General features: G+C 36.1%; 2 protein-coding genes and 1 long non-coding RNA gene across 5 annotated transcripts in view; all 3 read left to right on the plus strand.

The window, feature by feature from the left end:
• Positions 1–5,156, plus strand: part of LOC149786990 (uncharacterized) — an 11,828-nt gene extending 6,672 nt beyond the window's left edge. Inside the window, exons 2-3 of one of the 2 annotated variants that reach the window (XR_016425060.1) lie at positions 963–2,558; positions 4,794–5,156. This is a non-coding gene — a long non-coding RNA (uncharacterized LOC149786990). Of the gene's footprint in view, positions 1–962 lie in introns of both variants that reach the window. The other variant, XR_016425059.1, reaches the window with a different exon arrangement.
• Positions 5,157–14,686: 9,530 nt separating this feature from the next.
• Positions 14,687–85,203, plus strand: LOC149786991 (uncharacterized). Its single transcript, XM_089976010.1, has 11 exons — positions 14,687–15,109; positions 49,233–49,334; positions 50,400–50,531; positions 52,027–52,060; positions 52,752–52,779; positions 57,902–57,980; positions 67,295–67,357; positions 69,163–69,216; positions 73,727–73,760; positions 74,368–74,449; positions 85,030–85,203. The coding sequence occupies exons 2-11, from the start codon at positions 49,295–49,297 to the stop codon at positions 85,201–85,203; spliced, it is 720 nt and encodes a 239-aa protein (XP_089832136.1). The 5' UTR covers positions 14,687–15,109; positions 49,233–49,294.
• A 13,029-nt stretch (positions 85,204–98,232) lies between these two features.
• LOC149786992 (uncharacterized) lies at positions 98,233–113,481 on the plus strand. 2 transcript variants are annotated; one of them, XR_016425243.1, is made up of 7 exons: positions 98,233–98,350; positions 100,429–100,578; positions 101,270–101,466; positions 102,248–102,362; positions 109,693–109,772; positions 111,832–111,915; positions 113,004–113,481. XR_016425243.1 is itself a non-coding variant. In XM_089978315.1 (6 exons), the coding sequence occupies exons 1-6, from the start codon at positions 98,257–98,259 to the stop codon at positions 113,025–113,027; spliced, it is 660 nt and encodes a 219-aa protein (XP_089834441.1). In that variant the 5' UTR covers positions 98,233–98,256; the 3' UTR covers positions 113,028–113,481. The 2 variants fall into 2 exon arrangements, 1 of the variants encoding a protein (XP_089834441.1); XM_089978315.1 differs by lacking the exon at positions 111,832–111,915.
• The last annotated feature ends 30,698 nt before the right edge of the window (positions 113,482–144,179 follow it).

Genomic DNA, 144,179 nt, shown 5'->3' on the forward strand with positions numbered 1-144,179 from the left:
AAATATTTTGATATTGCCATAAGGTGGCTGGAGACCCAAAATGTTGACTATGTAAAGCTCATGCAGTTGAGAAATCTGAGGGTTTTTGCTCGGCGGCAGAGAAACCAAGGAGTAACACACACAAAAAAAAATAACTGATTTTTTCAAAAAGTGAATTGATATTTGTCAAGCGTGGCACAAACGGCAAGTATTAACTTGTTCTAATTTACGTTGTTTTAAATTTGTAGACCAATTAAATATGTCTGTACTGATTAACCCTTGGTTTTTTTTTGTTTTCCATTTTACTTCTATCACATTAAAAAATATTTATCTATCTATCGTTCGATCGACACTGTTTCTCGAAAAGAGTCGATCTTTTGTATATAAAAAACGTCTAATTTGGATCAAACAATAAAACTAGAATGTATCCAATTCAACATAAAAATTAGTGACGTAGTACACAATGTGTGAAGTGGTAAACATGTTAAGCGAACGGAAACCACGTGGAATAATGTTTTCGATGATCGCCTCAATATACTGTAATTTATCCTGAAATTAATGTTGTCCTATGAGGAAATAATAAAGTACACAGTTATGAAGAGATATTTATTAACATTTAATCTCAGAACGATTATAAAGTGAGTATTCAACAGTATAATCTGCCCCCCCCACCTTATTTCTCCGTTATGTCGTCAATCACTTTATTGGTTTTGGGCTTATTTTATAGGTCCCTCTATAACTCGCGCCTCACTTATAGTGCGGTCGATGTTTCTGGACTCCGATGTGCGCGAGTTATTGAGGGAGTGGTGTATCCACTTTGTAAACGTACATAGTGATTCTTCAGGGCATACACTGTGTCAGCTGCCACATGTGCCATGTTACAGGTAATAAACATGTTTGTATTAGGTACAGCTCTGTACTGCCACCAAGTTCATAAAACAGGGCTACATCTGTTTATAATGTCTGTTGTATTTGTTTTACAGATTAGATCATGGGCAAGAATAAATGCAAGATATGTGAACATTGGAAAAAATATGATTGGCAACCATTTTACATGTGACATTGTGTAGTTTGCTCCAGTTGTTAATCTAACAACACATGTCAATTCTGTCTAGTATGGACTGAAGGGCAATGATCTACTGTACTTTGGGCACCCAATGGAAAACACAGAAGTGCATGTTGATGGATGAAAATGCCATAAGTATCAATGCATATGTAACTTCAGTGCATGATTTACTTTCTGAGGGATTTAACACTACACAAGTGTGCCAAAAAGCGTCATAAGTCATCATACTTGGAAGCAGCTCCTTCACCAGGACAACAAGATAATCCTACAAACAGGCTGTTCACCAGATGGGTTTGACACCATATTTCTTACTGAGGAGTGTGATAGAGAGCAAAATAAACAATCTCAGTTACAACCTTCATTGACTGACTACGTGGATCAAATATCCCAAACCCTGTTTTGACCTCACAGAATGGACAGCATCATGCCTGTGAATATCACCCTGTTCCATTATGTTGAGACTCTACCATATATATCTGGCCACAAAGTGTCATGACCACAATTGATCATACAGTATAGTTCACAAGAAGAGCAACCTTCATTTATACAGGTATTCTCAATCCAGTTTATGCAGGTGTTCTCGTGTATCATTCTAGCTCACATAGGCACTAGCTGCAAGCAAAGCCTAGCTTAGTATCTCAGTGTCCAAGAGATGTTGCTTTACAAGGTTCTCGAGCATTTGCCACTCAAAGTAAGTCTGTTCTTAGCAACCACTTGGAGATCACACCAACTCAGGACACTCTTCTCATTACATCTCAGGTAGTACAAGACACCAGCCTCACCAACGTTATTAAACAACAATAGACTCGGATCCACTTGTCATTACTAGATTTTACTATGATGTGCAAAAGCTCAGCAGCTTTTGATAATGCAATCATAGTTATGTCCACTTCCTCCCTCTCCATCAATGGTCAGGACTAAAGTTCAGGCATCAGCTGATATATTGACTCAAAAAGATGTATCTACTTTCAAATTACTTCCATAGTTACTGACATTTTGGACTGCTTACATCATAATTACAAGACCCCAGCATCAACTGACTCTTTTTCTCACAAAGACACCTTCCTTGAATTTTTCATGGACATTTCTACAAGGCCCACATTAACTGACTGAGCTATCACAGCTTTGTGAATGGCAAAGCAATACTATGTATGCATGGATTGGAAAACTTTTATTGACACTCAACTGTTGGTGCACAACATGGCCTAAGGCTCTATGTTGGATCTAGTGTCTATAACAAGCTAATATGGTAAGGTGGTTGACATCTTCCCTTTCTTAATTTTAGCAGTTTCATTTTCCATGAAGATTTAGTCAGTCTTGCATTTGTTTTGGAATAATAATAATAATAATAATACTTCTTTATTGATAAAATGTGAAATCTTTAGTCAAGGACTGTTTTCTCTTGAACATTGATGATAGCCCGGTACCCTAGCCTCAGATGATGCTTCACAAACAAGACCAGGCATGCACTTTTGAATGGCTGATACCTGTGGAGAAATTCAAGATTGTGCAGGTAATAATAAAATACACTGGCAAATAAAACATTACATTAAACTGGTTATTTTTGGCTGTGTCACAGCTATTTGGTTGTTGTATTATTAAGGAAGAGCTGAATGTATAACTGTGATTTTCAGCTGCTATGTATCGATTGCTGGTAAAAGGGGTTGCAGTGATAGATTGTGCAATCTTATGTTTGTACTTTCATTGTGTCAGAGATGTTTTGTTGGAATTCAAGTTTCAGTTGTTGCATGTAACCATTATTTTCCAAGTCTCAGCAGCTTTTATTTTCCTGTCATGTAGAATATTGTGTTTAGAATGCACCAATCCAGGTCTTTGAAATTCTATCAGTGTAATATGAAAATATCAAAATATGAGATAAGACACATACAAGAATCCTATATAGATCTATATCATCCATATTACTACAGTGCTAGAGTTTCAAAGGTCTGTGCATTAGAAGAACAGATGACAGTATCAGGGTGGATGGGATTAGGCTGGTAATAAATAGCCAATCGTGCAATGCAAGTTTTGGAGAAGAATTCTTTGGCAAAATCTTTGCTGGAAAGAATTAACAACTTTAAAGGCAATAAGAAATGAATAATAATTTTTTAAAATATCAAACACTATATTTTTATTTATTTGCATTGTATTTTCATAAAACATGTTTCTTCTTTCTGCACACTATCGGTGTTTATACTAGTAAGCTGTCTCCTGAAAAGTGACAGAATTGATGCATGTAAGTTTATTTCAATAACCCTGAACTTAAAACTTGATATGATGATAAGGATAAAATGTTCATTAAGTTTATCCTTTTGCATATCTAGCAGTAGTTAAATGAAAACAAGTTACATTACAACAAACAACATAAAGCCAGTGAATACTGCTTGCACTGTTTTGAAAATTTTCAGCTGTATACTCTTGTATTGTTACACTTTAAGCAGCAGTTCTAATAGGTGATAGAAAACCCCAAGTTTTCTGCATATTTGACCAGTTACACATTTAAAGTTACAAGTAGATGTTGTTGTTCATTTGGGTTTCACACTCTCTATTAGTGCATGATATCAAAGATAGGCCAGTATAACTGGTACAGGAATAACCTAGCAATAACCATCAGTTATAGAGATATTGAAAGTTACAATGTCCAATCAAGGAAGGCTCCATAATTATTCATAAATGTTATTTCAAAATCATCCATCCTTGATGCAGTATGAACCTTTAGTATATACTCCTTTTCTTTTCCTTTAACTTTACATTGTCAGAATCATGCAGTATTTTTCGATACTGAACACCTTGATATTGCATGCATTTACACGTCACTTGTGCCTAAAAATACTATAGTGTATTAGGAACTACTTTGTAAACAAACCATGTACACTTAGTAGATGCTGGTTTTAATTTATTAGATTTGTTTGAGGATGAACTAAGCAGCTGTTTTGTTTATTTCAAATTAAAGATGATAAAGTGAACAATATGGATGAGTTTATTGAGTCACAAATAAAACTTTAAAACAAGCAGATGAATGAACGTGATATTCACAATGTCCACAGTAGACACAGAGGCACAGTATTTTGATCATTTAAACAGCTATTTAGGAGAAATGTTAGTTATTTTTTGTCAGTGAAATAATTCAGACTATTCACTCTAGGGGTATATAAAGATAGCACAGAAAAGCATATTATGCGGAAGGACAATCGCATATCTATCAGATGCATACCATTTTTAAGGGAAAGTACTAAATTTGTGCCCAAAAATATACAACTGAAGGTATTAGTAGAAAAGCAAGGGTCTCAAAGCCAATAAGCCAAGACGATGAGGAATTTTTCTTTTCACAGCCTGAATGGATTGTCACACATCAGATACTTCGCAATATTCCACATTAATTTTGTTGATAAAATGTTTTGGATTTAGGCTAGCGATAGATGCCGTACAGGTCATAACATAGCTGGGGTCCCTACAATGAGCATGTGAGTGACCAAGCATAAATTTTAGCTAGTAAAAAGAATGGTCAAAAAAATACTTATCTCTTTGCATCTTGAATTTCCTCAAAATGTACTTTCTTAGTTCTGCAAATCCAAATTACATGAGCTATGTCATGGGCTAGAAAGCTTTATTACACATTTTAAAACTGTCCTATAATTTTGACTACACTTCCAGCTGCAATAATATTCTCCTTACTGCACTGTGTCTTTTTGATAATTACAATTGAAAGAGTTCATATTTTTCCCATATTACGATTCTAATCATTCAGTGACAGAACAGAAACACAAATGCAGTGGAATCAAGATGCGTCATTCCCTGTGCAAAATCAAAGGACACATGTATAATGTATGGAACTGACACAGCTAATAAATCCAGCCTGTAATTGGTGGAATTGAGTAGAATCGACACCCCCTAAATCCATTCATTCCAGAGCAAATGGGAAAGCTGTGGCAATGCGAATTCATTCACAGTGTGACTCTTTCAGTTTTAAGTAGACGAAATCAACAATTCTTTTTAAACTGATGTTGAGCATGTGACCAAGTTCGAAGGTTGCTGGGCGGTGTTGTGTGTGCACTAATATGTTATTGTGTATTTATGAATCTATACAATTTGGAATACAGCATAAATCAATTACTTTGTTTCTTGTGTATTTTTTATAATTAAGCCTTAGGTAAAATATAAAAATGAGTATATAATAAGGTTAGTATGGGAAAATATGAGCTTGTTTCCTCGGATGGGTACTGCACTCCCATTGGTTGTGCAGTATCCATCAGAAAAATCTAGTTCTTATTTTCCAATATAAACGCAGTAACCTATATTTATTTTATTTTATGCTCGGCAATGAAGTACTGAATTTTGTGACAAAACTGTATTTGATAATTCAGTGGAGTTAATTATTATCTATCTGTTTTCACTGATAGAACTAGTTTACTGGTAAGAACATACTTACATCCCCTTCCATTTTCTACCACTTTTTCCTGATCTACATGCCCCTGTCCTGTGTTTGGCACGTGCAACCCAAACATACATGAAAAACTGGAGCATCTACAAAACTGCATTAAATCTTTTTCTGTCAGACATAACAAGGATGATTGAAATCTTCAAGAAATTCATTTTGAAATTTCAAATTGAATATAATACAGAAATACACAAAACAAGATCCAGGGTTGATGAAATAACTATAAGGTACTGAATGTGATGGATCATTGCAATTATGTTGAATATATTGAAATATTTTGAACACAGAATCAATGTAAATAAGATGTAAACAGAATATTATTGATTTCTGGCTTTTTGCTTAGAATAGAAAGAAAGCAGATTTCTTTAAAAAAAAGGTTTTTACCTGCTTGAAAAAAACTACCTTAAATTTTCTTCTGTCAATCCAGTGTATTAAGAATTGTTCCAATTGATCAACAGTGCTGCAAATTATACGCTATGCTGGTTATTGAGTTCCTGGTATACTAAAAATCAAATAGCAAAGTACCCCATAAAACTCAGGTTAGCAAGCATAGGTATCAGTTCAATATCCTTGCTGAAGATGAACAATTTGAAGACGGACCTGAAAATAGAATTATGCTTCATAATCTTAACAAGTAAAACTTAAATCAACAAATATTTTCTGTTGTCATTAGGATAACTAATCCTACTAGTGAGAAAGCAACAACAACAACAACAACCTACTAGTGAATGAACAGAAATTGATACAGCTATGAATTCTACTTCTCTGACTAAAAGAAAAAACAAACACAATATGCCATACATGAAATGCCTCAGAAAGATCCTCTAAGTCTAAACAAATTCAAGAAAAGGTACCTGACAGTCTATTTTTCCTCTCAATAAATGTGGCGTACCCTAAACATGGGTAGTGCAGGTACAAAAACACACACATAGGGATGAACAAGTTATATAGGATCGCGAGTGAAATGATGGCTAATACTTGTTGATCATGATCATATGTAAAGTTCCTAACATTTTAAAAAAAGCAATGTCATCAAAGTAATCCTCTTGAATTCAAAAGATTTAAGATGGTGTTTTCTGACCTGAAACTGTCAACAGAATCTTAGTATAATAAAAAAGCAAAGAATTTCCAATAATACAAAAAAATCTAGTAACAAAGCATTTTACCAATAACATCGCAGGTGCTTAGGTAAAACTGTAAGAAAGTAAAGTCTAAAACAACTGCATTGTAAGCAATAAATAGGTGCATGTACATACCTTTAATATATGTCTAGTGTTTACATTTTCTTTGTATAGTGTTTGAAAAAGTCTAATCCTGAAGCTAAATCAAATAGCTCTAATATCATGATATAAAAACATCAGCTGACATGAAATAATTACAACTTAAATCTTGAGCAAATTAAAAATATTTCAAACTTTTGTCCAATAAACCTGCATTATCATCTGTCCTCTGGTCTGCTACAGGTGCAATAGCCCCATCAGTATCCATCAGTTCCTTTGCTAGACATGCTAGAGAATGGCAATCAAATCCTGGCTATGAATTCTCTGTTGTTTTGTTTCCTTCAAAAATGCACTGAATCATGGCTACATTCTAGCACATCTTCAACGCAGAAGTGAAACTCAAGACTGAATCACTTTCTCCGACTCCCCAATAAGTTAGTGGTATACATGCAATGGGCAGCTGGAGTGTGTCCTTACTGAAGAGGAAATGCATACAAATTATTTCAAGTGTCAATCAGTGACTAAAATAAACTCAAAATGTATACTAGATTTTGTATACATGCTTAAATGTTTCTTAAATCTTCATATATTCTTGCCAGTTTTGCAAAAATGGCCTCATTATCTTGCAATTCACAGCATTTTGAATGTTCAAAAATGGTGTCTTGTCAATTTCACTTAGGTGTAACTTTTTAAAAAATATTTTCTTATGTGCTAATAAGAAAACAATTATACATCAATAAATCACTTATAGGTTATTATTATTAATAAACCCAATTATCCTGATAAGTGTAGTTTGTTATTATGGTAATAATCAGCTCATTCATATTAATTTGATGAGGAACTAATTTGGTCTGCAGGTACATATAACACAGCAGAACATGTATGATATTACTGTAAGAAATCTGCTATGCAGCCGTGTTAAAGATTTAACATAGTCAATATTTTTGGGCATAAAATAAAAAGAAAATTTGCTGTGGGTGAACAACACTTGTATTTTTCACTTGTGCCTTCGCCACTTGTAAAAATACTTAGTTTTTCACCCAGTTGATGAAATATATATGTTATTCACTTGATACCAGCATCTATCCTCTATGCATACAATCGTCAAGTGTACCATTGATAACACGAGTTAAACCTCTATATATGACAGTCAAATCCACAAGAGAAATAACTATACAAGGGGATATATCTCCCATAAAAAGTATTGTTGGTCCATATAGTACTACATTAGAGTACAACACCAGGGCTGAGGTTGCTTCTTACCAGCTTTGATTAAAAAGGGTACAACAGAGGAAATGCAAACTTTTGATTTCTTTTCAACTACATCATAAAATAATTCATTTATTAAAATAACATATAAATAAAGTTGCAGTTAATAACCTTGAAAGTTTTCTTTTTATACAAAGCCAGATTCTTGTCATTATTTTGAGGTCTTTATATGATGAACACCTCGCACAAAGTCAGGGTATATAATAACACCATATTATTAATTCATTGTATTAATGCCTCTTTTTATGAATGAAAATTATACAAGATTTACTGTGCTTGGATTCAGCTGTAGTTGAGTTTAGTACGAAGAGAAAATATAACTTGTTTGTAATTTGTTAAATGTAAAATTTACAAGGAAATGTGCTTGACTCTACACTTTAATTTATAGCATACTGTACTATACATACTTCTTGGAACTGAATTGATATAAATTGCACTAAATTGAGTGTCAAGTTGGTGAGGACTGCACCCACAATGACTTAACTGGTAAATATAATAAAAGCCCACTCAATAAATTATTTTTATATAGAGTGCTAGATTAATCAGGTATTGAACATAATTGAATTTAGAATGCCAAGTTGTTGAGGGTAACATTTACAATGACTTGAACATTTGGGCTTCATAAGAAAATGTTTGAATTATGTTTATGAAGTGTTAGATTTAGTAATGATTAAACTGGACTGAGAATGTCAAGTTAGTGAGGATAACGCTCACAATGAATAGGACATTCTATTCCCTCAGAACATTTTTGGACCTATAATTTAAAAAAATGAATGATCTATTTGCAGCATAATGAAAATTCTCAGCAATGGAATGAACAGAAAATAGATGTGTGTCAGCATTAAACATCAAGTAAGTTACATTTAGGTTCATAAAAGTAATTAAATACATAAATAAATAAAAGTGCTATTCAGTGAGCATAACACTCACTTGGGTGATATAACCATGCTCTTATAATAAATGACATAACAATCTGTAGTTGGCTTATAAAGCAAATTACAAGTGAATAGAATTCATATAATTTAGAAGAGATAAAAGCTTGGGAAAATTCTTTAAAACAATTTTGCTTTGTGCTTAAATCAAAAATTGGCAGTCCAAAATAATGCATAAAGTTCTAAAGGTTTATTCAGAATAATAATAAACTAAACAAATATTAAAAAAGTATAAAAAAATAACAATAATTGTGATGTGCCTTGTTTGAAAGCTGATATGATGACTGCCACACAAGCAGACCACAATGCCATATTTACTACTGACGAAACCACAAACAACAAAGTTTGTTAGAATCTTCCAACAAACATGAGTTACCATGAGTTACCTGTAGTATGGCAGCATTACATTTAGTGCATTTTTACAAGGATTATATAAAGAAATAACCAACTTAATATTTTACATATATACCTTAAAATTATATTGCAAAGAAATTGTGTTTCACAGAAATATAGTGTTTACAGCTGTAGCTCATAATGATGGTTTGTAACCTGTGTCAATGCATACACTCTTTCAATATTACTGAGACTACGGCATGAAAATAGAAGTCAGCATATGTTCATTCCAAGTAAAATTAAGAACAGAAAATCAAAAATTAAACACAATGACACACAAAAACTAAGCAACTGGGGCTAAAAATGCACGAGCATGTACCATACAGTTGGAAATAGTGAAAGAATAGTACTTCCTAATATCATGAACTTTAAATGTGGACTATAGCTGCTAACAATTGTTCAAAGAAAACAGAACAGAAAATTAACTCTTGTCCCAAATTCACTAGTAACGCATGGACTAAAAACAAAAGACTGATCTGGGCTGATTGTATACGTAGCGAATATGTATTTGACTACAAGAATGCACATTATTGCAGTATATATCCTAAAAGGTTTACAACTCTGGTCTGTGGCTTTTGCCAATTATTTTTCATCAAAAGGGGAACAACTCAGTTCTGCCAAATCTGTTATTCAGTCAGTCATAAACAAGTCAAATGATCAAACAGATATAGGTTGATCCCATCACTTCAAGTTAATTCCACTACTGCCACCATATTTTGTCATATTGCCCCTGGCAACAGACAGTAAAGGTCCATCTTGTCACCAACTAAAAGTCTACTTGAGAATGTACTATCTTATTCCAAGGGTGTAATTAACAAGATGTAGCATCAAATAAAGGTAACATAATAGGTGAACCATGCAGATAAAATCACTTACATGAAATCTTTTTAAATGGCAGTGTACCAATGCATGGTCTACAGTATGGAATGGTATAAATTATGATCAAAATCACTGTAAGTACAGATGCATTAGTTAGTACCTATTTTTTTTTCAGGCTGCAGATGTGGCTAATCAATTACCAAATTAGCCACATGACACTGTGACATTTACTGGGATTGGCATGTATGATGCCAATTCATCAACTGCTGAGGAAGTACAATTCCAACAGAATATCATACTTTTTTGGAATTTTTCAAACTTTTATTTTCAGTTTATAATAAGTAAAAACACAACCAACAATTGTATCGCAGTATAAAAAATTTATTTTGATGTGAGATGAATCATCCACAAATATTTGCCAATTAGCCACATGTGCCTAATGGCTTAAGGGTTGCTGACCAGAGTTAGTACCTCTACAAGGTTTTGGTCATAAATGTTAGTAACAAAAAGAAACCTGTGACTAACAGGAAGCATCAAAGAATTGCTGTTCTAACTGAAAAGTACTTCTAAATATTTAATAAAGATGTACAGAGCAGAAGCGCGTCATATTTGCCAAGCAACATACTTGCAATAAAGACTAAAATAAATTGGACATATTTTGTGCAGGGTTAATTTTAGTTACTATCAAGTGATGCATGCTATGGACATTGAGTAGATGTTTTCATTTATTATTTAATCATCTATACAAAGGTGGAATAAAAAAAGGAACATAATGTATGTTAAAGGTTTATTGGTGCTGGTTCAGTTAGTATAAATCAAGTTGTTAGATACAGATGCAATCTATTCAAATTCAGTTCCCAAAAAGGAGTCCAAAACAAATTTCTTTACAAAACTCACAAAATAACAGCATTGCTAGTGTTATCTGGTGCAACAAAATTAATCAGAGAGACTTGACAATATTGCCATGCTCACATCTAACTTGAATGTTGGTTGGGCCATTTCGGAATGAAAGGATAATTTTATAGCTACATGCCTTTGACAAAGATGTGAGAGATAAAGGTAATGAACACCGACCTATTTATATACTGTTGTTTTTAACTAATCAGGATTCATCACTTGCAATCACGGGGCAATAAATAATTACTGACCAATAAAAAGGAACCCATAAACTTTCTATGCTGAGACCAATATCCGTGTGTAAGCACAAGGACTGCAAAACATGAAAAAGAATTAATCATATAGATCTCTGGAAGAATGACTGCAATTAAAATGCTTAATACACAGGACATCATACACTTGAGATGTAAGCAGACATCAGGGTCATACTACCAGACAAAGTGGGTGACTAAGTTGCCCCAAAAATGTAATTTTTGTCTTCTTGTTTGGAAAGCGAAAACTACATTGCCAAGTGATTTTAAGAAAATGTGTATTTATAAAAAAATGAAAATTTAAAAAAATTGATTCAGGGTAGTTGATTAAGCATTTTTACTAACTTGCATTTACAATAATATAATCTGGTTACTTATTAAAATTTGTTAGAATGTAGTTTCTATTCTCATTTAGAGTCATATGACCGAAATAACTTGAAAAAAATATTGCTTAAATCCAGTGATAAATGAAAATATACATACTGGGAAATAGAGTACATGATTCAAATAAGAGAACACACACATATATATATATATTGCGTTTCTTGCTTCACATCCACTTTTCCCTGTTTAGCTCTCACTTGTCCCTGTTCTGTCTAGAAGAAGTCACTTCTCCCTAAAATTCAAATCTAGCTTGACCCCTGACATGTGCTAAAAATAGGCAATCGGTTAAAAATGTGTCTCTTATAGCATCCATGGACAACACAACACATCGTAGCAGTCATACAAAGCATTGTGCTCCATACGAATGAACATTTAAATCTCCTGTGCCGAAACAAGTCTACTTATTTGGGAATGAACACCGAGACATTTAAATGTGACAAATGCATATATTAACAAAATGCATGTTTTGATGTTGCTATGAATTAGATAAGCAATGGTGTAAACATGCTAAAAATGACACTGAACTAATCTAGATAAACTGTCATAGCACTGCATCCATACATATGGCACTTCCATATGACCTTTCTCTAAAAAGGAGTGACGAGGCTAATGAAATTCATTTTCATTTTGCAAAAATTGGGCAGTCATTAAAACTTAATCTTATTCTTGCTTTTGTTTGGAAAACTAGGTATACGTGTATAAATATTATAAGTTATTTTTTGTGTTGTCTGCTGGTCTCTCTGATGATGATCTCGATCTCTCAAGTGTACACCACTCCTATGAGCTTCACATTTTGCTGTTGTTGTCGTTGGGTTTAACGCCATTTTTCAGCACACAATAGGCTATACATGGTAGCCAGTATTAATGGTGGAGGAAGAACCCTGGAAAAAACCACTGACCCACGAGAAGCTACTGGCAAGCTCTCTCACATACCCACATTAGCCAAATCCGAGACTCAAACCCACACAGAGAGAGATGAGATGGCAATGATCCGTAACGGAGAGCGCTTTAGACCACTCAGGGCTCCCTACACATTTTGTTTTCTGTTCTTATTTGATTTTCTAAAAGTACAAAATAAACTTGATCTGTTAACTCTCCAAGTAACTTTAATGTGTTAATTTTGTATTAACTGTAAAATTAACCAAAAATTAAAAACCTGCATATAGTCTCTTCTACATAATATACAATGATGGATATCCGAATATTTTAGTTATTTATAATACGCCATCAACATGTAAGTCATTGATGCTGATGTATGTAATGTTTAAGATCAGACATAATTAACCACCATGAAAAAAAACATGCAATGGCTGACATATCACAACTCCATCCAGTAACTGGAAGTTCATAAGAAAATGGGTTGGATGATTCAATATGCAGTCTGTCAGTCAGTTTTGGCCATCACCCCTGCCGGGGTATAGGCCGCCCACAAAAGTTCGCCAGAGACTTTTGTCCTGTCCCATCCCCTCGAGCTGACTCCAAGGGTGACCCAGCTTAGTGATGTCCACCTCAAGGTCACGTCGCCAGGTGTTTCCTGGTTGGCCCCTTCTCTGCTTGTCTTGAGGGTTCCACCTCAATGTCTGTCTGGTAATGTTTGTTGGCAGCTTATGTAGGGTGTGTTATATCCAATCCCGCCTTCTCATCTTGATCTTGTCCTTTACCTGAAGCTGAGGGGGCCCCGAGTGGCCGAGTGGACTAAAGCGCGCTCCGTTACGGATCACTGCCGTCTCACCTCTGTCTGCGTAGGTTCGGGTCTCGGATTCGGCCAATGTGGGTATGTGAGAAAGCTTGCCAGTAGCTTCTCGAGGGTCGGTGGTTCTTTCCGGGAATTTCCCGGGTTCTTCCTCCACCATTAATACTGGCCGCCATGTATAGCCTATCGTGTGCTGAAAATGGCGTTAAACCCTACAACAAAAAAAAAAAAAACCTGAAGCTGAGAGGTCTCTGCCACAGAGTGGCATTGCTGATGGTGTCTGGCCAGCGAATCTGGAGTATTCTTCTTATGCAGCTGTTGATGAAGGTCTGAACTCTCTTTATGTGTGTAAATATTCACCAGCTCTACACGTTTTCTTTAGTGCAGACATGACTCTAGTCTGCTGATATATCTGAGGATGATCTCAATCTCTCTCTAGTGTACACCACTACTAGGAGCTATACGTTTTGTTTTATTTTCTTATTTGATTTTCTATAATTACAAATAAACTCAATATGTTAACACGCCAAGTAACTTTAATGTATTATTTTTTATGATCTGTTAAATTAACAAAAAATGAAAAATGAAAAACCTGTATACAGTTGCTTCTGCTTTGTCCGGTGCCATCCCCTTTTTTGCATAGTATATTTTGTTGAGTCGCTTTTACATAATATAATACTATGATGGATATCCAAATATTTTAGTTATTTATATCATGCCATCAACATGTCACTCATTTATGCTGATGTATGTGATATTTCAAATCGGACATAAACAACCACCCTGAAAAAAACATGTAATGGCTGACATTTCACAACTGCATCCATGATCCAGTAACTGACAGTTATATAAGAAAATGGGTTGGATGATCCAGTATGCAGTCAATAATTTACAAAGCAAGGATGCCTTAAGCCTTGGACATAGTTCAGAATATAAAACCATTGTTACAATTAAAACAGAACAAACATGCTAAATCCAGGTCTGGTTAAGTAGTGGGCAACTTAAAAATGGTATTCAACCCCCACCCCCCATGCATTGTAAATAAAAATGCACACAAGTTTGAGGCATATCGCAGGAGTCTGGCTTTTTATGAATACAAAATAATGAAGACAAGTTTCGAAACAACAGTTGTATCAATACTAAATATACACACAGTTGTGTCGATCTCCTGTAGTAAAACTCCCAGAATAGGATACACATTTTACCCCTCATATACTGGGGTATTTTACGCTGTAAGCCATGTTGATTAAAATGTGTGGTCTCTACTAAGTATAAATACAGATCAAAGTACAAAGCACAATTACAACGTGGTAATTGTTGGCGCTTGACGTTTTTGCAACACGCAACAATATAGTTTGGTTGAGCAAAGCCGTCTTAGAAGTAATTTGCCTACAATGCTTTTGGTTTTCGCATACTCTTGCAGTTGTCCTTGGCTGTGTAGAGGAAACCAGTGCAAAAGATTATTTCGTTGCTTAATAGTCAAGTGTGACTGAGTCGACGTATGTATAGATACAGATAAAAAACAACATGGCAGATGACTGAAACTGACCGTCATAAAAATGATTAATACAAGTGATGTTCCGAATGAGTTTGATATCGCTGTTCGATTGGTTAAAGACGTCAAACTGTCAGTAGTAGTCTAAGCAAAGCTACACAAAATAACATTGAGAAAATAATCTTTACGAACGAGACAAATGAGACAGGATAAAAAGGAAAGTTCGAGCTTCGAGTGAAAGTGACCATTCAAAACCATAAAGGTACTTAAATGGTACGTGGGGAATGATTTAGAATGTTTTCTTTACTGTGGTGTAAGTTATGAGTCATTGAGTGACATAATCATAACTACGCCGAGTAAAATTGATCAGGACGGATTCATCGAGGGCAAGATTGTGATTGTGCTAGAGTAAAGAGGTAGTTAACTTGTGTTCATTTGGACTTGGAGAGGGTTTTAACAGTATTCTTCTCCCTTTCGACGGATGTAATCAAGTGCCCGTGAATTAGGCAGAGTTTTAGAAATATTGCACGGTGAAAGTAAGTGGTAATATGACTTAGTTCTGGGTACGACAGCCTACCACAATCACGGGTTACTATACAACGAAATTTACTAAAAACACTAATATATTTTTTAATCAAAATACACATGAACATGAATGTATAATGATTTTTTTTTATTAATTATTAGAATAATTGTTAATTGTGTAATTTGTATATGATTTACCTTTTACCTATTTATAGCACAAACTAATGTAATGACGTCACTTAGTCGTACTTGATTCGACGATAACGTGAAATATTTCGAAAGCGTTTTTAAAGAAAAATAATACATGAATACCGGTAATCTGGGGTGACAGTAACATTGTCTGAACAGGTGAAAATCACAACAATTTTGATATTCTGTCACTTCTCAGATATCTGCCACCTAAAGATGTGTGATAGCTCATTGAAAAGGAAACTTTCTCTGCATCAAAATGACGCCCTAGTTAGGGGTTGTACATAAGGGACGCCCGCAGATAATACATGTTGTCCTACCCCCCCCCCCCCGCTTGTCCGCATCTGGCTTACTCCCCCCCCCCCCCCCAACCCCAACCCGGCTGCGGACGTTTCCATCTATTATGTATAGGAATTTTTAAGAGTAAAGTGCGATTACTGATTCTCATTGGCAAGGTTCGGAGTTACTCCTGTAACTTTATGAGCTGAAGGTAAAGGTATCTGCCTTGATTTTTTTCCAATGGATTTTCACAATTGGGTAAACATTTTCACATTTTATAGGATTTAAACATTCTCATTAGTTCATAAACCTTCCTGGACTTAACAATGCACTTTTTTTCCCCCTCAGAAACGCTGATGTTCTGAGTATTAAACTGCTTAAGTATCATTTGTTTCTTTTCTGTTTGCAGATCTCATATTGAATATTAATATGCTAGGTTTGATTGATCATAATAGAAGCAACAGCTTGAACCTCTTCTAGATGCTTATCCTGATATAAATGCACAAAAGATTGAATTTGACAGACTTAGCTGCAGTGAGAGTTGTGCTTTTTTGGTACGTAATTTCTAGAAGCAGAGCATTTAAACCACTTCCTATCTTTTTGTTTGCACCTAATTCAAAACACTATTATTCAAATGGCACATTTGTTTGCATGTTATTGGCTACTTAATTAAGATTGTCCATTCTATTTGCTCACACATTTATCATTGATATTTTGTACCTGGTTTTCCTAACCGCTAATGTGATGCCTTTGCTGCCGTTTTCATCATATAATTGTTTTTAGTCAAGTGATCGGTCAGCGATGGTGTGTTGGTAGTGTGTGTTATATGGATTACTCCAGCTAATGTGACCGGTTTTATTTTGCAACATTGCACAAACATGTTTCTTCTTATTTGCTAACAGCATAAAAATCTCAAGATTTTAAAAATAAATAACATTCATATCCTTTCTATTATATGGTTTCAAGGATAAAGACAAGACTTAAAAATATACAAGATACATGGAGGACGTATCCTCTGTTTATTATCAGTATTATTAATTCTGGTTCAAAGAAGACCATAATATATATGCCAGCACGCATCATTTGGGAGACGAACAACTGAAGATTTAATTTGTAAATGCATAAATGTTGCTTACTTTAAAACATCTTAATAGATAATGTAATACTTTGCATTATTATATTATTATGATGATACGTTTTCGTCCGCACAGAGCAGTTAATTAAAGATAATCCAGTCAAAGCCGTTTTAAGAATTGTATATGCTTAAATGTTAGCTTAAAGGAGACCAGAAACCAAGGGAAATATAGAATAATAATAAAAGTACTACAGCAGAAAACCTTATTCTGAAGTATCATCTGCGACCGTAATGCCAATATTAAAATATTGGCCTATCTTCTAGGAGCTGAATTTACGTGACCTCGTATGCAAAATTTCCGCGCCTATTCGGTTACTTTCGGGATGTGACGTCATAGTAGCGACTCCAGCAGCCCAAGTGGGAGTTGCCAGAGTAAAAGTCAATACCGTTTTGCGTTGCTTACGGGTGTAATAGAACATTACGAAAAGCCTGTGGACAACATTTTTTTTCTTTTCCGAAAGATAAAGGCATAATGAAAGAATGGATACATTATTACAAACGAGTCGATTTCAAAGCAACACCATACAGCACTCTGTGCTTGTTACATTTTTCAAAGGACTGGATTCTGAAAAAATGGCAGATCAAGGATACGCAAATGCTTGGCTTAGACTAAAAGTTGGCGCTGTTCCAGACATAACGTTGATTATTTTAAATCCTGGGGAAAAAAAAGCTAAACTTGCGAGTTACGAAAATAGGTAGAAGGCCGAGTAAGTGACCACAAAATGCAACAATCAGTTCACAGATCTTTTTTATATGACCATTATATATATATATATATATATATATATATATATATATATATATATATATATATATATATATATATATATAAGGGTCTTCTTATATTGTATTAAATTTTGGAGTATGTGCATTTATATATAGTTCTTCGTTTTATGGATTTCTTAGCTCTGTGTGAATTCTTGTTTGATTATGGGAAGTTGGTGCTGTGGACCTCAGGCCGAAACAATTAGCCAATTACTAATGGCAAATGTCACGGAGTGAATTGTTAGTTAGTTTTCATGATGTCATGGTTTATTTTTGGTGAATTCAAGTCAGAACTGCATATGTGTCTATGGGACTCAGTAGTCCCTATTGAAATCTAATTGTGTAAATCGATTGTTTGACCCCAGCTGCAGTATTTACGATTGGAGACTGATAAATTATGCAATAGAATGAAGGAAAAGAGACTGTTTCGTCTTTGGCAGGCGCCGTTTGTTTTTGCTATGGTGGTAAATATGGTAAAAAGTTACAGGTTAAATGTGGTCTAAAATCATGATTTTTGTGGCCGAAGGGGTCGGTAAATAAGTGGGCAGGGACCAGTTTTTATGTACAAATTTAATGCCGCAATCAGCAAACTAGTATAAAAAAATCATAAAATATCAAATTCACAAGTGAGGTAAAAAAGGTCCATATTTTTGGATACCTATATTAAAACAAAGCATAATAATATCATCCACTTGACCAAAGAAGGCAATGGCAGTTCATAGCAGAAGAAGTGTATGCACCCCAACCCCAAACTTCTAGCTGCAATGTTCATGTCCAAAGGTCATTTTTGACACCATGTGATGCTCACAGTGCAACCACAAGCCTTTTTCTAGATGACATTACTGAAAAACACTGTGTACTAAACAAGCTGACGCAATTGAAAATAGTTGTAATCCAAGCCATATTTTAGATATTCTATTTGCCCCAAACCCATGTTTTTACTGCTATGGAATGCTAGCTCTTATTCCCAGCCGCCTGTTGGTATTTCACTATCAACATATTGCTGTTATGTATATTTGATTTAATTATATCTGGTTTAATTGTTTCTACGTTCTAAAATCTTTTAATTTTTTTAAACTTTCATTATATGTCAGAATAATGTAGTTCTGTTTGTTAGGAACTTAATACTTTTGTTTAAGAAACAGTTGATGTTAATCGTTCATTTTAGTAAACACCAGGTGTTGACATAGATCTTGAACTTGATTAAACATTAGTAGCAACCACGTAAATAAGTTATGTTTTTATTTTAAAATGATTGTTTTTCGTCAGGGTCATGTTAAGCATATGTGATATAAACACGATCACGTCGCCCCCCTTTTTGATTTCGCAACTTGGGGATTTCGAAACTGCGTTTTAGAATACGATGTAAGCTTTGTTTTGGAGACATAATATGAGTTTGGCTATAGCACTGGAAAGTGATTGTTTTGCCGTTTGGAGTTATTTCAGATTATTTCAAATTATTTGGATTCAAAAGGATTAATTATTTTTTCTTGGAAAATACGTGTGCTCATGTGTGAATCTTGAACAAAGACAGCTCTTATAAAAATTTATTTAGATTTACAAAACTGGAGTGATATTTCTTGTTTCTACAAGGAACTCATGATTTCAACACACTACATGTTATAGCATACGTCATAGTCTTCCATTTTGGATTCTTCGTCAGGACTCGAACTTGAAATTATTAAAACATTTTATTATTAGGACTTCTTAAATTGTATTCGTGGATTATTCTTGGATTATTTTTGGATTTGATTCTTAAAACCTAAGTTCGTATTTTATTTTCATTTTTACAGAATATTTCCTGGGAAATACATTATTATATGTTTCAAAGCTTGTTGTTTCCACTCTTTCTTTTGTTACTATTTTTTTGTGCCTAACACGTAACACTGGAGAGTAACTATAGAAGGTGTACATGCCTGACATCAATTTGAAGAAAACACAAGCGCGAAACACCTAGTTCACAAATATACCCATATCATTAAATAGTAAACAATAATAGCTGAGAAAGTCACACCATAGCCTTAAGTCAAGAAATTTGCCAGGGGCCAATTTACAAAACTGGACCATGCCATCTTAAGAATTCGGCTGAAAATGGTTTATGTCAGATGTTTTGTACATATCACATATGTAGACATTATCGATTAAAATGGTATAAAGGAAAATGTTCTGTGTGCAAAACTAAATATGGTATTACGCTTTTAGAAAAGTGGCTACTTTGCGGCAAAAAGCACTGAATTATTCACATTGTGAGTCAAATTATAGCAATCAATATGCCATATGCATAACTATTTCTAAGACTGTTCCACTGGTAACATTCAACATTCACAATATTATGTTTATATATGATTCCTCTGAAGTATGTCTGCTCCTGCGGAGTTAATTACTTTTAAGAATGCACGTTGACAACTTATGCAGTTGTTTCTGTGTATCTGTATAGAAATGTGAATAATATTCATAAAAGTAGGAGTGCAAACCTTGACAACTACAGAAAGAGCAAGACAATACATTATGGTCACCATTTCGTTCACATGTTTAGTAAGCTAAGTCCGAAATATGCTGATTTGTCATGATGTAAACATTTCTCACATTGAGGTACAAAACACAGTTACCTCCCTCTCCAAAGCACATTACATACAACACTAAGTGATACATGGAGAAAAGGAAGAACATATAATGAAGCTAATGCACATCAATTATTTAAATATACACAAATAAACAGAAAGGTATGATAGATGAGGCTAAATGCACCAATACAAATTATCAGTTTTTCTTAAGGGGGCAGGGGCCAATTTTTATGTACAAATTTAATGCCACAATTAGCAAGCTAGTATAAAAATCATAAAACGTCAATTACACAAGTGAGGTGAAAAAGGTCCATCTTTTTGGATACCTATATTAAAACAAAGCATAATAATAATATCTACTTGACCAGAGAAGTCAATGGCAGTTCATAGCAGAAGACGTTTATGCACCCCTACCACAATCTTCTATGTGCAATTGTCATGTCCAAATGTCATTTTTGACACCATGTGGTGCTCCAGTGCAAAGACAAGTCCTTTTTCTAGATGACACTTCTGCAAAATATTGTGTACTAAACAATCTTTTTGAGATACTCTACTTGCCCCAAACCATTGTGTTTACTGTTCTGGGAGGCTAGCTCTTCTTCCTAGCCGACTATTGGTACTTCACTATCGACATAATGCAGAGTAACTATGGAAGGCTTACATGCATGACATAAATTTGAAGAACAACACAAGCCCGAAATACATAGTTCGCAAATATATCCATATCCTTAAATAGTAAACAATAATAGCTGCGAAAGTCACACCATATCATTAAGTTAAGATATTTGCCAGGGGTAAATTGATGAAACTGGACCCTGCTACCTAAGGTGGCGTAGTAAAAATAGCTCCCTGTATTAGATGGTTTAGGTGGTTGAGTTGTATAGTTTCACATCGTAAAATACTGTCAGTACGTTACTGAAAGTTAATGAGGAGAAGACAGGTTGACAGACGGTTTTGGAAGTTGTGAGGTTTGTAGTCACGTATCAATTAAAATAAAATTATTTATAGTTTGGGCGAGTTTGTATTTCAAGTTTACAACAGTAGTTATATAGTGGTATTTGGAATCGAGGGGAACATATGACTTCTAGCGGAATTCGCGTTAGGGTTTGACCGCTCATCCAAGAAGCCCTTTGGTTGTTAAGATATATATATATATATATATATATATATATATATATATATATATATATATATGTGTGTGTGTGTGTGTGTGTGTGTCCGTATGTATTTATGTATGTATGGGGGAGAGGGGCAAAAATGCATCATTTGGGAGACCATAACCGAAAATTGAATGTGTCAATGTTTGCATTAAACATAATCAGTTTTATCCCATGAGAGTAGTGAATAGGGATACTATAGCCTCAATGGGAATTAGCATTACAGACCCCCCCCCCCCCCCCCGGGAACATATAGCCTCAATGGAAATTTAACATGGAGAAAAATCGTGGGAACATATAGCCTCAAGGGAATTTAACATGGAGAAAAATCGTGGGACGATATAGCCTCAAGAGGAATTGAACATGGGAATAGGGACTGTATAGCGTCAAAGGAATTTAAACAGGGTGGGACTGTATAGCGTCAAGGGAAATTGAACATGGGATTTTTTTTTTTTTTTTAAATTTTTAAAAATAGGGTAGGCAATCGAAAGTCATTCTCTTTTCGAGAAATGTGGGTGGCCCTGAAAAGGGCCTTTGGGTTTCTTCTGCTTCTTCTTCTATTTCCTCCATTTCCTCATCCAGCCCCTAATCTTTCCCCAGATTCCTTTGTTCTTCCTCTTTTCTTTTTCTGGTAACCAGTCTGGGTGACCCATAGCCCTGAACTTCTCTTGTATCTTGATCCAATTTTGATTGACTTTGTCAAAGGCCTCTTTCTTCTTTATTGTTTCCTTATCCTGTCTTTCTTGACTCAATTTTTCTTTTATCTTTTTCACCTCTTCAGTCATCACTTGTTTCATTATTTCTTCTCCTTTTTTCAACTTGTCCAGCCCCCTCTTCACATATAACAACTCCGTCCAATACACTATATGTTCTAGGAAGCACCGAACTTGGATGACATAATCCAGTGCTTCCTTCAAACTCCCCACTCTGACATAAGGTGGGTCAATAAATCCTCTTGATTTGTTGACTTCATCTTCTATCATTACTTATATTATATGTCTGGCGGCCTTTAGACGTTCGACTTGACTGGTTACCAAGTGTTCTTTATCTTCATACTCCCATTCCTTTTGTATCCTTTCTATAGCATATTCTGCATCTATCATCCAGAAATAGATATGCCTCAATTGATTAAATAAATCAGTCACTTGCGTCATCTTGTCTAGGTTATTCTGTAGAATGGTGCGAACGACGACCTTTGTAGGTTCTTATACGAAAAGCGCGGGCGTGAAGGAAAACATCCCCAAGACATAAAATTGATATTACCTAGATCATCACTTAAAACGCGCGGACGTGAAGGAAAACATCCCCTACTTTTCTCATTTCATATAATATACTATCCACATAAGTTGAATCAGAAATAAACAAACCCCAAATCTACTATTTACACATACGTTAAGCATTAAAATTAAACCCAAATATACTATTCACACAAACGTACGTCAGCTCTTACAAACACAAACACACAAACACATACCCTCACACAAAAAAGAGTCAGTGTTTACATTCACACTACTCTACCTACACACATTGGCAAATCGATGGTTATTTCTTTTCTAGAGTATTGGGTAGCCCTGAAAAGGGCTGTTGGTTTTTTTTTAAAACTCCAGATGCACCTATCTAATGCTTACACCTTCATGGCCTGGCGCCACACACACATCTTCTTCCCCAGTCTCCTTTCACCTTTTTTCTTGGGAGAGCAGAGGCGGGATATGTGGCTTCAGAATCCCAATTTTCTGTCTCTGGGATTCTGAAATTTTCTCTCTCCTTTTCCTCCTCTTCTTTTCTTCTTCTTTCCTCCTCCTCTCTCATCCTTCCCTCTTCGACAATGGCCTCCTTGGCCAGTTCGTTCAACAGGCGCCTGGCATATTCCAGGTGCATCTGGAGTTCTAGCAGTTTCACAATTCTGGTGTTCATTCTGGTGGTGTTGATCAATTAACAAGGGTAGCTAGACTGCCGAACGAGTTTCAATTTATAGTGAAAGCGCGGACGTGAAGGAAAACATCCCCCTAAAAACATAAAATTGATCTTACCTAGATCATGACCAAAACAACGCGCGGACCTAAAAGAAACACTCACTCACTTTTTTATACTACCCATTCCTATTCTAAAAAAAATATTTCATTAATCACTTCAATATACTATTCACATACGCAAAGCAATCCAATCAAACCCCCAAATCTACTCTCCCCACACCTCTAACAGCAAAAAAAGACATGATCTTAATCTACTATCCACACCAACGTACGTTAGCACTTACAAACACACAATCTTATACACAAACACATTCACTCACACTAAAAAAAAAGAGTTAGTGTTTATATTCACACAACTCTACCTACTCACATTGGCAAATCGATGGTTATTTCTTTTCTAGAGTATTGGGTAGCCCTGAAAAGGGCTTTTTTTTTTTTTTTTTTTTTTTTTTTTTGCTATGGCAATCTTTTAGTTTCTAAGAATGCGTCGTCCTTTGAGGATAGACTTTCTGACGATAGGTCTGCTTCTTCGGAAAGAGAAGAAGAACTCTTTGGTGTCGATACGACAATCGACAAAGCCTCTGTCAGCTTCAGGTTGCTGTTGTTGTTGTTGTTGTTGTTGCTGCTGCTGCTGCTGTCTCTGAAGTCTGTACTTCTCTGTCCATTCTTCTTTCTCCCTGTTCACTTCTTCTCTGAAGAGCTCTTCTATCAGGTCTTCAGTGACTTTTAGCATTCTCACATTCTCTATCTCTTCAGCTTTCGGTATCAGACTGTGTCTGACCCTATGCAAATTCACTTAGGCTTCGTTTAGCTTAGCTAGTTTGGAGCACATCTTTGTAGGAGGATGAGTCGACAATGGATGGTTAGACTGGAAAACTGCCCCGGTTCTTAAAGTCAAAGCGTGGACGTGAAGGAAAACATTCCTCCACAGTTTTCGAGCCGCAACGTTCAATAAGTGACATGAGAGAGATAGTAAGAAGTCAAAGAGCATCAATCAAACATTTTTATAGCCAAACAAACGACAAAGGCATTTTTTTTTCAAAATACAACACTTTTTATTCAAAAATCACTTAACACTAACCAACAACAACTCTAACATATTTTAACAATAATCCAACATTATAACATCAAACATTTTTTCTTCAAATGACAAACATTTTTTTTTCAATTTACAGTCTACTTTAAACAGGGCTGACAACGTTGTGAATGAAATTGTGATTTCCACTGTTGGAAGTCATTAGGCCATTGATGGACATTACGTTTCCTAGCTTGAGACAAAAGATAAGCATAATGGTCACAGAACCATCGATCTACTTTCACATCGTTTCTAGAAGAAGAACGAGGATCAAAATGAGTCACTAAATGTTCTAAGGAATAACCCAGGCTGCGATGATGCAGAAAATACACACAGTACTGTCCACACACCAAGGAATCTGTGCCTTGTAATTTCACATTATTGAATCGGGTGGTCTGAGCATTTCTTCTCATAAAGTCGATGATATCGTCTTCCAAAGGGGGCAATCCGTACGAATCGAAATATTCCATACATCCTTCTTGAGGAAAGTAAACGGCTACCCAGTGGGTTCCTGGGAGATGACTGTCGTCCGTGTTGATCACGTAAGCTAGATGGTCTTGAGGTTTGCGATGAGGGAGTTCATCTTTAGCACAGACGACAGGATTCCAAGAAGCCGTATACGAACTGTGGTTCAAAAGGTAATAAAGTTCCCAGGTATCCATTTGTGTGGTTTTTTTCTCACAGGTAATAATATGTCATCAATTCGATCCTGACTTTTTGCTTGAAAATGTCTGACAAATAACCGTTTCTTCGTTTCGTCTCCTCACTCTGATTCAGGAGAGCTTCGATACGATGGATCTCTTGAGTGGTTAATTGTGGACAAAAATGTTCACGCAAGTCTTTATACCACTGATGCCACACGACTTCGTCCGAGATGAGACTCCAAGCTTCGTCCAGATACTCGTCCAACTTTTCTTCTTGACTCAACATTAGGCATTTATCGTGTTGAATTTGACTGGGATGATCGTTTTGACATCCATAGCAATTTTTCTTGATCAATTCCGTCATTTTTTCGGCCAAGTGTTTGGCAAAACAGCAGACTAAATGGGCTTCTTGTTCGGGCCATCTTGACTTCATCATGATATCTTCTTCGTCTTTGTCTTGGGATTCTTCTTCCACAGTTTCCTCACATTTCATCTTCAAAGTTTCTCCACTAGGTAAAGAGGGATAACAGTCTTCCATGGTTTCTAGTAGTCTAGAATGACTTCTCTCAAACTGTTGATTTCTATGGTATTATCAAATTCTGCATACAGGATGACGTTCACCGTGTCTGGTAGAGCATTAGCAAACTGAAGTTCCACACGAATCTGGCCGGATTTTATAGGGTGGAAATGTCCCTCGTCGCTGCCTTGGTCTGGAGTGAAATCGAAAGCCCACAAAGCATAGCCTCCTGCATAATCCTCGTACGTAACGCCGTGACTGGTGTTGGTTCCTAACTGTCCCGTGGCTTTGTACAGGGACAAGTACGATCTCAAGTAATTCTTCTTGTCAAAGTCAGGTTCGAAAGATTGGGTACACAAGGTCTTGCCATCGCGACTGATTTCGATCTTGGACACGTCAAAGTGTCGAAAGTGGAAAGGATTTTGAGCGAAGGCTCCGTTGAAGGCTGAATTCTCGACCATACCAAGGATTAAACGTTTGGGTAACTGTCCTTGAAACAGATGATCTTCGATCATGGATCGCTGTCCCTTGGGAATGGTGAAGGTTTTCACTTCCACGCGACGTATCGGATACTTGGCGGTCGTTCTGCTCAACGTCTGACTGATGTCGTTTCCCTCTTTGGGTAACACTTCCACTCGTCGTACGTACAGTTTGGCCTCCTTGATTTTGCTTTTAGGAATGCCAGCAGTAGTATCAGCCAACAAATGGAAAGCGGCACTGCTGCAATTCAGTCTCAAGCGGACATTTACCCCGTTCAGCAAATATTTTTCTTGCAACCACATGTCCAAATGCAAACGATCCATCAGTTCTAAACTCTTTCCACCTGTGATTCTGCTTCGTCTTTCCTCAAAGCCGTCATTGTCTTTATCAATTATTTCAGACTTGGTCGCTTCGTCAGGTTCCCATAGCACACAACCATTGAGATGAGTGTTCTTGGCATCTATTCCGTACGTCAAGAGATTTTCCAGGTAGGCACGATAAGGGTAAGTATCCATGCTGCTGCTGACCAGTTTGTTATTCAAGTACAAGTCCACTGAGCTGAACAAGGAATGCATGAAATTGTTGACGGGAGCTATATTCTCACTGTCTCCTACTTCACCATTATCCTTATCTAGAACTTTGACTTTCAAGTACAAGTAGCTGCTATTCAGATCGATGTAATCTTCGGGCTGTCCCTTGATTTCAAACTCGATGGGAGCGGAATCTGTCAATGAGGAGACGGGGTGAAATTCCACCCATTGGGATTCTTGCATCGTCATCATCGTGGGGGGCATGGCAAACAGGTCCAGTTCCGTCTTGGAACAAGCGCAAGATTCTCGGTGCATCATTTTTTTCTCTGTGTCTCAATAATCGAAAACGTCTAAGTCTCGAACGGTTCTTCTTTTCTTGGCCTTTCTCGCTTTAGACGTGTGAAGTCTGGTGAAAGGGTGTTTTCTTCGTCGTCTCTTTCTGCCTTGTCCTTGCTGAATGCCTGACTCGGTAGCGTGCAGGGCATTTATAGGTGTGTCTCATCGGCCTAAAATGTCTTTGCCCGTTTGCAGCAAGACATTTTTGCCAGCCCTCATGAAGACTTCTTTAGGGTTTTGTTTGTCGATGATGACATTTTGGAGAAATTCTTTGCCTTGCGTCAGTGCCGCATCTTTCAAGGCGTGCAATCCGCATGTCACCATCGGTTTCAACACCGGGGCCACCGAACGAAAAGCCGATTTTAACATATCTCCTAAACCGTGTCCTCGCTGTCGAGCAACCCCTCGGTACACTGGATACATGACTTACGAATCGTGAGCGAACCGTTTTCTAAAATGGAGTTTCACCGTGACTTTTCCTTTGGTGAATGGAATATTTTGTCCCAAATCTCCTTTTATAGTAATGTTGACCGTGTCCAAATACGACTTGCTGACAGATAACATGTCCCCATGTTTGACTACACGAGGAGGCAGTCCTTTTCTTTTCTTTCCTTGGGGTTTTTTGGAGGGTGACATCTTTGAGTCTTCAGGAGCACCAAAAAAGCACTGATACCCCCGACTTGGTCACAGGCCTTTTTTATACTGGAACGCGTCGCCACTGATTGTCTTTACGTCGTATCAGTTTGAGGACAGGCATGACACGTCGTGGAGGGGTTCGCAACGGACTAAATCGAGCCAGTTCTTGCTTGGACAAATCCAGTAAACTTTGTAACATGCCCGGTCTTTCTTGGACTTTGATTTTGGGAGAAGGTACTTTGTGAGCAGCAGCCACTGCCACTAAATTGGATGGTCCTGCCACTGGGGAAGTTCTTTTTGGGGTCATCAACGGAGAAGTTCTTGGTGTGATCAACGTCTTCCAGTACTCTTCAGTTCTTGGTGTCATCAACGGAGAAGTGGATGAACGTGAGGCTGCCGGAGACGCAGTCACCGCCGTGGCAGGTCGTGGTTTGCGAGTGTAAAGTTGCGTCCTGGCCGAAGTGCCTCTCTTGCGACTAGTTTTCTTCTGTGGGCTTTTCTTTTTCTGGGGACTTTTTCTCTGTTTCTTTTTCTGTTGGCTTCTTTTCTTTTTCCGGGGTGGTGTCTGATAAGAGGAGGGTCCCGCCACTGGAGAAGTTCTCCTTGGGGACCTGGTCTTTTTCTTTTTCTTCTTGGGGCTTCGTTGGACTTTTTTCTTGGGTATAACTTTGGGGGCATTAGGATCACATCTTAAGAGAGAGCGAATGATGACCCCTCCTAGAGTACCGCTCCCTCCAGGTTTCAAAATGATTTGTTTTTTGGTTTGAGTGTCGATGCGGGGATCGGCCGGTTGGACCAAAGCGACTTTGTTTCGATCGAAAAAGCGTTTGGTTTGATGAGGAATCTGAATGATTCCTTGGAGTATTTGACGTGCCGTCACCGTGAACCATCGTAAGACTTCTTTGAGACTAGCTTCTAAGACACGAGTTCGTATTTGTGGATTTTTTTCTCGACTGATGCCATACAAGGCACAAATCAATTTGACGGGAAGATGCGAGGGACGTCATTTTCAAAATGTGTGTGAGACAGACGAAAAGGGTCTGAGGTTTTTATAGATTTTTTTTTATGTGGAGTGAAATTAAGTCGAGGACGGAGACGTGTACAGGACAGACCCACCGTCTTGACACCAGTGGTGAAACAAGTGGGTACGAAATCGCAAATCCTCGGGGATTGTAGGTTTCAAATCGACGAGTAAATAGGCGTGTGGCGTTTGAGTGGCATCGTCGTACGCCTGAGTCAGCCAAGGTGTTCCTAACTGTTTGGCTAAGACTTGCACTTGCGATTTATCTCGAGGGCTTTTAAACAAGACCACGTAATGCGCATTGAGACTGATGGTGCGATGGGCTTTACTTTGTTGAAAAAAATTTTGGGTGATGTAAACGACACTGGCATTACGGTGATGCCCTTTGCGCGTGAACCACAGTTTAATTTCTTCTTCGTCTTCTCCTAACATGTCGTCAAAAATGACCAAATGGGTTTGACGGGAGTCAGAAACGATGCCGTCGTCTTCTTTAGGAATGCCTTCCACAAACACGATGGAATCGCCTTGACTTTCTCGCAAGAGGCTGTACGCCGATTGCCACTCTTTGTAACACCACACGATCCGTTGAGGTGGCCGATCAATCAAATGATGTTTATGTTCGATCAAACGTTTGACGAATTCGGTTTTGCCTGAACCGCTAGGTCCAGCAATGAGCATGTTAAAGGGATGGCGAAGATACAAAGCCTCCCAACTGGCACGATCTAAGTGTTCGTCGATGACTTTGACAGTGGAGGAAGAGGGAGCAGAGACAGCAGAGGTAGCCATAGTGTGAGAAATGTCACTTGTGACACGAAAACAAACAAGACAAGAGTTTATATACTTTTTTTCAGAACACGTTTATTGAATGTTTCAAACATGAATACGAAAGACAAAAAATACATAAAAGCCAAAGGCTTAAGTACAAGAATAAAAGGCACATGATAACCATTAACGTGGAATAAACACAAGTGTCTGTACAGCATGTTTTGGGTAATGTTCTAACCAGTTCTATAGTAGGGGCTAAGGTCACACAAGTGTCCTCCCGAAAGGGTCTTTCAGGCCTGTCCACGACAGTCCCGTCCTGGGTGACTTGTTCTTCTGGCACCGTCACTAACACAGGTTGAAAAGTAACTTTTTCCCTTGAACAACTCTCGTGCATACTGGGCCACTTCTTGGGTCCAAGCCTCAAAATCCCATTCTTTCCAGGCACGGACACCTGTCCAATGGGGATGTAAGTCACAAGCTACACACACATCGTCATACACGTCTTGGGTAGCTAAAAGTTGACGATTCTTTTTTTCCTGTTGAGGTCGAGAAGTATCCAGATGAAAACACAAGGCTTTGAGCAAAAGGAGTTTTTCTTGACCATTTAAGGCCATGGGGGATGTGGTAAGTACTGATCGTAAAGAGTCCACAAGGAATCGGCTGGTAATCGAAATCCCAGAAAACAAGTCACTAAGACACACACCACTTGTCGACCCAAATTGAATGGATACAGTTCTTGTAATAATCGATGGTAATGATCCACGGTTTGAATATGGTCATTGAATTCCTTCCACGGAATCTGTTCAATAATATGTGACATAATCCGTGGCATGGCAACCTGATTTTATAGTCTCTTTGTTTCGGAAGCAATAAAGGTAATTTCTAACTAGACATGTTCGTTCTCCAGTAGGGAATTTAAATGTTACATACTGTAACCGAAACGTCAGAGTTTGTCTAGATGTTTCGTCTTTCGCTAAGCAGATTCCACGTAACAAATGTTGGTAATCCTTTAACTCGTCTTCCTCAATACGTTGCAGTAAGTGAATCTCGAAGTAACCAAAATTACGAACGTCTAGTTCATCATTCACAAACTGAAAGTGTTCAACAAGGTCTGACCACTGAAAGAATTTCTGACGAATCAGTCCTCTTATACCATTCAGGTACCAGTGGTTAAAGATCTGGTGAAGTAACGGATGCAATTGTTCTTTACGTTTGACTTGTATTTTCATCAGCTCTCGGTAAATCCTTTCTCTCAACTCCTCAGGCAAGCCCAAAATGTTCTCTTGTAAAGTATCCATAAGTATATACACTGTTTTTGGAATCCTTGGGTGGTGGCCAATAGCCTCGTTTACCTTTGTGCCTGATGTAATATCCACTCATAATCAGTCTTCTTATACTTTGGAATAGAGCATAATTTAAAAACGGATGAATAACTTTGCGTTTGCGTTTCACTTGTATTTTGATCAGTTCTCGGTAAATGCGTTCTCTCAACTCCACAGGCAAAGCACGAACGTTCTCTAGCAACGTATCCATGAATAGGCCATACTAAATCCTCTTTTGTCTGACACAAGAAATGTACTGTTTGCACAGACATGGTTTTAATTCATTGTCGAATCTAAATCGTTTCATCACTAATCTACACATTAAAATTCGTTCAGAAGTTTCCTCTTTCACTAAGTTGACATTGCGTAAAAGATGTTGGTAATTCGTTAACTCTTCCTCTGGAATTGGATCAAGTACGTTTACAATGTAGTAGATAGAATCATCCATACCAAACCAATTCTTTTTATAACCAGGAGGTCGTTGATCAATGTCTGACCAATGGAACAGTTTCAACTCAATCAGTCCTTGTATAGCATTCAGGTACCAGTGGTTCAAACACCGGTGATGTAACGGAAGCAATTGTTCTTTACGTTTCACTTGTATTTTGACCAGCTCTCGGTAAATGCGTTCTCTCAACTCCACAGGCAATGTTCTCGTGTAAAGTATCCATGAACAGATTATGGTAAATTACTTCAATGTCTCGGTCCCACTAAGGGTAAGTAATGACAATTCGGTGACCATCGAGCATGTTCTACGTAGGCCGAATCTTGCGGTTCCCAGTAATGAAGTGAGACACCGCAACTGAAGCACTTGACTTTATCTCCTTCGCTCAAGTAGAAAAATCCGGCTCTGGCTAATTCTTCGGGGGTCGGTCCTCCCAGATACTTAGGCCATTTTCTTTTGAACGATTGAAGACGATTTTCAAAGTCGCAGTATTCCGACAAACGCACAGGAAACGAATATTCGTCTTTCACAGGTTCGTTTCGATGAGGGTTGGGTGACATGAACAGGAGTTTGCTCAGGGCTGGATGACATCCGTAGGGGGGTAAACGTGAAGGTGAACATTCCCCTTTAAAACGAAACCCAGTAAAATGTCCAAGAGGACGAGCGGCATCACTTTCGCATCCCTCAGGTTTGACACGCACAGCATCCCTTTCCATGATGGGGTAGTGACACTAAAGTTCCCATGATGCTTTACGGCATCGCTAAGGTCACAACGAACAGCATCGTACCCATCGCAAGGCTCACAATCGCATTCCACTTCCGAAGCCCCACACTTGAATTGTGCCTTTCTAAACAACTTGTTTTGTGTTTCTCTGAAAGTATTCATCTTGTTCGCTCGGTCTTGGTAGTCCCAATGAACTATCGATCTTGCCTAGGGTTCCTTTTTATATACAGACAATACCGACGTGTCCATACGGTAAGGTGAAATGATTGGGAAGTCGCACTCGCTTCTGGTACACGATTTGATAGACTTTTTCCAAGGGTCGACTGACGATGTGGTGAGTGGGTAAACGTACAATCTTGTTCGGTTGATAGGTGGTCACTTTAAAGTGTTGATCTTTTCCAGACTGCAAGGCTTCTTTCAGTACCCCAAAGTTGACCACTCGACTGGTACGATAATTCAGAGTCAGTCCTTTCACTTTGCACGTCGTGTGCACTTCTCCTTGTTTGTCCCGGTATTCGTAGCCGTAATTTTTGGGACCGCCACTGACGAAACTTAGAATTTTGTCGTCGGGATGCTCGTCTGTCCAGGCTCCTAAACGGACTCCTTCGATGTCAGGGTGCTGTTGACTCGGGTGATGGATGTAAATGCAACTGTCCGTGTCAAAGTACAGGACGCGTTCCCCTAACAGTTCTAAAGCATCGTACAATTTTAAGCGAGCATGAGCTGTCACGTAAGCCGCAATGATGACATTTCCAAAAGGGTCGTCTTGTACAAAGTCCAGATCTTCTTCGTAATTGACCAAGATCAAATCCTCTCGAACGACGTCCACGTGTTTCATGTATTTGGTTTTGTCGTGAATCATCTGAAGGTAGCGGGAAGGTTCTGTCAAATATTCCGTCTTTGGTAAACACGGGCGTTGTGCCATTTTACCCCACAAGCAATTTAACATCACTTTGGCAAACGATCGCCTGCCTTCGTTTTTCTCGATGTTGTCTAAAGTAATGCCTTCTTGTTCATAGTATTTCTCTTTGAATTGTATTTGGTCTTCGGGAGTGTGACACCAGGACGGATAGCCGCTGGCTTCTTGCTTCAGTTTCAAAAAGGCATCCACGTAGTCGGCGAAAATGCCTTTCTGACTGGGGTCACCCTTGTGGTTGTTGTGTTTTGGGAAAGTGGCAAATTTCGTACACTTCTAACAGTTGGTATCCCATGTCCAGAACTTTGAACAATTCCACTCTGACCCAGGTTCCCGTCAAAGCCCATTCTTCCTGGGTGTGCTGACAAGGCTGATCTTGGTTGCACGTTTCGGCACAAGTACGGCACAAAGGAAACATCAGTTTACCTTGGCAATGGTGAGGTAACACGGGATGGTACAAGTCCGTGGGCGGCAAAACTTTACACTTGATCAGACCTTCGTATTGTCGAATGTTTTTCAGGTCGATGTGTTCCGTGAACAATTGTGGGTGCCCTACAGGAAAGCGACAATATTTGCACACGTAGGGATACAGCGAACACACGTCCAAGTATTTGATTTCTCCTCCTTTCTCTTCGTCGGCTTGATACAGCAAACAGGTGGCATTGGTCCTTCCTCCGTACAAACTATCCCTAGAGTTCAGCGGGTCCATGAACTGGTAACTTTCCACGAGGCGTTTAAACTCGGGATCGGTTTTCATACGGTGATCCTACTAGTGTTCCCACATTTCCACCACTTGGTATCCTTCCATTTTCCAACTTTAGGCGCCGCTGACAAATGTCCTTTTACAAGTCTTCCATGGTTCGTTGTAAAAACTGATTTTTAGTGCTACGATCAGGGTAACAGACGGGACATCCGTGAAATAAGCAACCGTTAAACTCGTACACGATCTTGGGGTTTTCTAAGTCCCAGCCATCGACCGAATGCGTTCCGATGGTCTTTTCGCCCCCTCCGTTGCGGCCATGCTGAATCCACTTGTCTTCCTTGTCGCACAAGTAATGTAACCAGCGTAGGGCTTTGACCGAGTATTCACGTTTGACATAGTGGGTCGTTTGAGGACTGATGACAGCTACGGTGTTTTCAGGCATGAATCGTTGTCGATACACTAAGGAACACGCTTTGGCAATGGTGCAAGCTTCCTTCAAAGGATCGACCCCTCCGTGTTCCATGAACAGTTCTCGAAATTTTCCACAGCATCGTCGTAAAATGTCCACGTCGGAACGAAAATACTTTAACATTTCTTCCTGAAAGTCGAAAGGGTCCGAGGCGTGAGCCTGGTACCAAGCGTAGAAAGCTTCTCGTTGTTCGGTACGCATGTTGTCGGGGTCATAATAGTGAGCCTCAGGTAAATGGGGTAGAACGGCGTGTTGATTGGCTTCCGTATTGAAAAAGTGTGGAAAGTACCCTTTAGCCATTTCTGTCATTCCAAACGTTTTAGGCATTCGGCTCAAAGGCATGGCCAAGTAACTCATCGAATCTTTAAACTGTACTTGTCCCACTTGCATGAAAATGATTTTGGCTCCGTTCAAAGTCACTTTAGGACGCTCGGTGCCTTGTTCCGTATAGTATCTCAAAAGAAACTGTCCATCGTATCCGGAGAAATTGTGAGCCATCACCGTGGCATGACGATGACAATTTCCGTAACGTTCGATGTCCTCTTGCCTCCACGTCTTGTCGATGGGGTCTAAAACCCATTGGGCAAAATCGGCTAACGTGTTCGGTCCCCGAAAGATTTATTCACGCCCTCCGGGAATCTTGCTGCAGTGAGGGCAATGACTGAAGATAGGTTCCTGAATGCACTTCTCGCACGCTCGATGAGCCACGCAGAAATTAGGAATGTGAATACCGGTCTCTTGCATGCATTCGAAATCAAAAACGATGAAATTGCCTTTCTTCTTGTGACCGTCCTCTTTCTCTGGTTGGGGTTGGTATTTTTGCACGTAGCATTGGTGTTCCAAGTCCACGATGTGGTGACAAATGTGACATTTTTTCTTTCCTCGACATACGTGTGCCTTGGCAGTATTGGTACATATGCCTTGTCCTCACGTAGGGCACAATCTCAGGAGTTGACAAGGACATTTCTGCTGTGAACCTTGCGTCTTCAGATGTTGTTGGTAACAGGTAGTGCTGACAAACGTGCGCAGACAGGTTGAACAAGGCACTGGTCCTTCGCTCAGATAGGGTTGAGTGGCCAAACATCCTGAGCATTTCAATCCGCAATGTTTGTGTTGCTCTCGATTATTATAACCAAGGTCACATTTCTCACAGTAATAACCGTATCCCAGGAATCCAGTGATGCTGGTAATGGTATCGAAATGGTCATCATGATAATAGACATGAATGTATTTTCCATCCTTAAAGTCTTGGCCTCGAAACAACAGAGGGCCGCGCACTTCTTGAGGGTGCACTTTCAAGGTGTATCGTGGAGCTAGGGCATCTTGCAATTTTTGCATCTCAGGAATGCCACAGGGTGCGTCTTTGGATATCAGCTTGTTGCAACAGGAGTTCTGCTTCGTTTCGTTGTTTGGCTCGGTCCGATTGTCGAATAGTTTTCCAGGTTCTTTTCCATTCTACCATGTCGTTCTTGTTGACATAGGTTCGTCCCACCACGATGGCTCGGGCTAAACACATCTGGTCTTGAGGGTTGTGAATTTGGACTAGGCTACGCTTAATGCTGCGAAGCTCGTTCACCAATAACATCTTTTTGCGTCCGGTCCCTTGAGGAGGAGAGACGTGGGTCATGTCCAGTGTGGCTTTTCCATCGGTAATGTCAAACTGGTCATTGGATTGTTGCACGTGTTGAATCTTGTCCATGACTTTGAAAGCGGTCAATTCTGCAGGGGTGCTAAACTTGATCCAAACAGGGGATTTCAAACCGTCGTGTTGTATGGAAAGTCTCAAGCGATCGTCTTCTTTGGGTTGACAATGTCGCTTGAGTGTGGTGAGCAAAGAATCCCACACTCCGGTGATGAACCCTTCTGCTTTCTCTAACGGTACTTCAGCCTTGAAATCTTTAAACTTCACCGTGTATTTGTAAGCCGTGGTTCTAAATTTTCTAGAGGAGCGCTTTTCCGTCTCTCGAATGGAATAGTATTTTTCAGGGTTGACTAAGGGTGGCGAACTTGGTTTAGAGGGTTCGAATTCTGGTTCACTCATGTCCTCTTCAAAATCACTGGCATGAATTTGTGCCAAGACTTCAGCTCTGGTACGAGGCGATAGATCACGTTTCTGCCTCTTACTTTCTTCTTCTTTCTTCTCGAATGAATAGGATCGTTTCATCTTGAGTGCAAAAACGTCAAATGACTCAAGTTTAAACACCATAGACTAATTTATAGTCATGACAGACCAGCTTATATAAAAGGGTGTGTGTCTTGTCCTTTCACTATTCATTTCACTCTCAAACTGAGCAGAACAATGGAAGAGACTAGCCAAATCGAACGTTTCATCAGAGCTTTGCGAGGGGTCATTAGAAAATTCTCTTCAGACCAGCCGACGGACTACTCTCCTTCCTTTCGAGATAAAAGTCAAGATACTTGCTATATCTGTCAGAAGAAAGGGCATTGGTCTTCAGAGTGTCCAGACCGTCAAAAAAGAAAAAAAGGGGCTAGTAAAGACAAAAGTAAAGATACCTGTTATTATTGTCAAGAAAAAGGACATTGGTCTCCAGATTGCCCAAAAAAGAAACAAGAGGAGTCAGAAGAATAGAGGGATTCTTCTTCAGAAGAGAGGGATTCTTCAGAGGAAGAGAGGAATTCTTCAGAGGAAGAAGAGGAAGAAAGAAGACAATTCTATTTACAAGAGGCAAAGGAAAAGAAACAGGAGAAGAAAAGAAGAAGGGAAGAAAGTGAGGAGGAAGAAGAGGAAAAGAAGGTGAAGAAATTAAAAAACAGAGAGACTAAACAAGGAGACAGAAGAAGTCAATGAACTTTTTAAAGTGTTCTGTTGTGAATTGTGAATTGGATTGTAACAATGGATAAAAGAATAAATTAATTATATAAGGGAAGTGTTTTTGAGTTTTGATTTTAAAATAAGAACGTACACTCACGCACTCATACAAAGACACGTACTATGGGGGTAAAATGGGTTGTTTTTTTGAGTTATTGGCAAATTGAAAGGCTATCTCTTTTCGAGAAATGTGGGTGGCCCTGAAAAGGGCCTTTTTTGTTGTAAGGGTGAGTTTAAGCAATCAACTTTAACTGCCTTAAGCCTCTGCCACGGCCAAGGCCTACTTCTGGACTGCGTAATGTTGATGATGATGATTGGGTTGAAATCACTAAAGGTGGTACGGTAGGCTTAGTCACAGGGTTGACGTGTTTAGCTCGGGAAAGTCGTATTCTCTTCGGTCGTAATAAAGAAGTCTGATACATTTGTTTCAGACTTCTTAACTCCGCTAAAATGTCCAACAGTACCGTGACCGTTTGATTTTCACCCTCTTGTTTCTTTGCTGCTACTTCTTCTTGTTTTTTTCTTACCTCTTTTTATTGCTGCTGCTGTTGGAGAAAAGCTTGTTCCTCTTCCTTTTGTCGTTGTATAAATTTCTCCAATTCTTCTTTCTGTCTCTGTCTAAAATTCTCCACTTGCGGTAATGAAGAAGGTAACGAAGGTTCCGGAACAAATTCTTGCGAGGTAAGAAAATCCACAAAATTCCAATTTACCTCTTCTGAAAGTAAGTCCGGGTTACCTTGGGCGGTCTCCCCTGCTGGTGCACCCCAATGAATCGTTTTCTGAGTTTCCGTCATGTTGAATCACTGTCGCATAGATTGACTGCACACAGGCGCTAGCGAATCTATATAGACCACGTGACGTCACAGACTGCTCTCTTCGGATTGGATGCGGGCTGACTGAATTTTGTAACGCGTGTTTGGATTGGTGAATGAACTCAATCCGTTTCAATCCTTCCTCTACCTATAAATAAGCGCAGTTCACTGCATTGATTCACCTGTTCTCGTCGCCTTAAGATGTGGACCACAGTTGAATCATCCACCCTTGTGTCTTCAATGATGTTTAGGACGGACATGCTCATGTATGTCCGGTCCAAGTGGACTGTTGTTGATAGGACAGATACTAGTCTATGGATGAGAAAAGTTTACATAGAAAGACAAGGATGTCTCAAGAGGGTACTTGTGTATGGACCTGCAGTTAGAAGGAGTTTAAGAAGAAGAAGAAGATGTGACAGATGCCATCTATGTTAATATTAATATTAACATAAACCCAAAGGCCCTTTTCAGGGCCACCCACATTTCTCGAAAAGAGAATGACTTTCGATTGCCTACCCTTTTTTTTAAAAATTAAAAAAAAAAAAAATCCCATGTTCATATTCCCTTGCCTATATACAGTCCCACCCTGTTTAAATTCCTTTGACGCTATACAGTCCCTATTCCCATGTTCAATTCCTCTTGAGGCTATATCGTCCCACGATTTTTCTCCATGTTAAATTCCCTTGAGGCTATATGTTCCCACGATTTTTCTCCATGTTAAATTTCCATTGAGGCTATATGTTCCGGGGTGGTGGTCTGTAATGCTAATTCCCATTGAGGCTATAGTATCCCTATTCACTACTCATATGTTCCTAGTTCATTGTATGTATCTAGTGTGAGCCCATGATTTCACATTTGATCATGGCATGCCTGTTATAGGTCATTTATCATTTCAGCTGAACTGCCATGATGAATTGGTATATATGCAAGACGTAAAAATCTGGCCCAAACGTAGTGTCCATCAAAGCTGAGCATCAGTTGTCAGTTACAGGTATACAGAAGATAAACACTAAAAAAAGACGCAAATAATCTATTTCGGACTTGGTAGTGAATCCAGGGACTGTGTTGTTTAACAAAACATTTGCTTGGTAATGGTACCGATGATCAAATTTCTTAGAATCTAAAGTAGACCAGTACCAGACACTGGCTACTTTGCATTTTATAAAACAGTGCGATAACAGACCGTCTGTATCGTATGATTGTTTGGAAATGGTGGGGTTCTGCTGGCACAATCAGTGATGGATAATGGACAGCATTCACCCTTAAGACTGTACTTTACATGCATACACATGCATATGGTTTTGTATTGTATATAGGATACACTTAAAGATTTAAGCAACAATATAATTGCAACTGGACAGTTATTTTAGTTGGTCAACTGTTTTAAATGCTAACCATATACAACCCAGTTTTTAGCATTGTAATCCTTTTAGAGTTTCGATGCACCTTGAGACTTTACATATACTAATTGTATTTTCTTTGATCCAACAACAATTTCTTAGTAATTAGATATTTTAGCAATTTCGTAGAGATTGTGTTTGCTTAATTTTAATAGTAGTAACTATGTATCATGGATGATAGACTGACCTCATTTAAGAAGTTGTTTATAAAACAAAGTCAAAGTGGACTGCATTGGAAGGCCATCATATTTAATATCAGCTGTTTAATCCATGCAAATATGAAGCAATAATTACCTACAATTACACACATGTGGTGCATACTTTCGTGTTATTCATGCAGAATATGAATAAAACAAGCATAACACGAAGGGTCATACCATTAGCTTAGCAACCTTCATAAAACAAAGATATTATAAGGCTTTGGAGGGAATAACAGTGATGGAAAATGCCAAAACATTGATACCATAAATCAGGTTTGTGCAGCTCCTACAGTCGTGCTATGAGTAAGCAATTTACTGGTGTAAATATGTGGACAAAATCAGGATGCAGGTCAGATCTAGCCCATGCGCCATATGTTGCACATGCATGGCACTCAAGTCAGTGGATAGTTTCAAAAATTGAAAAAGAAAATATGTGCATTTTCATATCATTCTTGGATAATTATGAGCTTTTGTTCTAATATATATATATATATATATATATATATAAGTGATCCTTCTATGCATGTACATTAATGTTCCATATGTATAAACACTATATAAATCTCACTGTATATTAACGTATTACATATAATTTTAGAGAGGGGTAAGAGATAAAAACTAAAATTTAAAGGAGGAAAATTTATTACAAAAAGGTCTTGTTGAAGACATTAACAAGTTATTCAATCTTTAATCACGTGTATTTATTTTGCTAATGTAACATACACATATAAATTAGAAATTCGTTGCAAATATTATGTCAGATATATTTATCTGCAATGACACGTATGATCGTTACTTTCATTTAAACAATAAGTTACCACAGTTTCCCAATGATCACTAATTTCGCTGACATAGCAAGGATGATTACTAAATTGATTCCATCAGTAAACATTATCCGCTACAATTTAACTGGAATATCAGTGATGATGAGAGATTTCATCAGAAAAGTAATTTAGCACAATATCATTGAAGTAATGACTCTGCAGACACCCAAATGTCATTAGATTTCATGATACCAAACCACAGATGGCTGCATTAAATATCCCAACAATGGTGTTGCACTCAAAGCTACAAGTATACGTATACTAACCACTTAAATACAATGACCCAAAACATACACAGTTTAAATTTATGGCCTTTCATCATTACCCTAAGACCAGAGTTTATCTAACATTGAAATGCTTCTTAGACATATGCCAAATATATTCATGCATATTCAAAATGAAGACTAGATGTGGCAACCGTTAAATATATCTGCGTCAGTATTGGCCAATCCACATCATCTAAATCGCTATCCACTCATCCCCGTGGCTGCATCCAGGATCTGAAACCTTTATCAGTGGTAAACTACATATTCTCCTTAAACATTCATAACAACACTCTCTCAGCATGTGTGAACAGCGTTCATAATTTGTGCAAGGATATATACTATTAAAATATGTTTTTTTATCTTGATATATCCACCCCCTCTGGGCTGCATCCAGGACTGAAACACTTTGTTGTAATATATGCATCATGGAAAATCATCATCTCAGTATGCTTAATCTGTCCAAGTTTATGTAAATTTTATATAAAGGTACAATCATACAATTGGCATGAAAATGGGACACCCCTACTACCAACCCACATCCATTAGAATCCACATTATTGTCCTCTACTAAATATGTTGAACCATTATCAATAGTTAGATTTCACTCTATGAAATCATGTAGGTTCAGAAACAAAAACCTAAAATAATGATACAATGCCACCAAAATTCATTTTGATACCATACTCGTGAAAAATTCTAAATTTGTAATGTTGAAGCATGGCAATTACACATGTACAAAGTGACTAATTTTAATCTTCTGCAAATAGCTGTCAGGAAATACATATAATCATCTACAAAATTGATGCAATTAAACACTAGTCGTGTACAAGACAAACAGCTAACATCCATACTGATTTTCTTGCTTGTGTGCCAACTACAAACACATCTTGCTTTCTCACTCATCACAGAAACACAAACAATAAAATATTTAATAATGCTAACACCATGATAAGAATAACACGATCATACTATCATAAATAAGATTCTAAATAAATTACAAAATACATGCCACTGGGAAACGATGGTTGGGTCATTCATATTCCATACTTTTCTCCAAATGGTGCTAAAATATTAAGTGAACTTGGCTCTTACAAAATGTTCCAGGGAATTACTGTCTGCATTGCACAACTCATCGTTACGACAGAGTTGTTTTAGAGTTCAAAAAACTTACATTTTGAATCAGTTAATATTAAGGAGAAATATTACAAAACGTCGTTTGAAGATTTATCTTCAAAACAATTTGGGAATCTACATCCCCACCCACCCGTACATCTCTCATCATCCGCCTTCCTAAAACACTAGTTGCAAGTCGTCCTGGAGTAGTCTAATGTATTGAGCTCTGATCATATTGAAAAATGTGTTAGTAGTAGCCATTTTAAAAAAAAAAAAACAAGAACAACAAACTGACCTCTCAACACAGGCTGGTGTCCTAATGAGAACTGAAAACTCACATTATATTGTCTATCCAGTTTCATGATCATATAGAACCTAGAGGTAGAACATGTGAACTAAAGCATGCATCTCTTTAGATTCGGAGTAATTTATCAACCAACCTTACTAAAGTTACAGTCAAAACTGTGCAAGGAGTGAGCATGACGGATACATATAGATATTAGCACTTAAAATATACCGTACAATTTTAAAAGGAGAAGCACAGGGACAGATTTTTTAAATTTCTTCCGTTATTGCCATGATGATGCATGCATGTATTTGTTGTCACATAATTAGGCAAAGAAATAACTTGATTTCGGCTTAGAACTATTTGACTATTTCTCGTTGTACATGCGTACAACGTTATTTAGGGCGAATACGTGTTTTTCCAGGTAAGCGACTGTATTACCATGTACCTCGCCAGAAATTACTTGTGACGAAGGAACATTAATTTCATGATATGTACGGGCATTTTACCCAAACGTTTGCTCACTCTCCTATGGATTTAAGTAAGATCAATCTCTAAAACCGACACTGGTCGTTTTGGATCACGTGAAGGAGTGTACGCTCTCCATTGTTCTCCAGCCATAGGGGTAAGTGTTAAATTTACATTTCATTTGATATGCGAAGCTTATTCGGTTTGTAATGTCTTATCACGTAATAATGCATGTATTACAACGCTGATTTTGTCTGTTGCTGTGATTGTGACTGTCGTTGTGATTGTGAGGATGTGATTGTGTCTGTCGCTGTGATTGTGACCATGATTCTGATTGTGTCTGTCGCTGTGATTGTGACTGTTACTGTGATTGTGACTTAATATGACTAGAGCTGTATGAAGCTGTCTGAAGCTGTCTAAAGTTGTTTAGTGCTCTCTGTAGTTTCCAGAGTATTTAAGGCTGTGTGCTGTCGATACGTATGTATGTATGTACGTACGTATGTCTGTGCCACGGACGTAGACGTAGCATATTCAAAAGGGTGATGTATGCTGTCTGTACGTGTATACGTATGACTGTGCATGTGGTGGATCCATAAAGGGTGCGAGCGACCGATAAGAGTGTGGGCCAACTCAAGGAATCGTGCTATTGTACAAGGGGTCTAGAAGCATACGTTTGGTTCAGTAGTTGTTCCAATTGCATTTTTATGTTCATAAGATTATTTTGAATCTTAGTTGTGTTCATAAGATTATTTTGAATCTTAGTTGTGTTCATAAGATTATTTTGAATCTTAGTTGTGTTCATAAGATTATTTGAATCTTAGTTGTGTTCATAAGATTAGTTTGAATCTTAGTTGTGTTCATAAGATTATTTTGAATCTTAGTTGTGTTCATAAGATTATTTGAATCTTAGTTGTGTTCATAAGATTAGTTTGAATCTTAGTTGTGTTCATACGATTAGTTTGAATATTGTGTTAGTAAGATTATTTTGAATCTTAATATGAGTTCATATTCGAGATTATGTGAATCTCTCTTGGAGTGTAAAATACGGTTTGAAGCGTATCTGCAGTCCGTGAGGTTTCTTGGATCTGTACTTCATATTGGTTTAATATTTTGGTTTATTTTCAGTGTGTGAATGTAGAGTGGTTTGAGTCAATCGTATGTTGAGAGCGTGAGAGAATCATTGTATTTTTACATCATAAATTTTTCTTTATTAATTCATTTCATAAATTTCCATCTTTCTCACATTGTGTTTGTCTTATTCATTAAGTCCAAAAACCCACTAGGTTTCTATTCTGCGACATTTTTACGTGCTAAGATTTGGATAATAATATGATCCCATTGACAGGTAATTAAAACAATACTATAATCATCCATTGGTCCATTAATGGACTTCAGTACATGAGAATTTCAAGCAATCTGATGAGATTATTTCAAATTCTGTAACATTAACTTACATTGCATTATGCAAATTACAGAGCAGGATAAAAGTCAAGCTCATATAAGTGCATATTTTATGTTACGGCAGTGAGAAAAAATGTATGTTAGTGTGGCATACCACGGTGATTGTGGTGGAGTACTTATACAATTTTTCACTACTCTACAGAGCATCGTAAAGTTCAATCTTTTCAAGGAGAATCTCCCGTGACTGAAGCATCAATATCATTGTAACATGTCTTGCATGCACGCCACCTAAATCCTTTCAACCAATTGAAACGTATCATGTATCCATTCTGAATCGTAAACACAGCTCATATTTGGGTCAAGCCTAACTGAATTAGTATTATAATTGCAAATGTAAATAGTGCGCCACTATAGCAAAGGAATACTACACTTATAACAACAGATCGTTTGTGTCATTCGAACACCCGTTAATGGAATCAGACATATATATTTTCAGATTCTGAAAACTAATGTATATGGAAAGAAAGTAGGTCGAAAAAAACACCAAACAAACATTCATATAATGTTTCACTTAAAACAACACAACGTTTAGCTCGGCTAAGAAAGTCATAAAGGAAATGCCCTGCCTATAAAATACAGATACAGTGGAAGTAATATACATTTCATGTTTTTGATGATGACACAAGAAAGTACTGGATGGTATAATTTATTCAATTGAACATTCGTGCCAGGTTTTGACTGAAAATAACTCAGCTATTCTGAGGAAAAGGTTGAAATGGGATTTACCATATGGTGATGCAAAGCTAGGAGAACTACTCCAAACTGTTTTGATAAAGAATGTCCAAGTCTGATAACAATCGTACTGTCAAGGACACAAATAAGCCAGCCCCATCTTATCGGTTCTCAACATATGCACGTAACATAAATTTCTACAGAAATAACATTTTTCTTGTTGAATTTTCACCCGTTTTGTCCTTCCTTACCCTAAGTGCTATCCACAACATTTGGTCCATGTCTGTGAGATAGGATTGATGTTTTGGATCTCTTCGTCTATTCAAAAGGAACATTTTAAAGTGATTTTGATTTTCCTTATCACAAGCACAAGCCAACCACTAATCCGTATCACATGCGCAAGCCAACCACTACCAAGCTGATGATGGACAACTCGTTATTTTGCAGCAGAAAAAATGGTAATATATGGACCTAATAAGATAATATGTTCTGCCCTGTGGTGGAAACATGTATCTTGTCTCAGCTGTTCTAGTGGAGTTAAACACAGTGTTCGACATGGATTCTAATGAAGTGACACCCATTGACATAATAATGATACTGATGAAGGTGCCAACCGAGACTTAAGCTTAGTTAAGCATATCCTAAGAAACCTCGGCATGTTTGATCCACATTGGCCGAGTCGTTTTGTAGAAGTCAAGAGTGAATGTGTACAGATGGACTATGTTGTTGTTATTGTTGTTGATGTGGGCTAATGCTATAAATCAGTACATGATAGTCTACATTTGGCATACAGCATATTTGGTGTAAGTAAAACCTGGGAGAAAAAACCATGAAGAACTATTGATCCACGGGAAGCTAGCTCGTTTTCACATATACCCACAGTGGCTGAACTAGAGACTTGAACCCAGAGAGAACCAGAGGTGAGATGACAGTGACCTGTAACGGAAAGAGCTTAAGATCAGTTTGTCATACATGCAACCCGACAGATGAACAATAACTGCATGACAGACACACCACCATACCGTAAACTCATAAGATGGCAATCCAGCCAAGCAATAGCAAAGTATGACTATTTACCATCTCCTGTGAACTGCATCCATGATGCATTAAACCAAATGCAATCAAACACATCAAGAGTGAATGCCATGTGAAATGATTACGACTATAACGTAGTGGTTCAGGAAACCTCAGGCTTCAGAAGTAACAAAATCCTAAAATAAGAGCCAGAATTCCTCCTTCCGTTCACTATTGTAGTGGATAATCAGGTCTTATATGAGAAGTGAAGTAACGAAGCTCTGGATTATGTCTGTTTTTTGCCAGGTTAATATCCATTATAGATTCACTTTGACAAGGATCTAACGTCTCCGTGTATTTAAAAATTTGGACTGATGATCGAATATGTCATTGTTTTAGAGATTCTATTTTCCATGATGACGTTGGGTGCCGGTGATCGTGGAACGGTAGCTTTAATTTGTGATTGGTGATAACTGTTTCTCGTCAGACAACCGTAGCAGGAAGTTAGTTAATGAGGTATTGATACTTGCATTGGTATTAAGTATTCTGTAACACATCATGGTATGAAGATATGTTATCTGCCTTTGTACACCTTTAAGGTGGAGAACCATCTCGCTTGATAGAGTTCGCTACCACTGGTTCCTCAAGGCCTGCGCAGATGTGCAGTTGAGCAACTCTAGGTTTGGATGACTACTGTTTTGGTAGCGGAACAAACCATGGACTATCTCGATGTTCATTGATAATCTTTTGCGCGGTTGATGGCGTAGTTGGTCCAATCATTTTCTCATTTGAGTAGATTAATCACGATTAAGTAACACTCCGATTCCTTTGCTTTCTGCTTTCCTTTGCTTTATAGCTTTTGGAGGGTAAGCGGGTACATCCAATTTATATAAGCTAAATGATTTTAATAACTGATACCCATAGGAAAGACCAATAGACTGCAAATACAAGTAAAATCATAGAAGTGTTGCATATTTTAAGTATGAACCGAAAACCTGCCTTTACATATCCGAGCGTGGCGTCAAAGATAAGTAATATAACTACTTTTTCTATAGTAAACACCAATTATGATCATACAAATTCGATAAAGCATCATGATTAATACTCTACACTATCGATTTCAAGACAATATTACCTATTGGAAAGGCCACATGACAGCGAATTCAGGTAGAAATCAGTGGAGCGTCACGTATATAAATACGACTAACTCCTCTAATTTGCTTTATGGTAGAGAACGTTCAAATTGATTGTATTGATTGAGAATTGTTTCTGTTTGGAAAGGGCGTGCTGCTAAGCACGAGTCGATGTAGTAACGGAAGAGTTCTGGAGATTTGACTCCCTGTATCAAAGGGATATCACTCTCTAATGGCAACCTAGGTGGACAGGTGAATTAAGCTTTTAGCTAGAAATGTTTTAGTTTGGAATGGAAGGATTTAATAATATTTCTCCTAAGGTATTGTGATCGAGTAACGTATTTGAAGAAGACAGACTAGTTAGTATGAAGTTAAACAGAGCAAGATCGCTTGCCCAAAACAAAATTCTGCCACAGACAAGGAATCTTGCACTGCACTAATCTTGAGACTGGTATGCTGACCAATAAATCATATTGGCTCCTTCGACACATCAAAAGTAATACTAAGTGTTATATACAACAGAGATCATAATTTTTTACTCGAAATTTTTGCTTGTACGTTAATGTCATGTGTCAGCAGATGATAGGATACACATGGTGGTCATTACTTTTTGTTGAGGAAGAACCCGGGGAAAAGCCCGGGAAGTGAAGCATCGCATGGAAGGCTAACAGCAAACTTTCTGACATACCCGCGAATGTTCGAAATGAATTAAAATCATGAATGTGGTGATGTACCAATATCCGGGAATGTGTTAGTGTCCTTACAGTCTTGATATATCACAACGATGTAATATCTGATGTATTTAAATGAGTTCACAATGATCCCAAAATATGTCACCTTTTTGTCGCTAATAAAGCCAGATAACCCTTTTCCTCTTACTTATGTTGAAATAGATACCCGTGAGAGATAGGGCACATTCACGCCATATATTTTATGTTACCTCGACTTTTGCCATTTGAACCCCAAATTAATAGGCTTCTATCTTTACCGTAATAAAATTTGATTAGAGCATGTGACCTAGAAAAAGTTATTTTGCAGAAATCCTATTTGTCATATTGGGATTTGTGGTCTTAACCTTTGATACCCTAACCCCGAAATTAACAAATTTCTTCCTAGTGTTAAGGGTCCATGTGGTTAAAGTATGAGGTCAAATTTCACTGAACTCATTTTTGTCTTTGAATAACTATATCGGGGACACTTCGTTAATTTCACTGCAAAACATATCTTGCATATGAATGTAACATACAAAGTTTAGCCAAGGCATACTGTCTTTGGTAAAGAACTTTCCTTGTTATGTTGAAATATTTTCCTTCTGAACAGCAATTAAATTTAATGTACGCAAATGAAAGGCGACAAATAGAAAGATGGAGGAGCATATAAACCTCATAAAATGTCATACTGTACCTAATGAATTGCATATACAAATGATGCACAGTGAACCTTCACGTAGTCAGTGGGGTCCTTGCCTAATGGCAAACATCCACAGTGAAGCCTTATTAAGTCAGGTCAACCTCTTCCATTAGTACAATTCAGGTCGTCCTTGAAACAGATCATATAGACCAAAATGTTGATTGCAAAAAAAAGTTCGACATTTGAATTCTCCAAGAAAACTGATGGATTATATTTCATAACTTAGGATAATAAGCCCAGTATTAAAAGGGTAGATCAACTCTAGCTAACAGAATATATCAAGATACATTTAACGCATATGCCGCTGGCATCTTTTTCATGTCAATGACAGCATTTATAAATACAAGTTGTGTTGATCGAAAAATTTTGTTTTATATATTTCAATATAGTCAGAAGTACCATTTTCGATATTATATATTTAATTCAAACTCCTTTTATCTTGATAAGGTATTAGTAGGTATCCCCGTTGAGGGATACCTCGCGTCACGTACGATTCAGGAAAATCCTCTCGTGCTCAGGGTTCATGTCACGATTTGTATAAATGTCTGAAACTCTGTAAGTGTGTCTTTTTTGGGCCTTATCTTAACCTGATCATGTAAGCAAGCAATATTAACCTAACAGTGAGTATTTAACGATTTTATTTAGAATAGAATGACATTATCCTTGATTGCACGCACTCGTCTTGGTTTAACTAAGTTTTGAATTGGTAATGCCAAGTCTTCGGGAAGGAAAACTGGAACATTCTTCTTTCTCTATTCATGGAATACATATTTCATACATAATGTAAACAATACAGAATCTGACATTAAATCTGGTGCTTGATGATTTTAGAAAGTTCATATGACTATACAACGTAAATCAACTTTTCACAGGCAGCATCCTGATACAGAGGGCGTTCAAATTTATTCAAAGTCATGGCCCCAGAAATATAACAGAAACCTTTCTGTAGCAAACATAGAACTACGAAGTTCTTTGATTTGCATATATTTTTTAACCGTGTTTTTAGTCATAGTCTGAATGAATCATTATTTAGCTAAACAAATACCATAAAGTTAAGATGATTCATTATGCGACATACTGGATGATTTTAACTTGGGGTGAAAGTGATACGTTCTACATTGATTTGATTGCAGTCCTGCAGGTTTTGACTTTGATTCGTATGGTGGGCTATCAATGTTGAACATTGAGAAACAACACAAAATGATATAACTGTCTGTGACAATTTTGTTTTATTTAATGCATAACGTTAATGTAACACACCCGATTTTATCAAATGCTTGTTTTCATGTGTCCTATATGAGACGACCTTAACACTGGAATGACTTCCAACTTTTCAGTGACGAAATATAGTTGTGTTTAAGACCAAGAAGATTCAAACAGCGAGAACCAAGAAACAAAAATGATGATTGACACAGGAATGGAAGGTTTGTCAAATACAGGTAATTATGGGGTCATTATTGTTTATTTCTTTAAGGCTAAATGTTGGGAGACTTCGCAGAAATGTTTCACGTTTGTGAAATACAGACAATGATCTCGGAAAAACAATTTAAAAAGGTCTAAAGACTTTTAATCAGTTCTGTAAATCCTTTCAAGTTCAAAAGATACTTATTATTTGTAGGCGAATTTCACAGCACATATATATCTGGTGTTTGCTATTAATGCATGTTGATAATTCCTATGTAGTCATCTACTTATAGATGATGAACCCACTTCATTTTGTATGGTTAAATCTAGAGCAGGTAGGCTCTTTTTGGATAAACACGGATGAATGATAAACGGTGACCATGTTGACACCTAACGTGCTCCTAAATATTTGCACTTTTGCATTTTTATTGCATGAATTATGTATCAGATTTTGATAAGAAAGTTACTGTTTGCACTTTATCATGCCAACAAATCTGCGACATACTCAGTGATTTCAGGTTGGGGTAAAGTGGGCACGTTTTACATAGGCTTGATTGCCGGCTTGACTTTGATTCCAATGGAGGTTTGTGAATATTCAACATCTGAACATAAAACAAACCGATAAACCTGTTTGTTACATTGTTTCGTATTGTTTGGAATTTTTTTATCCATATTTTGACCCGTGGTAATGCAGCCCTACATATAATGTAGCTTTGTACATTTGTAAATATTCAACACGATGCTTGAAATTGAACTAGCTAAAATGAATCGAAACAGTATATTTTCACGTACTTACCTAATTTGTAATGAACATACTTATACATGAAGTAGTAAATCGTTTCATCAGCTAGAATCTAATGTCAAGTGTATGTCATGTTTATATGAATGCAACTTAAAATTGCTGAACTTTGAGGGACAAATAAGTGGACATTTCATCTTCAAACATACATTTCCACAGGTCCATAAATGTTCAAATTTGTAACGTTTCTTGGATTGTTATAACAGTTTAAAATAATACATATTTCAATTACATTTTAATCGGAGCCTATTGAAAGTGACTAATGTTTTACTAAGAGCTTTTTTAAAAGTTTCCTTTTCAGATGCAATTCGCATTGGGATGACTTCCCACTTTTCAGAGATGGAAAATAGATGTGATCAAAAGACCACAGACGTTGAGCGTCAAGACTTTGAGGAGCATATTAGCAGCGAGAATCTTTTTTTTTCAAAAACAGGTACTTGTGTGATCATTATTTTGTGTCGCAGCTTCTAAAGCTAAATGTTGGCACACTTGAGATAAAAAAAACAACAGCTAACTCTTATATTCTTTCACTTTCTATAGTCTGCCTTTCCAGTGACCTTCACAGGAATTCGGATTTAATGGACGAAGCTGATAGTGTTAAACAATCGTTAAAATATGAGCATTGTACTATAGAAAAGCGTGAAACGAAATCAGTGACATATATATGTAAATACATATATTTATATATAATTTTATATAATTTTTATTTCCCTCCTTTATATCATATTTTCATGCCATTGCTCATTGCAGGCTTTGGAAGTTTTAGTAATGTATTTCTTTTTTCACTTTCCCATTTGTGTTTAGAACCACATTTTAAGTCAAGTCATTTAAGGTAGTCTTACTGTAAGAAGGTTATATAAAGTACCAAAGGCTGCAAGAAAAGATACACGAATCCTATTTAAGAACACTATCAATGATCAGTCCTTCAAGGGTCATGACTGCAACATATGTTTAAATATTAATGATAGACTTAATAATATAACATATATTTTATTTCATTAAGAACTATCTTATGATTTAATTATTTAAATGTTAGACAATTGTTGAAATATTTTGCATTTAATTTAATTGTTATAGACAGATTTAGCAATCTATGCATATTGTAGGAGAAAAACGTAAAATCTAAATGAAGGACTAGTCCAAAACAGTGTCTTTATGTGTTTGCATAATAGGTAAAATTTTAAACACAAAACATAGGGAAAACGCCACTTGGATACAATTTGCATTCGTTGATGTTTACTCGTTACGTGCATATTTGCCGAAGACACAAAGCACAACAGTGCATATCATAAATAATGTTATTACAACGTTGAAACAAATGCATGTAATAAACTGCAAAACCTTATGCAGTATTATATAAAATGTTACTCACTGTTATAAATAACTGTATGCACTTTTATAAAAAATGATATGCAATCTTTCTGAAAAAGTAATACAAGCTCACACAAAACTTTCTACAATTTTACACAAACTTTCTACAATCTTAGTATATAATATCCTGTAAAGAAACGTTATGAAATTTTATAAAAAACTGTATGTAATTTTTGCATAAATCACTATAAATCGCATACAAAATCTAATGCAATCTTAGTCAGAACGTTGTACAAGCTTATAAAAAAGGGTATGAAAATGTATGCAACAGTTTATGCAATAATTTACAAAACTGTCTACAATCATAACCAAAATGTTCTACAATCTTATACCAAACTGTTTGAAATATTCTATAAAGGTTTATGAAATCTTGTGTAAAAGTATATACAACTATACAACCTTGTAGTTGTATTGTACGAATTCGCGATTTAGAAAAGAAAAAGGGTGATATTTACACTTAGCAAAGCCACTAAAATCAATCACGTCCACGTCGATTTGAATTTACTAATATAGGAGTATATGTATCTATAACAACATGCTTTGATTTTATTTTCCAGTGGTTTCTCAGAATGATGCCAAGGAGATTCCAAGGTATAGATATTGTGATACTAATTGTTATAGCAACAGTTATAATTAACACACATATAAAAGAACTCAAACTGATTTTAGTACAGTCATTAAAAATATTGAATTCATTTGGTGGATAATCTCAATCTAGGACTAAAAAAAGCAAATGAATTAAAAAAATGATTTTTATTTGCCGCAGAAGAACAAAATAGATCACCAAGGCTCTGCTTATGTAGTGGAAATGTAAGAAAATTGAGCTAAAGGCAGTCTATATATATATATATATATATATATATATATATATATATATATATATATATATATATATATATATATATATAATTAAATGCATAAGACAATGCTTGATCATAAACTGTTTCCAGTTATGTTGTTGTTATTCATAATCTTCGATAGTTTTCTTGTTAATGCTTTTATCCAAACAAATATTATTTGCAACAATGAATTGTGGTGCATATTGCCAGTCCAATCAAACACGGTGGTGTAATTACCTATTTGATTTAAATTTCAAACATTAAGGTTTGCAAGTAAGTGGACATCATGAATGATTGGTCATAGTATTCAAGAACTTGTTATTCAATTAAGAACATAAATTAACTTTGGCACATGCATTTTGTATAAATTTGCATACCATTATTAATAAACTATCTTTATAATCAAAGTAACTTTCTAAAAGACTTTTATTGTTATTTTTCAGGGCGTCTGGCATGATTGTTCAAGATGCAGTAAGATTTATTAATTCCACCTTCAAAAGTGTACTGATAAAAGCAACATTATTTTAAGCCAGTCATTCTTGGGCGTACCGTCTTTTATTTCAATAGTCTAGTATATGTTAAATTGTTGTTAGAAGAGTTCATGTAAATTTACTTTTAACCTCATGCTGGGTGGATCTGAGCCCAACTGTATACACTACATGTCCATAAACAGTATAGCATAGTTAAGTATAATGTATGCTTCCTTCCAATGAGACAGTAGTTGTAAAATCAGATAAGGAATTGTATAATGACGTTGCACCAGATCGAGTATTTGATCGTTTGATTCAGTTCAGGTAAAATGTCAACTCCGATACAATATTTTACCTCCTTGTTTAATTTTATGCAATTTTTATATCATTGTAACACCTTGATGGGTTTGCCTTTTTTGTTACTTGTTTTAAGACCTTAGCTTCGCACCATTTGCACATTAACTTGCTATGAAATCAAATACCCACCCACCGTTATGAAGAACATGATCTCTTTACAGAATTTAATACAGATCAGACGGATATACTTTCATGCCTTTATCAACACCACATATAAGGTGATTAGAGAAGTAGAACCATTCCTTTGAGGGTCTAAAGACCAAATAAATAAACATAAATTCTCTGTATCCAGTGTTCGATACATTAAACTGTTATAAATATATTAGTTGCATGTAGTTGGTGTTAATGCTGACCATTCTACAGTTTGTTCCCTAATGACACTATTATAAAGTAGTTGGCTGAGTTTACAGTTTGCGTTAATTTCGCTATTTTGTTCCCGTCTTTCGTTAATGTTGGTGTACTGTAGTAAGTATTTTATATACTGACAACCATCCTCTTGGATATTTGCACGAGCATGGCAATCATCTGTGTTGACAATTGAATGAACTTGTTATATATCGACAACAGTCTTCATGCTCATTTTCATCAGCTTGGAATATAATGTTAGCATCTTATTTTGTGGACAGTTTCATAATTTCATCAAATGTCTTTTGTTGACAGATACATTTGCTTATTATATATTGACAACAATCTTATATTCATGGATGACAATTTCATTAGTTAGTTGCATACAAATGCTGATCTTACTTCGTGGAGAGTTAACAGTTTGGTACATCTTACTTTCAAGGCAATCTCGTCAGCATGCTATGCACTGGCAACCAGCTTAAGCCATGGACATTTGCATCAGTTTGCCATATACATACTGAAAACCATCTTAATTTAATTTACAGTTTTATCATCTTGGTACAGACTGACAACTGTATGGAAACAAACCTCACCACCTATTAATTTGTTTTCTAAATTAGTGCATTTGTATTTATCATTATGCATGGAAATCCTTTGCTGTTTATATTCCCTTCATGTTGAAATGCCTATATATGTGTCAAATACTAATAATATGAACTGTTAATATCAGTTTAGAAAGCTGATGTTTTTATACAAGAAATGTTATTCTAATAGGGGAAATAATGCTGATGCCCAATTTGTATCTAATAGTATTATAAATGGTCTTACTTTACGTTCTTCTTTGAAAACTAAATACTCACTTGTATCCATTTACTCCAGCTCTAAGGTAATACTCATGTATTACATATTTTTATTCGACATTAGTGTCATAAAAGTAGTCATGTTCAGTTTTTATTCAGCATGCATTCATTGTGAAATGTATGCTTTTTCTGTTGTTTGAAGTCGGGCGCTATTGCTACTACTTTATGTATAGGCCATTATGCTTCCAAATAGATAGCGTTTGGGTAAATAGTTTCTTCTATATTTTACAGTGTTTGTTAGAACAGTGCCGTTGTATTTCCAGAGTGTGTTTCAATAACCTAATCATAGGACTGAGATAACCGTTCTGTAAGTTGTGTTTCAGCTGTGAAGGTCTAAAGATAAAAACAAATTAAAGTATCTATATTCGTTCTCAACTGTTACAAGTTATTCCAGCATAGCAATACAGTGTGACGATCCTTACAGTGTATTCACACTCCACAATCTGCCAAACACTGGCTCAGAATAGAATTTAATTGATCATCTTCCAACATAAACTTTGTCGCTTGAGACATTCTATTATGTTATAAGCACAAAATCCCATCTGTGTCTACGCATCTAGCGATTTCACTCACAAACAGTCAAGGATTTAAAGAGGCAAAAGACAGTCATCGCAGTATTCAACGTATAATTTCTAACCTGATTGTCACCAGTGGGTCCTAAACATTATTAGCTGGTTACCGTTTCCGGTCAAATCTGAATGTCCCTAGTAATGTCGCAGTGTTTGAATCAGAGAGTCGATGTTTTTAATCAAGATGTTTGATGTACTCCACTGTCATTGATGATCTCAATAATTCTGTAAGGTCATGAGTTATGTCATTGAATACATGCAGGCAAGTGGTGCTCCCTCGTATTCGTTCAACTGTTTTAGAAATATTAAAATTTGACCTTGCAAACATTTGACGAAAATGACATAATTTTATTGAAATGGATTATTCTAGAAGCAGATGAGGAGACTATTAATATACCTGCTTGTTTACTTTTAGAGTTTATGTTTGGCTTGAAATGCCAAAAACGTTGACAGAGTTAGAGAACACCTGGCGACAAACTGGTTAGAATGTATACATTTATGAATGGAAAGATTCATCAGCTTGTTATATACTGACACCATTCATACGTTTATTAACATTTATTTAAGCTTACTGATAGCTATTTTAGTTGTATGGACACTGATCACCTTGTTATATATTGTAATCCAACTTACTCTCGTGGCGAATTTCAACAGAATGGCCTATGCTAACAAAGATCTTACTTTCATAGAGAGCTTCATCAGTATGTTATTTACTAACAACCATCTGATTGTATTGGATAGTTTCATCAAGGTGTTATATAAAGACAAGCATGTAAATGCATAGAAATTTATATTAGTTTGGTATATTCTGCAACGGTCTGACTAGCTTGAAGGGTTTCTTCAGTGTGGATTATGCTGACAACCAACTTAGTTTCATATAGAATTTCATTGCCTTGGTATAAACTGAAACCCATCTTAGATTCTTGGACACTTACAACGCCTTGGTATATATTGACATCCGTGGTAGGATCCTAGACAGTCTCATCGCCATTGTATTTACTGACATCCATATTGGGTTCTTGGAAGGTTTCATCACCTTGGTATATGCTGACATCCATCGTAGGTTAATGGACAGTTTCATCACCTTGGTATATACTGACATATATCTTTGATTCTTGGAAAGTTTTATCGCCTTTCTATATAATGACATCCGTCGTAGATTCATGGCCGGATTCATCGCCATGGTATACGCTGATATCCATGTTAGGTTTTTGGATAGTTTCATCGCCTTGGTAGATACCGACATCATCTTATGTTAGGAGACTTTTATCACTTTTGTTACATACTGAAAATCATCTTACTTCTCTGAACAGTTTCATTAGCTTATTAAATATTTATGACAATCTTATTTGTGGATTGAGAGATTGTGACAACCATGCTACTTTCATAGACAGGTCCATCGGTATATTATATATTGATAACCGTTTTGCATTCATGAACTGTTTCATCCACTTGGAATATATTAACACATTTTAATTTCGTGTACATTTTCCTCAGTTAGCTAAATACTGGCAACCAAACTACTTTCATGGTCTGTGTTATCGGCATATTACATACTGACACCCATATTACTTCCATAGACAGTTTCAACAGCTTGCTATATACTAATAGCAATCCTTTCTTCGTAAACGGTTTCGTCTACTTGTTATGTACCGGCAACCATCTTAACCTTATGAAGAGTATCATCAGCTTAGATTCATATTGACAACCATCTTACTCTAAAGGACAGTTAAAAATTTGGTGTATATGATAACCATCTTACTTTCATGGCCAGTTTCATCAATTTGGAATAGACTGACAACCATTTCATATGCATGGAATGTTTCATCAGTTTGTTATATATTGACAATCATACTACACTTGTGTAAAGTTTCTTCATCTAGGTCTATACGGTTTTTTCGTATGTATATACTATATATATATATATATATATATATATATATATATATATATATATATATATATATATATATAGCAACAACCATCTTATTTTAGTCGATAGTTTATTTAGTTTGGTCTGGGATAGCAGCCAGCCATCTTATTTCGTGAACCTCATTAATTTAAAATTAGCTTCGTCTAGTGAAGATTTGATTTTGATTTAGCTTTTATCTGTAGGACCTGAAAGAAAACGTGACAGTTAAACTTCTTTGATATGCCTTTATGAACGTAATTTAATTGGCTACATGTTGACCTAGGAAAAATGTGTCAGAAATGCAACGAGTATAAACGAGAATGTGTTAACTCGTACACATGATTGTTCAATATCCGTTTCCGTGTATGTCATCACTAAAGTCTCATCACTCTCTAGTCTCATGGTTTCTGACATTGGAACATGCCATTCGTTTAAAACACGTGATATACCCCAGCCAGTACCATGTGTCACTGTAATGGTTTGAATATAGTGAATACTCGGAGAATAAATTTCAGGTTCCAACACACATTTGAGATATCATAAGAATCTGTTTGAAGACCAACGCACTTTTATCTGCAAAAGGTCGCACACTAGATACCGTTGGTATATTGCCATCCATGTAATGGCTGATAGGCAGTCTAACTCGTCATTCCCATATTTTTGACGTGTCACTGACATTGTTATTGTATGAATACTAGTAAGTGTTAAAACGGGCTAATAATCCTATCAATGTTTTTTATTTATTCATTTGCAGGTTGCCTTTGAAAGACAATACATACTTTTCTAAGCTGTTATAAAGACCTGGTAAAAAACACACAAAGCTGCTGAGTTTTCTTTAGCACTTATGTTAATCCATCGGCTCAGAGTCATACTCTGTAAACACTCCTTGCCGATCTTGCAGGTACATGTGAGCTGAACCACTGTCAGTCATAACATTCTTTTATAATCAATGTTTGACCCCATTTAGTCACCTATACTTGAGATAGATGTGAATGTAATAACCAGGTATGATTGTGTTTGAATTTACTATACGGAACTGCCGTAAAAATTTAAGCTAATAAGAGTTTTCTATTTTATCAGGTTTCGCATAACCATATAGAAGATGACAAGCACGAACATCGAGAGCCCTTTTCTGACACTCGTTTGGATGGACAAAGAGGTAGATTTCATAACACTCATTTAACAAACATGATGTTTATCTTGTAGTTCTTGACATACATCCAATCAGTTTCTGCCAATAAGATCTCAAATTGGCAGTTATTTAATGAAGTTATGAAACGAGCTAAACATTGTTCGAGTTATATAAATTTAATTTTAAAACATTACCCATTTCAGATTATGTACATCACATATTTTCTATTTTATTGGAAATATTTGAGAGAAAGCGAAGAAGAAATAAATTCAGTCAGTCTGCCTCAGCTTTTATTCCTCGCAGATAAAAATTGTACCAGAAGCTAGTTGAATTAATAATCAATTATATAACCAGTCACATTGTTGTTTACAAATTATTAGTCAATATTAAACTCAATATAACACTTGGCACAGACATCATTTTTTCGACACTGCGCCTGCGATAGAACGTAATGCGTGATGTCTCGTAGTTCATTCAGGTTAGGTTAGACAAGTTATATCGACCTCATTGAGAGTAAATACAATATGTCCTCCTAAAATCTGTAAATTCCACTATTACGGATGGATTAGTTTATGCAGCAGGTATAGTAGTATTCCGGTTGTGATGAAAATATTACAGATTTTCTGTAATGTATTTGTGACCTGATATTTGCTTTATTTAGTTTGGAGCAGTAGACACAACAATACACCAATATTTTATTTAGAGTTGAAATTGCGTGTACATTGTAGCTATTTTAATGCGTAAACTTCCTTCGGTTTGATAACTTTACGTCAACTGGAATACCGGTGAATGCCCTAATTCTTCTGAAATCTAGTTAATTTACAGGTTGCCTTTTCAACCATCTTTGACAAAGTGTGGGATCCATGGCATTGTTCCCCCAGCCCCCTATCTATTGACCGATACGCTTTGTTGTATTGTTTATGGAGCCCATTCAGTATAAATTTGCCATAATCTGACAAACGCAAACTTTTTCCTATTTGAGAAATGGCTGCCAGACTTTGAAATTAATAGTACAGTAATGAAGTTCCAGAAAGCCCAGTATGACAAATTCCCACTGTCGCAGCCAATCAGTAAAGAGCACACTACGGAAGAATTGCATAGGCTTGTATGGACCAATCATATTCATATAAAGTCATATGCTGTCATGTTGACAAGTAAACAATATATGTAAAGTGCTCAAAGAAAATTGTTTCAGACACAGGCACAGATCCGGCGATTTTAAAATAAATCACAAGCTCTGATTCTAATTTTTCAAGCCGTAACGTCAATTTCCATGTGTTCAAAATATTCTTAATTTGCTACAATTTGTTTTGTCACACAAATATGAAAAGAAATAAACATAATCATTTTAATTTTACTTGTGTGTTTATTAAGATCTAGAAATATGAAGTAATGCAATGTTTACATACAGGTCTTGATGTGATTCAATTGCTATATCATTGTCATCCTTACTCTTTGGATGAAACACGTTGATGTACATTAGGATCTGAAGTGTGTCTTGCTTTATACAAGTAGTGTCACTTTGGGTAGTTTACCTCTTTATGCCCCTTTGGGTCCTAAGCAGTCGCCAAAACATCTATCTTCCATTATTAGAATGCATCTTTTGCGGAAACTACCTGATTAGTGTTATTATTTCTTGTTTCACCGACTTGCAGCATGTTTTCGATACACTAGCATTAAGTCATAGAAAACCGAAGCCAAGAGCTAAACACTTAGATACAGAAACCAAAATCCAAACACAAGAAACAAAACAACAAATCCAAAAATTCCATGAACCAAATTAAAAAATCCAACACCAGAGACAAAGACACAAAGACACCAAGACTGAAGATCCCAAACCAAAATTCAAACCCATTAACCGAACCCAAAACTTTGAATCGAACACCACAATTCGCCCTCCTATACAACAAACATCTTCAAAAATAGTGTTAAGTGTTAATAGAGAATGGAAAAACGAACACCAAAATGGGAGAGCGTTATACAAACCACAAATGTTATATATATATATAAAATGATTGATGCCGTGCCAACAGCTATAATCCAAAGTATGGGTCTTCATGCGTGAACATCTGTAGCACTACATATGCTACATGACAATGCATGCAATATCAGTCTGGTACCGGACATATCCAACCTCGACAATCTACAAGAGCACGAGGGACACACACATTTGCAGCTACTCACTGGTCTTTAAATTTTTGTTGACGACGTATAATTGTTTGTGTACCTTCGCCGCAAAGATATTGTAGATATCGAAGGCAACGTGCTCTATACAACCGGTCTGCCAGATCAATTGTCTATATCCTTTAATGACCACCTATACGTTTGCATTGTGTGAATAAAGTTGGTCTTGGAAGCAGCGGAATAATAGTACGATCGACAATTTCGCAGATATAATCCGATGCAAACAAACTTTTTGTGACGTAGTTGCTTGAACAGATTGGTGAGGGGTATGCCTCGAAATATAGTTGTTGCATATTTGTGGCCGAAGTACTCACCATCATAGATATCGACACTCTTGTAGTAATTTGTGTTTGTTGGCGCTTATACGTTCTGCATTTTATATTCGCAGTACGTCTGTAATATGGTCCACGGAGCCCACACGTTGTATTGCTGATTCGAAGATTTCAATAAGCCTGCATACATGTCCCAGTTGCTACTCTTTTGCTACTTCTACCTTCTTCCAAAATGTTTTCCCTCATTAGTTCTGGTGGAACGAGCACAAACCATCATCTCTAGTAGGAAATGCCAGGTTGTTTGCGAGTTGATAATGTAGAAGATCGACGATGTATTAGGTTTTCTTCGTACAAACGTAGAACGGTTTCTAGACCTTTTGTGGCCCTAACTGTGTGTGTATACCACTCATAGTTCAAACCATAAACATATAGAAAAACTTTCGCAGCAGCAGTGCTATCCTTGTTTCGTCGCAATCCTGTTAGCCGTCCCTGCTTGATTGTTTGGACGATGTATTGTTTCTTTTTTGTCCACGGTGCTTCATATATCATGTCTAGAGCTCGTTTGGAATATATTTAGTTGTGATGACAAACAGGGTTTGTTCCAAGTCCTCTATCTCCTTTCTTTGTAATCGCGACTGAGCAAGTGCTTCTAATGTCTCGGGTTGCTATAGTTACAACGTTCTTGCATCTGCAGTCTCCAACAACCCCTTATGTCTATTTTGTGTCAGAGAAGCAAAATCTTTCCATCAGTTGCGAATTCTTCTAGCGGCCAGACTGATACTTCTATACCGATAGCATGGCTCTTTCGATCACACCAAGTCGAAAATAAATGCGAAGAATATGGAAGTAGTATAGAGCACCGTGCCTTTTCACTGGAGGATTTTAAACGGCCAGTATTGTTCATGCTTCTTGGTCTTTTGTATAGCGTCGTAGGAGTTTTAGCAATATATCATCGTCGTGCCCTGGAGGTATATTTGCTCGGTCAATAGGACAGGAACTAAACAAAGCTCCGGCAATGCTTATATCATGGCCTGTTCCAATTTGCTTTCGACTTCGATATCCGCTTCTGCAAGACCCATGCTTGTCTCCGAAAAACGGATGATCTTTTTATGTTCATTCGAGGCTATGTAGATTATGCAGTTGTGCTGATTGGCTAGCGCCATACAACAATCCAACGCGTTGGTGAGATTTTCCCACTGTCGCGATGGTATGTGTACAACAAACTGTTTTTGTTAGGATATCAATTGCAACACCTCTTCTACAACAATTAATGAAGTTCTTGAATTGAGTCTGAGAGCGTATCGACACGCATACAGCGATACCCCTTGTACATGCTGGTGCAGAAATGCTTTTCGTAGGTGCACGTTTGGACAGTTGGCATATTCTGCTAGGTTGTCTCCAAATAATTCGCGAGTGTCTCGTAGATATGGAGAGATGTATTCTCCAACACCGTTTGTATTGTCCAGAATTGTACTTATTGCACTGTACACATGTGTCGTCGATTTTGCTTAATAAACACTTGACCAAGTATGTATTGTTCAAGACACTATTGATCGAGAACACCAGAAAAATCGGGTGTGTAGTCAATTAAGTAAAGTCCATATCCATGGGCGAGTAGTCGTCGTTCAAAATCTATCAAACACGTCTGCAGTTGTTCCATAGGGATTTCAGACACATCGCCTTTTGCTAAAAATACAGCAACTATTTGAGTACCAGAAATGGAGTTATTCTAAGATTCCATAAAGATCGAGCTCATTAGCCTGTATTTGTATTATATATGCTGTATTGTCCATTGTACTATAACTGCGCGTATGTTGTTCGTTCTTACTGTAACTGCGCTGCTACCAAGACCTGTATGCAGAATGCAAACGTTTGGTTGGATATTGTTGTTTGTTGTAATAGATTTTTCAACACTCCAGGATATCGGCAAAAACTGTTCTGGTACATCCACCAAACCATGTTGTACAAATGCGCAGCCTTTGTTGTATACAATATATTGTGCTGCTAAGGTATCCAGACACGTCCACATCGTCGAAAAATGTAGGAGGACCCGCGAACGTGTACAAGTTTGTGTGACACTCTGGCCCTTATATGCGTTTTCTTTTAGAATATATAGTGGTGCAGATGTTAGCACACGAAGACCCCTATTTTGGAAAACAGCTTATATATTTGGGGGATGAAAGTATCTGTATTTTATTACATTTGTGGTTTGTTCCATGAACTCGCATTGTATAACTACTGTTTTCCATTTTTTTATATGCAGGTTACAGTATTTTTCAAGTTGTTTGCTTGTTGTTTTGTGGAGCGAGGTTTGGATTTTAGGTGCTTGCTTCAATGTTTTTGAGTTGCGGTTCTGGATTCGAATTTTGGTTTTGGTGTTTGTGTTTGGATTTTAATATCGAAATTCTAGTTACACCTCGGTGACAAAATGGTAGTCCAATGTCATGGCGGTTTCCGCAAAAATGCGCTCTAATAAATAAATATGTGTGCCACGTGTACATTACCAAAATCGATTCTGCAGAATGAAATCTAACTTTCACTTATTAAAGAAAAATTTTCTCTGCAAGTTTGACTCGAATCAGCGGTGTTGTGTCTGATGGCATGGCATATTAGCTGTCATGGCTACCCATCTGTGATCAGAGTGTAAATGAAGATACACGTATTCAACGTTAAGAAAAAGTTTGGAAAATACGTAATTGGCCCTCCCATAATCAATTAATATCGCACAATACGTAGTTACTAAACATAAATATTAATTTTAGGTCAACCGGATATTTCATACTTTTTCACTATAAATATTTCAGTTATTTTTCAATACCAATAGCTGTTTTAACTCGGTGCAGATTAAGTCAAAATAACTTATCTTTCTCCGAATGTAATGCCTGTAGGGTCGACCGGTTGGAAAAAATGTGTGTTTGAATAGCATAATCACGCAGCGAGCTTATATAGCCTCGGAAGTATCGACCCAACACTGGCTACCGGCACCAAGATTTATAATGATACTGTACGCAGCCCCATAAACATGGATTATTAATGCTGGTTGCACATTGTATGCTTTATTCTGGCCAAGTCATGGATAATATAGGCTACAGCGACTAGTCAGATCCCAAAGGGGCAAAATGGGGCAAGACAACTAATCTGACAGTAATATTCATCTCTGTTTACACTTCTAATGTTTTGAATTGGTGCTGCTTAATATTTTTAGCCTGTTTGGCCTTATACTAGTTTAATTCCGAACAAGGGAGGGTCCAAGGAACAATTCATATATTTTCTATACAATTTTAACTTGAGTAATCTTGAAATAAGCAGTAGCAATTAAACAAGACAATCAAAATCAAAAGTGTTCTTGCAATTTTGCTGCATGAGTAAAGAACACGCGGTTTTTAATCAAAGATTCAAAATCATCATGAATAACATTTGATCCATTTATTGTGAAAAAGCATCATATTTATAGCCAAGTTTTCATGATTGCAACAATAACTCCTTGTTGTGTAGACATGCTAGCCTTAATGACATTAATCAGACCTAGACCATTTCACCAGATTCCACAACTGATTGAACTTTTCCACTACCCAGTAGGCTGATTCTGGCTGGAGTTTGCAATGCATACATAGAAAGTGTAAACTAATTTCTTTCTTTAACCTTCTCTTTAAAACATTCTTTCACAAAGCGGTAGATTTAAAAAATAAACCATTTGTGCGGTACATGGTCTTTGAATATTGTGTGGTAGGGCTGATTAAGTCACATGTTATTTAAAACCGAGTTGAGTGCTAATTGTGGGCAACTCCAGCAATCTATTTTCCATCGATAGGTCATAGGTCTTACTTTGTACACAAACTTTGTCCTTTGATAGAAGCAAGACACGTAGACGATCTTTATCAGGTGCACACAAGGGAATAAATGTTAGTAACGTGTGGTTCTTCAGCAATTTAAACACAAATATTCACATTTCATCAGCGCGATCAAAATGTTCAGCTGCAAATAGTTATATATTTTCAACAAGCCCAAAGGGAACATCGTTTAGAATATAGGAGGTGCCCGATCTGAAATTAGAGGGTCCCAGTCATCAGGCTATTGAATTCGTTAGCACTGGGTATGTTGTCCATCCATATGCCTGTTTATATTTTAGTCTCAGTACAAAAGCTGATGATGTCTACTGTCTACTGGTGTTCATCGGTAGGAAATAATAACTTTAGGTAAAGAATGAACCCTGTCAGTTTGAGGGTTAGACGTTCTGGAGTCAGTGTCTCTATGACACAAACAAGAAAATGTTTTCCGTACAGAAACAACTCGAGTTTTCAAAATCTGCAATTAAGAATTGCCGTAAATGGCTTGCATTTTGGACAGGTGAGAACCTTCTATGATTGTGGCATTAGCTGATGAAAGGTCAGCGTCATTTGCGATTGAAATAAAACAATTTCACTCTTTAATTTACGTTTTTATCACAGGCTTGCATTTCGCATAATTAATAATCCTGTTGAATTTGGGGCATCGAATGAAAAAAATATGAATGGTTTTAATGAAAAATCCTGTTACATTTTGGCGAAAGGGTTAAATACAAAGGTCACAGTAACTGGAGTGGACATTATTTTGTAAATTTGTTAGCTCGCAATGTAAGTACAAGAATTTCAGCTCGGAGGAGTTCCGGTACCAATCCTAAAGTTTTCTAAATATCCTTTTTTATTCACATAACCTGATGAACATGCTACATATATTTAACATGCAATTCATGACGTATACTTTATGAAAACTTGTATATGCAGGGATATAGTATAGAAGTTGATGTCATTCACGCTACGTCTCCAACGTTTCCAAATTATCGAACCTATTATAAGTTGCACTCAGTCCCTGTTTTTGAAACACCAATTTAGTCAAAGTTTATTTCCATATGATTGGCATTGTACATAACTTTATCTTATTTCGGTTCGGCAAAGACGTATTGCAAACCACCAAAGGAATCTCTGTGCTGCAATTTCAGCACTATCAAGGAACATATCACATTGCTTTTACGATGTTGTAATACCTAAAATGCCCAAAAAACAATTTTACTTAATATATTTAATATTAGGATCAATATATGAATATTGTAATCCTTAATTGGTTATAAGTGTATATTGATGCCATTTTAACTTTTTCTCTAAAGATCATGAAATGCATTAGAGAACGTTTCAAGTGAATAATAATGAATTTGACAAATTTCAGTTGACATACTGTTTTAACATTATTGTTTTGTAGTTTAACTTGATTCGTATTCTATTTTGTTTGTTTGTTTTATATAATTTAAATGTTAGTGTCCTTTGTTTCATCCATAGCATTGATGCTTTTATTTCTTGTACACACTGTCTCATTACATAGTCTCATGGAGGCAATGTTAGGATGAGTAATTTTTTAAAACTTTCTCCTCTTATTTCAGGTTAGTCACATGTTTCTTTAGGAGAAACATGATGTTAAAACCACTTACACTTTATCAATCCGTGGAATGGGACAGTTATGTGCATATGACATCTGCCATAACGTAATGGATTTATCAGCAATACCTGCATGCGATAATACTCTTTGTTTGTCCCAGAAGAATAACGTATGAAAAGAGCCTCTGCTTAGTATCAAAACGTGTTCAGTAAGCTTGAAATGAAATGTGGATCCCACTGGACATAAACAGACGCTACGTAACTAGCATGAAGTCTGATAGAAAATCTAACGTCCTTGAAACCAGTTTTGTCACTTGTACTATTTCTTCTGTATTTTAGATGAACTTAGAACTTAAACTGAATTGGTTCACCAATTTCAAACAAATTATTTTACTTTCCTTTTTCTTTTGGCAAGAACTTCACACAAAAAGATTTGTTTATTAGAGAAAACTCTGCTGAGAAATTTGGCAGACATCCCTCTCCATTGCCAATTTTAAAAAATGCCGTGTATGTGGTCAAGCTCTTATAATTTGGAATCATGTGGATAAATCATAAAATAAATATCTGTGATTTCTTTGTACGACATGTTTAATGAATTAGGTAAACAAAATGTGCTATCCTTGCAACATTGTGAATATATAGGATATGCAATAAATGTATCCGATTTTGATACATTAGACGTTTAGCAAGAACGTTACGTCCCTCATAGTGTGCAAAATAATTTTGGAATTTAATATTTATCTTGTTCTACGAATTTCTGCATAAATTTCAAATGTGTTTCATTAAATCTTGTCAGTAATTTGAATGCTGCCAGAAGTTAGATGTAACAATTTAGTGTATGGCGATGTCATTAATTGGAATATGATTGTTTAAGCTATGACACAATTTTTACCAATACGTCTGATATTTCTAATTTTTATGACAGAATATCATGCAAAGTCTTGATTAAAATGAAGATATTTTAAAAGAATTCTTTGAATGTCCAGTTGACTGTAATATCACAAAAAAGTCGCTGATAATCTTGAAAATATTGTTATTGCAACTGCTCTTGACTGGATTGTCATGATTGCAGAGTGTTTGTAAAGCAGTATACTGTGATGCTTAGTTGGCTATAAATGAATAGAAAAAAGCAATGTTTCGAACCGTGATGTCCTAAGAGTAATATCTTCAAAAGATAAGGCGAATGAATGGCATATATGAATTTACTGATGTAAATATATTAGTCAGATAGAAAGTATGTTCTTTCTGTTTTATTGTTCTTGAACTTTCCTTACAAATTTGATTAAGGGATTGCAAATTTCTTTTCTTGTCAGCTTGCACACATGGATTTATATCTCAGCTAAGGAAACTAATGCTGTAGCGTCTAACAATTATTATCTAATTAACATTAGATTTACCCTGCTCGTCAGTAAACGTCGTTGTCTATGATACTGCGTCATAAGTGCAACTGTATTTTCATGTTTGCTTTCTTATTCAGAAGCCTTTTCGTCGGAGTCAAAAGCTGTACAGGAGGAAAGTCAGACTGGCAATGTGGCTGAAAGTGAGTTCATGTATGCAAGGGAAAAAGTTCTACTACTTAAATATTCTGAACGTTGGTGTTTATTTTCTTTGCTGTCATGACATAAACACCTCACAATAAATGGAGGCACACAAGTTTGACCAGGATTATTCTAGTATAGTTAGATAACGAAGTGCTGAACGATGCCTGGACATTTGTCCGAACATTTCCTTAGATTGATATTGCTACTCCTACTGCACACTAATTCCAAGATCTCGATAGTTCTAAATTTAAAGGGCTCCCATTGGGCATCAAATATTCCCACCGCCGGTTGGAACATTTTATTATCATTACCCCTTCACAAAGATGATCACATCATCAAGACGTTTTCACTAAAACAGTTCTTATGATTACGTGTTGGTCCTAAATTAAAATGATTTTGGCTAATCTGACATCAATCTTAAAGCTCTTGTTATTATTACTCTTCCTGATTATCATAGTAACATGCATCTTTCAATTAGAGATATCGTAAAGTCCAGATTATTCTAAATGTATATGGTATCCAACAGAGCATATTGTTCATATCTCCGTAGTAGTTTTACCAGAACGGCAAGGCGATTCATACCATTGTGTGATTTTTGTTTTTTGTATAAAAAAAACACAGGTTGCATTTATAACAATGAGATCTCCAAAAATACAGACATCTTGCAAAAGTGTCTTTTTCAGAATGGATTCATATACGATCTTTATTAAAACAAAAGAGGGAAAATGTTACTTTCTTGAACTATTTATCGTGTTGCAGCACTAACATGAATCTGATAAAACCTAAAAGTTGCCATATTGAAAATCTGTATATAGCTAATACGCCTGAAATTACAGTTGTATAGATAAGGGCTTTTCACTAAGACACTGTCGTAATTATGTATAGTTGGTTCTAACTGGTCCTAATAGCGTTCATTTACCCTTTAACACTCCACCATAACTGTTCCAGAACTACTATTATCGCTAATCCTCTTCCATCAATGGTGTTGTTGAAAATGGGTTTATTATCAAAACAATTTTTTTCTTAAAATACTTCTTGTAATATTCATTGAATGAAAATAGTTATGATATTTGTTGATACGAAAATGAATTCGGTCCAGAACTTGTATTTAATCACATTCAAGCAAACTTGGTGATGGTCTTATTTTAAAATTAGCGGACATGACTTGTGATTTTAACTGTACTGATTTGAACCATGGCAACCAAGTAGCAATATTTACAATTGTGAATAGACTATTTTGGTTTTATTGCCTGTTAACATTTGCATAATCTTTACCGGTGTACGTTCCAATTAATTTACATACTTGCACGTTTCTCCACTTCAGTGCACTGTTTACTAGGGTTACTCTGTAAATTTTGTTTCTTTTATTGCTGGTGAATTTTGCATCAAATGTGTCTTTGACAGGGATGGGATGAAGTCAGAGTGTATACTAAGGGATGATACACACCGCATAGATTGTCATTTCGACGAATGCATGATATGCAACACAGTAGTATCAAGTGTCTAGATTTGACTTGTAATACCTGCTTCATCGTAGTTACATCAACTTTGCCCTTTCCTTGATAGTTGGTATTTTCCCGGATGCAGTTATAGAGAGTTACTAGTGAGGATATTTTTATATTCATCACAACATTATTTGATATATTCTTTTTTTAAATATCCCATTTTTAGAATTTTAAAGATGTTTTCTTAAATAAAATAACTTTGAATTGCCGCCGAAATATGCTCTTCTGCGACAAATTTGATCCCGTTATCGATCAGATACTGTGTGTGTATCCACATCGTATTTCTTTAATCTTTTAAGAGCTGGTTACAAGTGCGACTAGGAATAGAGAAGTATCAGAAAATCCAGAAAATGGTAAGTGTTGGACAATTGTTTTTAATCAATTTGAATATAGAATAAATTACTCAAAGACAGTCACCTCATGTGAGAGTTCTGTGATGAATAGGAATCAAAAGGACTTGTTTGGCTAATCATTTTCACCCATGAATCGGATCTTAGCCAGTCATTTCAGACCAGTAATAAATATTGAATGTCTTACAAACCGAATGAAAGGGGATGCAAATCAAAATGTTCTCATCAGAAATAACTTTAGTTTCGGAGCTATACATGTCATACGTGTGCAAAGGATGACTTTTATTTTTGTTGTGAGAAACACAAGCAATTATCCCAGCATCCAACAAATGAATTAATTCTGCAATCTGCCAGTATTATAAAACCTTGGTTACAGTTGAATCTGACTCTGAAACGTGCCCAAAGTGACTGCAGTACGGTGAGTACTAGCAATATCTTGAACGAAAATGTTAGCAAATGCTTCACACAATATTCCTTTATCTGACTAAAGCATTCATCATGAAGTTAAAATTTACACTGCATAGACTGAACAGCCACTGTAAGTACGACTCAGTCTCAAACTTATGCAGGGAGAAAACATTGATTAGGAAACACTTGACTGCTTGCCACATAAACGAGCTAATTTGTTCCTATAACTGGCAAAAATTGAAATGTATGATGATGCAATATTTGCTTACCATTTATATGACAATCTCGCACAAACCTTTGATATATACGTTTTGCAGACAAGGTAAAGAAAGGTAAATTATACTTATTTTATGTAAGCACATTAAATGTCATTAAACAATGTTTGGAGAAACAAAGAACAATCGGAATAGTTTACGTGATCTGTATGATATCGTTTGCTTTCCGTTTTGAATGTCATGTTGTAAAGTGCATCAACATATATTTACATTAAAATATATACTAAATATCCATACGAGGACCAAACTAATTTCCGTGTACACTTTTACCTCTATTACAGTAGGATAACCAATTGAAATACACTCTTAATATGTTAAGAATTGTAAATAGGAGACAAATATGCTCACATAGGAGGTTTGATGGAAAGGAATGTTTAATTATAAATAATTGTTATGAAAGTAAGACTTGATTTTAGGTCAAATGCATCTAATATTTTGTATGATAGATAGCATCAATATGCATTTGTATATCAAATCTCATATTTTCAGAGATCAATGATGGTAATGTAACTTTTCAAAAGAGGCCTATATTAGGTTTGAATCTAAAACTAATTTCATGTTATTGTTGTTGCTGCAAGATGCTACGGGATTTATATTGTATATATCACCTACCTGGAATTTATAGGCGGCTCCTTCAAGGGAATTTACTCAAAAACTAGGCCCGCCACATTATATGATTTTCATCATTAAAATGTTACCTCTTAGGTAAATAGTTGATGGAATATAATAATGATCCTATCGTACAGGTATATGAATTCGGACAAACATTAACTGTTAATTGGAATTTAATTGTTTGTCTGTGCCCTTTAGAAACTGTCGTGGTTTTGCCTATGAAAGTCGAAGAAAAAACTATTTCGTAGCACAGTTTGTTTTTGTTGTTTTCGAAATAAATTGGTTTCCACTCAATTTTTTGAGTTCTTCACCATCTACATTCACTATTCATTCTGGACCGATTCTACATGGGATAAGGAAGAACCTTAATGATTTCATAGCAAATATTAAGGTCACTGCAATGAAAAAGAAACGAATGGTTTATGCATAAGACTGTTAGTTGTCACTACAGTTTTGATGATTTCCACTTGGGGTTGTGGTACAATTATATCAATATGGTTTGTAGAGATGAAAGTCATTGTGACTAAAGACAAACAGCAGTTTCGCCATTATAGAAAGATACTAGTGTTTGTAGAAGACTTTAACTGATGCTAAGGAAGATTACTTTTGAATTTAAAATGAAACGGCGACCGTTTAAGGCAGCTATAACATAAGAAATATGGTTTCGGCACAATAACATTTGTTCTAGTTGGTATACTTATGCCACACTGAGGGGATGGTTTGTACATGGTGTATGGAAGAAGGCTATTGATTGTAGTTCAAAAGGGAAAAGTTCAAGCTAATTGACTGAACCAAGAAATGTTTCCACAAAACATCATAGGCTTGGTACATACTTTGTGGCTTACTTGCACATAGGATGAAAAGCCTATTGATTTTGGGGTCAAATAAATAATGGTCACACTAAGAGAAGAAACATGGTTTAGATGCAGAAACATTTCACAAAGAATAAAGAAACACGGGTCGGTGGATGGTTTTCGTTGTTTTCTTGTTGATAACTAAAATAATCAAAATGAGTTCTGAACATCAGATCCATTTTCACTTGATTGTGCCTTTAGGCAAAGAATTTGTACAGCGACAGATCTGAGCAGTGCGGTGTTTCTTAAAATGTATATGGAATTTTTTCGAAGATAACTGTGAAATCATTGATCCATTTATAAAGTATAAAAATAAATATATAAATCAAATTGAGTTGCATGTATTGATCAACTATATATTCATGTCATAAAGCAGATTGTATTGTGTTATGACGTACTTCCATTATTTTACCTATCTGAGCTCAGCACAATAACTAACACTGTTCATTATTTCCACTTAACAAACAATCTGAATGACTTGCATTTAGGGCGGGAACAAATCCGTTTCAGAGTCAAACAGCTCATTGATCAAGTTCACTATGAAATGGAGGAAAAAAAGTTGTTTTCGCAGAATATGTCGAAATGTCAACCATGTAGTTGTGGATTGTTTAGGGGAAAGGACGAGTACTATTAAATGTGCTTTCAGTGGGTCAAACGTCAAGAGTACAAACTGAAGATGAAAAGACGATTTGTGAAGGGCTTGCACCTAAAAACATGCAATTATGTATTGACATCGTTTAAATAATAATGACTGTATAACTAACGTAAAAAAGTATTTCCATAAAGCAAATTTATCTATGTTAGTAGTTTTGTTTAAATATTGCCCATAAGCTTTTTTCATTTGCTTTCTATATAAACAATTACCTCAAGCTGCTAGTTAAACAATATTTTACAAATATATCTTTACATAACTTGTAAATTGAAAATACAAAATATGTACGGATATGCAGATAAACAGAAATTCATTGGGCATCACCCATTTAAGTAAGGCTAATTTTAAAATCTGTCATGTTGATACATACTTTTTCTTGCCTATAATCATACAAATGACAGAGAAAACCATGGATGAGATGCAGTTTTCAGTCATGAAATTTTACTCGTCCCATGACTGTTTCATATAATGAAAAAGACAACAACTAAGGCATGAACTCTGTATAAAACGTATACTATTGCTAATGCTATGCAGGTACAACTAAACAACCAAATGTAAGAGAGTGTGAACGTTTCATGGTTTCTAACGTGTTAACGCATCGGTACCCGAACTCACCTGCTGCTAAGTAGATCTAAACCGCGAATTAGCAATATGGAAGACTTGGATCCGGTGATTTTCATCCAAAGGTATAAAATCATACTTTTAATATTGAGCCATTCCATTACTTTGATGTCTTGGGATTTGCTGCTCATTTACGGGGACATCTCTGTTTCTGAAGCATCGTCCTCACGTTCTGAAGGTGCCTTTGCTTATCAAGGTCCACGTAAAGCTAGCTAGGCAGTGGATTATGAAGCATCCATGCATAATGACCACTGTGGACTTTAATAATTTGGAACCTAAAATCTGGCATGCACATGCTGAGCTGGAAGTGGAAATATACTAAATATGTACTTTCAGCAGACTTTATCATCACAGATTGATCACATGGCTGGCAGTGAAAAATCAATATCAACATGAAAGTAGGTGCACTGGTCACTGGTATCACCAGGTCTGGTACAAAATATAATGGTGAAGTGAGTTGGTAATTATTCGGTATTGTCCTTATACACCCCGAAAACGATAAGAAGTAAAAGTGTCATTGAAGTTAGAAATTTCAGTTAATGACACATTGTTTATTTAAGAGAATAACATTAAAAAAATTGGAAATGTAAAAACATAGTGACACTGACGCAGAATATATAAATATATTTTAAAGCTACAGTCGGCTGAAAGAATAGCATAGGTGGACCATGATCATAAGTGGCCCTGAGGAGAAAACAAAAATTTTGTAACATAATATATGTCTGTGTATATATTAAAATTGCAATAACTGATCCAATCATGTAGCAAAACATTAACCGATCCTTCGCAAAATGGGACACAATCGTTTCCAAAACTTGATAACTCTTTTGCAAACTATAGCGAATGCTTAGCAAAACATTTTACGATCACATGAAACACTTGTTACAATCATTTGTAAAACTTGACAATAGTTTTTTATTTACGATCTCATACAAACATTTAAACAATAATAAAACCTCTTCTATCTGTAGTGTATGAGTATAACGTGGAGATCATGCAAATTTTAACATGGAACACTTATGTGTCCAAATGGTTTCGCTAAATTATAAGGATTCGAATCTATGATCAATTGTTTGATTGTATTTTTCTAGGGCTTCCTCTGAATGATATCAAAAAGATTTCAAGGTATGGATATTAATGGTATATATATATATATATATATATATATATATATATATATATATATATATATATATATATATATATATATATATACACGATATAAATCTAGATATATGTTTTGCTAGAAAATCTGTTTGAGTATCCCAAAAAAGGGCATAAACTAAGAAACAATATTTTATGGTGGCTGTAGAGGAGGAACGTAGACTATTAGTGTCTTTACATAGTAGTTGAACTTTAACCAGATGTTTGTTACATGCAGTCAACTATATAAAAAGAGGTGTTTCTGACAATAAATTTTAATCAAATGTTTCCAATATATAATTATTAAAGCAAACATATTGCGACAACTCCAGAGTTTATCATTAATTGTTTAAACATAATTCTTGTCAACAAAGTCAAACAAGTCTTTAAGGTATAAAGCTGCAATAATTTTCATAATGTATTTGTATTAAGTGTTAAAAATACAATCATATTGCAACTACCTTTAATTGAGTGTATCTGTAGTTTGGTCATTGCGTCATTTCTGTAATAACATGGAGAAAACCTCTCTAATATGCACATCTGTGAACTATCTGCAACATAATGTGACTGTTATAAACGCTTTTTTCAGGACTTTGCACGAGGATGTTGATCTTAAGGCTGCAAAAGAGAAGAAAAAAATAAACAAATGTGCTGTGTTCGACAAAGAAAGGGTAAGATTGATGGTAGATTCCAGCTTCCAAATCGTCATTCTCAATATGAGATCATTTTTCTGCAAGTCATTTGTAGGTAACTGGAAATATTGATCTGATCAAGTGCTGTCATCAACAGTATTGATATAAATGAAACCTTGTGTTCAAATTCTCTGAAAGAGTGAATCTCGAGAATCACTGCTAGTGTACACTGATATCATACAACAGTTTAGTGGAGTGTTGACTTCCCACTAGTGAGACGGTGTCATTTGATGTTGAAAGAACCTTTATGATAAGGTACCTACCTGAAACATAAAAACAGGGTTTTAGCTGTAGATATCTAATACTTTTTTGTTGCTTTTCAGATGGCCAAATATGGCCATCGCGTTGGTTGTCTTAAACATCTTGATATTTGTATTTAACAACAACGGGCTTTGAGTAATAATATTTCTAATAATGTTTAGTTGGTCCTTATAATGAAGGGAATCTTGAATGTTAACAAAATAATTCCAATTTAAAACGTCTTGGCGAAATGAAAATGATTTTGTGCTTCTCCATCCCAGTCACTGCCCATTCTGTGGGTGCCAGACATTTTTTCCTCCAGTCATGCATCAACCTCTGTTTTCAAACTCTTTTTTTTTTGGATTAAACATTCCTTTCATTTCTCCACTTCATGATTGAGACCATATGCTATTCTACCAAGGTAGATATGTTACAGATGGAGACAGGGCTTTGACTATATTAGGACTCTGTGATTTTAAACTAAGTGACACTAAGTAACAAAGCCAGCAAAGTGTTGTTAAACTTAACAAGTAATTTTATTTTGCATCTTAAAAACTGAAACATTGGGAAGAACTTACATTATTCTGAAGTAAATACTAAATGATTGTAAAAGGTTTTTTACAACTCCATAAAACTCAAGTCTTCCAAATGAATTCATGTCTAAATGTGCTGATGTACCAGTAGCTTTGAATATACTGAAGTGCCAACAATCTGCTATATGACCATGGACTTGTCTAGAATGTCGTGAATGAAATCATAATCCGCAATAATATCTAATCCAAAAGTCATATGATCACTTTGTAATTCCGGTATATAATTTAAGCAAATGATTGCTCTCAAGTTAAAATTTTTCACATCCTTAAATAATTTTGCAGACTGAAAATTAAATTCGAACAGAATGGGCAAGGGAATATGAATTGGTACTTGCTGTATCTTCTTCCTTATGTAGATCCTCACAACTCTATATCGTGATACATTTCCACTGATCTTTGTTGCAGGACATCCAGCATATATTTATATCTATGCCCATACATACTGCATTTTACAAGGTCGTTTACTTTGGCTAGAGTGGGTATGTCTATACCCAATATATTAGTCTGCACCATTTCCCCAATTCGGTTGTCTGCTTCCATGGAGATGTCGGTGTACCTGGATGATATACTGCGGTAATATATCGTACATTCTGTTATAGATTAAATTATACACCACCTTATCTCCCCCTCTGCAGTTTAAGACGGATAATCTGTTAGGTAATGATAAATCAGATGATTTCAGCCATGAAGTTTACTCAGCTCCCTGACATGCTCATTCTGGTGGGAGAGAACCGTTCTCTAGGCAACCTTAAATTGCGCTATTTGCAGGTGACCAGTTTGGTATAGTACTTCTCACTCAGTGTATGTTCCAAGGTATCACTTGTGTTACGTATATCTGATTTAAGATATTTTTCAGGAAATAGTTTGGCCTTGACTGTTAGTTTATGAACAACAGGTGTTGACCTAAATTCTCACCTGGTTTCTAAGTTTGTAGCAACTGTTGTAAACAGCTGTATCTTTTTTTTAAAATGATTGGTTGTTATCAATATAATCAACATCATGATGAAACTACGTGGGTTCAGAAGTAAACATTTTTTAAATGTATTGTGGGAATAAAATCATTGGTTTAGTCAAGGCCATGTTCTGTGTATGTGATATAAACAAGATCACATGACTCTTGTTGATGTTTTAAAAAGCCCATAAAACTCAATGTAAAAATAGCACATTTTAGCATAAGTTGGGCAGCTAAACTGTTATTTTGTGCTGTTTAGAGTTATTTTAAATTACTTGTTTGGAATTATTTTGATAACTTGGATTCAAAAATTATCAATTCTGTTATTGTGTCTGAACTATTCTGAAAAGTACTCACACAGGTAAAGACATTGCTTACAAAGAATTATAGATAAACACTGTACTACTCACTACAGCATACGTCATCGTAATCCATCTTGGATTTTACATCATGATTCGAATTTGGAATTATTAGAACATTTATTACTAGGACATTTGGTACTTAATTCTTTTTATTCGTAAATTAATTTTGGATTTGACTCTTGAAACCGTAAGTTCTCCCCTTTTTTATTGTTTAACAGAATTTTCTAGGAAAATAAATGATTTATTAAATTTTTAAAAGCTTGTTGTTTTCACTCTTTTTGTGTTACTGTTTATTTGAGCCTAAACACGTAGCATAGAAATCTGGGCGTTCGCCCTTGGATATTTGAATTTTGTCTAAAATATTTTAGAAAAGTTTTTTTGTGTTAAATTTTAATTTACCTTGTGTTTGAAATCTTTAGTTAGATTGACGAACTTTTTATAAAATGGCATCAAAAATGGAAATCTTTCTGTCAAATCCTACCGAAGAACAAGTAGATCTTTCAAAAAAGATGACTTGATTCTAGTTGGCAGGAAATATAACCTTTCTGAAGTAAAGGCTTCCTTAACGAAACAGGAATAAGAAATAGTTTGGTTCAGTATTTAGTGGAAAAGAATGTCTTGGATAAAAGTGCTTTGGTTTAAGTCAGTACATCTGTATCAGTGTCATACACAAAAATGAAAGAATTAAAATTAAAATACAAGATGGAATGGAGTTGAGGAAGCTGGAACTTCAGAAAGAAGAAAGAGAAAAACCAATGCTAATGCAGTTACAGTTGGAGAAAGAAAAAGAACAAATGAAATTACAAGCAGTAGAAAAGGAAAACGAAAGACAAAAGAAAGAAAATCAAATGCATTTGCAAGCATAAGAAAACAAGAAAGAAAGACAAATACAAGAAAAACAAATGCATTTGCAAGCACTCGAAAAAGAGAAAGAAAGACAAATGCAGTTACAAAAAGACAAATACAAATGGTAGAAAGAGAGAAAGAGAGGGAATATAAATGTAAAATGAAAGAACTGGAACTTTCAAGTGAAAAACACATTCAAACTTCACATTCAAATTCGAGTTTTTGATCTTGCAAAGAACATTAGGTTAGTGCCCCCTTTGAGAGAAAGAGAAGAAGACAAATATTGTATTCGTTTTGAAAAAGTTGATGAAAATTTGAAATAGCCAAGGGAGCATTGGACTCAGCTATTACAATGTGTACTCACTGGTAAGGCTATTGATATTTATAATTCGCTGTCAGTTCACCAAAGTGGTAACTATGATCTGGTTAAAGAATATATCCTAAGGGGTTATGAGCTAGTTAAGGTTTATCGGCAAAAATTAAGAAACTATAGAAAAAAGAGCTGGACCAACTCATGTCGAATTTGCTAGAGAAAAAGAGCAATGATTTGATAGATGGTGCTTAGCCAAGAAAGTTGAAGGAGATTATGAAAGTTTCAAAAAACCTGTATTACTTGAAGATTTCAAAAACTGTGTCCATAGTGACATTAAGTCTTATTTTGATGAACATCAGTTTGAAACCTTGGAAAATGCTGCTCGTGCTGCTGCTGATTATTCTTTAATTCATAAAGTTCCTTTTTGTAAATAAGACTTCTACTCAACAGTCTTTGGGCAGAAAAGCATTTCAGCCTAATACAAGCCCTTCTAAAACTCAAATTTGCACAACTAATAAAAACAAACTTCAGAGAAGTTTGATTCAAGATCCTTGCTTCTTCCTACGTGTACCTATTGCAAGAAAAAGGACACATTATTTCTGATTGCTACAAATTGAAAAATAGGTATCAGAATCGAGACAGACCAATTCCAAATGCTCTTATTTTTAAGAGGTCAAGGTCACGGTCATGTATTGAAAGCAATACATTTGCTGGGTCTAACAAACCCCAGTCTGATTTGATTATGGAGAATTATGAACCATTCATATCGAAGGGTTATTGATCTCTCTTGGGTGATTCGGCCAATAATATCTATATTAAACCTTTAAGGGATACAGGAGCTTCTCAAAGTTTTTATTGCCGAGTACTCTGCCTTTTTCTGAGAAGTCTTATTTTAGTGAGAGTGTTCTTATTCAGGGAGTAGAGTGCGGCTTTGTTGAAGTTCCTCTCCATTGTGCAAATTTGTTATCAGACTTAGTTTCAGGACCTGTGAAAGTCGGAATGGTCTCTGTTTTACCCGTTGAGGTCATTGATTTATTAGTAGGCAACGACATAACTGGAGACAAGGCTTGTTTTTTATCCACTTGTAACTGACAAGCCTTGTTTGGATCAGAAAGTCGATCCAATGGAAAACGAATTTCCTGATGTATTTACAGCGTGTGCAGTTACCAGAGCTATGGCGAAGAAAGCTCTTGAAAATGATGTTGATAAGGGCAATATTCTTTTAGCTGACACTTGTATTGCTCAGGCTTTTGATGAGGTCACTTTTATTCCTTGTTTGGATCAGCTAGAAAGTATTGTTCACAGTGATCCTCTTTTGACGACTCATTCTCTTTATTCTAATCAGGGTGACAAACGACAATCACTTGTCGTCCAACAGCAAAATGATCCTGAGATCTCCTGTTTGTTTCAGAAGGCCATAAGTGAAACTGAAGCTATTGAAGTTCCTTTCTGTTATTTCATTACAAATGGAATTCTAATGAGAAAATGGAGACCTCCCGAGGTACCTGCTGATGACGAATGGTCTGTGAACTATCAAATTGTAGTTCCAAAACCTTAGAGACAGGATAGTCTGGCCCATGAAAATCCATTGGCTGGTCTTTTAGGGATCAATAAAGCTTATCACAACATCTTACCTCACTTCTGTTGGCCGAAAATCAAAAGTGATATTACCAAATACTGCAGATCCTGTCATACATGTCAAATGGTACAAAAACCAAATCAGAAAATTCCCAAGGCTCAGCTACAACCTATTCCTGCCTTTGACGAACCTTTCATTAGAATTATGTAGATTGTGTTGGTCCCTTTCCTAACTTACTAAGACCAAGTCAGGTTACCAATACCTGTTGACCATTATGTGTGAATCAGCAAGGTCTCCAGAAGCAATTCCCGTAAGGAATATACAATCTAAAACAATAGTAAAAGCTTTGATAAAGTTTTTTACTCAGTTTGGCCTTCCCAAGTTCGTACAATCTGATGGAGGCTCAAGTTTCATGTCTGGAATATTCCGGCAAGTTATGTATGAATTAGGCATTTAACAATTTAAATATTTTGCATATCACCCTGAGAGCCAAGTTGCATTATAAAGATTCCGTCAGACTTTAAACAATATGATTCGATGATATTGTTTTGAGGCGGGCAAAGATTGGGATGAAGGCATTCATTTACTATTGTTAGCTGTTAGGGAATCAGTTAAAGAATCTGTAGGTTTCAATCTTTTTGAACTGGCTTTTAGATACTGTGCGCGGACCATTGCAGTTAATGAAAGAAAAACTTCTTTCTAATGAAAATTCTGAGATTAATTTTGTTGAATATGTTTTTTTATTTTAAATACAAGTTGTCAAAGGCTTTTGAGGTCGCAAGAGCAGACCTGCACTCTACTCTATCACAAAGGAAGTTAAGATATGACAACAACTCGAAGGAAATGAGTTTTAAACCTAGTCATAGTGTCCTGGCTCTCTTGCCAAAACCACAAAATCCTCTTCAGGCCAAGTAATATGGTCCCTACACAGTTGAAAAGAAAGTAAATGATTTAAATTGCATCATAATTACTCCTGGGAGGCGTAACCAAAACAACTCTGTGACATTAACACGCTAAATAATGAAATAGATAGGCAAGTTAAACATGCTATTAATGTCGCAGAATAGAAACCATGTAGGTTTTGAACCAAATGAATAATACAAACACAGTGTGTGAAAGATGGAAATATATGAAATGAATTAATAAAGAAAAAAATATATGGTGTATAAATACAATGATTCTCTCACGCTCTCAACATACGATTGACCCAGCCACTCAATACAAACAATAACACATTGGAAATAAACAAAATATATTAATTCAATATGAAATACAGATCCAAGAAACCTCATGGACTGTAGATACGTTTAAATAATATTATGCACTATGAGAGAGATTCACATAATATCACGTATGGTACTGCAAATAGGTTTCAAATAATGTCAAGGTATTAAAATGTGTTTAAACTAATGTTATGCATTATGAGAGAGATTCATATAATCTCAAGGAATACAACTAACAGGATTCAAATAATCTTTTATAAATAATAATGTACCCAATTGAAAAAAAATTGGTACACACATATGCTTCGTGACCCTTGTACAGTCGTACGATTCATGAACTGATGAACCGCACAGCTTCACCGAGTCCTTGGGTTGGCCCACACTATTATCGGCCGCTCGCACCCTTCACGGATCCACCACATGTTCAGTCATACGTATACAAACGTACAGACAGCATTCAGCCCCCTTGAATTAGCGACGTCTATTTCCGTGGCTCCCCCACATGTACAGACATACGTACATACATATCGACAGCACGCAGCCCTAAATACTCTGGAAATTCCAGACAGCTATAAACAGTTTTAGACAGCTTCAGACAGCTCTAGTCTGCTCTAGTCAGCTCTAGCCATAGTCAGCTATAATAAAACCAAACTGGTTCTAAAACATCTCTAGATATACGTTAATACAATAAACTCTAATAGCAACTTGTAATTCAAAGTTTACTACGTTTTAAATCTGCGTTGTAACGAATGCATCATTACGCGATATGACATTACAAACTGAATAAGCTTCGCATATCAAATGAAATATAAATTTAACACTTACCCCTACGGCTGGAGAACACTGCAGAGCGTACACTCCTTGACGAGATCCAAAACGACCACTGTGTCGGTTAGAAAACAATCTTCCTTAAATCAATTGGAGAGTGATCAATAGTCAGGGTAAAATACCCGTGTATATCATGTTTATAATGTCCCACGTCGCAAGTAATTTCCGGCGAGGTACATATTAGTACAGTCGCTTACCTGGAAAAAAACACTTATTCACCCTGTATAATGTTGTACGCATGTAAAACGAAAAATAGTTAAATAGTTCTAAGGCAAAACCAAGTTATTTTTCTTCGCCTAATTATGTGACAATTAATTGAGTTGTACCTTTCTCACTGAGTGAAGATCTAAGTGAAGAAATATCATCAGATTCTACTGAAAATGGAGAGACAAATCTTTGGAAATCAGAAATTATAAAAGATCTAGACCATAAAATTTCAAATTTGCAAGAACATGAAAGAAATGAACTTAAACAGCTATTATTTGAATATTAACACTCATTTCCAGATGTTTCTAAAGAACAAACAATATTTTCCAATTACGTTGAAATTGTAAATTCCAAACCTGTCAAACAACACCCGTACCGGATGAACCCTCTCAAACAGGAATATTTGATAAAGGAAATAAAATATTTGCTGGAGAATGATCTTATAGAGCCTAATAAAAGTGACTGGAGTTCACCATGCATACTTGTTACAAAACCAGATAAAACTTTCCGTATGCTTACTGATTATAGGAAGGGGAATAGTGTGACAAAAACAGAATTGGTCCCATTACCAAAGATTGATGACTGTATTGAGCAGATCGGGAATGCCAAGTATGTCACCAAATGTACCTTCTGAAAAAAAGTGTGCAGATTCCGCTAACGGAAAGAGCAAAGGAAATTTAGGCATTCGTGACTCCAGATGGACTTTACCATTATAAAGTAATTCCGTTTGGGATGAAAGGTTCGCCAAGTACATTTCAACGCCTCATGAATATGACCACCTCTGGTCTAGACAATTGTTATGATTATATCGATGATGACATGATCTACAACGACACCTGGAAAGAACATTTAGCAACGATTCGGAAATTCTTTGACAGACTCACAGATGCATGTTTGACAATTAATTTATCTAAAAATGAGTTCTGCCTTGCTAATGTTACATTTCTGAGACACATCGTGGGACATGGACAGGTTAAACCTATCGATGCTAAGGTCTATGCTATCTCTGAATTTTCCGTGCCTGTTAGTAAAAAGCAACTGATGAGATTTTGGAGTATGTCTGGATACTATCGTAAATTTTGTTCCAATTTTTCTACCATTGCTGAACCCCTGACAAATTTATTGAGCAAGAAAAACAAATTTCTTTGGACTGAAAAATACCAGGAAGCCTTTGACAAGTTGAAAGCCATACTCAAGAGTGTGCCAGTTCTTACAGCTCAAAATTTTAAATTTCAGCAAATCTGAAAAGTGCTTACACAGGTAAAGCCATTTCTTACAAAGAAATATATATAGACAATTTACTCTTTACAGCATACGTCATCGTCATCCATCTTGGATTTTACATCAAGATTCGAATTTGGAATTATTAGAACATTTATTACTAGGACTTTTGAAATTTAATTCGTGGATTATTTGTAGAGTAATTTTTGATTTGACTCTTGAAACCGCAAGTTCTCCTTTTTCATTTATTACAGAATTTTCCAGGAAAATACATTATTTGTTAAATTTGTAAAAGCTTGTTGTTTTCACTCTTTGTGTGTTACTGTTTATTCGAGCCTAAACACGTAACACAAGATTAAAACATCAACAAATATCCACCATTTCCTGTGTCAGTCGTTAAATCAGGAAGGTTTAAGAACATGACTTCCTTTTGGAGGATACCCTCGTTCAATCTAACTTAGAAAGATACCAGTTTATCAGGATGTGGTACACTTTTTGCTGCCATGATCATCTATGATCATTAAATATTTTAGCTCATACAAGAGTAAAATGCATTGAAATAATGAAGCGTCTTGGATCTGTATTACGATTACCGTGACATTTTCATATGATAGATTTTTTTCTATCATTATACATGTTTTTATATTTGTCTGACAAGAACAATGAAATAATAGGACACATGCGGATAATACCACACATAATGCCTAAATTTTGTTGAACATTTAAGATTTGACAATCTTCCGCATCATTATTCATTTCACCAACACGCTGAGGCCAGATTAATTAGAATCAGTTATCCAGCTTCCGCTGTTAATGACGGAACCTTAATTTGAGCTGTAAACTACAGCCCGCCAAGTAAGATGGCTTCGTGTTAGAGACAGAGCTATCCCATGCTGAAATTGACATCGTCTTCTGATGCTAGTTTCATAACGTTATTTGCAATGGTCACAAGTTGTAGAACATCCGCTCAAGATAATGCTTTATTAATGCTTTCTTATTTATGTTTCTAAAGGATTATATTATGTGAAACAGGTTTATCTTTTGATGAAAGAAGAAATAGAAAACAAAATATGTATCGTTAGAAACAAACATAAACTAAATGACTAGTCCAGTGGAGAATAAATGCAGTCAGAACTGAATTAAACTAAGAAGCTGTCTACATTTATGTTCGGCGTTGTGGTTGGGTCATTACTGTTCAAGGACTAAACAATTAGTTAGGATTAAAGTGTAAATTCAATTTTATGTTGTTCATTTTATGATGTGTGTGTATGTTTTAAATAAGGCGGATGTCGTCGGGAATTTAGATGTACACACCTCTGATGATTACCGTTCAGGATTAAACAGTAGCACAACTTTGCACTGTTTACGAATAGATCAACAAGGTCTCTTCAAGAATGTGCATAAGTTTATTATGATTTCTTTGAATAAAGTAAAAGCATAATCTTTTGCAAACAGTGTTAATCAGCCTTTTGTAAATGTAAACATCCAGCAGTATTAGTACAGTTGTCGAGGCATTGCAACCATGTTAATATTATCTAAAATTTGATTTGACGTGATATCCATTACATAGTCTTCACTATATCTAGGAAATGTTTATCATCATCTGATGACGACGTAGATAAATTGGCACATATCCCTCTCTCTCTATCAATCTCTCTGTCTCTATCTCTCTCTCTCTGTCAATCTTTCACTCTCGCTCTGTCTCTCGCTCTCTCTCTCTCTCTCCTGTCCCCCTTATCTCTGTTTTAAAACAGTACGTTTTCATGCATCGTACACATTAAGCCACGTCCATTTGATGGAGACCACGAGCCGCGGCTATTCCATCAATAAGCGATGAGACGGATGAGGTTTTATTTTCTTAATCCTTGCCTTGATTGGGGTCCAGAACATACACCTGAGCAGTCTTGTGCTGATAATATCAACAGAGTCCACATTGGTGTATTAGTTATATCATTATTTTGTAAGTGTCATATTAATGTCAAGGGTTGCACAAAATTATGAAATAAACATTTCAACATGATATAAGAGTAGGCATATTTTTTCCAGTTAACTAATCTTTTTTATGCTATGGAAAATGTTTGGAAATTTGATGCAAAGAGTCACTCCGTGTTATATAAAATTAATTTATATTATTAATTCGATTGTTTATAAATTAAAACTGTAAACATATTAATTTCACAGTTATGTCTTTTAAGGTTTGCCTAGAAAATGATGAGTACATAGAAGGAAGAGATTATACGATAGAAAAGCACATAGGACGAGGTTCTTATGGTAGAGTCGTATTGACAGAAGACACCAAACTAAAGAAGAAAAATGCTCGGAAAAGTGTAAGCACTATCAAAGTGGTTTTCATTCGGAAAGGTTTCTAAACTTGTCGTAGACCAGTAGGTCTCATATATCCATAATCTCTTGGCATAAGATCATTATATCAGCAGTGCTCTGAGGGAACAGAGAGGAATCTTTATATACACATTCATTCCTAGGTATAGTTGTAAATGAAAATGTGCTTCCGCACAGCACATAGTATGCAGCTGCCACAGTGAAACTCTTCTTATCTTTACTGAATAGATTGGCTTATGAAAGTGGATTTCTCCATATTCTTTGTATGTTGTTTAGAAAGTAATCAGATATCCAAAATAGAAAGTTCGGATGCCATCTTGAAAATATTATCTTGCACTGTTTCATGTTCATGTTTATTTATAAGGGTTTACATCCTAAAACGTTTTGCAATGTTTCATAATAACATATTTAGGAATTTGCTTTAATGTTCATCATAACACAAGTGTTGTACTAACTTGCTGTTAAAACCAGATATTTAATTACATACAAAAATCACTTTTGTATATATCTGAATATTGACGCCATCTTAAAAATGTTATTGCTGAATGGGTGCCAAGATCAAAACAAGCTTTTCATGAAAGTCATATTATGATGTCTAGTTGATCGTAAATTAAACTTGTGCTAATTTAGACCTCTGATGTCACAACAACCGTATCAGCCTTAAAATTCATGTTAAGGCTATTCTTTATGAACTGAGAGTAATTATGACATGGGACATTTACTGGCAGACCTTGAAAATGAAATTAGTGGAGAACAGAACTACAACATGACACCTGGGTCGCCATCTTGAAATTTTTTTATCAGTTTCTTCTCCTGAGCAGTGTTAAAGAAAAGCTAATATTAGTAGAAGGGACAACCAAAAGTACATTGTAGGATGGAAGGCTGTGATGCGAATGCGCAGTTAGAAAACGGTAGTACATTTATACTGTACATAACCGGCAAAATACCAACTAGTATAACCGTAAAATTAAAATAAATATCACAAACAGTGACAAAATTCTCTAAATCATTAATTTTAAAATATAGGTTTTAACATTTTTATGACATACCATATTATCCGAAATAATGCAGTCTGAATAAAGGCTATATACAATATTATATAAGTTTTATAATTAAGGCGAATTAAAAACGTCCGTGCTGTGATACTTTCATTAGAACAAACAAATTAGACATTATTATTAATGTTATTATTATTATTATTGTTATTATTATTATTATTTTACAGAAGTAACAATAAACAAATGATATGACTGTAGAATCAAAGTAATAATCGCAATACATATGAAAATAACAGAATCCAGATGAATAGGGAGTTTCAATTCAAATAGAAATAGTATTGCAAAAATATTGCTAATATTACTAAAATAAATTTGAGGTAACTAAATATAATCAAATATTGAAATAAAGGAAAAATTGCATTGATTATAAGTTCTATATTTATCAGATATTTACAATTATAGTTAGGAATTATTAGTATTACATGTACACCAAAAATGACAACTATGCTACTACTACTACTGCTATTTCTAATGCCAAATACATTCTGTCTAAATATGAATATTTTGGGGTGCTAATTAATGTCAACTAAGTTTAAACGAAACATATTTCTATGGTTATAACTCCTCTGTTTGTACAGTTTGAATTGTTTAAGATATATTATCAAACTTATATGTTACGAGTCTATGCTCTTAAAATAAGGAACATCAAATAATGAAATGCAACAAGCTTTGTAACATTTAACAAATTATTTATTTTCATAGAATGCAAAGTGAAAATGACAACACATAACTAACGGTATTTCGAATTATACCCCATAATAATATATAAATTAAATACACAAATCCTAATAACATACAGTTCTGAATTAAACTCAATACCTGTCCCGAAGAGATCCAAAACTGAAGTCGATTACGTGTCTGTTTTAGCTCATTGAGTGATAATGTGTCACATTCTTTTGTTCAATCACATTAATATAATTCCAAGTTTGCATTCAGTATAAATTCCAGTGTAATAATTGTATCAGAGAATTGTACCAAATCACTTTCGTAATCCCAGAGAAAATAAGAACTTGAAATCAATAATATGAAGAAAATAAAATTCAGCACAAACTGGTCACTGCATAATATAACTTGAAAGTGCTATACGTTACAGTACGAATGGCCAAATCCTCAAAATCAAAGGATTATATAGGTCTCTGCTTGACACCAGGTCACAATGAACATTTTCGCAACAACACCCCCCCGAAAAAAGAAAAACCATTACCTAATGGAAAATAACCCCATACGATCAAAACCATAACGAATAAAAGTTCACTTAGGAAAGTCCATATCCCTGAACCAAATCAACTCATTTACTCTTTCTATTCATAAACATCCTGATATTAAGCCCACAAACATGGAGAATAACTTAGTTATGTAATAGTTGTTTACATAAAATGAAATAATACATTTAATCAGGTCAAGCACAAATGAACTCAGTTTTGGACAGGGTCAAGTCCAGAAAACAATGTTGCATTACAACAGCATGTAATGAAATAAAATGTTGAGAAACTAACAAACAATTAAATTAAATATACATAACATATATAAATCTATGATCTGTTTATATAGCATATTGATGATCTAGCGAATGACTTGTTAATAGTTTAGATAATGTTTGTTTCTGTATCTTTATATTTCTTTATCTTAGCTACATTCGTTAGAATGGTAGATATCTTTCATGGTGTAGCCAATATAGATTAACATCACAAGCACGCAACGCACAATTATATTATAACTGGCTATTCACAACTAATTTAGTGTTCATCAGCTGTGGTGACGTTGGCCATGGAAAGGCCAACAGGGACATGTATGAATGTCCATTAATAAAAAGTTATAGACGTATTTGTTACTTTTCTTAAGTTCAGACATTTCGCTTGGGGGCGGGTGTGGGGTGGGGCATACATGGTGATAATTTTGTGGATATAGGATCACTTCTATGATCATTAGTCTTCCTCCAAAAAGGAACTTGTAGCTGTGCCATAAATATTGAATAATCAACATCATCAGTCACCATGGTGGTTATGTTCAAGGTCATCCTAAATAGACAGAAAACCCGAGAAGATTTCATCATTGCTGAAGAACAGGCGGGTTTCAAAACCGGACGTAAGCAATATAACAGATCTTACACTTCAAAATAATCTGGACAAATCGTTTGCACATCGACTTGACCTGTGACTTCATTGACTTTACAAATGTTTTTCACAAGGTAATGCATGCAGCCTCGTGGACTACCATCTAGATATACAACATAAACGCAAAGCTAATCAGCATCGTCTATAACCAATATTACAATGCCACTATCGTAGTCCTCAGCGATGGTTGTACAGGAGATTGGATTAGAACAACATGGCTTAGCAGAAAATAAACAAGACCTGCAATCTGTAGCTGATGACAAAGAGCCCAAGAAGAATCCAAACTGAAATAAGAATGAATTGCAGAAGACTTAAAGTACCTTGGTGTTGTCTCCTCTGGCTTGGCTGAAGCGCATTTGGAAGGACCGTAACATGACGTCTTGGTCCAAGATCAAGCTAAGGAGCTCCCTTGTCGTGTCCATATTCATGTATGCATATGAGACATGTATCCTGATAGTAGTACTAGAGAAGATAATCCACGCGTTATATATGAGATGTTGTCAAAGGATCCTGAACCTCTCATATTTAGACCACATCTCTTTTGATGAGTGGCACATTAGAATCCTAGGAGTAACGGGACCACATGAAGATATACTCATCACTTTAAAGAGACTCAGACTAAGATGGTATGGTCATATGGCATGTCAAAGATAATCTAATAGGTCACAGTGGGAGGAAATAGAAAACAAGGCATACATAAGCGGGAATGGGAAGATAATATCAATTGCCGGACATGGATAAGCTTTGCAAAATACTAAGGGACAGTGGAAACAAGGGGAACATGAAGAGAGCTATGTCACAGAGTCCTCAGTGGAGCCCCTATAACAAGCCAGGATACAAAAAGAAGAAAATGCTTAATGAGGTGCCAAGAGAATAGAAAGGTAGTGGAAGGCCACACAACTAGCGGAGAAAAACTAATGCATGAAAACCATAAGTTTGTTTCCTTCTCACTTCACAACTTAACTGTTTGCATAGTGCATATTTATAAGGTTTTACTAGTTGGAAGGATTGCATGCATGAGTTGCACGTTTAGAGTGGGTGTATTAGTTCGATTAACATATTAAAAAGCCCTAAACGCAACAACATATCCTTTTGGTAACGGCATCCGTAGCTGCCGTTGGATAGGATAACATCGTGCTGAAACTTTCTCGGCCAAGTCAGAGGAGGATGAATGAGATTTAGATCGTCCAGATAATACTCAGGAATACCTTCATTTATGTAGGCTCAATTTTATGATATATAGATTAATGATTAAACTTTGTTGGTGGCAATTAGGAAATCCTGAGATGGCCGGACATGTACCCACCAATGAGGAAAATATAGCATTGGTATTTTAATGAAGACAGAAGTTTTATGATAACTTCTTTCATGAATCTCGAAAACATATCATCAACATTGATGCCCATTTACTTCGTTGACCACCAAACGTACTTCGTGAGAGAGTTTGCTGGCCAGCAGGTCTCATCATCATCATCATCATCATCATCATCATCATTCATCATTGGCGACTCGGTCTCGAAAGACCATGCGAATAGCGCCCTTGGGGTGTTGCCTGTCTCTGTTGGCAACGTCTGCTGTGGCTGTGCAGGCCTATACGTGAGTGACAGTCCCTACTGCAGTTGGTGCAGACATACTGGGAAGTCTGCATTACTGTGGTTGCTGTTGCGTTCTTCTTTCTCTTACGTTTCTCTGCCACCAACTGGCCTCTCCTCGCATCAGCGACTGATATGCCATTGTTTACCATCAGTCTCCAGGTGCCTCGGTCCTCAGCCAGCTCTTCCCAGCCATCGGGTGAAATGTTGCATGCCTTCATGTCCCTCTTGCACACATCTTTGAAACGGAGTGAGGGGCGTCCAACTCTTCTCATGCCAGTGGCCAGCTGTCCATATAAGATGTCCTTTGGCAGCCTTCCATCCTCCATGCGTCGGACGTGACCCAGCCATCGAAGGCGGCGTTTAATTAGCAGGGAGTACATGCTGGGGGTACTTGCACGCTGCAGGATCTCGCTGTGTGGAACACGGTCTTGCCAGCTGATTTTCAGGATGAGTTTTAGGCACCGTATATGGAAGGAGTTGAGCCGGCGTTCTTGCCTCATGTAGGTACTCCACGTCTCACTTCCATATAGAAGAGTGCTGAGAACACAGGCCTGGTAGACTCGGACCTTGGTGTGCTCTGTCAGCGCGTTGTTTTCCCAAACCCTCTTTGTTAATCGAGCCATGATGGTGTTTGCCTTTCCAAACCTTCTGTCCAGCTCCATATCAATCGAGAGAGTGTTGCTGATGGTTGACCCTAGGTAGGTAAAGTTGTTGACTGCTTCCAGGGTGACACCGTTGATTTTGATTGAAGGGGCAATGGTGGTATCTTGCACGCTGACATTTGTTTTTTCCAAGCCGATTGTGAGACCAAAGTGCGTGCAGGCAACAGCAAAACGGTCTCCCAGTCTCTGGAGGGCTTCCTTGGTGTGGGCCACAAGAGCTGCGTCATCTGCAAAAAGCATCTCCCTGATGAGCACAGCTCTCACTTTGGTCTTTGAGCGCAGTCGTGCCAGGTTGAACAGGCTCCCATCAGACCTGGTGTGTAGATATATGCCATCCGTGGACGTGTCGAAGGCATAGGACAGGAGCAGGGAGAAGAAGATCCCAAAAAGTGTTGGTGCCAGCACGCAGCCCTGCTTCACACCACTGTTAATTGGGAAGGAAGTTGAGGATGATCCATCATACAGGACTGTTCCTTTCATATCTGCATGGAAAGAGATTATCATGCTGAGGAGTTTTGGGGGGCAACCGATCTTACTCAGAAGTTCAAAAAGGCCCTTCCTGCTGACCAAGTCAAAGGCCTTGGTGAGGTCGATGAACATCATGTAGAGTGGTTGACCTTGCTCTCTGCTCTTCTCTTGGAGTTGTCGTAGGGAGAAGATCATGTCTGTCGTCGACCTGCCTGCTCTGAAGCAGCACTGTGATTCTGGGTACACACGGTCTGCCAGCAACTGCAGCCTGTTGAGTATGATGCGGGCGTACACTTTACCAACAATACTCAAGAGCGAGATCCCTCTGTAATTATTACAGTCACTGCGGTCGCCCTTGTTTTTGTAAAGGGTCACAATTGTGGCATCACGCATGTCTTGGGGGACTGCTCCTTCCTCCCTGCAGCGGCAAAGTAGCTCGTGCAGTGGTTTAATCAATGCTGGTTTTCCACGTTTGATAGCTTCGGGCGGGATGCTGTCACTACCTGGTGCTTTGTCGTTTGGAAGGCAGTCGATTGCTTTGCTGAGCTCCTATAAGGTTGGCACTTTGTCGAGCTCTTCCATGGTGGGCAGATTCTTTATGCTGCTGAGGGCTGCATCAGTGACTGACGTTTCTCTGGAGTATAGTTCTGAGTAGTGCTCCACCCATCTGGCCATCTGTTGCCCACGGTCTGTGATCTTCTCTCCCGTCAGGGATTTCAGGGGAGCGACCCCTTTCACTGTAGGGCCTAGAGCCTTCTTGATGCCACTGTACATGCCTTGGATGTGTCCGGACTCGGCACTGCGCTGGATCCCTTCACACAGTTGTTGCCAGTACTCGTTCGCACACTGTCTAGCAATGCGTTGGGTGTTACTTCGGGCACTTCTGAGAGCAGCAAGCGTCCGTTCATTAGGGCATTTTTTGTAAGCTATGAAGGCTTTTCGTTTCTCCTCGATTTGTGGTTCCATCCTTGATAGGTGTGCATTGAACCAGTCCTGGCTGGGTCGTTCCTTCTTGCCAAACGTTGACATAGCTGTACTGTAGATGGCATCCTTCATGGCGTTCCACTTGGCTGTAGCGTCATACTCAGGCAGGTCCTGGAGAGCCTTGTTCAGGGCAGACACATACTCCTCCACCTTGGCAGGGACTGACATCTGTGCAGTGTTTATGCGAGGACATCCTTTTGGTTTTGTGCGGTGTAGCACGTGTGGCTGTAGTCGCACTCTGCTGCTCACAAGGGCATGGTCGGAGTCACAGTCTGCACTGTGGTAGGTTCTGGTGGAGAGGACGCTGTTAAGGGCAGAGCGCCTGGTGATGACCAAGTCAAGTTGGTGCCAGTGATGAGATCTGGGGTGTTTCCATGACACTTTGTGTTGTGGCTTACACTTGAAGAAGGTGTTTGTGATGCACAGGCCATGGTAGGTGCATAGCTCCAGCAGTCTCTGGCCGTTTTCGTTGGTCTTTCCAGTGCCATGATATCCGAGGCAGGTAGGCCAGGACTCATGGTCCGCACCTACTCTGGCATTAAAGTCGCCGAGGAGGAATAGTGGTTCATTTTTGGGGCATCCTTTGAACTGTTCGTCCAGCTGCCCATAGAACTGATCCTTCACGTCTTCTGATGACGTGAGGGTTGGGGCGTAGACACTGATGATGTTGACAGGACCTGAAGTAGTGGTGAGGCGGACGGACAAGAGACGCTCAGTGCCCCCTGTTGGAGGTTCAACCGAGGCCAGGAGATTGTTTTTTATGGCAAAGCCCACTCCGTGCTGACGGGGCTCCTCAGGTTCTCGACCCTTCCAGAAGAAGGTGTAGTTTTCCTCTCTGAGGGAGCCACTAGAGGCGAGCCTGGTTTCCTGGAGGGCAGCTATGCTGATATTTAGTCTGGTGAGTTCTCTATCGATGATGGCCGTCTTTCTGGTGTCGTCCACTTCTCTGAGGTCGTCGGAGATGCCTGTACACATGGTGCGCACATTCCAGCTTGCAAATCGAAGAGCTGGAGTCTTCTTTATTGGTTTCTTGTTTCTTTTGTCTGGTGTGGAATTACCGTCTGCTTGTCATGCTGAACAACACACTGAGCTCCAGACACCCACTGGAGCAGGCAGACGATGGCGGGTCAACACCTTATTGACCGGGGGCTGCCCGGCTTGAGGCGGGCGATAGTTGGCCAGTGGGACACGATGATCCCTTCCACCGTCAAAGCTGACCCGTGGCGCCCCTTCCCTACGCCAATCGGGTGGGACTTATAACCCGTAAACTGTCAGCTTCCGTGTTGTTTCCTCACTCAGTAGCGAGACTGGAGTGTCCTCTCCAGGGCGCAAGCCTGGGCGTGGAATATGGAGATCCTGGGCTGCCCAGACGTCAGGATCCCCCTCTCGTCCTTGCTGGTGGGGTCCAAAGGAATGCTGAGCATGACATTTGGAACCAGTTTGGATGCAGGAGCTGCCGGAAGGAGGTCGTAGTCGACCCCCAGCCGCCTTAGGGGCTCCACTCCTGATTTTCTGTCTGGGTTTACTCCCGTAGCCTTTCCTTCTCCCGAAGATATCCACAAGGCAGTGGAGCCATAATCCAATGGATGGGACTTGGTTGGTTTTGAATCAGAGTTTCCTTCTCCTTGATGAACTGCCTGACAAGGCTAACGAGCTTCATCTGCCCGGGTTTGGGGTCAGAGTTTCCCTTCTCTTAGACTGGTTGCCTGCCAAGGCTAATGAGCCCAGTCTGCCCACCCAGTTATACCGCCGGGTACTCGGTCGCGCCACACAGCAGGCTCTGTTAAAAAAGGGGGCACCGCGTGAAGGTGCTGCTGTGGACACAATAGTGTAGGAGAGGCCATATGCAAGTAACCTCCTGCCCCGCAGAGCGAGACAGTGGTCCTGCGGCGATCACTACACCTGGGAAGGAGAGGCTATGAGAGACGCTTCACTTTCCTTTGGCAAGCGGGACGTCAGGCCCAGGCCACGCACCCCCCAGCAGGTCTACTTTATAAGATAACGGATTGTCAGTTAACCTGAAATTTACACATTCAAAATCGAATTATGAATTTAATCTTAAATGAACTAAATGTGATCCATTGTTATTCAGAGCTTGCTTATATGAGAAAACAATACATATTGCCACATTCGTGTTAAAGATGGAATATGGTTAGACATATATTTAACATGATTTAGTAGAGATGTAACGCTAATAGCTTTCTCTGGTTTTATCGGGTTTGCATCAGTGTAACCTTGTTTTCTGGACATGTTGGTAGTGTTGATTATAATGGTTGTTGTGGAATAAGCACGAAAACTCATGGTGCTATTTTCACCAGCAAGTAAGTCACAGGTTATTTATTCATTAGTATTTCCAACAGTTTAGTTATATATTTTGCCACAGTAGAATAATATTTCCAGGATCTATTTGAACAGACTGACGCATGCTAATTATTGAAATGATCAAGCAGCCAATGCCCTGGAGGGGCCCCATATAGACTAATCTGAATATCACTTTTGATTGTTCCCCCTCATCAACTACTAATCAACCATATAACGACATATGAACGTTTTCTATATTCTAAGCATTTTTGAGGTTTACGATGTTTCTCAAGCAATTGCTAGGAAACGACGTCAGGACAGTGAGATTTGCGAATATCTCCTTTAGTCCAGAAATTGTTACCACTGACCATTTTTGACTGAAAAGTTACAGACATTAGCACTCTAACCAGTGTGGTCACACCAGGCTGGCTAGGAGAAGACACGAACATTGTTCCACCATATGGGATAGGGTGAGCTTCTATAGACTTGATTGTACCATTAGCAAACGACACACCCAAGTCACCTGTCATGGTGTAAACATATTTGTTTGCAAGATTTATGCGAGATGTTGCAGTTGCACAAGGCAAAATTTGTATGCATTTATCTCACAAGGAGATGGTTGGTTCAACATAAAAATGGTGCCGATCTTTACGTATTATATAGAAAGTGATATCTACATAGGGTTTTCATCAAAAGAATAATGGTAGTTGACCAGGAGTGACTGAACTGGGGGTGAATGTTCAAAGATATATGACCGGGATTAATTGTCCTATAGCCCCAAATGGAATGGTATACTAGTGCGATATCTCCCAAATGGCTGGCATATAGAAACTGGACTTTCACCAAAAACGTATCATAATATAAATTGTGCGCATATAGTATCCAATATGGTCACCATATGAGTCAGCTTGCAAATTTTGTTATTGTTATTAATATTATCTGAAGAGTCATTTTGATATACGGAATGTCACCAGAATCAGATTTCTGATACTGCCTTGTTAGTAAAAAAATAATAAGCTGATGCTCTGGTTTCCTACATGGTCACCATTGTGGAAATCATTTTATTGCCACTTTTCTTAAATCGAGTCAATCGGACAGAGTTTTAATCGGAAGACTTCTTATGGTGTCACGTCGTTCTGCAACGAAATGATGAAGATTCATACTGAATCTTTGCATCCTTTTGTCCAAGAAAAAAAGATAATATGTATGTCCTTCTCAAGTGCACGACTCATACAGCTTGTGAATTTCGCTAACAGACTTGTGGAACATATTTAGTGCGAATCATACAAACAACAAGACTGCCACATCATCAGTCGTGCTGTCACCACAACCCCCTAATAGATGGTCATATTGAAGAAGGGTTTTCACTAAAGGATTTCCAATAGTGTCTAATTTGTCCTAGAGGAAAACGGAGTCAATATGGTATGCAATATCTCCACCACAGCAGTGAAATCGAAGCTTTGATATTAAATGAAGAAGTGAAGTGATCGCTTCAACACATATGAAGTTAAAAGGACGATTTTTTATATCTTGAATTTCTGTATAGCTGAGTAGGGCAGATCATCCGTCCACTTTTCCATCACCACAAAGGTTTGTCAGCTATATAAGATGTTTTCACATCAACTGTAGACCATTTGTATATAAGGCTGAACAAACACTTGTATGTTCTGTATTGCCAGCCCTAGAACGGATGACATCGTTAGCGTGTTAATTCAGTCTGATATGGAATCATCTGTAATTCATCACGTTCTAGCCTTTAAAATTATCTCTCATATTCAATACCGAATCAGGATATTATGTCCTGTTGGTAGTCGATCCCAGGGAATAGCCACTGAATATACATGATCAAGCACATGAAACGGACACATGAAATATGATCCCTGCTACACACTAATCCTAATGTTCTCAACTTTACCATTGGCTTATATCAGATGACCAGATAGCAAAGAGTTTTGTTTGAGCAAGCTTGGATTCTTCATTCCTAGGTCAATAGGCAATCAACTCAAATGATTATGCCAATATAATAATGTTCTGTATTCGATATCACAAGTATTGATAATGCCATACTTTATTCTCTGTCTTTAAGAGATAAATATGCTCAGTATCCACCATTAAAGGCGCTTTGACAGCCTTCTCTAATACTCTAAAGCCACTATGTGCTCCCCTATTGATGTAGACACAAGACTGTCCTTTGCGAAGTACTCCAAAATACCTAGATCTGTTTCTCATTATATAGTGCCGACAAGGAGCCTTGTATGCACTCCTTGTATATTACGTATGTATGCTTAAGTGTCCCTTTTTTTCTGAACGTTACTTTTAAAGCAATCTTACTTTTTCAGTTGGATTGGCGAGGTAGAGTAAATGTATGCATTATTTTTAAAAGGAACTGATTGTTGGTTCATTTTGGTTATGATATACTTTATGTAATGTGCCATAGCTATGGAGCAAACAGTCAACAGCTCCTGATTCTTTGAATTGAACTTTCCAGTCTTGGTTGCATCTGGATTTTTTTCGGCGACGAACATAAGCTCCTTTTTCTAATTAAAAAATAAGGTTCTATTAGGCTGAATCAAGGAAAATAGGAGGCAAAACAGTTCCTTTATCCTTCACAAAGGTTCTTCTGACATACAAGCTGTAACGTTTTCAAGGTGGAAAATTTCGCCTATTAGATCGCGTATCTTTCTATCACTGAGAAAAATCCCATATGAAAGCTTCAATGCGTTCCATGGCGCAGGTGTTGACGAATTATGTCCAGCTGTGCCAGCCATCAAATTGGCAAGTATCCCGCTAATGTACATTATTGTATCGTATTATCCTACATCAGCAACAAGCAAGTTTACTTTCATGGTTTATATCTAGGACATTAACGTTCATCTGGGGCGTTAATCACAACAACGGAATAATAATATATAATGTAATCCTGTAATGTAATGGGCGTGGGGGTATTTATGTGATACTTTTGTACTGCTATTGTAGCTTGATTTTCTTCTTCTATCCCTTTTGTGATGTTACTCATTGTTGCTGCAATTAAACGTGATGACAATTAAAAAAATATAGACAGGGTGGATTCATGTTTTATTTTTCTTGGTTTCTTTGTAATCGACACCTCGAGTTACAAATTGTAGGATTTGATATTCATCTTAGGTTGGACACAAGGCAAAGAGATGGCAACTAAAATATTTCAGTCTATTATCATGTCACACAACAATTTTACTTTGTGATTATTTCCCATTCAATGATACACTCGTAGGCATACAGCTCTTTGATAAAACTAATTACTTCTTTATGTTTTCGTAGCATTTGTTGCATGTATAGTTCACACATATATTAGTTGCGGCTATTAGGGGTCACCTAGAATGTATTATCTTCTATGGTAAATGCAGCAATGCAATAATAATGAGTAATGGCTCATGTTGAAGATTTTTATTGCTTCTTTATTCTACTATTCTCATCACTAAATGGAGGAAAACATATTCACCAAAAATAATCACAAGCGTCAGGAAATTAAAAAGCAATCATAAATTGGCAGAGAAGAATTACAAAACATGAATTAATTTTACTTGCCATTCTTTCACACTTTTAGACCTAATGTAATTAAATCCAAACAAAGAAGAAGCAACCCCCCCCAAAAAAAAAATTAATACAAAACACATTAGACAAAACAACCAAAGAAGACATTTTACTAGTCCGAAGAACATTGTTATAAATCTATATGTATGTATATATGTTATGGATACAAATTCACTGTATACACTTAAAATATTTGTATTAATGCATCATGTAGGCCCGTATTTGATGCATTTCACATATACGTTACTTATGCGTATATTATAATCTTTGAAAATATCATTTGTAATTCAGATAATGAGTTCGAAATTCAGAGAGGATGAGTTGAAGGCCATGGAGTCTCTGAAAGACAGAGCGATCTCTCCAGTGCTTTATGCGTTCGTGCCCACTAAAACTGAACGCCATATATTCATGGAGTTTGTCACTGGTAAGTTGGCCATGGAACCATTGTTGATTTTAATGTAATATGCACTTAAATGATTAAGTATCTTGCATAACATTCACGATGTGCGAATGTCACATGGCTTTTTACCTTTACACAAATTAAGTACTGAAATGAAAAGATAACAAATAACGATAAAATAAGGTAATATCAATTGCTGTGAATAAGTATGTCATAATGTGTATTTTATTGGCCGAGTATTGTATGGATGCATTCTCTAGCGCGTATATAGTAAGTTACAAAATAGAATCAGTACCCGACGTATATATTTCCATCCAAATTATTTCCAGTATTAATCTGATGACAAATGCATTAATATAGGGTGGTAATTGGTAACATCTTTGTTTAGGTGTGTGGGATGTGATTTGGGGATTTAACGCAGATATCTTTTATTTGTTTTTCACCCTCATCAACTAGTCAACCGTAGGTTATGATGAAGAATTTTGCATTTCTGTTTAAATTTGTATAGCCTATGAAAGTGATACAATTAAAAATTACTATTCTCTCTCCCACTCCACATCCATTCCCATCTTCATATTTGTTTTACCTCATCCAAGTCAGTTTCAGATGTCACCTTGATCCATTGCACAATCAAACGTCGGCATTTAAAACTATTTATTTAGTTTATTTAGTTTCACCAAATATATTAAATTAACTTTACTATTAAGACTCCTAACTACAAACAGTGTAATTACATGACTGAAATTCGTATACCTTTCGTCTAAAAAACCCAACAATGATAAATATGAAATTGGCTATTTTCCTCTTGTGACCATCAGAATCGCCTATATGATATGCAACATGTATCAGTTTTACTTATATTAATAATTCCATCCATATGCGTACACTGGAATGACGTCCAGTATCCCAAACTCTAAGTCGGAAGAATTAATGTAGTAAGTATCTGTTAGCTATCTGATTTCTTCGCAATTTCCCAAATTCGTTTGGAGTAGATTTTACATCATCAATGACTAGTTTGATTTGCACATATTCAAGAAGCACGAATATCATCTCCAGTGTTGATGATCAAATGGAAACAAGTTTGTGATTATTTCAAAAGATATTAGACAAAATATTTAGGTATGCATTATTTGAACTAAATGATTCCCCCAGCATGGAGTCTGGTTTGCACCCAATATGGTCACCATCATGCTGTACATTTCCTAAGACTTTATATCGATGCATTTAAAGCATTTAGGTTTTTTCTTAATGATACATTTTCCAAACACTATAAGTTGCCTTCTATGCTTTCCCGTTATATTTGACCCATAATTGGCAAATATGATCATCTGAAGTATTTAGAAAGAAAGGAAGGTCAATAAAAAAATCCTGGAAATTATGGATTTGCATAAAATTGGATCGCTTCACATAATATATCTTTCATTCACCTACCCTTAAATCTACAATTTATTCTTGCGCATTGTATATATTAGATGAAAAATGCTTACTTGCGCGTTAACACAGAAATACTGCATGATCTAATTTGAGAGCATCGAAACCGCTGTGCATGCAAAACGTATTTTCAGGACTTAGTGTAATTCATGTTTCATGTGTTTAAGGAATGAGATACTTGTTATCGAAGATTTGAGCCTTTCTCTTGTTAAATAATATTTAATATTACAAGCTATTATTATTTGCCTCGTTTTGTCTTCGTGTATGCCATTATCTTTTTGTATAATGACCGAATTGCTAAATTTAGTTTACAGTTAATTTAGCTGTAAGAAAAGAACGATTTTAAAATTAGTGTAGGTCAATATAGTCCCAAAGAAAGTTAGAACTAAGAAAATATTCTACCAAGATGTTAAAGTTTAAGAAAAGTTGATGATATATATTTTATACTTAAGTTTGCTTATGCCAGAAGTTTTTATTTATGCTGATTCTACAGTTATGTTTCTTCTTTTTCGTTTTCATGGCATATTCACTGATTTTAGGAATGTGCATTTGGCTTTAGGATGAGAGGAAATAAATAAAATACAAATACTCACTATAATGGGTCCATAATTCTTAAATAAGTTAAACTGTTCCACAGTCTTTAAATAACATGCTATTATTTCTATTTTCAGGAATCACACTACATGAATTTATTAAAACCATAAAAGAGCAGAAAGAATTTTCAAAGTGCTCTAGACAGATTGCTTTGCAGATGGGCCCTGATTTGTTTGAAATGATATTGAAAGTTCATAACGAAGGATGGGTACACAAAGATCTAAGTGGTATGCTATATATAGAGGTTATATTTTATTGTAACTAATTAAATTTCGTAAATAATCAAAGAACTCTAGATTTTAGTAGTTATCGTTACTATTTTCAATTAACTATATATACAACGAATAAAACCAACTACGTTATACCCTATAACAGATTTATGAAATGCGAGAATTTAGAAGTTTTAATCGATCCTAAAAAAATTGTACAAATTGACACCCGAGAATAAAAATACATGCAATGTCATTCTTGAGATTATACACGTGATTCCATATATTTTTTTTATTCTGAGAAAAATTAAGACAATAAGAGATACAGACTTAAAAACTGCATCTATTCTTAAAGACTAACTTTGTTATTTTTTTGTACCTTATGTATTGTTGTTCATTATACAAATGCAAACTGGAAACTATCTGATGAGAATTTAAATATGCAGACTATTTTATCAGATACATAATGTGGTATACAATCTTTGCAAGAGCAGAGGATAGGGACAGGAGAGTAAGATATGATTGTGGTAAAATTAATATTTGGCTAAGACATAAAGACCGAAATTAGAGCATGCTATTTGGAATTAACATATTGGTCGTTAAATACATACTCAACAATATTAAGGGAAAATAGTTTGTATAATATTTATTTTATATCAAAAGCAAGTCATGGCATTGATTTTAAAAACAGTAACTATCTTTATTTCAGCAAGAAATATCATTGTACAGCATGGGAAGCTAAGTTGCAGATTGATTGATTTTGGAATGGCACAGAGAGAATCCAAATTTAGTAACTATTGTAAAGATTGGTATAAAATGCTGAGTCATTTTATTCATATATACTCTTGTTGTATGGTGGAGGTTTACAAGCCGGAGACCTCTTCTTGGATGCCTAAGTTAAAGAATGTAAGTTGATATTTCGCTACTGTTTGTTCATGAATTGCGTCATTGTTTATTCCTACGAAACATGACTTACTCATGGATCTTTTTTGGATATATTAATGTTGTTGGTATATCCAGTAAGACGTTTAAAATATATTCGGAATAAGTTCATTTTACATCCGTTTCTTATCTTGATATACAGTTTGAGAATGTAAATGTACTTTTGGTTTTCATTTTTAAAATATATGATTTGTACTATACCTTGGTGTGCCTTTTATTACAATTCATTCTGTAATATGTAACTTCCAATTATTAATGTACGGTGTAGCACCACTGCAAACGAAATGATGTCTTGACAATATGTATTTCATTAAACAAGATATACTGTTATAACCTGTCTGTGACTGCTAAATATATTACGATTACAAGAAAACTATTTGTAAATAGCTATCATTGACATCTAAAGTCACCATAGTCGTCTGGTGACAATTTCGCATGTACGATTGCACCTCGTTGAGATCAAGGATGAAGGAAAATAACCGTGCAAGCTGTGACAAATGATTATGAGATAGGATTTTGTGTAAACAATACTGGTAAGAATGCCAGGGAATAAATTCCAGCACAATATTTCATATTCAATTAAATAAAGGACTGCATATTTTGTAAAACATAATTTAGTTTTTAAATACATCCCTTTTTACAATGCAAACACATTATAGGGCATATTCGTATCTATGCAAAAGCATTCAAAGGCATATTCTATATACATTATTAATTCCTTCTCACAATACTTTGTTCTGCCCAGTTACCTGAGAATGTTAAAGTGCAACTGGTTCCTCTCATCAAACAAGCATTGGCAGTACAAAGCCTTGCTGATATGTACGACTTTAGACAGCAACTACAGAAGGAGTCTGCAACAGGTGAGGAGGGATAAACACATATCCAAATTTATGTTTAAGTGTTTGGTAATAAATCTGGCAAACTTAGTTGTGGACCATGACATAAATTACATCAGAAAAGTCAAAAGCTTTGCTGCTGTCGAAAGACGTGCAAGGTATAACTTTGGCTTGTATCTGGAATATGTTAGATAGGCTTGGTTTAGAAAACTTGTGCGTTTTCTTGACAGCTGATTCTCACACGTGTTCGAAATTTTACTCTCTAGATACTTACTTCATCTGGCTTATACAATTCTCTATCCAAGTTTCTTGTACTAGATGGTGAGTAACGGTTTGCATAAATGATATTCCACAATGAAAAATGTGTGCATTTTAGCAAGATTTATACTGAATTACTAAAAAATAAGTACGTTATGTTTGAATGATTTGTAAAGTTCATTAACCGCAAGCTAACCCGATAGCAAGCGGGGACATTGTGTGGCCTTTCCAGCAATTTCAGTTTATTCTTAACAATCAATGAACCATTTTCAACCAGATATGGCGCATATTACTCTGGCGTAAGGATAGATTAATTTCGTACAAATAATACCAATCGGCTTTTAAATGCTGTCACAGTTAATAAAATAAAGACTACTTTATATGATTTCTCACAAAACGAGGAGTAGAAATTGTCCAAATTTGTCTGTCATTGCTATTATTAGACAAATCTTCATACAAATATGACGTACAAAAAGATATTAAACATAATACAAACGATATCACTCCACCATTTACCCGGCTTTAAAGACAATATAAAACATTGAAATAACTTCTCAAAAAACTACAGTAGTATTTGTCAGCAATCTTGCATATTGACTTACGTTGCTGATTATTAAATATGTCTACTCTTAGCTAAAAATAGAAGAAAATAGCTAAAGACTTTAAAAAAACCCATACAGATATGATTTGACCAGAATAATCCTAAAAAGAATGTATGATACATTTTTGTACATGATAATAAATTACATTGGGGGGACTAGTGGACTTTAGCTACCTGTCCTAAGTAGATCTTCCATAGAATTGTACAAAATTTAAACGAAACTGCTTTGCCGCTCAATTTGGCACACATTATACGGTCTATACAGTATGACTGAAGATGCTGAAAAAGAAAAAAGAATAGTCCTTATATGAAGTATTGTAAGAACAATCAGCAGAATATTATTAGATTGCATGTAAAACTTCACGGCATCCACTTTGCTTACAAGATACTGATTGGCATTTTAATATGGCTACAGTTAAAGTTATACAGGCTTTTGAAATATGAGAAGACATCAAACTAACCCAGATTGTTTGGCCAACTGCCTTTGCAATTACCTTTTATGCTGATGGCAGATTGCTACTAAAATAGCTACTGGAGTTATAATAAATAATGTGGTAAATATCAGGTAGACCAGTTTGTCACGACAGGGGAATCACAATGTCCAGACTCTAAGAGAAGCATGTTTATATGAATAAGATTTTAATTTTTAGACGTCACTTACAGGAAAATATATTATACTGTTTTCGAAAATTAATAACCCAAGTCAGATACGGAATGAACTTGATTTTGGACAAGGTCAGTTGCAAGGTATAAATATACGTAACACACAGTCCTCAAGATAAGCCAGCAAATGATGCAAATAAAATATATATAAGGATATCATTGAATTAGGACCATAACTCATTGATTGACAATATTCTTCTGTCATCGAACGTTGAAATAATTGATTTCAAGCAAACGTTTTTAAACGGGAAATGCTAGCTTGTGCAGCAATGTGTTTCAGAGTATGTGTTGTACTTGAAGCTACCTAGGAATATGGTCCTTCAGACAGTTAGGTCTGTGGAAGCTATATAAGGAACTTCTTGACATATGCCCTTCAGAGTTTCAGAGGATACATTTATAAAGTTAGTAGTGGGTTAATATTAAACAAAAGTAGCAAACGGAAAGTTAAATATCCATATAAATTTCCTGTTTTCATGCTGCGATTTATTAGGAAGAAATAAGCTGTGCGCACTTCTGTCTCTTTTATGTATAGTGATGAGAAATGTATAATTAAAAATCTGTTGTTACATGTTTTAGTATTAAAGTAGATCTAATACTTCGTTTGTATGATACATCTTAAACTCCAAAATTGCTGAAATTATTTAAAAGTTTAAAAGTTATCATTTCAAAATATCGTATTTGTGTATACATAGTTCTACAGTCTTGTAGTCCGAACCTTTTAAAACAGTCGCATAATTACATGTAAAATAACAGATAATACTAGGTTAATTAATGGGATATTTTTGTTGGATAGATATTACATAGATGAGTCTGTCTCTGTATATGTAAAACCATTATACCTAGGACATGCATAAATAATACTTAAACAATATGTTCAATTTCCGGGGCCGTTTTTATTATGAATATAAATCTAGCATAAAACAACTAGTGGGGAAACATGACTAAGATCTACAACCTGCAATATATATATATATACATACATACATACATAAATATATACTTATGCATGCGTAAGTAAAATAACTGAAATAGATTTGTCCATTAAATACAATCACCACTCACGCTATCATTAAGTATTACTTCTTCTACCTGCTGAATACAGCTGTCCTAGAGATTCAAAATGTGTGTTAGTCTATACTAGTATCTCTTGCAGATTACCTCCTCTTTCTAGGCTAGGTGGTTCCCCTTATCCCGGATATCAACAGTTTTAACTTTCTCTGCAAACTGTAATCAGGACTCAAAGTATCCAAGGATTTATATATTTAGTTGTCCACGCAACAGTCATTATTGGTGGTACAGAAAGTCAGTTAAATGTAGTGCATATTACCTTTGTATGTTCCTCTTATTGTTGAATTATGTGTGAATTCGTTACCGCTTCATAATGCATGTCTTTACATAGGTAACGCCATATTGGAGCTACATAATAACAAAGTGAAGCTGTTCTTGTTCATACGTTCGCATATTCGCAGATATAGTAACTTTGAGTCTCGATGTGCTTTTTTTTAACAGAAAACGTATGATCCACTGTTCTTAAAACAATCAATAGCTTATGTATAAGAACAAGTGTTTGATCCAAATCTAGTGATTGCGACATTGTCTGTTTACACCCTCCATCATATTCTAACCTCTATGGAATATCCTCCAACCTCCATTACAATTACATCTTAGAGAGTCAAGGATTCGGATTGTGAGGATGAAGATGCGTATATCTGTTCTTCAAAACTTTAACCCTGTATTTGATGATTGTGGAAATAGTCGCTGATTAGAATCAATCAGCGTTCCTGGTAATAACAAGGTTTTGTTTTGCCAAGTCAACTTCCGGTAACATTTTCTCGCTACCGGTACATAACAGTTAATAACGACTCGGCTGTGTCAGGCATTGACAAAGATTTTACCGTTGTAAATTATGTCGTTTTGTTGTGTATTACAACGTGAATATACATATGGTCAACGCCACAGTCAAAATTTAACGGATTGTGCATGTTATTTCCTCTCTTTTGAATTTGGCCGCTTTCGTGTGGTACCGCTTGGCAGGGAGTTCAGGTAACGATCACACTTGTGATGCGGTTAGTTGCATCATCAAAAGTCATTAATAGGGAGGTCCGTCACTCCAGTGCTAAGGCCTTCTCTATCCTAGATGTAATATAAAGAGGTACTCCTTTGCACTCTGCATCGCTCACATTGCAAGAAGTAGCATCTCTCACTCCCTATAGGGTCCCAACTTTACTTAAGGGACGTTTAGAGGAAATCAGAAACCAGACTTGATCGCAGTTGCGTCTCACCTATAAGGGATCATTATATTTTTTCCGCCTCAGCTTCAGCCCGTGTGCTTTCTTTGCCAAACATTGTGTTCGTCACCAAACTGTCCTGCAAAACATTGTCACATGTAATGTCAGCGTACCTAGACTACATCCTACAGAAATACTTTTTAAATGTGGTTATGTTTGTCGAAATTCATGATCTCGTCAGTCTCATTTGAACTTTAGAATGGATAGTAGATAAAGGCAAATCAGTATATTTTCCTTAATTACTCTTTCGAGTTCCTCCACCATATATACATTGTCCACCTTTCTCCCAAAATGTATCGACGTCATTATCGTAGCATCGGAGGTAACATTTCCCCAAAAGATCCTCGACCACTTCGATTCGGCAGCATATCGCATAAATCTGTATCGTCTTTCTTGTCACCTATGCAGATGGCGTATGTGTGTGATTTAGAGTTTTAACTTCCATTTAATGCTTTGAGTAATATCGCTACGATATCTGCAGTGTGGCATTTGTGGTTAGGTCAAGCACTGGGACATCATCCCGCAAACGCGTAGCTTCATGTCTCATCCAGTCCTTATATTATCACACCAGTCCGACCAGTCCTAACATTGATCTCCTAATGCTGAGAGCCAAGCTAATGCCGTTTTTACAAGTCTTCCATATTACTCGTCTCCAGCTCTAACCCGCGACTTTCATTATCCAAGTCAGGCTGCGCAATTACTTTGATTACCGGAGCTGTCATGCAGATAGTAAGTGTCCTTTAGAGTCGGAGATATAGATCTCATCAGGACTCATACACTTCCTGGTTCATTGGCAGAACAGATAATGGCCTACCGGGAATTACTTTGGAAGACCTGCAACCACTGGTTACAATCTGCCCCGATGAAAGCGTGTCAATTGGAGTGGAGGCATTTGCTACAGGGCATCGAGATGGCCAGTGGCAAGAGATCCAAGAAGGGAGAACACTTCGTATGAACCTTTTTATGTAGAACAATTAAGTGGTGACACATTACATTCAGAAAAAGTGGGAATGAAGTCATTACAGGCATATGTGTTTGTAAGGGATTACCTTGCTTGGCGTTCCCAATATTAAAACAAAACGTTTAGGTACGACTCAGTCCGGATGCGCTCAGTGTGCAGGCCGATTATCTATTGAAAGAGGGCTCATCCACTGTACACATAATGATCTCTCCATCCATCTTCCATCGAGTGTAAAACCAGTGAGGTCGACTGATCTTATACCTGTTTGCGACAAGGTGGAATCAGAACCTGCCCAACTTTGTCTCCCCATTCTCTGATACGAATGCATGCCCTTTCAGTTGTATGGGATATAAGCTGAGTCTAAACCATACCCTCTCAATCATTTCCAATTTATAAATTAATCGCGGAAATGAGTGGAACAAAAAATAAATAATCCTGATAACCCTCTCCGATTGGAGAAATCATAGTTCGCCAATCTGCTTTACTCGAAACCAAATATATTCAAGGAAATCCTTGTGACCAAAAATCTTCTGAAACAAATGCTGTCGATACTACTGCACTCCTGTCTGGAAAATTGAAATCCTTGCAGGCATTGTACTGGAAAAGCATCCAGCTTTTAACTCTTGATAGTATCTAATCAGATAGGCAATCCTGTACTTTAGAATTATAGGACGCTAAATGGTTGTTTTGTGTCTGTTTTCTTGAAAATAATATCACACCACTATCAGCATCTATTTCCAAGCGTACTAACTTCTTTCGTTCTGTCCTTTAAAGTAAGAAACTAGCACCAATAGGTGTTAAAGGATATTGGTCATTGATTTCGTGTACACTCATTCATCAGAGAGTCTTGACTTTATCCAAGAACAATGATTCTCATACTTGCTAACCAAGGTTGCTTAGCACGCTAAGCTTGATCCCGAAGTTTTTCATATCATGACATGGCTCAACTCTAGATTCGATCCTCTGTACACCGGTGATCTGAAACATTTATTATGGAAGATATCCTTCCTGTTGTAATTGAAAATGGGATTACCATGCTCTGTCTGCGGTTTCGCTTTCGATGGTTCAGTCGTTTAATTGCTCTATCGGATTTCATCGCTATGAAGAGACTTCCGTTTACTCATCGCTGAATACTTCAAGCGAGGCAAGGTTATAGGTGCGGGTATGCTTTGCATGTTTCTGAAATATCCATCCAGTTCGGAGAACAGAGGCTTTTAATCCAATAAAAACCAGGTACACAATACATATTCCTAAACTGTTTTCAGCCTGGCTAAAGGAGTTATCCAGTCAACATAGTATATCTCACACAAACTGGTACATTCTATTAGGAGTTCAGCTAAATAGGATCTATTTCTAAATGTCATACCTTCCATCGCAATATTTCAATTAAAGATGTAAAGGAATCAATTGTCTGGCCTATCCCTTCTACATTTTTCCCTTTTCTATTTACCTGACATGTTTCACAAATCGCTGGGCTGAATCTCGTTCGTCAGGCTGACAATCAGACGACGCCTCTCCTGATTCAACGCAATGCTTAGGTAGGACTTAGCAACTTTTGCTGTATTTGCCCGAGAAAGCACTTCCATTGTAATTATGTATCGAGTTGGGAAGTCCACGGTATAGTTTCATGCAAATGTATGTACGCTTATATTCGGGTGTATTAACTATCGTTTGTAGAGATTTACCCTACAAGGTTATTTTAGGAAGATTCTGGATACTCGGTATTTCCTACTTCTCGTACATATTATTCTAACGTTAATGTGATTGGATAATGTATTTGACAGAGAAAGGAAATATTACAGTCAGTTATGTTCCTGGAAAATACTTACCCAATCACATTTCCGTAAATCACTTCCCAGCCTTCACCCGCAATGCGAGCATCGTGTCCCAGACTGCTCAAGCGAAAACTGGTGATATCCGTTATACAGAAAACCCGGGTAAAGTAAGGTAATCTGTAGGAGTTATTTCCCTATCAGGCTATGTCTATGCAATATATATATACACAAACATTTTCAAGTCTATGGATGGGCTGGAATCTGGAGATAGCATAAATAATTCCTAACAATAATATGATTGGATGATTATTTTCTGTATTTTTATGCCCTTTCTTATTTTCGGGCTAGTAATTCATTACTTTCCTTTCTGAAATTAAACAAAAAGTGTTTAACATGCAGATATTTATGAAATGTTTATAAGGCACTATTGATTGTTTTTTTTTTAAAATTGATTTTACTCGATTCCAATATAGCAAGAAACCTATCAGCACAGTTGTGAAGAAAAAATATAATCAACACTTGACGCATAGAAATGATATTCTATTTCTCAAAGGTATTATCAGTCACAGACTACTGACGGATTTTAGTAAAAATAGCTCGACAAGGACCATTGTACTGAACAAGCGCATTTGTTGAACTTGTATAAATGTTATAAATATATTTTCACAAGGTTTATAATCTTTTTGACTTAGACATATATGTCAGCAATAAGGAAATAAACGTTTTTGATGCACAACATGAATCTATTTACATGAATGATATTTGTTCGGTAAGAAATATTGGTACATTACATTTTGTTTATAAATAGCGCTGGTGCCAACGGATATCATTAAACAGATTTTTGACTATGCTGCGGGTTTTAATGAGATCCACCCTGATGGGAAAATGGTAAGTGTTTTACATTTACTACTTGAATGTGTTTAAGAATATGCAGGCAACCTTATAATAAGGTAGGTCATACGTTTGCTAGCAAGGGCCAAACATATGCTTTTAACGTAATATGTATGTAAAGAGGTGTAAAGAACAGAAGTCACATTGATTGTAAATCTAACAAGAAACTACATTGAATTTACTGTATTGGCTGGTAGAAAAAGTGATTTTAACATATTTAAGTATGTCCGATACTTGTTGCATATATTCGCGTTTCTTCGACATGGTTGCATGGGCATAAATACAAGGATGAGACATGACAACTGCATCCATGCTGAATAGTAAAAAATCACTCGAGGCAAAGTCAAATTATGATACCGTCTGATCACACTCCTGGGATTTTGTATTCAGAACAATTTCTCTCGACAGTGTTGTACATACAATGTCATACATCTTGATGGTAATATTCATTTTGGAGAGTACTACACACCATGAACAAAACTACAAGCTCCATTAATCATTACAAGTCTGCCAAAAGTGAAGCATATGATATGGTGCCAGTCTGAACATTTATCGATCCAGCTATCCTCTTTTCTCTATTGTGTTTGTAAACAGTAATTTCAGTTCTTCGCCTTCAGCTTTTACCAAATTTTGTGTTTCCCGTGCATATCAGTATTTGTAGCAAAAGCGAATCAAATCCGTTTGCATTGGAGGTGGAAGGAAGACATATCAATTTCGGTGGACAAAAGTGAAATTGATAGGTGAATGGGACTGAAATAAAAACAGCTGGCACGTGTAGTGGTGACAATCATGTTCATTTTGGAGCCTAAAATGTCAACATTAAACGTTTCTTAGACTAAATGAAGAACAATGTATTCTGCACAATACCATTAGGTCCTCATCATAGACTTGGAGATAAAACCGTGTGGATGACTTACAATTACAATAAGCACACTAACTATGAATCAAAATCAGTCACTGTGACATATGGGCTTTGGACAGTTTTCCTTTATTGATCTTAGATCAAATTTATAGAGAACATGTAGGGCAATGAAAAGGCGTATTCATTTTTTTGTTGTAACTGTAAGATGACATGGATTAAATGAGGTAGACTGTTAGTTTGGCATGAGGTCGTTGATATAGTGGTTTATCTCCACCGACAAATATGAATATGTTGAATAGATTTGGAAGGTTGCCAAAGCAAACGAAGAAATGTCCTACTTATAACATTGTCAAGAAAACACTTACAGAATGAATAAACCAAATTTAACCATAATGGCTCTGCTTCACGTTAATTGAACACATGGATAATTTCATTGTGTTAGGAAATACTTCACATTGTTTTTGTCAAATATGTATGTGATTTACTGGGTTTACAATCTGACTTTTATAATTTTGTTATTTAAATATTACAAAAGTTTGACAGGTAATGTTGGTATAGATGCGGAACGAATAGCTGGATTCGATAGAAAATTGTAAATTGTGAAAGCCGTTACATTTTATCTTTCTTCCTTTCAAAGCTGATGTGCATTGTTGTCATTCATCTGACATTAAAATAATAATAGCAAAATGCTACGCAGTTGCCGTTGGAATTGTACTTAACATAATTACATTTTGGTTGATTTATAAAATTACCTCATTTAGCAATGTTTAACGTTGCCATCACTTATAAGAAACCTTGGAAACAAGAGCTTTCTGTTATAGCTAAATGGGTTTTAAATCGACATGTAGTTTGAAATAAGTGCAATGGCATCCAACATAGAGGTAGATTATGTATTAGTTCTTGTTAAAATAAATATATACATTCATAATTTTCTGACGATTTCAACATATATGGCATTAGTTTGAATAATATTTGTATGGGTCATAATGTTAACGTATCAGAAATTAGCTATAATAACGATTTTTGTAAGCAATCCTTGAGTAAACATAGAATATATATATATATATATATATATATATATATATATATATATATATATATATATATATATATATATATATATATATATATATATATATATCCAAACGTTCACAATGCGACTCACACAACTTTTTCATTCTCCACACTTCTCAGTGAAGCCGTTGATCTCATCTTGTTGAAGCTTCGCGGTAGAGAGGTTGAGGGTTGGAGAGCTACAAATCACCATCGCAACTCAAGGTAGATTTCTCATTAACATTTGAATAGCCAATGATTAAAGGCTACATATAGAAAGACTGAGACCGTGATTGGCGATCTGATACCAATTGAAGAATCAATTGTCTTTATGTCAAATTTACATTATTTGTTTTAACCTTTTTAAAGTGTTGTATATTTAAGGTACCTTCTACAAATCAGAGCGAGATAGTTAATTTTAAATCCTTTAAATATAATCCCACCAATCTTTCTTGCCTTGGCAAATTAAATAGTATGCCCATAGTAGAGACATGATTTAATTTGATCTTCGACAGCATTATAAAGCAATAGCCATTATAAGCTTTTTAACAAAATTGTGCCACACATTAGCATTATAAAAAGAAGCTAAATTTTGTTTTGGAGAACGTCGTTATTCATAATAAATGAACAGTCAGACATGGAGCACCTTTTAAAAGACATCAATTATAACCCATGGATTAACCGTAGAGGTGCATTAAATATCCCAGGTTAAAATGAATTAAGATTTTTTCTTAAAATGATTTATAATATTGCGGAATATTAATTACTCCAAGATCAATCCTTCTCTCTATATCAGCGATAATTAGGTTGCATAGATTCGCATATTATTTTCTGTACAAGTAAGAGAACAACACAACAATATCAATTATATCCCTCTCTTTTGATAACTTGCACCTAGACAGATCTCAAACCCACTAATACAACAGGGTCAGGCGTGGTTCCGTTTGTCACTAGAGAATTTAAGAGATTGGCCGCTATTAGATTAACACGAAGAAATTCGGGAGCATAATTGCTGAATGAAACTTTACTATATGGCTTGAAAACATTGGTTATTGCCCAGAAATCTGACCCAAAATTAATGCCCATAAATCTGTCCCACAATTATTGCAACTAACAGCTTTTAATGTCATATGTTTATTTTTATTTTCTAAAACAATTCACAACATACTGCATGCAACAATATTTGATCAATGGCAATGACAAAAATGCCTGCTGCTGTCAACACTTCAAGAAATAAATACCAATTAGATAAGTTGAATACGTTTTCTCAATTGAAATTTGTACTTTAGTTGTATATTTTAATTTGGTTTCAGTGTAGGCAGTGCTGGCTAACATAAAACGTGTCAGTCTACCATCACAGCAATATCCATGAGTGAGACGAAAATCAAGTGCCAGCCGTGTCCTACTCAAGAACTTTCAGAAGTGTTAGTTGTATCGTTTCAATCAGTCAAACGCAGACCTGCTTTCTCTTATCAACGTAATTATGTCAAGTGAAAAAATGAAATAACATTATTTGAAAAGTTGAATTGGATTCAAATCATGCCTGTGATAGATGTATTGGTCATTGTCTTGTGTTAGGTTAATTAACCAATTAAACTCTGTTGCAAATATAATTATGTAAAATAATTAAAGCATAATAATTACAGCAGACACGCTTTCTCTTATCAACGTAATTACTTCAAATAAAATAATGGGGTAACATTATTTGAAAAGTTGAAGACGGATTTAATTCATGAATGTGTTAGATCTATTGGTAATTGTCTTGTGTCATGTTAATTAACCAATTAAACTCTTTTGCAAATATAATTATGTAACATAATTAAAGTTTCAACCCTCAGTCATCTGGTTATCTTATTTATTCAGAACGCAATCAAGGATAGCAAGGGAACCAAGCGAATGGAGTACTTAGTGCATGAAAAGCTCTGTTTCATAGACACAGTTCATTAAGAAGTTAGTTTTCAAGGTTTATGGTGAAATTAAAGTTCCCAACATGGGCACTCAGAGGTTTGATCAAAGATGAGCAGATTTTTAACTATTACCTATCTAGCAGGAATGTTTCACAAACAGAACAATGTTAAAAACTTGAGCTCAGTGTTGACGGTTATAGTTATACAAAACAAATATGACTAGGTTTGACAAAAAAAGGATCTTGCTTTATTGTGTATCAAAAGTAGCACTCGAATAGTTTAAAAAAAGAACATATGTAATACAATGTTTTTGCTGGAATACATAATATTGCAGCGATGTATTATAAAGATCTCTTGGTGGTCAATAATGTTGTTTAATAAAGGAAATATACACTGAAAAGCCAACATCTTCATTAGAGAAAGGTATTTTTACTGACAAATATTCCCAATGCAATCACGCATTAAACAGCAAACCCCACCCTCTTCTCACCTGATTTGGTCATCCAAAATCACAATCTCTCTTGATGCGCTAAATAATTGTCTAGTGTATTAAGTTCACTGATCTAAAGAAAAGACGAACTAGATAAACAACTGAACAATGGGTTATTGTCACTTTTTAAATTTGATTTCGTTTATGTTTCGTATGCAAAGAAACGTCAAGTTTCTTGCGCAAGGCCATACCACGTGGACACTCTCAAAATGCACCAACACCGAAATTTGTAGAGCTTTTAGGGGTTTTGAAGAGCTAGACAGAGAGTGTAAGCCGGCCAGGAATGCATGTGTTGGTGTTCCATAAAATCCCAACTCTTATATACTAATCAGCTCTGCGATCAAACTCTTAAAGTCATGTCCGACTTCCTAGATGTCTTCATGTACAGCTATCCCACATTTTAATGAAAATAAGCACTATCATGTTGCTATCAATCTTTGGTAATATTGTACCCCGCTCTTACTGAATGAAGTTTGAAGATTCGGTAAATTGTATTTTCGATTTACTTTTAGCTGAGAATGAAAGCGAGTGTTTGATAGTCTATTATTGTGATGTTGAAACAGTGCGTTCCCACACCATTTTCCCTCTGGTTTAATCCTTTCATTTACAATTTATCTCCTTATTTCTGTTATTCTTGCAGTTAAACTCTATCTATCATTTCCCAGTTAATGTTTTCCAAAATAATGGCTGCCAATAAAAAGCCATAATCTAACATATGATATTCTTAACATGTGTATTGTTTCAATAGTATCATGGAATATGTCTTTTGGCCATACGTGTCATCAACAATGAAGTGCACAGTCCTCCATCTCTGATATATACCTTGCAAGAGAGTATGGTGATTTGTTACACATGACTTCCATTTGACAAAAGATTTTATTTTAGATGTAAAGTTTTAACAATGTTTGTTAGCTTAGAAGCATAATAATGTTCAAATGACTAGGAACCGGGGCATGTGGACCAACATATCTGTAGAAATACGGAATAACGTGGGGAATTCTTTAGCTGACTGAATGACAAAATCATACCTTATTCATAGCTGTATAAATCCTATGCCTTAATACCCAAGGTGATTTATGAAACACTTAATGTTTGTTTTTAAATCCTAATATTGATCACCCATGGCAATAGACGCTTTAGTCAATCATATTTGTTAATGAGTTCCATATGTTTAATTGTGTTTGATTACTTTTTTATGTTAAGTGTTCTGATTAGTTCCTGCTAGGTCCGATATAATTTTCTTGTTTCAGTTTTTTTTAAGTCCATGACCTTCATTCCGTTATATTGTGTTGTTAGATTTGATGCTCACAAGTATGGTGTCAGATTCTCTCATTATTCAATTGAATTGTAAATTGACATTTGATTCACGAAATAGTTTTCAATGCCTTTACTAAAGGCTTATCAGAACCTGGCTTCATCTTGTTACACTAGGAAATTCGAGATTGGCGACACAACATTCTCACAGTTGTGTTGTAAGTTGGATCGGAGACTTAGCAATTTCCTTTTTTTCCTATTATATTCCTCCTTTTGTTTCTCATCCTCTTACTTCCTTTAGTTATTATTATCGACACATACGAGTTAAAACATAAGCAGGAGAACATGAGTAAGGTATAGTTCTTTCTTAATGTCTATAATCGTCGATAGCATCCCTGTCATTCACGACTAATCTCCGCACTTTACTTCTCATTTCTCACTGTCATCCCGAGAAAATAAGTAGACTTCCTTCTTAGGTTGTGCAGATAGAAAACAACATCTCCAGGAACTGTGTAGCTTAGTCGTAAATATATTCATGTTATTAGTTATTTATATAAGTTACAAGGTTATTAGCAATATAATATGTATTTGTTTCTTTTCTGCGACCAGCCCTTCTGTATCTCTCACTCTCTCTCTCTCTCTTCCATTAAGTACGCCTTTAATAATTTCAAGAAACCTTACTCTGAATCATTGCAATGTATCAACTCTCCCCATTTGAATGATGATGACCATGGCACTTGAAGTGTGCACAGTTTTATACAACTACTGTCTAACATACATAATTATCTAGTAGTGTAAAATAAAACTCTCTTTTCTATGTATGTAAAGGTCATGGAGATTTCAAACATAAAAACTTCCGAGGATATTCTACAATATTTCAGAAATGCAGCAATTAAACTTTGGAACTTTCCTCAGCAATGTTAGGACAGTCTCGTATTAGAACATTTTTAAACAGACACAAATAAATAAGACGCTTTATAATCAGTTGATTACTGTTTCAGTTTCCGATCATATATGATTGATTACAGCTTTTAGTTAATCTACGGTTCGGCTTATGTTGCTTATGTATACATATATATTGATTTTCCTCTCTTTTAAATGATAGGTTTATTTGTCTGTTGTTGTGATTTTGTTTATTTTGTATATTCTTTGCCACATGTGCAATGGTATTATGTTATACTTTGTTACTTTGCACATTACTTTTAGTTGCTTAGGTATCGATGTGCATTCAGGACGCTCTGTGCATTGAAATTCAACTGTAGGGACCTTTATGGACCCACAGATTGAGGCCAAACTATCAGGGTTCCTTAAATCCATAAAAGCCTGGGCGAGGTGGCACCATCCCCTTCCCCAGGAACAACTAGCAGCTGCGGTGCAGTCAGAAAAAAAGTGGCACATGCACAATTGTGCGCACGCCACTATAATTAAACTCAACAACAAAGCATTGAAATTTCAAAATGTGGGTAGGTACCTGTGTACTATTCAGCATGGAAACACAATTCTTTTTACTAGTTGCCAAAAATATTTATTTGTATTTATTATTAGTTATTTTATTTTTCTTAGTTCTTGTGCATTCCACCACATCAACACTTGTGTTGTGTGTTAGTCAGTGTTTAGGCAAGAGGAGTATATAGCCCTGCCCAAGGAAACATCACCGTAACTGATTCAGGAGTGTCCGTTTGTATAATTCAAACCCGCGAGCTTTTGGCTTTGAGTCCGGCACGATAAATATTGAGTTACAACTGATACTATACTGCTTGTATTCAGTTAAAATGTCACAACTGATACTATACTGCTTATATTCAGTTAAAATATCACAACTGATACCATACTGCTTATATTCAGTTAAACTGTCACAACTGATACTATACTGCTTATATTCAGTTAAAATGTCACAACTGATACTATACTGCTTGTATTCAGTTAAAATGTCACAACTGATACTATACTGCTTGTATTCAGTTAAAATGTCACAACTGATACTATACTGCTTGTATTCAGTTAAAATGTCACAACTGATACTATACTGCTTATATTCAGTTAAAATATCACAACTGATACCATACTGCTTATATTCAGTTAAACTGTCACAACTGATACTATACTGCTTATATTCAGTTAAAATGTCACAACTGATACTATACTGCTTATATTCAGTTAAACTGTCACAACTGATACTATACTGCTTATATTCAGTTAAACTGTCACAACTGATACTATACTGCTTATATTCAGTTAAAATGCTTCAACGAACTTTTTAGTCTCATTACATAAACATCATTCAGACTCCAAATAAGGGAGGCCCGAGTGGCCGAGTGGTCTAAAGCGCTCTTCATTACGGATCACTGCCATCTCACCGGTCTGCTTAGGTTCGTGTCTCGGATTCGGCTAATGTGGATATGTGAGAAAGCTTGCCATTAGCTTCTCGGGGGTCGGTGGTTCTTTCCGGGGTTTTCCCGGGTTCTTCCTCCACCATTAATACTGGCCACCATATATTTTGTGCTGAAAAATGGCTTTAAATCCTACAACAACAACAAGAACAACAGTAAGGACTCCAAATAAAGGTTGCTTATGTCAATAACTTTGCCTAACCTTTCCGTGAATTATATGTTCGTCTCATTAATACAATATTGAAGGGGATTTGATATTGAAAAATCTGTACTGACTGCTTTATTATGTAGAACATTCTACATGATTGTCTTAAAGTTCAGATATGCCTGAAATTGTATCACGTGAAGAGTTTCAAGAATCCGCTGTCTCCATACTACTTCGCATTATGGAATAGTACGTACCATGCTGGATTAAAACATTGGGATGCATTACAGCTTACTGGTCATAAACTTTCAGGTAACTTGTAGTCACCTAAGCATCAAAATTAAAACATTGTGCAAATGAAATATTAGGTTTTCTGGACGAACATTATTTAGCAAGAGTATCATGGAAAGCAAATTATGCCTACCCCTTGCTTAGAGGTCAATATTTTCGAAATTTAATTAATTTTCAAGGGATTTCCGAAATATGACGAATATATTATGTGGTGAAGTATTTGACTTAGATCAAGTTAAGATGTATTGTGAATAAGAATAAACAATTATTTCGTTTAGCTTTTCTGCACCTAATACATCATAATTTAAAATCTTCGTGGTTAATACATAATATATATATATATATATATATATATATATATATATATATATATATATATATATATATATATATATATATATATATATATATATATATATATATATTCGTGTATTTCAAGAGATGCCCTTATAGTTCCATTGTAAGGTGCTTTTATTCGTTTATTTCAAGAAATGCGTTTATGTTGTATATTGCATGAGATGCATTTATGGTTCCTATGCAGGAGTGATTTATACTCGTATGTTGAACAAAAATTGCTCCATGGTTCCTACGTAAGGTACTTTACACGAGAGGTATTTATTGTGCGAACGTAAGGTAATTATACTCGTATATTTTGAGAACCTCGTTTATGACTCCTATATAAGAGATATACAGTTTTATTTTAACGAAATGCGCCCGCCGTGGGGACCATGAGATTCGTATAAACCTATCGGTCCAACTTGTATTGTCAAAGCTACTACTTTTACTTGATGAGTTTGTATTTAGGATCCTTGAATGGAAAGTAAGCACAAAATTGTAATTTAGATAGAATGGTCCTTACAGCAGTAGATGCAACGTTATCAACATAAATCAATTATTATGATTGTATAGTCATGACTGTACAGTATGATTCTTAACTGGAATCGAATCTATTTTGTTTTGTACATAGACCCTGTTGGTTGCTGCAATACTTAATCAACAATGTCTCCTTGAACGCATGTTTCTCATGAATATGGTTGCCCAAGGATTATTACTGTGCAACTGTGGATTCTGGATGTTTAAAAAAAATGCAAATTGGGAACTTGGCGTTCAAAAACTCTACACGCTGTTTTCAAAGAGTAGCTATTAGATTCATTCCCGAACATATATCCGAAAGGCCATAGTCATTTAATTGATGTGCCAGTGCTATAAGAAGTACCACAGGACAGTTTGGCAAGAAATTTGCGCCTATGCCTACACGGAAATATGTCAGACTTGCGCTCATGATGTTTCTATGTTTGAGTTGTTCCTGCGTTTGACTTTAGCTATGTTGTTTGTTCTCACCTCTTCATAGTAGTGGGTGTATGTTTTGTCGACCAATGTCGACTCTCAAGTGCAACAGGATGGCTTCCTCTGAGATCCAGATACTCTATAGTGGTCTTCCGCATAGGTTAGAGCATTGAAAAGTCTTTGTCCCAAATGATCACTGGAGTAAAATATTATTAACACAAACATTTGTGGCAACCACTGTTGGAGGTACTCAAGTAAAGAAGCTCTGTTATATGTACTCTCCGACTCATTTCATGCAATGTTCATTGGCAAGCCGGTATGTTAGTATAAATAACAAAGGCTCTTACTTTCCTAACCAGACATCGATATTAAGGTAGCTAGGTCTAAGTACGGCGCGCTTATCATATATTCATGTTGACGTAGAGTCTAGAACATACAGGGAATGTAGGTAGCATGCACTTGTGGGGCAAGAAGCTGCTTATCCTTGGCATGTCACTGAAACGGCGATAATTCATTGGGCGTCCAAATTTCTTCTTTTACTACGTCTTTACTATTGCCACACTTTAAACACGGATTGGGGTCGTTCATTGATTATGTCAACAAAATGGGGGAAGGGGGTTTGAAGAAGTTGGACAAATTTTGACATGGGGAAGGGGAGTTCAAGATAAACTGACGTCGATCGGCAAAGGCATTCAAAATTCTTCCATATGATCTATACTGTCCTTCCGTGCAGTTGTCGTTGCTTAAACGGATCTGCAAAATCTTTCACCTCTATATTGCTTCACAAGTCATGTTGAAGAAGCATGTTCAGCAGCACCGACAACGCGATCTTGGGCCTAGCCAATTACCACATGGTCCTCAATTCAGCCAATACGAGTGGCTGCCAAAAGACAGAGAGAGCTGATGGCAATTATTGCTCATGGATAGATGTTAAGCATAATGGTTAGATGAAGATGATGTTGACTTGTCGGGTGTATTGGTTTCACAAGAAATTAATGAATCAGACAATATGCCCATTATAACAATTGTGGAACAGTTGGCTTCCCCATTATAACATGAAAGAATCTAGAATATAAACTCTTGATTTTTGCATGAATTAAAAGTGGTATAGTCAATTGTAAATATGTTAAACAAGTCTAAAAATTGTATTAAATTTTTTTTTGTAAACCTTTTAATTTCCATAATTCTATTTTTAGCATAAAAGCCAGCCATATAAAATATTGTTAGTTTGAGAAGGGGTGAACAATTTTATTAGGGGGGTAGCTGAAAGTTTGACAGTTGTCGACAAGGGGGAGGGGGTAAAAAATTGCTTAAACATTGTTGACATATTTAATGGACGTCCCGTTTGGGTGTTGAACTTCCGCAACGCACGCTTTGTAGGTGAAGTCCACATAATTTGGTTATGCAGGCTTTGTTACAGGGAGTTGTAGAACCTATAAATAACCATTTGGGGTGATTCTTTGTTTAAATCATGATATACATAATTATATATCAATTTAATTATTTATTATTCTTACTATGGAATAGTTGGAGAGATTATATACAATCGAACCATCTAAATCTAGATTCGATCTTGACAGAAGATCCCGTGCCTGGCTGAGGAGAGCTCTGGTTTATCCGACGAAAACCCTGAATCACTGTATCCATGCCGCCCAAAAAGAATGTTGCGATGACAGTGCATCTCATGTGTTGTCAACATTCGGAATTATTAGCAATACCGAACGTGTTATCGATGCTACAATGAATTACCGAAAAGCAGCGATGATTATTGATTATCTCTACAATCAAAAATAATTAGCAGTAGATACTGCAAAAGACGATACATGGATTATCCATGACAACAATGATCCTGTCCATCTTCCCACTGGACGTATTGCTACGTTAAATAAAAAAATCCAAATAAGGAATGTTGACTGGCATTGATAAACCGTACTATAAACTGTTATATCCTGTGACTGCATTTGTTTATGCAATATATCCGATAAAGAATAAACTTAGCGTTCGTAATCTCAAACCGATAAAAAAAGTTCATAAAAAAACTGGCTAGCCGAGGGAATTACTGCTTTACAAACGCGATACGTGGAACTAAACCAAAAGATCAAATACGTGAAAAAATAAATAAATAATCTGAGTCAGTCAAAAGTAAGGGACCTAAAATACATGTCGTTGCTAAGTTAGAAACAAAACCCAACTAAAATTCCCTATAATTGTAAATAAAATAACCAGATATATTTTGTATAAATAGAAAGGAGCGCCGATAAATATCATTGATCATAATGCGGATAGAACGACATCTGCGGTAGCAATATTTCAAGATTGAACTTAACAATTCTTTAATGTTAAAATGATTGATTTTATCAGAAATATCAGTAAAAGCGATCCTGTGTCTATATGACAGTTTAAAAATTCTAATGATGAAAACTACAATCCGTTTGTGCTACATAATGGATATATTTTTCCTACAGAATTTCGCAATGAAGAAATGAAAAGTCTTGTGTTGGAATATGCATATTACGATACTGAACAACTTCTGAGTCATTGTTTCACCGTTTCGTCAATTCCTGCCAATATTTCGATTCTCAGGAAAATTTATGGAAACCAGCACGGTTAAAATATCTTGAAGAAATACAGCTCAGTGGTGTGGAATACAGACACGGTGAATTATGGAATACCAGATACAATGATAATGATGTTATCTCGGTTAATATGGTAGCATGTTATCCTGGAAGTGTTCTTGGAATGGGATAGTGTTCGGTATTTTGTAACAGATTAGGACATCCACATGCAAGATGACCAGTTTATCGATAGACGGACCATTACCAGATTTCGACCTGACTGGATTCGCTTGTATCGAGTCATTTCAGTTTGCTGAAGGTCTTCATCCGATTTGTTATATCTGGTTTGGCAAACAAATTTCAGAGAAAATGTGGGCACCGACAGTATTATTGCGGTATATGCTTGATGTAAGAATACTATTAATGTTAATAGTAAATGAAGAAATTACATCATATATTCTGCGGAAACAAGTATGGTTACCACAATTAAAGAAATATTATGTTGATGAAAATCTGATTTAACCGATTTTGAGAATAAGAGGGCAAAATATCTTGGCAGAAAAATAATTGCTTAATTTAACCAAGGAGGGTCAAGTGATCATAAACAACATTGTGATAGATTCATAGATGATGCTGAACTTAATGTCATAATGACTAATACAAAGAAGATAAATATATTTATAAGTCGAAGTAATGAAAAATTATAGGACGGAACTAAATTACGTACAATTGTGAGTTATATTGATTGTGAGTTACCGCAGTTTACTCTTGAAAGATTTCAGTGTTAGCGGACGTTTCGATAAATGTATTATCGATGGTAAATATATTTCCTGTTTCCTTAGTTAGGGTCGCAACACATTCATTTTATATCAATACAAAATATAGAGTTTCTGAAACAACTACATTAAGCCGCTAAAGCATCAAGGGCGAATGGAGAAAATGGAGGATAAAACAAGAAAAAATATTTGTTCTGAATTTGCCGACGTTAAAACGAAATATATTGTTACAAACCAGGGGTCTTTACTTGACCGAACGGTTGTCAAAACCCTGGCACGATTTCCGCTAAAAGTCATAAGTTTACCCCAAATTTCCTAACACTTCTATACAACTTCATTTGTAAATTAGAAATACCATCGTGTCCGTTTTATACATAAATTTCACTCTAATTAATGCAGGACCACCGATAAAACAACTGCCAAATAAGTATCTACCGCATATATGGATGATTTATCTTCATCAGGTTTCCGTACCGCCAGCCGCTCAAGCCGTAGAAACTATACGAGTATCCCATAACACTGAGAACTATGTTAACTTAGACACCTTAGACCAGTCAATTTATGCTTTTGGGGCACATTTCGCTAATATAACTGCACATTTGCCACCATGGCGACATAAACGGTATCTGCCGAGCCCCTTCTTATTTATTCCTCTCTTTTATTTACATGTTTCCTACCGTTAATACTGCCACTGCAGTCACACCACCAATATAAACCACTAGAATTTGATATGGAATCTCTTATTCCTGGGACATTCATTCGGTTATGGCCTGAATTCAGTACTAGTAAACCATGACATCATAGAAGCTCACTAACACTACACTCAATAACGTTTATTCCTAGTACTTGGCTAAATATTTCGGGTTAAGGATATTTCCATTGCGCCGAATTCCAATAATCACACAAGTAATCAGATAAATCTACGAATTCCTTAAAACGGAGTGCTATAATCAAATGCACATACTTAACTTTATTACAATATGTATTTTAAGAAAATAATCAAATATCAGAATCGTCATCTGCACCATCAGTATATGATCATGTAAATTGACAAAAGACTGCTTATCATAATGGGGTAGGAGTTTCTGGTAAAACAACAAGATATAATTGTTTTAACACCTACACAAAGACTGGCTAATGAAATGAACGCACGATGAGTTAAATCGCATACGTATTAGAGCTTTGTTTGGATAGCAGTGAGTTGCTTAGACTCCTGCGCTAATGGGCGAGAAATAATTTCCAAAGACTATTATCTGGTATGAAATATGTACAGTGTCGCTTTAGACATTAAAAACGTTTCTTAATTGTTTATTGACAAATATACTGCTTCGTTATATCTAATTGAAATGTCAACGACAGTTAACGCGTATTTGTATGTGCGTGATTGACGTCTGCCAATTTTAATAGCATCGTATGGTAAAAACAACATATCTGCTTGATGAACTTCATTGGTATCGCTGACATCAAAATGTGCATGCAGATATTTTTAATGTGTGGTATATAACTTTGACATATTGCTAGTCGTACTAACCATAGTGCATCAATTGAACCTGTGACATAAGCTGCATTAGTAAGTTTTACTAATCGGTGATCTAGAGCTCCAATTTTCCCTTGGAATATGCTAAATCGATTCCATTATATAACTAATCACTTTATGAAAACTGGCCACTAATGCTAGCTTACGTTTCATTGCAAATCTTGCCAAGATGGTAGCAAAGTTTTCTCTGAAGATTTATTTTTATAGAATTTAACGAGTGAATCAACTTCACATCTGCAGGTTTTGGTTGATCTTGTTTTTCAAGTCGAATATAAAGTCGGTTACCAAACGCGCAATAATTATATCCTGGAAGGTGTTTCTCGCCAGGATATTTAGCCCATGGAGTTCCTGGTAATTTAACAATGAAACAGGGATATCACCACCTGTCTTCATAAGGGACGAAATAAATTATTATTTTTTGTACCCAATTTCACACACTTGCATGTAAGCGCACGCCTTTTACTTTGTGTTAGTATTGTTGTTAATCCTCTTGTGAGGGTAGACGCTCTACATCAAACACAACATAAATTCATTGTAGTTAACATATTTCTACAACATGGATGTCATTGATTTTTCAGCGACACGAAAGCATGAGCCAATCAAGCATCATCCAGCGCTACCAAATTCATATCAATTAATAAAGGTCCACTTGGGTCTCGTCAAATGCAATTGCTGCTTACTTTGATAATGAGATGGTTCAAAAGGGATAAATTATATTTAGTGGCACCATTAATAGATGATCAGAGATGTTACGATGTACTTAAAGCTTTTAATGAAAATGCAAAACTTTTGGACGAGGCCGGCAATAATAATATTGATCGTATTACCGATATTGATGAAGCCCCATATGTAGATGACCTTAATGGATTTATTAATAATTTAGTATTATACGATGATGTGATTGTGGACAAACAATCAAATCCAGCTTGGATATTTTCCAGAGGCAGACATAAAAACACGAACGTGATTTATATTAATCAGCGGTGCGGTATACACAAATACCTATTGTTAACAGAGATAACTGTAATATTTTAGTTGTGTTTACTCAGCGTTATACACAAATACCTAATGCGATCAGAGATAACTGTAATATTTTAGTTGTGTTTACTGGAGTTGATACACGTATTCTGTGAAATTTTCATCAGACTTGGTGTTTAAGTGATATGAACATGATTAAATTTAAAAACTTCTTTTCAAAAGCACAATGTACACCATACGGACTTATCACACTACATGTACTTAGTCCTTGGTCGCGATATCATGTAGGTCTTGATAAAAATTTTGATTAAGAATCAGAAGTAGAGATGGTGCGACCACAAATGAGTGTCCCGGTGGGTAAGCGAATCACACAAAACAATTTTAAAACACAAACAACAAAGATTAAATAACAAAAGGACATAACCGGATTAGAGAAAATCTCGGTGGGTTGGTAGCTTAGATTTGGTGTTATTGGCCTTATTGTTCTTATATTTTCATTTTATTTCTTTTGAAGCTTTATTTTCAAAAACGTACTTGCTCCAAAATTAACGAGGACACAGTCTAAATTGATACGCATCAAGTTGTTTACTTTTCTAGATATTGTATCGTTTCAAAGCTAGACAAATCATGTGCTCAGAGGTGGGACTGTATAACATGATTTGATGGGACATACAGTCGGGCTGCAACAGCTCATAATCTTGGTGTATGAGGAATCAGTATTTTCGTCTCCTTTGTGAAGATTTGAGCATTTCTAGTAATTATGTACGTGAACGTTACTTTTATAAGTGCCTGTAGCCAGATATCATTTTGTTGTTGCATATTCCATATAATAGAGAGTATTAACTCCAACTAACGTGGCTCAAATCTATTTGTATGCCTAAACATGTGTAGCAGGGTATTTCTGACCAATAGGGACCCATCTGTTTTGCACAGTGTCCAACCAGTTGGTTGGTTCGACGTGAATTCAGCTTAAGACAGTTGTGGCTCTTTCACAAATACGAATAGAGAGCTAAAGTCTCGAGGACGCAGCCGACCCGGTATTGCCCCGGGCGATATTGATATTGCGATCCTTAAAATACAGCAGGTCCCAATTGCAATATAAGCGCTTAAACGATAATTGCTGTATTTTCAAGCATGCTACTTAGGAAATATTTACTTGATTTTTCAAGCCACGTCAAATGTGAAGAAGAAAACAAAATAATACTGAAAGACGATTGCACTAAGATGATCTTCACAATTACCCTATATTTACAATGCTTATGATTTCTGACAATATTATAATTAATACAAATTGTATATTTGTTGAACACTTAAAGAAAACCGTACTGATTTCCAGACTGTATTGCAATGTACGAATAAATGCAATCAAAAAGAGTAAGAAAAGGCACGCTCGTCATTTGATAACAAAGTAACCAACGATGTCCTCTATATTAACCACCGCTTCAACAAACTACTCATTGAACACGTGGGGACCTACACTGAGTGGGTTAAGCATCTGATCTAAATGCACCACGTATAACTATCGTACCGGTTATCGTCACTTTAACGTTCTTCTATTGACAAAGCCACTATCAGGACGGATGAAGTGTAAACACGGGTCTGATAAAACTTGTATGCACTAATTTAATCAAAGTCGTGAAGAACAAACCGTACTGTGATGGAACATGTTTTTGAAATGCTACCGTATGTCTCCAACGTATCTTTATATGCTTATAGTTTTGCTAGAATTATATTTTGGTAATTTAATTCGCTTTACTGTGTCATAATTCATTATTCTCAATAAACATGCTTAGAAATAGCGAATTAATGATTATGGTCTGATAAAGCTATAACTAAATATGTATAGTGTAAAGTAGCAAATCAATCAACTTCATTAACACAGCCCTCACTGAATATCAATATTTTGAAATAGTAAGTTAATCCAATTTATTACGGAAACTTTTATTTCTCTTTCAGAACATTTTAATAATTTGAAGTTACTTTATCATACGTACCATTTTAACTGTAGTAGTAATCGTGACTTTATCAATCACCGCTATATAATGTTTTAACTTACTTACAGCACGAGCAGGATCTCTTTATAATGATTGTTCTCACTCAAGCATTTAAAGTCGCTGCCAAAAAGATCATGGTTCTCTTTTACTCAACATATTAACATGAATTAATATGTCATACACTGCTGTAGTAGTGATTAAGTAAAAGGAAAAGGAATTTTGCCAAACAAGACAATACCAGCCGCCGAATGGGACAAACATGATTTACCAAATAAATACAATGTAAAAAAACTTGCATAACTGAAGCAAGGCCTAGATGTATACTATATAACTCATAGTACACCTATCCATTATTTACGAAAATAAAGGGGTGTAACCGTTCCTTTTACAATAAATAAGATATACTGGGTCGGGTTTTAATAGCCATCGTAACCTTTCACGAAAACCCGAGAGAGTTCCACATTTAATTGTTCTCATTCCAACATGTATTATAAGTAGTAACATATTTATGACTCTCTCTTCACAAACAATGAGGTGAAACTCATATCAATGACGCATGTATTCATTCAAGTAGTTATGTATTAAGTAAACATTTACAAAATGTTCCGAGTTTATAGTACACTTTTAGTTTATGTGTGTGTTTGAAAGAAATAGTTTATGCCATTTCCCTTTTCATATACCTTTTTGAGGATTTATCTTCAGAATTGTTTTTGTTTTTTTTAATGTAATTTGAAAATTGTATATTATTATTGTCGCAGTCGCACTATATAGTCTGAATTATGCTTGCATGTCGTCCATCCCTCCACGTATGAATACATATGAAACTGGAATCACTTACCACGATTTGCAGTGGTATTATACGATTACAAACAATACTGCTGCAGGAAAATTTGGACTCACTTTTTAGACCTTAAACCTTACTATTGACTACACTCTGTAAAGTTGAAGTAGCAATGCACACTCTCCTGGATCACCAAATTTTAAATCTGTCTAGGACATTTATCCCATTCTGGATTACCCACTTTAACGATTATGTAGGTAATACATTTTATCCTGGATTACCCACTGTAAAGGTAATGTAGGCCATGCACATGGTGCTGGCTTGCACACTATTTGTGTGTATTGGTGTCTATATATACAGTTGAAGCATAATTACAAGCTCTTACATCTTTACAGCCTTTGTGATCCCGATATATGGATGCTCCGAAAGAGATATAAATCAAACTACAACAACAAAAGCAACTATGGCGACCTTGATGGACAGCACTAATATCGCACGAGAACCCCAAAGTGTCAATAAGGGAGGGAATAAACTTAAGAAAAATAGAGAAAAGGGACAAGGGAAGTGTGCCAGTTAATTATTTTTGAAGTAGGAATATTCACTTTAGTTTGAGTAGATACAGGATAATTTTACGATGATAAAATATGTGTGACAGTAACATATAAATAGTTGTATAAGTGATGTTAACATGCTTAGTTATTAAATTAGTTGGGCACGCTATACATGATTTGCATTGAAAGTGATATCATGTTACCATTGTGTTATATAAATTTATCAATAATTAATTTTGACAAACAAGCATGGACAGTATATTAGAAAGTATAGGGTTACAACTACTAATACTTAGTTCAGGCAAGAATGAAACAAGCTGGTACAGGGAAAGATTGTTACTGGTTCAAGTTTAATCAGCTACCATCCTCAATGTATGGCCTATCAATTGTGACAATAAAGGAAGACTATGTTGTAAGCAATACTTTAATAGCGAAATAAAATTAAATAAATGCCTTGCTTACAGAATTGGTTTTATAATTATAAGCTTCACAAATCAACACCATGACGGTAGGGTAATACATGTTCCAAATTTCAATGACAATCACTACCCCATTTTTGATGTTATATAGAGTCAGAGCCAGTTGCCTATTGAAAAGTTGGAATTAGTTATCATCGCATGGTGGTTGTATCAGGTGGATTAATGCCTTTGGCGGAACTAGGCAAGGTCAACATAGGGGCCCTTAGCCACCCTGCCTTGTCCATATATATGGTTTCAGTGCTTTTAACAACACTTAATGCGAAATCAGAATATATTATACAGGCCCCGGTGAGCCTCGGTAGAATATCCGTAAACTCAGGCACTGGGTACGTTGCCTCATTTGCCCTATTGATAGTTCAGCCATGGGTGACATACGGTAGCTTTTAACTTGTGGACCTAGCAAACTTAAACCACCTTACATCCGGCCTTACATGTATGAAATAAATAGGAAGCTGTTTTTTTCTTAGAAATTGGGAGCAAAAACATTGGTTATGTTTTTACCTCACATACAAGAGGAATCTAGTTTCGAGTAAATCTGACCTAGTACTTGTCACTTATATAACTAGTCACATGACTAAACTGATATCGCAACCTACATCTCAATGACATGAAATGTTAAATGATTGCGTGATGTCAGGATTAAGCACCTTTCCATTGTTGTTGTAAAAACATTCGAAAATAGTAAATGAAACCTAATTCTCAACATATTTTTCTAGAACAATGGCTGAAAATTTGTCACAGCAACTGTAAGGAAATCAGATTCATTGAGATGAGAGCATATGTCAGGGAGACATAATTATCCAGTATGTAAAAACCATTAAACCACCTAAATCTAACTAAGAGATAAGCCAACTCATATTGACATGGGCTCAATCGTCTGTCAATTTATAGTCTATTATTGAACCGTTTTATACAAACAAAACCTATATAAGGCGATACAAATAATATAGTTTTGTTTTTAACCTTGGCAGTAACGAATAATGTCATCCAGGATAAACGAATACTTTTAATATTATTATTATTTAAAGAAGAAGTAGCAAGTCTAAACAAATTCACAAGTCCTATGCTTGGAACTCTCTAATTCAGTATTGTTTGTCCGCTACCTAATTTTGTGCAGAATAAACACACATTAATCTCTTTCACAACTGTATGTTACATTGTAATCAGGGGTAGCCTCTTGATCTCATTTTCCACACTAGGTTACATTGGGATTCCTAATACTAGATGAAACTGTCTGAAATTAGCTTCATGTGTAGTATAGAAGAAGATTTATTTTCTTCATTTTCCTATAAATATTCATACAAAATCATCTTTCACATTTGCATCAATAATCATGTTATCCATACACATAATAAGTCCTCTTCTTACACATGCGCCAAAAGTCCTAATCTTAAATACGCATCAAAGGTCCTCTTCATACACATGCATTAAAAGTCATGTTGCACATGTATCAACAGTACTCTTCTTACGAATACGTCACAAGACGTCTTTTAACACTGGCGTCAAAAAGTCATATTCATTGATATTTTAATATTTGGTGTATTAAGTCGATGTCACTTTGTCAAGCCGAAGTCAGGTTACCTTCTTTTTTATGCTCACGCCATGGCTGGAAAAATTGTCAATAGTTGGTTTTGTTTGATTCATCATTGAAACTTTAAAACAACAGTACTAAATAGCGCACAGGCAGTGTATGGCTACATGGAATGTGTATAAATTACCTCGTCATAGAGTAAAACATCATATTACGATGAGTCTTGTCAGTGAACAGTCTACTGTAATGTTGTGCAAGAAGCTGTAGAGCTGAATGATTGGTGACGGATTGATCATTGATAGGTAACTATGTTGAGTGTAGTGCCGAATAAGTGAAGGAAGGACGCAGTAACGTCGTTTCTTCGTATATGCACTGTATGCACTAACAGATAAAGACAACGTCAAAAATGAATAGTACAAAAATCAGAACTGCAGAACAAACTGAATAATAGGGCCGTAAAACCAGACGTAATCGGCCTACATGAAACCCTCATAACACAAGAACACAAACGCCTGCGCAAGCTACAAGGCTATACCCAGGGAATCTTTAAAAACAGACCCAAGGGGCAGAAAGGGGATGGACTAGCAATTGTTTTGATAGATACACTAATCTACTATGAAATAATATAAGTACCCCCTAACTTAAACATCAATAATAACATTTAATAATGTCAGTAATGATAAATATAGGACCCACAAACATTCAAATAATAAATGCATACGACCCAGGGGGTACCTTCTGCACTACAAACCTAATCTCACTAAGGGCAATCACTAATGACAACAACAATCTAATTATCTGTGGCGACTTCAACACACACAGTGAATTATGAGGAGGTAAAAAGAAAGATCAAAGAGGGAAAATGGTGGAAAAATGGATAACCGAGAACAATTTGGTCATCTTAAATGACGGGTCGAACACTAGATTAAACCCTGAGGATTGCACTCTCTCAGTCATAGACCAAACCATCACTACCCCAAAATTGGCTCAAATCACAAACTGGTGGTTAGATCAAAAAGATACGTTAGGAAGTGACCATTTCCCCAGCACAATCAATATTCAAACAAAAACTCAACACATTTCAAAAGAAACCCCATCTAAATGGAGGTACCAACCGGTAGACTGGGACCAATTCCAATTATTTCTAGCTAGAGTAAATCCAGATAACTTAGAAAGCCCAAATAATGACATGTATTATGATAACATAACATACAGTTATAGAGGCAGCTAACCGATGCATCCCAAAGACAACTAATATCCAAAATAAAAACCCTGTACCATGGTGGACTAAACAGTGCACTATAGCACATAAAGACAAAAAAGGGCCTTAAATAAATAAAAAGCACCAAAAATTTTATCTACTTCCAGCAATATAAAGATAAAGAAAAAGCACTAAAACCAACTCTAAAAACTGCTAAAATTTATCTATAGCAAACCCTTTTCTCTAAACTGAGTCTAAAATCAAACTCAAAACAAATATGGGACAAGATAAAAGCCATAAAAGGGAAAGCAACTACCTCAGCCCCTAAAAATTAAAAATACCATAACAAATAAAGATAAGGCAGACCTCCTAGCGAAGCATTTCTCGAACATGAGTAGCAACAATTACCACACCAGAAACTTTCAAGAACACAAACAACTAATCGAAAAAACCCATCTTCAAATGTTTCAAGACCAAGGAACAAAAGAATCTCACCGAAATAACGACATCACAGTACATGAATGTGAGATAGCCCTACGATCTAAAAACGAAATATCCCCTGGTAAGGATCAATGAGGTTACATTATCTATAAATAAAAAAAAACTATCTATATAACAATAGCCATAATCAAACTCTTTAATGGGATATGGGATAAAGGCCAACTACCCACCAAATGGAAACAGCCCATCGTAATACCAATCCCCAAGCTAGGTAAAGATCCCAACAACATAAATTCGTACCGACTCATCTCCATTACAAACAATATTTGCAAAATAATGGAGACAATATTCGCAATTAGGTTAAAACACCAACTAGAAACTAATAACCTACTCTTGATAAATAAACGTGGCTTTCGGAACAAACAGTCCACCACTGACCAACTTCTCAGATTGGAAACAGACATCAAACTCGCTTTTAACGACATAGGAAAACCGATCGCAGCCTGATAGCGGTTTTTCTAGACCTAGAAAAAGCGTTCGACCTAGTATGAACCAATGGACTAATGGCCAAATTAAACCAGTTTGGAATAAATGGACGCTTGTTCAACTGGATTGGCGATTTCCTCACAGGCCGGACAATTGCCACAAGAATAGGCAACACCCATTCGGAAGATTTTTCAATTGAAAATGGAACACCGCAAGGCAGTGTAATAAGTCCCCTACTATTTAACCTAATGGTAAACGACCTTGACCTCAATGCAACCTCCACAAAAATAAACTTGTCACAATTTGCAGATGATAGTGGCATATGGAGGAACGGAAATCCTGCCAATAAAACAGTAGTTAAAGAAATCCAGGAGAGCCTAGACAACATATGGAGATGGGCGGACAAATGGGGTTTCAAAATATCTCATGAAAAAACTGTTGCAATTATGTTCACCCCCAAACGAAATAACAGCTTAGTCTATCCAAACTTCAGTATACAAAATCAATTAATCAGATACGTAACAGTAGTAAAATTCCTAGGAATGTTCTTTGACAACCACCTCACATGGAAACAGCACATTGAACAACTCACCCAGAATTGTAACAAAGATCTCAATTTACTCATGAACATCACAGGGACTGACTGGGGATCCAACCAGGAAACCCTCCTCACGATATATAAAACCCTAATTAGATCAAAACTGGATTATAGTTGCCAAGCATATAATTCGGCTAAGTAACCTGTACTACACAAACCTGACACTATCCAGAGAAAAGCTTTAATATTATGCACAGGAACACTCCCCTCAACATCATTAGAAGAACTACAAACACTAACAGGAGAAATACCCTTAAAATTACGTCCATAAGAACTGCTCCTCAGATGCTCCATTCGATTAGATGCCCACCCGGACAACCATCCCACCAAAATAGCTATAAACAAGTGTAAAGTTTTCTTCAAATCCAAAATCATACCCACCACATCAAGTGGCAAAGTAATCATTGAACTAAGAGAAAAGATAACTCTAATAAAAAATTAGGTAACAAACAATACAGACCAGAACAAATCACCATGGTTATAAAACCCACCAAGGATTAACACCGAAGCTACCAAATTAGGCAATAAAGAAAGACTAGAAAACTTACTAAAACCTGTACTGGTAACGAAATCAACCAAAAATACCCGGATTATGTTAAAATGTATACCGATGGCTCAAAACCAAACAGCCCACCAAGAACAGCAGCAGCAATAGTCATCCCTGAATTCAATATACAAATGGGATCCAGATTACCTGACTATTGCTCCATTTACACCACTGAATTCTGGGCTATACTTGAATCACTACAATGGATCAAAGACAACCAAATACCTAAAGCAGTCATTATAAGTGATTCCCTAAACGTTATCAGATCGATCCAAAATCGCAGTACAACACTCTAGGGAACAATTCCTCGACAGAGCATGCCAATATCGACGATATCACCACAGCACATCAATTAGTCGAGCTCATGTGGATACCGTCGCACATTGGAATCTCTGGCAACGAAACAGCAGACAAAGTTGCACAAACCAAACAAGGAGACTAAAACTCTATCAAGCTTAACTATAGCTCTACAGAAGCTCTAACTTCACGCAAACATATCTAGACCACAAATGGGAAGATTTTTGGAACTCCTCCACAAAAGGTAAAAAGCACCATGAAACCAGAAAAAAGGTAGATAGGAACAGACAGCTACCTAAGGGTACCTATTTAGAACAGAAAATCATAAACAGGATAATAACTGGAAAAAACCTAAACTAGCAAGCAGTTTTGGAAGGTTTATAGGACCCAAACCAGCAACCATTAACTGCTTTAACTGCCACACCACCAAAGATCTACACCACGTATTCAATATATGCCCAAAATATCAACCCGCTAGAAAAATATTTATCAAAAACCAAAAAGAGATTGGATCACCACACACATGCCCAGAGTTATTTATGGACTCTAATAAAAATACACAATCAGCATATAAAAATATAAATAAATTCATGGACTCAGCAGGACTTAGGAATAAAATGTAATTACTATCCCCACAAAACGAAAAGACCCAGTAACCCGCTAAATAAATTTAGAATCCCCCACATAAAACCCATAACATATCATTCAATTTTATACAAATATTAATAAATAATTCACTTACGAAGCACCTATCAAAAAATAAGGAAACCGCAAAATCGGATATTCTAGATGTCCTTAAAGAACCGAGTAATCAGCTAGGACTCTGGTCCTAGATGTCCTTAACGAACCGTGTAATCGGCTAGGAATCCGGTCTCTTGCTAAATAAACTATAAATAACATTCAATCTCTAAAAACATTAATAAATAAATAACTTCAAGAAGCAATATCTAAAAACTTATAAATAACATAATGTAGGAAGCACACCTAATCACCTCGACAAGTAATATCATAATAACCTTGAAAATCTCTCTTCATACATGATTTCTACTAACAACCTCTATAAACAGCTTAGAACACCCCCCTTTTTTAGAACATTTTGAGAAAAGAAAAAAGAAAAAAAAAACGCAAGAAACACCATTCAAATGCAACAAGAAACCAGCGATGTGAAGCAACCACGACCGTTCCCGAGCTCTCCTTCCCACTAATGACAGCCAACCATTCATCTGTAAGGGACCTCTATCGTCCCACATACTGAGGCCAAACTATCAGGGTTCCTTGAACCCATACAAGTCTGGGGGAGGTGGCACCATTCCCTTCCCTAGAAACAACTAGCTGGCTGCGGTGCAGTCAGAAAAAGTGGTCCATGCACAATTGTGTGCACGCCACTATAAGTAAACTCTACAATAACAACAACAACAACATCCCTCTCTCTCTCTATCTCTCTCTCTTTCTCTTTCGCTCTCATTCTCTCATTTTAACCGTCTAATATATGAATCTCGTGACGAACAGAGGTTAAAACTAACAATTGGAGGACCGAAGTTCAGAATACGTCACTCAGGTTAGAAAGCTGTACGTTTAGGCATCGCGGATATTTCAAAACAATGTGAATATTTTATTTGAAATTTGAAGATTTAAAAAAAAACAAAAAAAAAAAAAAGAACCTTGCACTGGAATGTTGTCTACGCGTTTTGGTTCAACTTAATCTGTAAGTATGAGAGAGATAGATAGAGAGAGAGATGAAGAGCAGGGTCACAAAATATGATGTTCAAAATCTTATCAACTAACTGCAGATTAATACAATTTGTATCAGTTTAAAGCAATACACTGGTAGCATTTAATCTTTGATCAAAGATATCAAGACCAACATCATCATCATCATCAACAATAACAACCACAACAACACTAATAATAATAATAATAATAATAATAATAATAATAAAACCAGTAGTGTCGTTACATTATTATTATTATTATTGTTATTATTATTATTATTATTATTGTTATTATTATTATTATTTGTGTTGCTAGTAATCTGTTTCAGCAATGTAATCATTGCTTGTGTGAAAGTTATATTACATATACATGCAAGCTACCATCTCTATCCACATTACCTCGTATTTCTTGGACAGTTATAATACGTAGACATGAATCACACCATCTCCGTGCATAATATTACTGGAATTGTGGGAACACTGTTTCTTACCTGCAATGTCGAAATGTAGTAGTGTGTTCATTCTAGTCACGGAGTGGTAAACTAGCGTCTTAGAGCTATGTATAGCAAGCTGGGTTTAATTTAAATACATATATCTCTTTAAATGAATATTCTGATGTTTGATATTTGTAGAAGTGATGGAAGTTCCTTCTTGAAACCTGGAACTGGTACAGAATTTTTCCTAAACGCACCTTTGTGAGCTCTACTGCCTAACACACTCGCTATTATATGCAGAAAATAAAAAAATCATACAATTTCCATTGTATTTGTCATTTCCATGGTAATAATGTAATTTACTGGCACCACTCAAACGATCCACTTTTGATTTCGACAGGATCACCCCTTGAGGAACTTGGTCGATTGAAAACAGAGATACCCATTCGCTATTGGTTTATCAACTATATATACAATGATTAATAGCACATTTAAAAAATAAAGTTAATGTTTAAAAGATTAATTTGCATGGGCAGTCTCCATAGAAATTATTTCCTACTGTACGACCACTTGCGTCAGAAAATAATTAAGTAACCTATCTAAAACCTAAACATTTAATCGAAAATGATAAACTTGAGTTCGCTACCTTTGAATACATATTTTTTAAACGGCTACTCATTAACACCACCACCCAGCTTTAATACTTAGACCCATACAACTATTTCGAGAACTTTGCCACTGACAACTTCATTTTCCAAGACCCATACAACTATTTCGAGAACTTTGCCACTGACAACGTCATTTTCCAAGACCCATACAACTATTTCGAGAACTTTGCCACTGACAATCTCATTTTCCAGTGTTCTGTATATCTGTAACGTTTGTAATTTGTATTGCTAACTGTACATTGTACTGATTATCAACAGTAATATTTTAAAGTAAAATTGCTGGCAATAATATTAGTACTAAGCATGTTGATAAATATGAGGTTGTTTCCCATTGTTTAAGTCGGTCAGTTGGATTCTTAGATGAATTAAGTTATTTAACATTGGAATTGTTATGTCGGGGTTTTGTAGTTTATTTTACAATTTGCAATATATTGCGTATATATGAATAGATGTAGCTAGGATTTGACAATGTGTTCATCTTTGTCCTTGTGGTCTTGTAACATCAAATATGCACATGCATTCTATACTGTATTAAGATATTATTTGACAGGAAATATTTGGCTATATTATTTACTGGATATTTTTATCTACTTACAAGAGTTCTCAACAACGTCATTTGACACGTCAAGACAATTTGCGGATCAGTTCATTTGACGATCGGGAATTTATCCAGAACAATTTATTATAATCGGCATTAAACGATGATTTTCATATTAATTTTGGATTCAAATCATAATAATGAACTTTCCTCTTAAATTGTGATTTTATAACTTTGATAGTTAAATTGTTTGTTAAGATTAACAAAATATGTTGCTGTTGCTTCTCGCTGTTAGTAAGTTTATGTTCATAATTGTGTAACACCACAATAATTAGGTAAAGTACCTTTAAAGCCACAAAACATGATGTTTCAGTTTTTGTGTTCTACTCAATATTATGTATTTATTATAAAACGAATTCAAAATTAATTCTAAATATATCTATAACACACACTGTTTTATACACTAGGCTCTTTGAATATTTAATTATTTACCTCAGATTATAAAATACAGGAACTCCAGAATTGCATGAATGGGGTAATCGTTGATTACAACTAATAATGTTATGTTTCATTTCACATCTTGAGTATATAACTGTAAACAAAACTCACACCATCTGTGTATTTTGCTGAAATGCCTATCCATACACTTCGTATCTGGTATCTTCTCTCCTCAGCAAAGTATCAGTCATGCATTGCAAATGACAGACACCCAAGTAAGGAGGCTACGCTACTCTAAGTTTTTCATTCGACATTAGTGTTTCTCACACATTAAATTTTGATTGGATCCAGTGAGAAATCAGAAACTATACATTTTCTAAACGATTGATCACACTAATTGCAAGCTCTTTAACCTAGTGGAGATCTCTGTGTATAAATATAAATCATCAGTCTTAATAAAATCATTAATCGTAAAGTGCTGGTTTGTGTAGTGAATTTTGCATCATCATCATCATCATCATCATCATCATCATCATCATCATCATCGTCACCTTTAAAGTTAGGTAACTTAAACACTCGTTTAGTGGGAGTATCAATTAGAAGCCTAGCAAATAGTTTAGAAGTAGTTGTAATAGTAATAGTAATAGTGGAAGTAGTAGTAATAGTAGTAGTAGTATTAGTATTAGTAGTAGTAGTAGTAAAGAAAGATGGAGGATGGCATAATTGGTCTGTTGGTGAGGGCGTTGCGCCGAAGAATGCGATTAAGCTTCTGAACGTATATCATGGTGCAAGTTTGGTATATCATAAAAATAAACCTTTGTTTGCAAACTTTAATACTGGATACTTACGTTAATACCAAACAATCGCCAATTGTAACAAATGTAGTTATTACACTGGAATGTTTGCGTACGTTTGTGAGTGTGAGTATGTGTTCTTTTTAAATGAACAACTTTAAAACCTCACCATTGTATCACCAGGTTATACGCGTATAAACAGAAATTGTAATAGTCGCAAAGGTTAAACGTTCCTTTTAGTAATAAAGGTTGCTGATCCACATAGAGTTAATGTATGTGGTCACCCATTATCAATTTGATAACACGTACCTTATTGCTTTACTAGCTAGCTTGTACAATCATAGTTGCACATGGCACTATTATAATCTGTCAATTATCTGCAGAATAAATTGAAGATGTAAAACTGCTATCATTTGTAATCAACACAAATACTACACAAGTTGGTAGGCATTTTAAAATCTGTATTTTAGAAAATAACAATCAACTTTAGTTCAGTATTATGGACACCTGAATTTTTCATTATGATGATGATGATGATCATCATCATCATCATCATCGTGGCCTCTAAAGCTGGATAACTGAACATCAAATTATATCATGATCTTTGCAGCAAATTTATTAATATTTTTTTCTGCGTGTTCTTTACAATGTCAAAATCGTTCAGCATTTTACGATACAGAAGACCTTTATTGCACGCATTTGTCCGACACGTGTAAATAAAACTATTATCGTGTATTAGGAACATCATAAACAATTGAATGCATAAACCACAGACTGGATACTTTTTTGCAGAAAAATTGTACCAGATGTAAGGATCGATATACTGTAATAGATTATGTTTGCAGGACTCAGGTTGAGATAACCTGAGCTTTCTTCTAAAGCATAGTCTATTGTTTACATACTTACAATTTCTCACGGTTTACCTAGTAAACACATGAGTGGATATATTTATAATAAACTATATTGTACAATTATATGATATATATTATATTGATATTGTTGACAAGAGATATACAAATCATTTTGTTAAGAATATTCACATTGAATTTACTGAATTTAAACATTTATTATGGTATGTTATTTTATTTGTTCTATAGAGAAAATACATTGTCAGAGGCCCATTATGTATTATTATGAGAATATATTTAGCACAGCACATTTGATACCTAATTTGAAATTGTGGTTATATTTGTACTTCTAAACTCTCGCTCTCCGACTGGACTGATCGATCGACCGTTAAGATGGCAAAAATGGGTTGAGCATCCGCCTCGGATGCAGGAGGGCGCGGTTTCGAGCCCCGTCCGAGTCATACCAAAAACGTACTAAGATTATAATATTTGCAGCTGCCTCGCTTGGAACCAAGCATTAACGGGCTGGTGTTAGGACTGGTCTTTCTGGTGTCTGGATCTTGTTACCGGGTAGGATATGATGATAGATAGCTACGGCGTGAGGCACCAGTGCGAGGTATCAATATAAACTGTAGCAATGCAGATAACCTAACGATATGACTGAAAAATAGATAAAGCTGCGTTAAAACTCCTAATATCTATCCATTTAGTGAACGTATGATTATGTGGTTGTAGTAAATGTGTATGTAACGGTGAGTATTGCTTTGGAAGTATGTATACGTCAGTGATCGTATTCATGTCATAGAACTGGTGCAACATACAGCCTGGTTTGTAAGTTTGGTAGACGGTTTATACATATGAATACTGTTTGGCATGCTAAATTTATTTGTGCCATTATGTGTGTATTACCTGGCAATACAACTGATTCCGTGCCAAATGCCCATAGAACTCCAAACTTAGCTTTCTCTCACCTTTTCCAATGAATACTAGAATTACCAGCTGTGTTGAAAGTCGTACAAGGGTACAATAGTGGTCCAAAACTTACTGTAAATTTAACATAATAGATATCCCAACTGATTATTCTAAATTCCGTCAGACGACCATATAGTACAGTTTCATGTAAAATATTTTAAGTGATTATAGTGACATCAATAATGTTAATTTCTCATAAAACGCCACATAAACCGGAACGTACTCCCATAAGCATAAAGAACTCAACGAAATGTTACATTCATTCTGCCAAGAATTAAAGTTAATTTATGATAAGTGAAAAGTTAAATTTTCAAACCCAAATAGAGACCCTAAAGTAGTGTTAAATTTCCAAAAGCCTCAAAGTGGCTAAGACTTAATATAAATTCATACGAACAGTATAATGAGTACTATTCACATATATATCGTTTAAGATATCACTGAAAAAAAAAACCTCGATCTGAACGAATTAAATTGCGATATCAAATTATTGGATTCGTCCTCGATTGATCATGTTTTAATCTTGATCTCTCAATATTTATAATGTTTATATATTAAAGCCCTAACGATGATTGATTTTATGCATTCATTTAACGTCTTAACGTCTTAACATTATATAACTATTATCATGATATTTCCGAGGGCAACACATTATTTCTATAAATTATCCAGTCTAAAGGTGCTGATCCATAAAAGATAAATTCTAGCCAACATGATACTGACTTTGTTTGGACAAATCCCAAAGTCAACAGCGACGATCCTCTAACGATGTGTGTACCGTTCCGGATACGGGAGGTCGTGGGTTCGATCCCCGACCGAGTCAAACCAAAGACTTACAAAAGTGGTACTAACAGCTGCCTCGCTTGGCGCTCAGCATTAAGAGTTTAGTGTTAGGACTGGCTGGCCTGGTGTCAGAATAATGTGACTGGGTGGGACATCATGCTACATGTCTGCAGCATGATGCCCCAGTGCCAGACATCACTATAAACTACCACATTGCATACATCGTAGCGATATGACTGAAATATTGTTAAAGCTACGTTAAAAATCAAAATCACATCTATCAAGGTGTACCACTGCATGACATTCAGACAATTATATAATTTAATTTACAACCCGAAAAAGAAAATGAGTACTGACGATCAGCTGACATATCTATTTTTACTCGCCGTGATAATGACCTTGACTAATCCAATCCCAAAATCACGAGTGTTCTTCCAATTTAGAAAAAAAAAAAACATTCTATGAAGTTACACGACAAGCAGACAAATATAAATCAAGATAGCATCATGCATCAAATATATTTACTGTGAAAACGGATGACTACTTTTAGTCAATTTAGTCTTACTATTTGGGTGACAACCCTCCAAATGAACAGTTTTAATTCGTTATCAGTTTAACAGAGGAACTTAGTAATATATGCCCTGTAATATTGCAGGTGAATTAAAAAAGTAAATATAGATGAGTGAAAATTGGCGGATTCAGAAACAAATCTATTGTTATTTTGTGAGACAATTGAATTACTGCAATGAATTTACATTCCATATTCATAATACGTTGCAACAGGGTATTAAGTCTTCATTTATTCAATGTTCGATTTAGATGTATTTGTGTGGAAAATATCTTTAAATGGCCAGAGCGTACACGTCGTTTCCTACTTATCGGTTATTATTTTGGGGCGGTAATCTGTCCAAATCCAGTGTAAAGGAACTAAACTTTAAATATTAGTTACATATATATAATTGCAAACTAAAGCGTCAGACATGAATTTATAATTTAGAGTACTTACCAAAGCCAAGAGTCTTTACAATAGACTAATGTCATGTTTATAGAACAGGAACTTCAGGAATTCAATATTATACTTTCATTTTTTAACTCTTTAGCTTTGAAAACCGCAATGATATTTTGAGCAATTACAACATTTTCAAATTACTTGCCGTGGCTCTCAGACAGGACATGTTTTGCGTTTTTATAAGCAGTAAGACATCATATTGAGCCAATGAAACTCCATACAATGTATTATAGTGCAGAATACACGTTGATAAGACTTTCCAATTTGCAGAAGTAGCTAAACAAGTTTGAATGAGTTGGTGTCCGCATAGGATATCGAGTTGGTTCCATTTCGATGAAGGACCAGATCGACGTTTAAAGAATAATATTGCTCTGACCAAGCATCTAGGTAATGTAGCTATAGCAAGAATTTCAAGATAGTAATTGTGCCAGTTATATTGGTAATTAGAATTTTCATTTTTACACACCTATGCATCATAAGGTTTTCAGTGAAAACGTCATGTTGATACGAAATTTCATTCAATAGTAGCAAACTCAAAAGTACGAATGTGACGAGTGCGTTGGATAGATGTCTGAGAAGCACCATGTTCGTTGACGTCAAACTATAGGTCATGGGAGTATTTGAGTGCGAACCCTATATTGAGATGGCCATACATTCGGGAGGACTATCGACATGGAGATGTTGGCAGCTGGATGGCTACATTACATGAATGACATGGCATAAATACGTGAGTAATGTTTCGCAACTATCCTCCAACTAATTGCGGAGAAACGATGACCACGAACTTGCTATAACGGATGGACCAACTGGCCGATTGATCTTCAGATCTATGACCACCAGAACTGTTGATTACTATAGTCCCACAGTTTCAGTGTCGTAGTCGATCTAATTTGCTTGGGGTGTCTGTGTTGGGTAGTAGACAAAAGTAGAGATGTTGATGCTGTCTGTCTTGTAGCTGTGATGTGTGTCTGATGTCTGAACTGAACTGTGCTGCCTGTGATGTGATTGAGCTTCTTGTGCAGTCCATTGTTTGACTCTCCCTGTTGGATGTGTATGTGTTGGGGCAGCCATTGTTTGACTGTAAACGGAGACAATGTGTTTGTCTGAGTCTACCCGGTCTGTTTGTGCTGCCTCTGCTGGGCAGTTTGTTATCTGTAGAGCTGTTGACGTTGTCCGTCTTGAGCAAAAAAGGTGTCTGAATATTACTGTATGTGATGTGATGGAGCTGTTATGAAAGTCATTGTTTGGCTGTCTGTTTTTGATGTGTGTCTGCGTGTTTGGCAGCTGCAGAGCTCTTGGTACTATTTGTGTTGTCAGCTATGTATTGTAGTGGTTGTCTTGTCATTGATATAGGTTTGGATGTTGGGTAGTGGCTCAATGTGATTTGGTATAAACCTGGTGTGATGCTGCCGGTGGTGACATTGGCTCGGAGGAAGATAGAGGTTATCTCGTGTTGATTGACCAATATCCGGGATTAACGGACCTGTAATGAACAAAGGAGTTCAAGGGATCCTTAGGCAGGCTGGGAGTGGAGGACCATTTGTTTAGCTCCCATGACCGTCCGTCAGCGTCTTGCAAAATGTACATTATGGTTGTCTTTTGGACTTTGGGTTACTTAACATTATCGGTATTTAAAGCAGAGTAATCACCATCATCATCATTAGACCATACACACTATTATCAAGTTTAGTTGAACCAACATCATGTCTGAGCGATAACCGTCATTGTCAACATAAATCAATTTATCACTATTTGAGTGAAAACATGTCATTGTCTTTAT

This window comes from Sinohyriopsis cumingii, chromosome 12 (assembly GCF_028554795.1).
Source record: "Sinohyriopsis cumingii isolate HCF-2022 chromosome 12, ASM2855479v2, whole genome shotgun sequence".
Classification (NCBI taxonomy): Eukaryota; Metazoa; Mollusca; class Bivalvia; order Unionida; family Unionidae; genus Sinohyriopsis; species Sinohyriopsis cumingii.

Bases quoted from the DNA above. Each gene is read 5' to 3' on its own strand.
- LOC149786992 (XM_089978315.1), top strand. From the start codon at position 98,257: ATGGAGTCTCTGAAAGACAGAGCGATCTCTCCAGTGCTTTATGCGTTC. The intron at 100,579-101,269 runs GTATGCTATATA...TCTTTATTTCAG, and splicing joins GGTACACAAAGATCTAAGTG to CAAGAAATATCATTGTACAG. The intron at 101,467-102,247 runs GTAAGTTGATAT...TGTTCTGCCCAG, and splicing joins GGATGCCTAAGTTAAAGAAT to TTACCTGAGAATGTTAAAGT.
- LOC149786991 (XM_089976010.1), top strand. From the start codon at position 49,295: ATGATGATTGACACAGGAATGGAAGGTTTGTCAAATACAG. The intron at 50,532-52,026 runs GTACTTGTGTGA...TTTATTTTCCAG, and splicing joins TCTTTTTTTTTCAAAAACAG to TGGTTTCTCAGAATGATGCC. The intron at 57,981-67,294 runs GTAGATTTCATA...TTTCTTATTCAG, and splicing joins TCGTTTGGATGGACAAAGAG to AAGCCTTTTCGTCGGAGTCA.